This window comes from Cibotium barometz, chromosome 4, assembly GCF_041138505.1.
Source record: "Cibotium barometz isolate CiBa-2024 chromosome 4, ASM4113850v1, whole genome shotgun sequence".
NCBI lineage: Eukaryota > Viridiplantae > Streptophyta > Polypodiopsida > Cyatheales > Cibotiaceae > Cibotium > Cibotium barometz.
In genome coordinates this window covers 7,784,246-7,928,424 of record NC_141049.1, presented here as the reverse complement: position 1 = coordinate 7,928,424, position 144,179 = coordinate 7,784,246, and the positions used below count along the sequence as shown (strand labels likewise).

At 44.5% G+C, this 144,179-nt stretch overlaps 4 protein-coding genes across 7 annotated transcripts; 2 read left to right on the top strand and 2 right to left on the bottom strand.

Moving 5' to 3' along the window:
• Nucleotides 1-24,973: 24,973 nt before the first annotated feature.
• On the top strand, nucleotides 24,974-128,339 carry LOC147638848 (ABC transporter A family member 11-like). 4 transcript variants are annotated; one of them, XM_086785131.1, is made up of 16 exons: nucleotides 24,974-25,436; nucleotides 46,222-46,453; nucleotides 66,886-67,055; nucleotides 67,168-67,218; nucleotides 76,967-77,062; nucleotides 77,180-77,380; nucleotides 77,568-77,727; nucleotides 77,831-78,057; nucleotides 101,700-101,817; nucleotides 102,068-102,144; nucleotides 102,268-102,357; nucleotides 102,455-102,598; nucleotides 102,856-103,164; nucleotides 103,269-103,349; nucleotides 126,185-126,361; nucleotides 127,368-128,339. In XM_086785131.1, the coding sequence occupies exons 1-16, from the start codon at nucleotides 25,044-25,046 to the stop codon at nucleotides 127,692-127,694; spliced, it is 2,853 nt and encodes a 950-aa protein (XP_086641257.1). In that variant the 5' UTR covers nucleotides 24,974-25,043; the 3' UTR covers nucleotides 127,695-128,339. The 4 variants fall into 4 exon arrangements, with proteins under 4 accessions (XP_086641257.1, XP_086641253.1, XP_086641265.1 ...); XM_086785127.1 differs by having other exon boundaries at nucleotides 67,168-67,353; XM_086785147.1 differs by having other exon boundaries at nucleotides 24,975-25,436; nucleotides 67,168-67,353; nucleotides 77,831-77,871.
• LOC147638849 (uncharacterized) lies at nucleotides 28,015-37,308 on the bottom strand. Its single transcript, XM_086785159.1, has 2 exons — nucleotides 37,028-37,308; nucleotides 28,015-28,194 (listed from the first exon to the last, which is right to left on the bottom strand). Exons 1-2 carry the CDS (start codon nucleotides 37,274-37,276, stop codon nucleotides 28,105-28,107), a joined length of 339 nt encoding a protein of 112 aa, XP_086641285.1. The 5' UTR covers nucleotides 37,277-37,308; the 3' UTR covers nucleotides 28,015-28,104.
• A 1,107-nt stretch (nucleotides 128,340-129,446) lies between the features above and the next one.
• On the top strand, nucleotides 129,447-134,897 carry LOC147638847 (uncharacterized). The gene is made up of 9 exons (XM_086783926.1): nucleotides 129,447-129,748; nucleotides 130,888-130,949; nucleotides 131,032-131,103; nucleotides 131,197-132,394; nucleotides 132,472-132,539; nucleotides 132,628-132,993; nucleotides 133,198-133,588; nucleotides 133,670-134,071; nucleotides 134,185-134,897. Exons 2-9 carry the CDS (start codon nucleotides 130,923-130,925, stop codon nucleotides 134,364-134,366), a joined length of 2,706 nt encoding a protein of 901 aa, XP_086640052.1. The 5' UTR covers nucleotides 129,447-129,748; nucleotides 130,888-130,922; the 3' UTR covers nucleotides 134,367-134,897.
• Nucleotides 134,898-136,322: 1,425 nt separating this feature from the next.
• LOC147638846 (uncharacterized) lies at nucleotides 136,323-142,678 on the bottom strand. Its single transcript, XM_086783913.1, has 12 exons — nucleotides 142,175-142,678; nucleotides 140,937-141,107; nucleotides 138,805-139,017; nucleotides 138,566-138,634; nucleotides 138,376-138,477; nucleotides 138,037-138,260; nucleotides 137,804-137,932; nucleotides 137,562-137,726; nucleotides 137,254-137,391; nucleotides 137,069-137,162; nucleotides 136,852-136,953; nucleotides 136,323-136,763 (listed from the first exon to the last, which is right to left on the bottom strand). Exons 2-12 carry the CDS (start codon nucleotides 141,012-141,014, stop codon nucleotides 136,674-136,676), a joined length of 1,404 nt encoding a protein of 467 aa, XP_086640039.1. The 5' UTR covers nucleotides 141,015-141,107; nucleotides 142,175-142,678; the 3' UTR covers nucleotides 136,323-136,673.
• Between the last annotated feature and the right edge of the window lie 1,501 nt (nucleotides 142,679-144,179).

Sequence of the window (144,179 nt, the reverse complement as noted above, 5' to 3'; positions counted from 1 at the left end):
TGATTGATGTGTTTTGGATTGTATCCTATTGAGGATAAGATTGATGGGACCAACTACCATCGTTATGGTCCTATATGATGCGATATCCAAAGGGCTATGTAATGTTATGATTGGTACTGATAAATATCCTGGTTCCTCTGATGAACATGATGATAAAGAAGACACATTTGTATATACGAGCTCAGTTTCACATGGTACGTTACCACCACATGATAGCATACCTCCTACATAGGATGGAAGAGATGTACAGGCCTTGCTTTGTTAGTCAAGAGGAGTATCATTCCTCACATTCGGTCATGTAGGATTGCTAAACATACTTGGGATGCACTTGCATCATTGTACTAGGTACGTAATGAAACACGTGTTTCTTACCTATGCAAGCAATTAGAGCTAGAGCATATGAATGAGGGAGACTCCATGGACAGTTTTCTTACAAAAATCAAGGATTTAAAGGAGAAGTTGGCTAGTTTTTATGAAGTATATCATGATAGTTCATTGGTGCCTATTGTCTTGAATGTACTGCTGAACTTGCATCAAAGTTTTTCTTCTACCATCAGACTCATGATGAAAGGCAATCCAAATGTCTTGAAGTTTGAGGAGTTGGTTTTTGCACTCTTGCAAGAAGAGCAATCTAGGAAAAATAGATATGTCATGCGTATAGTAGATCAAGCTTTTGCTTGCCAGTCAATAAAGAGGCAAAGGTAAATCCTTTCCTCAGGATAGTTACAAGTCAAAATCAAAGTCATCGGGCAAGCCGACAGACAAGGAAGGCGACAAGAAAAAAAAAGGGAAAAATGCAACTATTGTCGGAAACTTGGTCAGTACATCAATGAGTGTAGGAAGCAGCTGGAGAAGGACAAAAAGAAAGACTCAAGTATGGCTAGCTGATGCGTCAGTATCTAATGCAGAAAACAACAAATTTACAAACTATACACATGATGAGTGGGCTTTCATTATGCAATGCAGTTTTGACTCTTCGCATAAGAATGTATGCATAGTTGTTATAAATGTCTGGTATTTTGAGAGTGGTGCTAGTAAGCACATTACTTCTCATTGTAGTTTGTTCTCATCACTTGAATCTTCTCTACAAGAAAACATTATTACATGTGCAAACAACTCCACATGGTGCGTTATCATAGGGTAGCATACCTTCTATGTAGAAACAAATAAAGTGGGATGAAAAAGATGCGTAGGCATATGCATTGCTTGCTTTGTCAGTCAAGAAGAGTATCATTCCTCACATTTGGTCATGTAGGACTCCTAAACATACTTGGGATACACTTGCATCATTGTACCAGGTACGTAATGAAGCACATGTTACTTATCTATGTAAAAAATTAGAGTTAGAGCATATGAATGAGGGAGACTCCATGGATAGTTTCCTTACAAAAATCAAGGATTTTAAGGAGCAATTGGCCAGTGTTGATGAAGTATATCCTGACAGTTCATGCCTAATTTCTTGAATGCATTGCCGGACTTGTATCAAAGTTTTGCTTCTACCATCAAACTCATTGATGAAAGGCAATCCAAATGTCTTAAAGTTTGAGGAGTTGGTTTTTGTGCTCTTGTAAGAAGAGAAATCCAAGAAAAGCAAATATGACATATAGATAGGATATCAGGCTTTTGTTTTGCCAGTCACAACAAAGAGGCAAAGGTAAATCCTTTCCTCAGGGTAGTTACAAGTCAAAATTAGAGTCATCACGCAAGCGTGCAAAACAAGGAAGGCAATAAACAAAAAAGAAGAAGGTAAATGGAACTATTTCAGGAAACCTAATCAGTACATTAATGAGTGCAGGAAGCGGCTGGAGAAGGAGACAAAGAAAGACTCAAGTATGGTTGTAGTTGATGCGTCAACATTTAATGCAAAAAATAACAAATTTGTAAACTATACACATGATGATTGGGTTTTCATTGTGAAATGTAGTTTTGACCCTTTGCATAAGAATGTATGCATGGCTGTTAGAAATGTGTGGTGTTTTGATAGTACATTACTTCTCATTACAGTTTGTTCTCATCACTTGATAAGAAGTTTAGAGAACAATTTGAAATGGCTTGGGGAAGGGCAAGGCCCATACCTTGTCATAAACCCCCCAACAATACGAACAAGTTTTCAGAAATGAGCCCTCTTCGCTGGGAGTTAAGTCGCCTGGCTCCGACTTAATTTGCTCATGGGATGCCAGTTAGACAGTCTTTCGTCCGCATGAGGTCGATCAGCCACGTAGTGTGTGGTCAGGATGGGAGAGATGTGCATACACAATTCTTGCTTGGAAGACCCTTAAAAGTCTTCTAGAGGATTGGAGAGCTGCATCCATTCAACATCTTAGGGGCTCTCACATACGTATTGATCAGATTGATGCAGCTATTCCACATGAGTGGCTCTCTAGGACCTTTCATGGAGACTATCATCTGAGTTGGCTGGCATACCTTTGCAGGTCGTCCGAGGCTAGGAGGCTACAGACTGCATCATTTATTCTATCATGCGTGGAGGGAGATTGAGGAGATGTAGCTTGGAGGGGATCATCCCAAATACTAGGCTTAGTATAGTGAGGATTGGTCATTCGGGGAAGCATTGGTTCATTGACCCTTCTCCTCAGATATTGACTCATGGCTCTTGGTGTTTGTGGCTATATGGTGGCAATCCTATCAGATATATTTAGGGGGATCTAGGAGAGTGGGAGTGGATTGATGCCTTCAATCCATCGAAAAGCCTTCCCTTTTTTAGTTTCACGGTCCGGAATGCCAGGCTTCTTCTCACTCGACAGATGCATAGGATCCCTACTCTCAGGCCTCATTGGGAGAGTTACGATATCTCTCTAGCGATAGAATGCAGATATTGGCATAGGATTTGGCATTCATACAGAAGGAGTCAAATTTCTCATTTCTTTTGGTTATTTTTACAAGGTGGGCTTCCCACCAATCAGTGGAGATCGGTCTTCAGTGTAGCACCTACCTACCTAAGATGTGCGATAGATTCTGAGATTGTACAACATTGTTTATGGGGATGCAGCACTGCACAACAAATTTGGGGTTTTATAGCCCAACTTATGGGCAAATTGAGTGGCCGCGCCATGCATGTGACTTGGGGGGCAGTTGCTTGGCTCTCCCAGCCCGGTCCGTAGCTTTTTTACGAGGGTAGTGGTACAAGCTTTGCTATTTTCATTCGTAGAGGTATTGCCCAGCATGGTTTGTTGTAGGATGTCCCTTACTCTGATTATACCCCCCCTAGACAGAGGATTGACACCAATTGGGAGATTGTTGCCAGTATTATAACATGGCAGGTTTGGAGAGCTAGATGCACGGAGGCTATTAAGGGTGTCCAGATCTTTGGGCCTCAGTGCATTAATACTATATGGGATGATATCATCCATACTCTCATGGCTACTTGGGCTTGTATTCAGGGGTCCTCTCATTCCATGCAGGCAAAGCGTGTTATATTTATGCGGGAGTGGGACCATGGCATTTTCTTTTCCTTTAGTCCCACAGGTCTCTCATTGCATCATGAGCTCCTCAGTGGTTGAAATCACCTTACATATTGGGGTGATTCTATTCTATTTTGGCTTATAGTTGTGATTATTGTATGCTTTTTTCTCATACTTAATAGAAGTTTCTTTCTTGGGAAAAAAAAGGAAAAAAAAAGTGTTCCTAAATGGTGAACATCTTTTAGCACTACTATCGATGGGGAGGCACTCTAGCTTAGGACTCCCTTGCATTTTCTTTTATGAGTGGCAATTAAACCCTAAGAGAAATGGAGCAACCCAAAGCACCAAGTGTAGGTATTTTCATTTTTAAGAGTGTTAACATAGAGCTAAATCTTTAATTTTTACTTAATTTATATAGCTTTTAGTTATTTGATTACATAGTAGGCTTAGCTTTTCAATTCAATCCCCTAACCAATTTCAAAAACCATAAAATTAATATTTACTTATTTACATGAATCTACTAGTTATTGTCATAAAATTTGAGCTTTAAAGTGTGCACGTGAGTGTTAGTGATTATTGGGTGTAAATCACAAGTCATAATCTATTTCCATGCTCAAAATTACTCACATTTATGCAATTAATTAAGCCTCTTTTGTGCTTGATGTTAAATGGAAAATTAGAGGTGTTTAATTGATATTAATTTTCCTTAGGCTTTGCAAAGGAAAAACTATATTAACTTGTGGAGTGGTTAACATCACCCCCTTCCTAATAGTGATAACTGCATCCTCGCATCACCAAGCTTAGGTGATGACGATGTTGCAAGTTCCGAAGAGGTGTGGATGTTGAAAATCATGCTAATTTCGGAGAGGCATGGATGGTCGAAGATGCAGTCAATGAAGATGTAGTTAATGAAGAGCCAATCCATGTGCTTCGCTACCTCTTGGAGATAAGAGTTTGGTTGGCCCTTGAGATAAGAATCTTATCAAGGCTCCATGTGTATTGTTGGTATAGAAATGCTTGATGTAAGGCCTCATCTCCAGTGTTATAAAAGTTGTTTGGGACCATACAAAGAAAGAGGGCTTGTGGCTCTCTTTGCATATTCATGTGCCAAGACCACCTTCTTTCTTTGATTGGCAATGACTCATGGTGTGGTCAATAATTTTTTGGCATCACGAGATATGATTTTTGAATTTTATTGAATGTTGCACCTTTGGTGGTGAGATTTTTGTTATGATACTGAAGTTAGTCAGAGAAGAGGAAAATGGTCTAATGGAGAGGACAAGGAGTTGTTCTCTTTGAATTTTTGGAAAGGGATCCAAGCAATGGGTCATACCATGGACAAGGCTTTCACCCACACCACGACCCCCCCATCTAGAGATGGCTATTGAGAACACGAGGCTTAGTGTGTAGGTGCTACCTATTATAAGTGCCAATGTATGTAAGATGTAGTTGTGAAGTGTGAAGTCCTTGTGTGAGTGATGGACGTGTTGTACATAGGCTATGAGTGTTGAATGTGTACCCATGTGTGTAGTCCTCCATGTGAAAGCCCCAACTCTCTGCTTTCTTCAACTTTAGTTTCTGCTTTCTTTTAATTTACATCTTAATTTTGGGGAATCCATGTCACGAAGCTTTGGCACCCCTCTTGAGTTGACGAGGCTTTTGTAATGGCCAATAAAGTGAAGAGAAATGTTAGATTGGGCCTGGCATGTGGCACTAGCATGTGGCGGTGATACACTTACTAGCTATTGTTAGTGGCAAAGCTGCCATCAATATTGTAAAAGGAAGAGTTAAAGGGCCTATGAGAGAAAGCCATCAACTTGACCATCATATGATATCAAAGGTTCTCTAACTCCTAGTATATCCATCACAATAGATCAAAGACCATGAGTTCTTTACTTGTCCATTGGTCCTTTTGTTAAAAATATGGCAAACACCTTCACTAAAATGATGTGTAGGGCACATACCTTGTAACTAGCACTATGCACTAAAGTCATAGATTATGGGCAAATGGATACAAAGGTTATTATGCAATCTTACCATGATGTAAAAGAGTCATTTAGGAGCTCAACATCAGCCAAAGGGGTCGTGATCCCTTGATTAGGTAGCATTGGTGTGATTAGCAATATTCTAGGGTTGGTGGTCACTTTTAGGTGCTTGAATCTAGGAGGGAAGGTGGAGATGATTTAGATGATGATTAACACCTAATCTTGAGCTTAATCCTCATGTACTTTAGCCTATATAAAGAGGCTCTCATCTATTGAAATCAACACATTTTTATTGCCCCTCACTTATGTTGTCATTATGCTCATCATTATGCTAATTACTTCTTGATTAGTAGCTTAACTTCATCTTCTTCATTTCTATTCAACTATGCAATGGAGCTAGTGTTTGATCCTCCTTAGGATGGTTTTTTAACATGGTATCAGAGCTAGTACTAGCCCATTCATCTAGAATCAAGCCCCATCTTATTTGCTTAGCAAGAGATTAGTGAAAATTAGGGTTTCATTAGCTTTTATGGGTTTCCTAGAAAATAGGATCTAGAATAGCAGCTGAGTGGAGGCCTTGGTGCTCACAAACCACGTAACCATTGCCAAAATCCTTCTGTGGGCACTTCACCAGCAATATTGCTAAGGGGCATGGCACCTCAATTGCACCATTCATAGCTCCACGTCGCCGGCAACTTCGTTTTCCCCAAAACAGGCACGTTTTTGATAGGCGACCACCAAAAGTATTGCTGCAGCTCACACACATCAAATTGGTCTAATTCCTCTGAGGTGTGGCTTCATTGGAACCTAAACTTACTCCTCCTAAGAGGGTTTTGCAAATGATTGAGTGTGCTTCACACACCAAGCAAAAAACCAGGGTGCTGTCCAGAATTGCCATATCCAGAAAAGGTACTTTGGTAAATTTGAGATTACTCATTGATTAAGTTGCTTAAGCAAGTGTTTGTGGGCTCTAAAATCATCTAGACATACTGCTATTCAATGCCCTTGAAGATTTTTAGCTCATTCTTTGTGCAACTCCTTCAAATATTGACTCCAAGTGAGCTCATTTCTCTGCATAGTGAGCAGAATATTCAACTCCACTAATCAATGATTAATCTATCCTAATCCTTATCATTTGGTGCAATAAGTGGTTTATACATGTCATTAGGGACTTGCTACATTCCCTTATTACTTCACACTTAATTTGCCCCTTGATTAGGTGTCTCCCTTGCTTCCCACAAATCAATATATTTTCTGTTTTTATCTTTTGGAAAGCATATGCTAAATAACTTGATTTAGCACTATTCCTTGGTCTTAATCTCTCTTGTAAAAGGGTAGACACTGCCTCAATCATCAGAGGTAACACCCCCTTCATTCCATATCATAATGGCTACCAAGGATTCTCCATCAATGCGCTTTAAAGGTCATGGTTTTCACACATGGCAAACCCGCATCAAGTTAATGCTCATGAAGAAGGGGCTCTTCAACATAGTAAATGGGAATGAGAAGAAGCCAAGGACTCTTGCTGATGTTCCTTGTTGGGAAGTAAGAGATGACAAAGCTCGTGCCATCATCACATTGGAGCTTGATGACACTTACATTCATCATGTGGATGGATGCGAAACTTCCAAGGAAGTTTGGGACCAACTCACAACTCTATTTGGGGCTCGATCTAAAAGTTCAAAGTTTGGTTTGCTCATTGAATTTTTTAAGCTAGAAATGAAGTCTGGCACATCCCTAGCCTCACATTTGAACTACATGAAAGGCCTATTAACACAACTTGCAGGAATAGGTCTTAAGATGGATGAAGATGTCTCCATTGGTGTATTACTTAAATCTTTACCTGAAGAATATGACCATGTGGTCACAACCTTGACCAATATGCCAATATCAAAGCTTGTGGACATTGAAGCATCTCTTCTTGAGGAGGAGAGAAAACTAAAGACCAAGCAAATGGAGTCTCCATCGTCATCAACCTTGTCTACTGAAAATGCTTATTATGCAGGATCTAGTAGGTATGGCAAGAACAAAGGCAACTACAACAAGGGCTACAACAAAGGCAACTACAACAAGGGCTACAACAACAACAATCTCATTTGTGACTTTTGTCACAAACCTGGTCATGTAGAGAAGAATTGTTTTGCCAAGAAGAAGATGCAACGAGTCTACATCATGGAAGAAGTGCAGCAGGAAGAAGACCAAGAAGAAGAAAAAGATGAAGACAAGGGCCACCATCATGAGGCCCTATCTATGATTAGATCAAATCATTTATTCTAAAGTGCTAAAAGCAAGGGCATGCCCTATACACATGGGTGTCCTCTTCACTCATACATGTAGCCACGTCTTGTCACACTCTTCTATAGTCGTCCCATACCTCTTTTGTACGCATGACTAAAGCCTCTGAGTTCACATTGGCATAACCTATGTATGGCATTGCTAGTCAGACCACGCTCATGCATGCTATCACTGAGCATTGGGTGGTTAATTAGGCTCATGAGAGTCAGCATGACCAACTGCATCATTGAGTGGATTCAGTGTTTGAGGAGGGGTGTTAAAAATATGGCAAACACCTTCACTAAAATGATGTGTAGGGCACATACCTTGTAACTAGCACTATGCACTAAAGTCATAGATTATGGGAAAATGGATACAAAGGTTATTATGCAATCTTACCATGATGTAAAAGAGTCATTTAGGAGCTCAACATCAGCCAAAGGGGTCGTGATCCCTTGATTAGGTAGCATTGGTGTGATTAGCAATATTCTAGGGTTGGTGGTCACTTTTAGGTGCTTGAATCTAGGAGGGAAGGTGGAGATGATTTAGATGATGATTAACACCTAATCTTGAGCTTAATCCTCATGTACTTTAGCCTATATAAAGAGGCTCTCATCTATTGAAATCAACACATTTTTATTGCCCCTCACTTATGTTGTCATTATGCTCATCATTATGCTAATTACTTCTTGATTAGTAGCTTAACTTCATCTTCTTCATTTCTATTCAACTATGCAATGGAGCTAGTGTTTGATCCTCCTTAGGATGGTTTTTTAACACCTTTGACACCTCCTCGGATAATGAGCTTAAAGAAGTGGTATGTGGAAACTATGGTCGGTGGGGTCATGGACCTTTATGTATGTTATGGCTTATTGAGTCCCTTGTCTAAACACATCAAACAGAGGCATACTTGGCAAGCAACAACCGTCGTAAGGATCTTTTCGTTGCCCGAGCTCGTAACCCTTGAGGTCTCCAAGCTCCACAAATTCCACTGCGCCTTCCACGAGTGTTGCACTATGTGTACTCATCCCTCCTCGTACCTCACTTCATTCACACACACTTAGTAGCATGGATTAGAGAGAGATTAGCAAGAGGATTAGCAAGAGTAAGACTCCATTGCACAATGGGAGAGTCCTTTATATTATGAGAGATTTTCACACTCACTTAACCTATGGATGGCTGGGCACTTTAGGCTCATGAGAGGCCTAATGCTATTACAATGACTACTCTCATAATATATCCATAAAGTACATCACTTGGGACTTTATCGTAACTTTCTTCCACACGCTCTTGAAGTGAAAATTGCCATAAGTATTCCGTCGGACCATTACGAGCGCCCGCCCAAGCTGTAGATTGCTTCATATCTTGAATGTATGACCTTTTGGTGTATTTACCTTGACTCCTTGATGTGAGAAAGGTTTTTTATTAAATGAGAAGTTAATGATTAGCGAGCATTCCTTACTGAGGTGTGGATTTTTATTTAGCGATTGCATTTTTATACTTTTGTGAGCATTTTTCAATGGGTATATTTTTTCCTCACTTTGTTTTTGGCAATCATAAGCAGAGTTACATGTTATTTGTGTTAGTTGGGAAACTAAGAGATGATAATAATGGGGGAGAAGAGAGGGAAGGATCCGGAGGAACGTAGAAAAAATCATCAGAAAAAGAATGTGATTCTCAGTTTCTCATCGGATTCATTGAAGCGACATTCATTACTTGAAGAATTTGGCCCCTTCGATGATGCCCCTTTTTGTGGCTAGATTCTTGTCAAATGTTGTTGAGTAAGACCTATTCCTACATACTTCTTCCCATTTGCTTTTTATGATTTTATATATATTTAAGTGATCTATGAAAGTAGATATACATAAAGTACATGAAATGAGTCAAAGACTCTTATTGAGGTGCTGCTTGTGGAAGTAGCCGCTTGTTAGCGAGGCATGAAAGAATTATGTCAACTTGCGAGGTTAATATAGACATCTTCACTAAGGATTAGAGATCAATGTGTTGGGAAGACTTAAGTTTTCATTTTGTTAGCAAGGCATGAAAGAATTACGTCTACTTGCAAGGCTAATATAGACATCTTTACTAAGGATTAGAGATCAATGTGTTATGAAGACTTAAGTTTTTATTTTGAGAGGTTTTTAGGCGATGGGTTGTACAATTGACTAGGCTTTCATCCACCATGGCTCCCCCATCTAGAGATGAACTTGGAAAATTATCGATGATGAGGCTTTGGTGGGTGCCAATGTCCTCCAGTGCATGAGTATGGATATGTACTCATGGAGCAGTTGCTACATTAACTTAGCCAAAAGAATAGTAAGCTATAAGCTTAACAAAAATGTATTGGCTATTGAAGATCGTTGGGAGTTTGTTGTGATATTCTACCATTTTTTGGTAGGCCAATTATGTGACTCCCTTGTGTTTTTGTCTTTTTCTTTTCTTTTCTTTTCTTTTTTCTCTCTTTTTTTCTTCTTCTGTTTTTTCTCTTTTTTTTTTGTTTACCACCTTGCGAGCAACAGGTTCTTGTGGTTACTCTCCTTTTTTTGAGAGAACAAGTTTTTATGTTCGCCCCCGATGTAGCTTCTACACTCATGCTTCTCATTTAGAGGGGTGAAAAGAGCATTGTGAGTTTGTCATAAGTCTCCGTTTTGTAGATGTGGGGATTGATTCTTTAATTTGAGGCTCAAGTGTTGTTGGGGTGGTAGGTACAACTTTTGGTTGGTTGCCATTGGTGCTGACTAAACACACAAGCTCTCGTGTATGTGTTGTCGTGTATGTGTTGTATGCACGAGAGGGGTTGAGTAGCTTGCTTGGTATTGCTTGGGCCTCCATTCTTGTTGAACTTTAGGTGAAGTTCTTGGAATTGAAGTTGGTGATGAGGCTTTCTTTACTTTGTTCAATCATAGCAACAATATAATAGGATTTCCATATCAGAATACCCTTGTTCTTGAAGCACATGCACAGGCACCCATCTTGATGAACATTATGAGTTGGTGGGGCTGATGCTTTTGGTGCTCAGGTGTCTTTCTTTGTGTAGGCTTAGGTGACTTCTTGATGCGCTTGGGAATCCAAGCTTTGGTATTACCTTGGTAGTACCCTTGAGCTTGTAGTAATCTTTTTGGTACCCACACTTGTTGAGTGGCTAGTTATTTGAGGAACTCACATAGGCTTTTGTGGATGACGTTGCAGAGTACTTTTATTCTTCTTTGGCCTTTGAATTTTGTGTTGAGGAAGAGGCTTTGATTGTCAAGACACTCAAATTGGATTGACACCTTTGTAGTAGCCTTGAGCTACTTTTCCACCCACATTTTAACACCATTGAGATATCTTGACATTGGTTGGTTGTCTCGTGATGGAGCTTTCTTTTTGGATGAAGGGGAATGTTTAGTACCCCCTCTGACTTTGCTTGGCTTCGAGGCGACGAGTTTGAAACTGTTGGATGTTGTTGATGATAAGGCTTGGGTCTCTTGGAGATTAGCTTTCGAGATGATGAGACTTTTGAGCATGCAACCCGCTCTTTTGTGGCGAGGTTGGTTGATGAATAGGCATTGGCTTTAGGGCTTTTCGCTTCAGTTTCTTGTCAGAGTAAGAGTGGAATGCGTGAGGAACTTCTTTAAGAGTGGCTGTCAATGGAGAGGTTTTGACATTGGAAGTAGAAGCTCTTTCTCTTGTTGGTGGGTGGTGAAGATGGAGTCGGAGGAGTAGATGGTAAACCGGAGTTGGCTGTTGATGTAGAAGTTATGTTTTCATGTAGAGGGGATTCCAAGGAAGAGGGTTGTAGCTTTTTGCACCCAGCATCATAGAAATCCCTTAGGGTTGGATCCTCTTCCTTGCAATATGGTATTGTTTGCTTTGTTTCGTTGACCAAGAAGATGACCTTGTCACTAGTAAAGCACGATGGTGCTTGGGTAGAAGTAGTCCATTTATGCCCCAAAATCACATCTTCCAACACACTCAACCATAAAAAACTTACAAGTAAGGGGGTTAGATTCTATACACATTGTTTTTTCAGAGTACCCCAAACATGGCATGTTTATGTCTTTTGTGAATGGAATTTTCTCTGGATGAGCTTTTAGTGTTGGTATCCTTTAACTCGAGGGTCATGAGATTATGTTCTCTTTGTGGATATAGATGTGCTTGGATTGTGTTGATTTTATTGTAAAGTTTAAATCCAACCATAACTCTTGGGATATTCTAAGTAAGATATGTTGGGAGTTTCAGCTTCTCCAAGGTCTCTTCCTCCTGTAGGAGCAATTTCACAATGCGTGGAGGAGTGTCCAAGGTGACTGTTTGCATGGGTTTATCAATTGAATACCATGATTCATGTACCCAAGTTTCACCAAGGATGACATCATATTCAAGGGAATCTAGAGTTGCATGGAATTCAAATTCCACAATTTGACCAATTGTTTGAGTAGCATAGCTAAAGTAACCTGGAACTTCAATGATTTTTCTATTGGCACCTATGGCAAGAGAATTTTCTTTAGGGATGATTCCAGGTTGCCCCCATGATACCCAAGTGTCTATTGTCACACACAAGGTTATGGCTTACTCGAGGGCTATTTCTCGATGACTAATCAATGCACGTTTGCACTTAACTTTATTTCCCACAGGGAAATCTAACCATACCATGATAGAATCCTCAAGCGGAACCATGGAAGTTTCAGTTTTTGTTTTAGCTTCTGTTCTTGTTTTAATTTCATATTCCCATTCACTTCATTCTCTTCTTGGCTCTCAGTTTTTTCAAGGAAGCCCAATGTGTACAATGATACCTTGGGTCCCCTGACCACTTTAATTGAGGTCTGCTTGGAAACTTGCGAATTCTTACAGTCCTCTTCTATGTAGCTCTTAAGATCTTGGTACAACTCATGGTTAATCTTTAAAGATGCAAGGGCTGACGCTATGCTAGCTTATAGTCCTATTCTATGTAGCTCTTGAGATCTTGGTACAACTCATGCTTAGTCTTTAAAGGTGTAAGAGCCAACGCTATGCTAGCTTCACCACACGAGAGAAGAGCACTCCTCCAAATGAGGATTTGAGAGAGTGCTGAAATTTCTTAAGAGATTCATCAAATTTATCATGTGCTTTGTCAACTGCATCATTCATGTAATCTTCCTTTGATGACTCTTCTTGGCTTGATGAGTTCATTTATGTAGAGAGTATGTCTTCTTTTTGAAAGGAAAACTGATACTTCTTCGGTTTTATTTTGGTGGTTACTTTTTTAGGTTTCACATTATGAGGTTCACAACCAGTGATCCTGTTTGATAATCAACAATGCTAAGTATGCTCTCTTGAGCTTGCTTTTAGTGTTCCTCATATGTCATGTGATCATAATTTTCATTTTGGGGTGGTTGGGTGGGTTCTAGTTTCTTGATTAGACTGTGAAATGCATTGATTGATGAGTTAGAACTTGTTTCTTCCTTGTTGAGAAATATGGTGCCAAAGAGCACAAGGAAAATATGGAGTGAGTGTGAGAAGCCACATCACCAAGTGAGAATTATCCCACATGCAAGAGAAATGCTAAGTTGTACTCTCCTCATATAAAAAGAGGATATTTCAAGCAATGGAATACAAGCACAACATCTTAAGTCTTTTTATGAGTACATGTTTCCATCATGTAACCTAACTGAACTTGAGTCTAAACTTAATTAGCACACACTCATCACAATGAGTTTCTTTCATTTTTATCCACCTTAGATTAGTAATGTCATTAGAGGTTGTGATTAGTGTAGGATTAGTTTATCATTAGGTAGATGTTATGTCTTTAGGAGAGCTTGATCCATGATTTTAACATTCCTCAAATACTAGACTTGTTTCATTTTCTGACTTCCCTTGGATTGTTAGGTTTTCATTATGTTTTAAAAGCCCATGCGATGAGAATGAACTTTTTTTCGGGCTTTTGTATCATGTGTCACACATGTGGGTTTTGTGGTTTTAGGGGTAGCCTTTGAGGTGGAATCATTCGCATCATGTTTAGCTTTTGGCTTTTTTGGGGCTAGGTCCTTCACAGGCTCCTTTCTCTTGTCCTTTATTTCAACCTTGATTTTGACAATTTGTTAGCCTTTATTTTTCTTGGGTTTAGAAGGTTTTGCATCCTCTTTTGGTTTTTGTTTAAAAACATGCTCTTCCACCCATTTTGAATGTGCATTCTTTTGCATTATTTTTGACTATTTGCTTACCTTGGCTTGCAAGCATGTAAGCACACTCAAGGGTACCATGGACAATTGCCCGTTTTACACACTTAAGATGTTAAGAGCTGCTCTGACGACACAGGCTACATTGAATCAACTCGCCTTGGGCAATCTTCGATGCCACATTATTCTTATATGGGTTGCAAAGTGTTAGTGACTGTGGGCCTGTAAGTATTCCAAACTGTGCAGTCTGCCACTTTGTGCTGTCCACGACAATAGAAACACTAAAGTGTTCGGTTAACTGCTTCCTGAGCACTTTCTACCCTTTGGACCGTTTCTGGTTTGAGGCAAGGACGGTTGTAGTACTGATGTAACTGTAGGTGAATTAGGACATTCAGATGTGTTGTGACCCAAAGCTTTGCAATGTTTGCAAAATAGAAAGACAGGCTTAGGGTACGCACATTGGGGATTGGGGTGGTAGTGGCGGTAATGAACACAAGGCATTAGGTCCACCACTTTGAGAGGCATCAAGGATGTTTTGCCTTGAGGGAGCTCATTCTCTCTTGGATATTTGGGTTCAAAGCTTTTAAGCAAGGTTGAGTAGAATTCAGGGAATGACAATTCTGAGATCAATTTTTCTTAAGCCTTTGGTTCACTTGGTTTAGATGAGGAACATCCCATATCGTGATCATTCGCCCTCATGTTGTCATCTAAACGTATTGCTTCTTATCAACATTGATCGAATGTTTCTAGATTGGATACAATGATCAAGTTGTGTAAGGTGTTTTTCTTTATGCCTATCATATGTCTATGTATTCTCACCACATTTGGTGATTTACTGAGGAGATAGGGTATATGCCACTTAGCTGCTGTTGCACTCCTTTGTGGCATGTCGCTTCAATGGAATCCAGATAATGAGTCACGTGCCATGGACTAGGCTTTCACCCATTCGATGATGTACTTGGATGGCTGTTGATGATGAGGGTATGGTGCATGCACACTTTGTCATAGTTTGGGGTTGAGTGAGTGACCGTGTTCTTTGGTTGGCTTTATGGTTTTCGCAAATTGATCAAGGAAAATTGTGGGCTTCTTCTTTTTGAAGTGTGTTTGGCCAAGAGGCTTGGCCTAGAGGCTACTGAGATTTGCCTATAGGTGCACCTGATTTAAGATTGGTGGCATAGGATCTTTTGAGTACATGCTCATTGACAATGATCTTATGTTAGGACCCATTTTGCATCTCTACCTCCCTTGAATTATCAGCGTTATGATAGGGATTAATGAAGTATAGGGTGAGATAGAAATTCAAGCCCCATACAATGGTTATGTTTGGAATGCATTGAGGCCAACAATATCAAGGTAAGGGGCTACTTCAGGTAGTTGAAAAATGGTATAACACTCCCCCGATGGATAGGCTACACTATAGTGATTTTAGAGGGTGGTTTAACATATGCATGAATGGGTGGTTTAAGATGTGCATGAATGAGGGTTCCTTGGACTTTACAGAGCATTTATTTTTGGGTTCAAGGGAGCATGAATCTTGTTTACGTACTACACCCTTTTTGGCAAATGGATTAGGAGGATCTAGAGTCCATTTCTTAGGTTTTCAAACAAATTAGGGAGGAGGTGAAAGTGTGCACCATAGTGTGGTGGCTGGGTGATGGCTCTACTACACTACCTACTACAGACACACAGAAGAAGACACAATGGGATCAGAACTGGGGGACACTGAAATCCCAGCTCCAAGGGCTCCAATCAACTCTACAACTATCCCCAACGCTTCGCCTAACTCAATCAATGGGACACCTCAACACCATCCTGACCTCCTTGCCTGATCTAGTTGACCCCTTCAGCTTTCCTCTCAGGTCAACACTCACCTCCAAAAGCTCTGATCTTCTAACTATAAGCCTCTCCTGACCTTAACTAACATCTAGCTGACCAAAACATTCCCCTACTGACACAGAATTGTCTAATTCTGCCTGCACTTGTCCTCAGTCAGAAACCTGTTCTCTAGGCTCATATGTTATCCTCTAGCATCAGCTCACCTTATATCCACAACCCCAAGACCTCCCTGGTCACTCTGCTAACCCTCTTCTGACCTTCCTCTTACAAGTAAACTGAATTATGCCTCAACAATCGGACACAGAACCGGCTTACTCAGAAGCCTCTACTGAAACAGAAACCTTCCTCAAGTGTCCTCTAACACACACAAGACCTCATGCAAGACCTCAGGCAGCTCTTAACTCGAAGGGATATCACATTAATTACTCTCTAATGAGATCTACAGACACATAGCTGCTTCCAACTTGACTATCATCTCAAAGCTTGCACAACTGACTCAAGTTCTCTCTCGTCTGTGTCAGCTGACACTTCTAGACCCACAAAACATTCAAACCACACAAAGATCTATCACAATGGACACTCTGCTGACACCAGCTATACACAGCTAACTTTGGATCAACACTTAGCCCACTATCCCATTTGAATGCTGTTAGACAGTTGACTACTCTAACTATCAATGGTGGCTCACAAATTCTTTTCTGATACCCAAAAAAGTCATTCCAAGGCCTCTACACCTTTAGTTGATGATACTAAAGCTCAACTGACACACAATTGGTTGTGTACTTTCCCAACTAATGTTGACTGAGTTAGCACTGACTCAAATACACTTCACCAGTCATCTGACTGACTCACACATAAGCTTCATCCTCTATAAACTCAAACAAAAAAACATCTTCATATCACAACTAAAACATCAAAACAAAAGATGAGACCCAAACTCTATATTTGCTTAAAATATACACCAAAACATTTCAGTGTCAACACAACCTTGAGACTTGGGTACCAACATAAGAAGAAAACACAAAAAAGCTCAAGGATTCCCCTCAGGTGGACCTTGGCAACATAGCTTTAAACTCTGAATTCGTTATCGCGCTGATAGGCCTTTCCACACAAAAGCAACACTCAGCTAACAAGAAGGCAGCACCAATTGTGAACAAATTGAATCAAACCTCTAATGGAATTTACCTCCTCAGAGATCCTAGGCGACACACCCCCTATAAGACTCTCTGGCCTCTAGCTCTCCCTCCACTCTGATCCATCCGATTCTCTCACACTCCACCTAACCTCTCTTCTGCAAACTAGAAAATATATGTAGGAACTCCAGCCTGCAAACAAACAAACCTGCAGGAGCCCACTCTACTGCAGTCTCTCACTGGTGGTCTCGCTCCTCGGTGTGGTCACTTTTGCCACACTCTCGACGAGCCACACCTTGCAAAAACCATAATTCTCACTCTTCTACCTCATCTTTGCCCTGCCTTCCTTCTGGAACCTGCGTTGCCCGCTTCCTTTGTTCATCCATGCTCTTTCTAGTTTCATTTATGCACCTGCTCATATCCATTCGATTGCCACACCATTTTTGCCACTTGGGATCCACCTCATACCATGCTATACCCACTTCATCTATCTACACACCATGCTTGTTGGGAGGGGATTGAGATTCTCCTCACACCATTAAGGAGCACAAATCTTCTTTACATGTGATACCCTTCTTGGAAAATAGATTAGGCAGATCTAGAGGAGGTGAAAGTGCACCATCAAGGAGCATGAATCTTCTTTACATGTGACACAAATCTTCTTTACGTGTGATACCCTTCTTGGAAAATAGGTTAGGCAAATATAGAGGAGGTGAAAGTGCACCGTCAAGGAGCATGAATCTTCTTTACGTGTGACACCCTTCTTGGAAAATGGATCAAACAGATTTAGAGGCCACTTTTTGGGTTCTCAAACAGATCAGGGATGAGGTGAAAGTGATGCCATCATCCATGGTTCTTATTCTTGATGTTCCTTTTGCAAGGATTATGTTCTTGATCTCAATATGTTGGTAGTTAGTTTATGTGAAGTGCGATGTAGGGAAGATGATTGGACATAGCAAAAATGAGACTTAATGAATAGGAGGAGGGCTACGTTGTAAATGAATACTGGAATGCAAAGAGGTGGGTGCTCTTCTTCCCTTGGCTTACTTTTATTCTTCTATTTTTCATATGTGGAACAAGCTTCTTGTAATTTTCCAAGGAGAGCAGACTTCTCTTGGGTCGCACACACTCTCTGGTAGGCCCACTTTGGATTGATGTACTACTTTTGTCTATGCTCACCAGCTTTAATATCCTTATTTATAGTCTACATTTATCCATTTTATCAAGCATTTGCTTTGACACTTTCACTCTGATCAACAGACCAATTCAATAGCGCTACACAATCTTTTCTAAAAAACTGCCTTAAATGGACTCATCCTTATGCTTCGATGATAAGATGCATTATAGGGAAATTCTACCAAATGTAGATAATTTATCCATCTTTTGGGTTCCTGTTGTCCATAGAATGCTTGAAGAATATCTTCGATTACCTGATTTTCCCTCATCGATTTCCGGATGATAGGCGGCACTACGATCTAGAGAGATATCCACAGCTTCAAATAATGCAGTCTAAAAGGGAAGTATGAATTTATCATCTCTTGATCATTGAATATCCTTCTAGGTGATCCATGAAGTCTGAATATTTCCTTCAGAAAAACTTTAGCAACATTAATAAGAGCAATACATGTCTTTTTCACTAGAATCAAATGAGTGCCCTTTGTTAAGCAATCTACCACTAAGATGGAATCATATCATGCATTAACTGAAGGCAATATAATAATGAAATCCATGCTTATGCACTCCCATTTCATCTGTAGATATCTAAAAGATGCAACTTTCTTAGCATTTTTATCCTTTTGACCTTGATCTTTTGACAGACTAAGCATTTGAGATGAACATGCTATAGTATATCCTTCTTAAGTTTAGGCCAAAAGAAACTCTTCTTTATAGCCACATGAAAGTCTTCACATAGCTAGGATGTCCTGCTCCATAGGACTATTATGAGTCATGAGTTTCATTTAGAATCCTCTTTTTAAGATCTCTATCTTCAAGAACGCATAACCAACTATTGAAGTACAGACGTCCACCATCCTCTAGCTTGAATCCTTGAACTTTCTTTACTTCTTGGGCCATCTTACTTTTTTGCTTAAGCAAGGCAATAATAGGGGAAAAGAACTTGTTTGATCCAATCTTCTCCTTAAGCTTAGTGGTGGGTAAGGGATTTAAAATTATTGTTACCACAAGTAGGGAAGCCTTCCTGCTAAGCACATCGATGAAGGCCACATTCTCTTTTTTTGATCTATACTTGATCTCAAAATCAAATTCTTGTTGAAGTGTTTGCATCCATCCTTATTGCCTCAGGTTAAGATCATTATGGGTGAAAATACACTTTCAGCTCTTATGATCTGTAACCAAGGTGAACTTTTGCTCAAAAAGAGTGTGTCACAGCATGTACTATTGTAAGCAACTCTAGGTTGTGGACATTATAGTTTCTTTCATGAGGTCTTAATTTTTGTGATTCATAAGATATGGGGTGTCCTTCTTGTATTAGGATTCGTCCAACACAACAAATCCATTGGTATCAATAAGACTTCAAAGGGCCTCCCAAAATTTGGTAGTTTCAACAACTAATTACACCACTGAATTACACTAAAGCAACCTTCAGCTTATCAAAGGCACTCTAACACATCATATAACATTAGAATGGAATATCCTTCTTGGAGAAGTGCCATCAAAGTAGAAGTAATATTGGCATATTAGGGCGGAGACCACCTATCAATCCTAAGAATTCTCTAACTTCCTTTACCGTCTTTGGTTCTGGCCAATCAAGCAGCTTGCACATTCATAGGATCAGTTGATATTCCATCTCTTGACACTATGAACCCTATATATTCAACTCGATGGTAAAGAAGGTACACTATGAAATATTCAACGTAAAAAAGGTACACTTACTCTTCTTGGTAAAAATCTTGTACTTTTTGAGGGTTTCCAAGACTTTACACACATGGTTCTAATGATTAGCAACATCCGTGGAGTAAACCAAAATATTAAGAAGGCTAAAAAAAATCATCAAAGTACTCTTTAAAGATTTCTTGCATCAATTGATTAAAGGTAGTAGGGGGGAATTAGTTAATCTAAATAGCATTACCATGAACTTATAATGTCCATATCGGGTACTAAAAGCCGTCTTAGGAATACATGTTCCTTAATTATGATATCATAATAACCTAACTTTGAGTCAATCCTTATTAATATTTGGACTCCATGCAATCGGTCTAACATCTCATCTATCACATAGGAATATGATATTTATTCTTAATGGTGGTAATCTCATTCGAGGCTGATTCAACCCTCGATAATCAATGCAAAATCTGAGAGTCAACCCCTTCGCACCCCAAGGGACACTAGGCCAAACAAAGCCTTGCTCTAAAAGTTATCTGAACTATTTCTTGAGTTCAATTGCTTGTGGAATGGCCATTTTATAAGCTCTTTTCGTAGTTGGCTAGGCTCCAAAGATCAACTCTATCTCATCAGCCTTACGAATTGGGGGCATTTTAGTCACATCTTTAGCAAATATGTTGGCATACTCACTACTCACTTAACCATTAATGCTCCTTTGGATCCAACTCTTTGCATGTAGGATAGAGCTCAAGAACAAAAATTACTTACTTTTTCCTAAGCCCCTTCAATAGCTTAGATGCTTTTACAAGTTGCAAGATGGGATCTTCGTTTACTCCAATCCCTTGCATCTTATGCCCATAAAGATCCTGGAAGGAAATAGCCTCTATGTAACAATAAATATCAGCCCAATTTTGCATGAGCCAGTACATCCCAAGAATCCCATCATATACACCTAAGGGAAAAACTCTTTGCTTGCAAGACTGAGCTCAACAACGTAAATTACTTGCTTCTTCCTAAGTCCCTTCAATAACTTAGATGCTTTTACAAGTTGCTGGGTGGGATCTCCAATTACTCCAATCCCTTGCATCTTATTCCCCCAAAGGAAATAATCTCTATGTGACAATGAATATCATCCTGATTTTTCATGAGCCAATACATCCCAAGAATCCCATCATATATACCTAAGGGAAAAAATTTGAACTTATAATCCAAGGAAAACTGAATTACAGTCATCTCATGGCATATGAAAACAACCTTTTCATTAGCTAATCCCACTTGCTTTGGTCCCACCTACTTCTGATCGATAACTAAATTATGTAAGCATTCAGGTGAAATGAATAAATAAGTGCTTCTTGAATCAACCAAAAGCTTAAAATCTTAACCTTGGAAATTGGACCGAGGTCTACATTTTTAATCAATGGCACCATGAATTATGCATCTTTCCTCTTCCTCTTGGTTAGCTAATGTAATAGCATTGGAAGCCAATGTCTGGGCTAGAACTTGCCGCCTTGATTTCTCTAGTTCTATGATGGAGCTCCCTGATTTCTTTGACTAAAAGTGTAAGCCTCTGGTAACGAGATCCTAGAGGAAAAAGTGTATTTGGTGAATCATTTATTGGCTGCTGGCATTTGAAACACTTACACTCCTTCTTCAGTTAAAACTGTATATCTGAAGGCATTAGGGAAATAATCCTAGCCTCTGGTTCCACTAGCCTTTGAGACCTAGCTTCGATCATGTTCTCGATTTCTTTTTTAGCTTTAGTAACCTGGAATTTGATGGAGCTTTTTTTGGGGGGGGGGGGGCGAAACGTTTCTCTTATGGGCTGTCTCGTTAAGGAAAAGCTTGGGCAAAATCCTCAGCCATTCTTACTGCTACATCTATAGAAGAGGGCTTAAGATTGTTTACCAATATATGATGGAGAAGGGTCTCATCATCCATCATGGGAGCATATCGGACAAGGCTTGCATAAGACTAATGATATGATTCAATAGGTTTGCCTACTTGAGATAACTCTAGGAATTCATTCATCTTCTCCTCTAATGGAGGTAAGCTTTCATGTATTCATATCTGAGTTTGTCTTTATTTAGATGGTTAGATTCAATGTGGTTTCTCCAACTATTCTAAGCAACACTAGTAATCTTTAGCCTGGCAAGAGCCAAGCTGAGGATGCTTTTGTCATTGTACCCTATTGCAATATCAAAGTACTAATCCATGGAATTGATTTAATTCAAAATTGTCTCTCTACCGAGATTGTTAGCCTCACCTCAAAATGATCCTTGTCACTAAGACCTATGGAGTACCTCTGACATTCTTATCAATGCGTCAATCTTGAGTATGACATTTTGTGCGATGCCTCATGATTCCTTTGAAAGAAAAGAATCTTCTTGAATCAAAATCTTGATAATGATTATATAACAAAAAAAAGTCTTTTATTTCCTCAAAATATTAATTACATTGCCAAGGAGGGATACAAAAATCTTAAAACAATGGTATTGACCTACAATTACAAATTTTCTATGAGGGGGATATAGATTAAGATGATTAAGCATGGCTAAATACTCATCTAAGACTTTTGCCATAAATTGTATACTCCTTTATAAAATGTATACTCTTCATAATCATGGCCAAGCTCAGATTCCAGGCATAATATGGAAGATAGTGTATGTCTATCACCACAATAAACTTTTGTTCATCCTCGTTCCATTGGTGACGCCACATGAATAGCAATTGATATGGCTAGTCAAATTGAGATAGAAATTCCCAACCATCGCTCTATCACTGGCTAAATGCTCAAATGCAACTCCGATCGCTTTTTCCTTCCATGGAAGAAGACAAGTTCTAGGCCATACTGCATTTTTTATTTTACACAACATTACTCAAAAATATAAGATTCAAACAAAAGACAAAGTAACATATGTTTTATTACCTTAGTAAATTGAAAGAGTTCATCAATGACCAAGCCTAGCTCTCATAGTAAACTCAATCGGAGGCTTAGCTCTAGTAGTCACATGATCATATGTTAAGGAATATAATGTCTAAGAGTCCTATACATCAATTTATGAACTCTAAGATCTTGCCAAATTTGTAGAGAACTAGCCCTCTCACATCATCTCGTCGAATAAGGATCATTTGTAAGGGAAATGTTCATCGTCAATCACTCTTCATGGCTATAGGGTGCCAATGATTCACCATCTCTAGCACTACCTATATCTTCGATCAGTAGTGGTCAGAAAGTAGAGGCTCTTAAAGTGTTGGGCCAAGGCGACTCGATTTGCACAATGAGTTGAGGAAAGAAGGTACTCGAAAGCGAAGGCTATCATGTCGCCCCCCAAAGATAACTCAAGGACTCCACATAGATACGATCTCGCCATCTTCTACTCCATCTAAAAGAAAACCCTAGTAAAATACTATAAGTTTCAGTTTCAGGTTGTGTACCATACGATAAAAATATATCTAGCATCATCTAAACCTGGCTCTGATACCAATTGTGAGACCCCCTACCCCTCTATCTAGGGCAACGAAATCACACGAAAGTAGAGTGACTCACTCATGGCCTCATATTATAATGTCCTAAGGCTTGGCTATTCCATCACACCTCTAAGTTTGACTAGAACAATCCTTACACAAGAATGGTGAATGATTTCTCTAGGTGTTTTTCCTTCATAATTCTCATAAGCAAGTCACATCAAGCGGTTCCCTGAGGCTCAACAAGATGATCTGACTCCTCAATTATGAAAGCAGTTCTTCTATCCCTGGTTACGATTGCCACTGAACTACTCATCCCTTGGTTTCTCTCGTTCAAACAACATAAATTTTTAATTATTGGAAAGTACCCACAACTCGGGTCCACTACTCAACCATCCACTTTCCCTAGTGTTTACTCCTTTTTCTACTTCAACCAGATTCATAGGCTTAGCCTCATTCAATCTTATTAGCCTCATTCAATCCCATGGTCCTAGTCTTCTATCCACCACATTAGACCTATGGAGCTTGTGTGAACTCATCTACCCATAATTAAAATCGCCATTTAACTCACACATACCACTTAAAAATAAGTTCATGCACAGAATCCTTTGAAAAACAATCCTTTCAAAAAAATATACATCATACAGTTCTTACCATAACATGTAAATATCATGTCCCCATGTAACATGTCACATATCATAAGGCACTAATGAGCTCGAACACTCTTGCACCAATGTGATTACTAGAGGAGCCTAATGTATCTCCCATCCATCTCAACACAAGTGCCAAATAATCCAAGGATTCGCTTCTATTGTTCTCATCACCCATCCTAGAAGCATGAACACTCCAATCACCCATATTCAGCTAGAGGGGTTAAGGTCTTGGATGATTGCCTTCATGTGATGTATCCCACAAATAACACCCACATGATAATCCATAAACGTGTGTGGTACTTTCACAGGCTTCCACAAACAAATACATATGTGAATACATTGTTCCAAACAAGTAAGCATAATATACACCATATTCACATTCACAACAATGTAAACCATTGCAAACTTGATGAGACATCACAACTCCCCACAGTCGAAACTTCGAGGAGCAAGTCAAATTTCACCAGCCACAACACATTTGAGCAAGGTCTTTTCAAGATATTTCCTTTATTTGAAAATGAGTTTTGTATCATGAATCAATACGTAGGACTAATGGCCGCTTTCAGCATTAAAGGTGTTTTGGTCCACTTTCGATATCGAAAGTGCTATTTGGAAAATGGGGGAAGGGCACATTCTCTAATGTTTATTAAATTTCGGGGAGAAGATTGTGCCAACTCCCCGCCATACTTTATATACGGTTTTTTTAAAAAACTTCACTCACACAAACGAGGACAAAAATCCTATGACTTGATGAATGACATGTAACTTAGATTCAAATGTGATAATAAATTTGGAATTATTTACCTTGCGATATACTCTAAGATCTCTGTCGATATCCAACAATTCCTCACGTTGAATATAATCATAGGCTTGATGTTCATGCTCGTTCGAGCTCTAAAAGCTGTTCATATAAACTTGAGAAAGACATGCATACGAACAAGACATGCTATAGAAATGGTATGGGTTGCAGTGTCCACCTTCATTCAAGCGCTTCTGGAAAGATGTTTATACGTGAACGAAAGGACACACGTTCTTTTAAAGTACATTGATAACGCACAGGTGCAAGCAATCAAGAGGATAAGGGTACCCAAGCATTCTAGTTAATTCTAACCAATGTACAACCTTCATCTCACGTATAAAAAAAGCATTTTTCAAATAAAATTTTCAAGAGCTGAAGGTTTTTTTTTCCCTACCTTCAAATTAATATTTTAGAGGTATTATTTTGAAACATTTCGTAAGAATCACTACGTGGCAACGAATGTCCGAGGCACCTTGTGACAGTTAGCAAAAATTGAGAGCGTGCATGGAGCCTACGTCGTCCATCGCGAGCAACAAGCTGATGGGCGGAAGGCTACTCCTGCAGCAGTTCCGGGCGCTGCTACGCAAGAACCTGCTGTTGTCTCTGCGGCGGAGGGTGCCCACGGCCCTGCACCTCACCTCCTCCTTCTTCTTCATCATGCTCATCTTTGGCGTGGACAGGTCCATCAAGAGCAGGCGCAGGACTACCACTGCCTTCAAGGATCTTCCGGACCCCCCTTCCTTCGCCGTGACGCCCATCCCCCCTTGCGAATCCGGCTTCTTCATCAAAAGCCCCTGCTACGATTTCGTCTGGAGCGGTAACTCTAGCTCCAATGTCGTGTTCATCATCGACCAGATCATGCAAAACAACCCCGGCCGTCCCATTCCCCCAAGCAAGGTACTCCGAATCTCCTTTCTTGCACTGTGCCAGAGGCAGGACCATGTGAATGTGCTTCATTAAATATACATGACATAATAATTAAGGGTGTATACAAACTTGATCCCTGCTCGGGAGGGTGCCCGCGGGTACCAGGCAGGTAGCTGGTTTCGTGGGTCCTGCTGAGCGTACACATCGTCCACCAGGCAGGTAGTTGGTTTTGCGAGTCCTGCTGAGCATACATAACCTGCCTGTGGCCTGTCAATAATTTAAATGCGGCATTGTAGAATGAGGGCACCTTTTAATTTATGTTGAGAGATTCAATGGCAGGGTTTGAACTGAGGACCTGCACATTGCCAGCCTGGGCCAACAGCGCTTGGGCTAGAGCCTGATGACAGTGGCTGGTGCAATTCCAGGCAGATGCTTACTAATGATTGGCTGAGTTTCCCATCTAGTGGCCGGGATTGGGAGGCCGGCTTTTCAAAACCTTTTTTTTTTTTTTTTCAAGAGAAGATCCTTTCATTAGTTCAAGAAGAAGCCTGCTAGAGTGGCAGCGTGCACTGCAAAAAATGCAGTCACAATATATACAAAAGACATGAAAAGGGAAGCTCCCTCCATGGCTGGCCGCTCTCAGAGGGAGGCTACATCAGAGGGGGAAGGGAGGAAAGCCACACTGGGGGCCTATAATGCCATGAAACTCCTCCGTCCTTTCTAGGAAGGGTCCGGGCATCCAAGCATGAAAGAATGTCTCTCACCTCTCCTGCATGCAGTCCGACTCACCGGTGAAGTGCTTGAAGTGCCCACTCAGGGTGTGAATGAGAACCACTCATATGGCTTGGATGGTCTCCATAGGTGTAGTCACTCCATCAATGGTCTCGTTGCAACAAGCATGCCAGATGTGCCAAGCTGTAGATGAGCTCGCATTGCGCGTCTTGGGCTCCCATGGTCGAACTGAATTAGTGGCCATTGTAATCATGGATGCAGAGATGGGTGGGAAATAGTGATAAGCTGCTCCCATCATTCTCATAAAATAGGGCTGCCCTGATTCAGATTGGGCTGGTGATTATGACACCTCAGTGTCCACAAGTGGGACTTCCTTTTTCCTTGGTAGCTTATGTATATCCTCGTTGAGCAAAAAGCAACCAACTACGGCCATCTCATTTTGTGAAGCTGAGTACAGAGTAGCTTTCACTACCATAGTAGAGTGTGTATGGTTGAGGAGATTGATGCCAGATCTTTGTGGTGTCAGTAGACACCCACTCCCATTCTCATTGCTCACAATCATAGTGCTATGGCTGTGGTAAGGAATCCACTTTTTTTTTTTCAGAAAGAGACTTCTATTAAGTATGAAAAAGACATACAACAATCACAGCTATAAGCCGGAAAAGAATAGAAATATGTAAGGTGATTTCAACCATTGAGGAGCATCATGATGCCATGAAAGACCTGTGGGACTAGAGGAAAAGAAAATGCCATGGTCCTACTCCTGCATAAATATCACATGCTTTGCCTGCGCAGAACGAGAGGACCCTTGAATACGAGCCCAAGTAGCCATAAGAGTATGGATGATATTACCCCATATAGTATTAATACACTCAGACCTAAAAATTTGGACACCCTCAATAGCCTCCGTGCATCTAGCTCTCCAGATCTGCCATGTTGTAATACTGGCAACAATCTCCCAACTGGTGTCAATCCTCTGTCCGGGAGGTGTATAATCAGAGTGAGGGACGTCCTGTAATAAACCATGTTGGGCAATACCTCTACGAATGAAAATAGCAGAATCTGTACCACTGTCCTCATAAAATAGCTGCGGACCGGACTGGGAGAGCCAAGCAACTGCCCCCAAGTCACATGCATGGCTTGGCCACTCAATTTGCCCATAAGTTGAGCTACAAAGCCCCAAATCTGCTGTGTAGTGCTGCATCCCCATAAACAATGTTGTATAGTCTGAGAATCTGCCACATACCTAGGGCAGGAAGGTGCTACATCGAAAACCGATCTCCATTGATTGGTGGGGAGACCACCATTTAAGGAATCCACTTTTCCATGCTCGCACCAAGTATATAAAGATTCATCAGAGAGGTTACATGTAGGGGAGATGAGCTTGATCTATTGTCCCACACATGACAGCATTGCAAATCTGTTTATGAAGGCGTTTGAAGCTTTTCGCAAAGCTTTAGGCTTACCCCCATTTGGAGAGTGACTTGCTACCTTGTACATGTTCACACTATCACTAAGAGGAGATCTGTAGGATTATATACCTCTCATGGATCTAATTTTTTTTAAAATAGAGTTTTAAAGAAACTTTGCAAGGATTGATTCAATTCAAATAATTCATCACATACCACATGCTCCACATATTCAATAAATGAGTAAAACACAAATATCATAAGAAAATACTTAGCTCACAAAGCACGACTCCAAGGTTGGGTGCAATCATCCTTCATATATATGGCCTATTTCCCCACACGAGTATTTACAAGATACTTTATTCCAAATTAGGCCATAGCTTCTAAAAATACAAAAAGATCATTTTCTTGCACGACACTCTCTTACACTTAAAATAGAGTGTCCATAAATTGAGGCTAGGGTTTAAAGCATATCACACTTTACAAAAATCATTAAAGATCAAGTCTATGCTTGATAAATTAAGGCTTTCCAAATAAATTAAAATGTGCACAAGCTATTACATGTATATACAAAGCTTGTTTTCAAAAATGATGTTCCAAGTATTAAATTTGTGTAATTTCTCCTCAATCTTCAGAATCCTCTTAACCTATAAAATATCCAGCAATAAATTGGTGAAACAAATATTCCATGAGTATACAAATGATAGCCACACACATATTTGCTAGGCGTAAGTAACTCGGGAATCACTCCTCCGTACAAACCAACTGAAACAAACATTGGAGACCCCAAACATACATCAATATTCACTAAACGTATTAACATTTATAATGGCATCACCCATGATATTAACATAATTTGGCTTAACGCAAAGATAATCCAAGCGTCCCCGAATTATCTAAGAGGATAGCATAATATTTTTAAGAGCTTAAAATATATTCCCATAACATTCCCTCTTGCTTGAGTTTGCAATTTCCCTCAATTGTCGGTTTGTTGAAAAGAACGAAGGATCTTAGGAAAAGTATGAAAATATTTCTCAAGCACCCATCTTGCATCTTCATGAGGATGATTTTAGAAAGTTACTAAATATTTGCTATATTGGTTTCTAGTTTGAGTTGATGTAATTTGATGATCAATGATAGTGTCTAGGAGTAAAACTTCTTCCTTACCTTCAATAAGAGGTGGTTCTTCATACACTGGATGAGTGGGAAGTGATCCTTTGAAAGGTTTTAACAAGCTAACATGAAATACATTATGAATTTGCTAATGAGAAGGTAATTCAAGTTTATATACAACATCATTAATTTTGTGAATCACCTTAAAAGGTTCATATAAAATCTTGGAACAAGCCTAACAGTTGGGAATTTTTCAACACTCTTAAGTCCACGCTTTTCAATTCTCAAAAGTACATAATCTCCAAGTTCAAAAGATATGGCTTTACGTTTACGATATGCTTTCTTAACATATTTTTCTTGAGCATGAGCAATAGAATGTTTTACATCATTAAAAATGCTACTAAAATTGATAGTGAATAGATCAGTGGTTTTGATTTTGTGGGAAAGTCTAGTTGTCAGAATAGGTAAAGGTTTTCCGTACACAATTTTGAAAGGTGCTCGACCAATAGCTGAATGAGGAGTATTATTGTAAGCAAACCGGAGAAAATGAATGTACTCATCCCATAAATTAGTTTGTTGGGCGACATAGGCTCTGAGTATAGTACTATTAGTAACCTCAATTTGTCCATTCGTTTCCAGATGGAAAGCTGTGAAAAAATCTACTTTAGTGTCTAAGTTGGAGAAAAGAGTGATCCAAAGTTACTACAAAATCTCGAGTCTCTGTCAGAAACTATGACTTTTGGCAATCCGTGATGTACAAAGATTTGTTTGATAAACATATTCGCGGCTTGTTGAGAAAAAGTTTTCTTACAAGGTAAGAAATATGGTTGCTTACTCAAGTGGTCAACTATCATCTCTAAATCATATCATTATGACTTGATGTAGTAGGCAAACCTGTAATGAAGTCCATAGCATCATGGTATGAATAATTACCAATAGGGTTTCAATTATTGTCTCTAAGCTTAGTCCAAACTTCAGTAAAATTTGGATCCATATCATAGGATTCTCTCTCATAGGACTCAATGGTTCACTTTGAATAACAGAAATGTTGTGAACACTAGGACGTCTACTTAAAGCATCTACCACAACATTTTCTTTGCTTGGTTGATATTGAATCATGGGTTGAAAACTTTGGATAAATGAAGCTCATTTGATATATCGATCAGAGATCAGTGGTTGGGTCAACAAATGACGAGCGAATGCTTTGCCGGTCTGTGTTGATTAAGAATTCAGATCCCATTAAATAATGTTTCCAAAGTCTTAAAGTATGAACAACCGCATCTAATTCTTTGTCATATCAAAACTTCCTTCCCTGATTGAAAAATTCTCAAGCACTGAGATCGCTTAGCTCCTCGAACCTTGGCCTGCACCCCTCCGCCTCTGTGCCTGTTTCGCCCTCATCCTTCCTCCACCACTGTTCGCCCCTGCCTCTGCCCGCCCTTCTTCCTCCCGCTGCGCTGATTCGTCTCCCCTCCTTCCTCTGCCTCATGCCTTTGCGCAGCCCTTGTTGTGCCGTCCTTCCCCCGCCCAACTTCGCCTGTGTGTCCAGCCATCTTCCCCTCCCCCTTGCTTCCCTTTTCTTTTTGCTTTTCCTTTTCCACCCTCCCTTCCTTTCCTCCGCCTCCTTACCTGCCTCTTCCCCTTGGTTCAGATTGCTCCTCATCCGGGTTCAAATCGACCTTTTTCTTTGATTAGCATCATGGCTAATCATTCTCCCTCGTCTGGGCGAACCATTGTTTTTTCGAAGCTGAGTTCGCGGTCCTCTTCGCTAAAATTGAGAAAGACTCCAAAACCACCCTCATTGCCAGAATCTTTGGACCTCACCCTTCCCGTCTCTAGGCTCGGGATTGGGTCTTGGTGGCTTTGCCTTTCGACATCGCTCCACACTTTTGAGATGTTAGGCTACTTGGAAGAGTTTCTTTCAAGTGGATTTTGATTCTAAGGACGCAGCCTCATTAGGCCCGAGGAAGGTTTTTTTTCTTCCCTACTCTAGCTATTTTGACCCTGTTGAGGAAGATCGGAACCGTTTCCCAATTACTCTTAGATTCCCAGGTCTTCCTCGTGCATATTGGTCTATGCTAGATGCCATGGGGTCCGCCTTTGGGTTGGTTCTTCAAGTGTCCCCCTTCCATGCCTTGCCAACATCTTCTGCCCAGGTGGTCACTGCCTCGACAGATGCTGTCCCCAGGGTCATGGTTCTTGCCCGTGACAGTGAGGTCTTTGAGGACTATGTTTTGCTTCTGGGCCCTAGTGGTCCTTTGAAGCAATGTATGGAGATTGCAGGTAAACCCGATCAGTGCCGGGTCTATCACCAACAGGGTCACTTTGCTCGAGATTGCCCTCAGGCTCGGGGTCGTAGGAGGCCTCACAAGCGTGCTTCTCAGGCGCCACCTCCCTTGGATCCTTCCCATCCAATAGTCCGCTAGGTGTGGCGAGCTGTCTGTCACGCCCACCCCCCTGCTGCGATTGATGGGAAGACCTCCTCGGATCTTGTACCTCAGATAGATGATGTTTCTGGGCAGAGGGATGTATCAGCTCATGTAGCTTTGTAGGGAGATGATATATCATATCAGGATGATTTTGTTGAGTCCTCTCTACTTGGAGGGGGCGATATGCAGGATGTTCAGCGCAGTGGGGATCATGTATTGCAAGATTTTCAGCATGATGCCATTGCCCTTGATGCCCCGCAGGGTGCATAGGTTTCTCGTACATATGCAGGTACTGTGCAGGGCCTCGGACATATGTAGGTTTCTCGTACATATGCAGGTACTATGCAGGGCCTTGGACAAGGGCATGTTAGTGGACTTTGCCCCATGGATTATCCCATCCTCCAGCATTATGAGAGGCGTCCTCAAGCTGCCCATCGTTTTCTTAGATCGAGGGTCAAACCCTCTTCTCTTTAATGAGAATCGTCTCATGGAATGTTTAGGGCCTTGGAGGGATTCCCTCCAAGGCCTCGTTTTCTTAGAAGAGGGTCAAACCCTCTTCTCTTTAATGAGAATCGTCTCATGGAATGTTTAGGGCCTTGGAGGGATTCCCACCCGTGGTAGGAAGCGCCTTTTGAAGGACCAGCTTCACCTTGCTGTTACAGGAGGGTCTATGGATATACTTTTGTTGCAAGAACACAAATTGGATAGATCTCAGTGTGGCAAAACTGGTAAGATGCTTTCTGGCCACACCTTCTGGTCCTTGGCTGTTGGGACTAGAGGGGGTGTTTGCATTTCAGTGGTAGCATCTCTTATGCCTCATGTTATTGGGCACCACGTTATCTGGACAGCCTTGGAGGCCTTTTGTTTGACAACATGAGCTACTATCAATTGGCATAAATCAGTTGGTTTTTGGATCAGTAATTCTCCTCTTGCAGATTGGGGTACATATGTTGGTTTTACTTGGATTGAGAGAGGATGCTCTACCAGATACCTTGGTTGTCAGGTGGGCGTTGACATCTCCCCTGCACAACAGTTTGAAACCGATCCCGTCAAGTGGGAAAGACTCCGTTGGACACCCACACGCGTAATAGCACAACTTTAAAACCACAATTTGAAATGGACAACTTAATACAACTTGAAATTGAAATGAAATGAAATGGAAAGATGGACACCAGCACTGCGGCCGGAACGGGCCGACCCCCCCTCAATATATGATATATTTATTGGGAGTATTTAACAAATACAATGCTCCATGGGTTTTTTTATAAAACTTAAGGTGGAGTTAACACATGGTACTTGGCTGGCTCCCCACGATTACATGTGGGTGGCCAGTTCCAAGGTGGGTTGGGTAGGTGCCCATGCACCCACCCCCACACACACTTAAGTGGGGCTCCCCACCTTGGCCCCTAAGTGGGTGCCCAAAGGGGGTGCCCACTATTTAACCTTATAAAACAAAAGGTTAGAATATGAAATATTAAAATAACATGTGTCATATACTTACCACCTGTTCACATGCACTAAAACTCGTCAGAAGACAAAGTAGACTTCACGACTCACTGGCAGGCGTCCCCGCTCAGTAAGTAACACGTCAAGCAGGCAAACACAAAAATACAAGCCATGCGAAAACAGTTTCAAACATGCAGAACATGTGTGCATGTGCAAAAAGTAACATGGACATATCTCCCGTTCATGAAACAAGTACAAAATATCTGTCGGCACAAAACTGGCACGACGTAAAAACATAAAAACCTGGTCTTCCTATGGAGTGACAGTCCCATAGGTAAGACACAGTTCTAGGCACGAGTTTCCCTATGGTGTGACAGTCCCATAGGCAAAACACGGCACGAATACTGGCTCTTCCATGGCGTGACAATCCTATGGGTCGAACACAGTCCAGGTCATACACGGGTGGCACCAATCTGGCTCCCGTCCATACGACACCATCCTGCTAACACACGGGTGGCACCAGTCTGGCTCCCGTCCATGTCAGCAAAATATTGGCCTCTTCACATGAGACACCGGCCTGGCCTCAGGTGAACAAGACGCAAAAACTGCAGATGGACCAAATGGTCGGCCAATTGGTGACATTGTTCCAGTGTTCTTAAGCATTAAAAGCAAACTTCATCACTGGAGTAGGAGGAAGCTAAACTTGGCCTCTAGAGATTTGGTGGTTAACCAAGTTTTGCTAGCCACGGCTTGGTTTATTGCTTCATGCTGGATTTTTCATAAAGGCTGCATTGGCTAGCTTCGTCGTCTTATTCGGAACTTTCTTTGGTCAGAGCTTGATGGAAATGCACACACCAGGGCCAGAGTTGCTTGGGAAACCATTATCAGGCCTAAGTAGAAAGTTGAATATCATTGACCCTGAGGTGCAATGTAAAGCTTTGCTCTGTAAGCTTGTTGTTAGGGGCTTTCTTCCAGGCACTGAGCTGTGGAAGGACTTTCTCATGCAGCAGATCACGAAGTGTGTCCCTGTTTGTGGAGGTGACTGGACTCTCAGCTCACGCTTTTTTTTTTCGGATGCAATTCACCGATCCCCTTCATCCCCCTTGGTTAGGTCCCTCCTACGGGCCTGGGACTGCTTGAGGAGTTTTTTGGAAAACATCCCCCCGCGTTTAGTGGAGGAAGCTAACCGGTAGCCCATTCTATGGAATGATTTGATCTTAGATGTGCATGGTAGGCCTCTTGGGGCAGCTATGCATATTCTTTGGGTTGGTTGGGAGACCCTATGCCCCACAGTGCTGGCTTGGAAGAGGCTTCAGAGCCTCACCAAGGTGCAGAGATTGGATTTCACGCAGCATTTGAGAGGCTCTAGCCGGAGGATTGCATAGATTGATGCAGCCATTCCCAACCACTGGATTACTGGATCTTTTTTGGAAGGTCGTCATCATTCTTGGTTTGGGGTTTTTTTTGGGACAGGTGTCCCTCTTCAGGTTATGGGTCTCTCCTTGCCTAGGGAGGATAATGTACCGGTCTTTTTTTCTGTATATGATGGATGGCAGCTAGAGAGATGTGATGTGCAGGACCTTATTGAGGGCCCCCAGATTCTTCCAGTCAAAGTTGTTGGTAGGTTAGGGAAGCACGTCTTTGTTGACCCCCCTACCCCCCCAGGGATGATCACAGAGTGTTAGCCTTTGGTTGTATGGTGGCTGCCCTCTCAGACATTTGCATTGGGACCCCGGTTAGTGGTCTTAAATATATAACTTTTTTGGAGAATCTGTCAGAAATTGCATTGAAGATGCCTGCCCAAGTACAGATGGAGAATTTTTCATCCTCAATATCTTGTCTTTACTTGTCGGAGGAGGGAAATTTTAAAGTGAACTACCTTCATATGTATTCTTCTTCTTGTTTTGCTCTCTTCATTCTCCCAGCTGCGCACTGCTTTCCTTCATCCTTCTACTCTAATCTTTCAGTTCTGTATATTTTCTAAACAATGGCTATATAAACCATTGGTTCATATCATGGCGGTCATACCCTGCATCATCGGAGGACATTGACGAAACACTTCAAAGGCCAAGGAGACCTAGATCATCAGTGTTTTCTGTACTTATCTCCAACACAGTCAATGAACAGAACCAATGGACACAAGTTCAAATAACCAAGGGAACCTGGGTGCTTATGCAAACCAAGAAAGCGAAAACATACAAGTAGCAAGAACATTTTCATAACGTCATGGAAGGGTAGAATCAAAGACTTCAAGATAGAGAGCGGAAGGACAACTATAAAGGAGGTGCTTGTGCAACATGTCTACATGCACAAACGAGCTTGTACTTAGCAGAGAGGATCAATCATCCTTGCAACCACATAAAATAAATTATAATCCTCTGAACCTCAAAGCAATTCATTATTGTTATCAGTATTAATACGAGTGGAAGGATGCTTATAACCCTTTGAAAAGCATGCCTTTTTTCAGTTATACGGTGCGGAATGCCAGACATCGTATCTTGGGACACATTTAGAGTGTCCCTACTCTTAGACCCCATTGGGAGTCTTACGGCATTTTGTTTGACATTCAGAGGGTATTTTGGCAGAGATTGTTGCATTCTTATAGGAAGCTACATATTTCCTCCTTTATCTGGGTTTCCCTTCATGGTGGTCTGGCCACCAATCAATGGAGGTCTGTTATTGGTGCTTGCCCAGCATGCCCTAGATGTGGAGTAGTTTCGGAGTCAGTTTACCATTGTTTATGGGAATGCAGGGAAGCACAGAGGGTTTGGTCTGCGATTGCACCCCTCTTTGGTAGGATTAAGAGGGATGCTATCATTTCTTTTGGTTCTATCATTTGGTTGACACAGTCTGGGCCTCAGTTGAGATTCGAGGGGACTCATAGGAGCTTGGCCATTATGGTTAGGCAAGGAGTTGCTTGGCAGTGTTGTCTTCAGGATTTGCCACTTTCACACTTTGTATCTCCGACATAGAGGTTAGACAGTTTTTGGGAGATTATTGCTAGCATCTCACCTTGGAATATCTGGAAGGCTAGATGCACTGAGGCCATTGAGGATACTCCCGTTCTTGTTTCTCAGTGTCTTTGCAGGATTTAGAGTGATATTATTCACACCATTATGGCTACCTGGGCCAGAATCAAGGGATCTTCGAGAGCTGCGGAGAGGAAGCGCGGGTAGTTTATGAGAGAGTGGGACATTGGTATCTTTTTCACATCCTCTCATTCGGGACCCTATTGGCAGCACAGGGTTCCTGATTGGTTGAGATCTTCACCTTGCTTGCTGTGAAATCTCCATTTTGTAAAATTTTTTCATACTTAATAGAAGTCTCCTTTCTGGAAAAAAAATTCTTTGTCATATGTACTATAATTTCTTTCTACTGGTTTAAGCTTACGACTTTCATAGGCAATTGGATGTCTATCTTGCATATGAACAGTATCAAAGCCTTGCCCACTTGCATCAGTAACTACAACAAAGAATGGTCGTTGAAAATTTGGTACTGTAAGAATTGGTGCATGGGTCAATGCTTTCTTAAGTTCAGCAAAGGAATGATCATGTCTACTAGTCCAATCAAAATGTCTAGTTTTCTTAAGAAGTTAGGTCAAAGGATGTGCAATGTATGCAAAATTTCTAACGAACCTCTTGTAGTAGCTACATAATCCAAGGAAAGATCGGAGTTCGTGAATATCACGTGGTCTAGGTCAATTAGCAACGCTTTCGATCTTTTTGGGGTCTACTCGAATACCATCAGCAGAAACAATGTGTCCTAGATATTCAATTTCTTCTTGAAAGAATTTGCTCTTTTCAGAATTGACATAGAGCTGATTCTCTTGAAGAAATGAGAACACTTTTTCTAAATGTTGTTCGTGCTCTTGACGATTCTTACTGAAAACTAAGATATCATCCAAAAACACTACAATAAAATTTTAATATTTCATGAATAGTCTATTTCATCATTCTGTTGAAAGTAGCCGGAGCATTAGTCAAACCGAATGGCATATCTAAAAACTCATAATGACTAGTTTGGGTTCTGAAGGCAGTCTTGAAGATATCTCCTTTGTTCATTTGAATCTGATAATAACCAGACTTTAGGTCAATCTGTGGAGCTTATCTAGCAAGTCATCCACTCGAGGTATCGGATATCGATTCTTGACGGTAATCTTGTTTAGTGCACGATAATCGATACATAGTCGATATGTTCCATTCTTCTTTTTAACGAGAAGAACTGGAGTACCGAATGAAGAATTGTTGGGTCTAATCAATTCTTTCTCTAATAGTTCTTCAACTTGTCTTTGAATCTCCTTTTTCTCAAGCATGTTGACTCTATAGGAGCGGTGAGTTATCAGGAATTATCTCAATTCTATGGTCTTCTCGACACAATCTTGGTAACTTAGGTGGTAAATCATCTATGAAGCAATTAGAGAACTTAGAGATGAAAGGATCATGAGACACAATAAAGCCTTGAATTCTCAATAAAGCATGAATTAAAAACTTACCTTCATCTGAATAGTCGGGATCAGAGTTATCCTCTTGCTTGAAAGAACATCTTCATCTTCTTCAATAACGTTGAGTCGAGCCATCGATGTCGAATTCTTCTTTTTGTTAGGACAGTCTTGCGCGAAATGTCCTTCCTTCTTGTGATATTTGTAACATCTGAAGATTCGATTCTTTGGTTGACCATTCGAGGGTTTGTTGTTGTTGTCCTTCTGAGTATCTCCTTTAATCACATCTTTATCCTTTTGCATCTTGGATTTATTAAAAGTACTAGAAGGGAAATAAGATTTAGTAGACTTTGTAAAAAAGATTTATCCTACAGCCTGAAATCTCTAGATATAGACGTTTTAGGTTTTGAGTTTAAAGCAAGGTCCATAACAAAACTAAGGTTATGTGGATGAAACATATTAACGTCATTTCTAATGGTAGATTTAAGTCCAGTAATGAATTTCCTACATTGCTCTTTTTTCTAGCTTTTATTTATTTATTTTAAAAAGAAAAAGAAAAATCAGCCTGCTTATTCTCCAAATTGATTTATGGAAGATCTAGAACCCTCCATTATAGAATTCTTCTTGCTGCAGTGGTTTAGTAATTGGATTTTGGGTCCCAAACCTCCTTCAAAAGCTGCTTCAATCCATACGGTTGGATCAAGGTGAGGCGTATGAATTTGGAAAAACCACTTTTGAAGAAGAAGGTGGTTTCATGGTTTTATGGAGAGTGGTTTGCCACCCCTTTTTTATCCTTTGGTCTATGCCCCTTCAATAATAGAGTGCAACTCTTCAAACCTAATAGAGTGCAACTCTTCAAACCTTTGAATCAAGCTTTTAAGCTTTCAATTCTTGTCTCCATCTTCCTAGATGTGGCTCTAATACCATTATCATGCATCTAATTTTCTAGAAAAAAAGAGTTTTAAAGAAACTTTGCAAGGATTGATTTAATTCAAATAATTCATCAAATACTACATGCTCCATATATTCAATAATTGAGTAAAACACAAATAACACAAGAAAATACTTAGCTCACAAAGCACAACTCCAAGGTTGGGTGCAATCATCCCCCCTCATGTATGTGATCTATTCCTCCACACGAGTATTTAATGAGATACTTTATTCCAAATTAGACCATAGTCTCCAAAAATACAAAAAGGTGCTTTTCTTGTACGACACTCTCTTATGCTCAAAATAGAGTGCCCATAAACTGGGGCTAGGGTTTAAAGCATATCACGCTTTACAAAAATTATTAAAGATCAAGTCTATGCTTGATAAATAAAGGCTTTCCAAATAAATCAAAATGTGCACAAGCTAGCACATGTATATACAAAGCTTGTTTACAAAAATGGCGTGCCAAGTAATAAATTTGTGCAATTTCTCCTCAATCTTCGAAATCCTCTTCATCTATAAAATAACTAACAATAAATTGATGAAACAAATATTCTAGAAGTATACAAACCACAGCCATACACATGTTTGTCAGGCGTAAGTAACTCGAGAATCATCTTTCCATACAAACCAACTAAAACAAACATTGGAGACCCCAAACATACATCAATATCCACCAAACGTATTAATATTTATAATGGCATCATCCATGATATTAACATAATTTGGCATGACACAAAGATAATCCAAGCGTCCCTGAATTATCTAAGAGGGTAGAATAATATTTTTAAGAGGGCTTAAAATATATTTCCATAACAATACCTATGTGGTAGTGACCGTTTGAATGGGGGCTTACGAGGGGCACTTTTTCCCTCCACACATTATAGAGGTTTTTTCCCCTCTAGACCTTTGGTGTGTCTGGACACCTATACTTTTACATTTCAGGTTTGTACTTAGGATACTTGTGATTGTACACATCTTATCACTTCATTCTAATATATCCACACTTCCAAGCTCTCTATTGCTCCCTGCTCTGTGTTCTTGTTGTTTTTTGTGTATTTCTGCTAAACATTAGTGTTTATCAAAACCCAACAACATTCAGGGTTTGGGTGGACCGTAGTGCTTGAGGAGGCACAGGATCCTCTGAGAGGAGCTTCAGAGAGCCGTAGTTGGTGGACCCATTGACATACTCTTCCTTCAGGAGCACCATCTTACTGAGGGTTGCACCTGTAGATGCAGGAAGATTCTCCAGGGCAGAAGCCACACCTTTTGGTCCCATGCCTTTGGCCTCTCCGAGATCCAGGGTAGGGTATGCATCTCCGTCAGTGAGCAACTCTTACCCAGCAATGATTGATTCATGCACCATAGTCGCACAGGGAGAGCGCAATGGGTGATCATTAGGATTGGAGAGGACAGATTGGGTTTCTTTAACCTCTACGCTCCGAACGCCACAGCAGGCAGAGCCACTTTTTGGAGCACAACCCGTCAGTCCTCCCCACAGGCTGATTTTTGGTGCACGAGTGTGTTAGAACATCATCTCTTGTTGTTGGCTTCCTGTTTGGTGCATCAAACTGGCAGGGGGAAGGGCATCCTCAGAAGCATCATAAAGAGAGGCAAAGATAGACTCCTCACAATGAGGAAGGGAAGTAGGAATATAAACTGCAATGATAACAAAGTTCTCAAAAGCATCACTGAGAGCAAAAGACTATTCCATAAGTAGAATCAAATCCCAAGAATCAGCAATAACAAACAAGTGATCCATGTGAAAGAATCACACCTCATAGGCAAAACACCCTCCTTTGTCTGCAAACAGTGCAAAGAACACAGGCTCGGACAAAATAAACTCTGCTTAGGATCTCTAAAAAGATCACTACTCTCCTCCAAAATCTGTAAACTTCTGTCGTCGCAGAAGAAAGTCTCCACAGATACAAAACAGCTCCCGAAACTGATCCTCAAGTGAAGTAGCTGCAGATGGCCCCCCTCTAAGTGTAGAAAACAGATTGCTTGTGGAGCTTTCATGGTACCTGTTTGTGCAATCTTTCATCTATGATCGAGGACGGCGTCTCTGGCTTCTTGGAGTTCACTCAGCATCCGATGCTGAGAGGGGGTGTTAAAACATCATCTCCTTGTTTGCTGGCTTCCTGTTTGGTGTCCTATTTTAGCCCTTAGGGCTGACCATGTCAGCTAGAGGGGTTGGTCACCCCTCACATTTTTTTCCCATATTTTATCCCCACTTTATGGAGTCTTGGGTACTTTTTTCCTAGTTGTGAGTGGTCGGCTGCGTACATCTGGGCATATCTATAGCCGGGCATACCCTCACTCTTTTTCATTGCTTAGCATTGTTTGCTGAAGTCCCTCACATACGAGGCCTTCTCCCCTCTTGCTCGGGACTCGTATTCTTGGTTGATGATATTGAGAGCAGGTCTATACTTGTGTTTCCTCTCCATCTCTCTCTCTCACTCTCACTCTCTCTCCCGTGTTTCCACTTTCCCTTCTTCCGCTATGCATTCTATCAGGGTGATGATTTTAACATGTTAGAGGTGGTAGAAGACAAACTCCGAGGAGGCAAGGATACCGTTTGAGGCATGGAGTACTTGGCTTGGGAGGAGCTGATTTTGGCTCTATGGGGACAGGATCCATGGCACTTACGAGAGTTTGGGTGCATCCTAGGGAGTTTGAGCTTCCTGAGATCAGACATGACATCAGGATTTGACAGTCCTTGATTTTGAGAGCCTATGACAGGATGGACTGGGGCTTTCTAGAGGGGACTATAGGATGGTTTTCCAATGGAGTGGGCTCGAGGTGTTTCCGGTCTCTATTCGGCCTCTCCCAGTCAGGTGCTCATTCGGCCTCTCACATTTAGGTGCTCATCTAAGGGGCCCGACGTGACAAATTTCCTCTTTCTCGTTCGGTCCGGCGTTCGGTCCGGCAGGGCTGCTGTCTTGTTTGTCCTTCCTTTTCTTGTTTGTCGCTGAGCCATGAGCAGTTTCCTCTCCACCCAAGAGACCGGTTTTAGAATGTCAATCATGACACTCACACTGGGTTGCTAGGGAGGAGCATTTTTGACCACATATTATCCTTTTGGGAGGCAGTGCAATGGGCTAAAGTGAGCAGCCAATCATATGATAAGAGCTGATTGGGGTTTTTTGAGATGCATGAGATTTTTTAGGATTGGATCAGAGGTATGTCATGCTTGTATAGTGATGCTCATAGCCGTATATTGGCATGGGGTGACAAATGAGAGCGCTTCCAGATCTCTCGATCTGTTCTTCCAGATGCCTCCTTGCCCCTTTGCTATATCTCATTGTGGCTGAGGCTAAGAATATATATCTTTAATCCATTGCATGGGTATCTGGCTTGAGTCTACCATTATGCAAAGAGGAGAAACTGAGCTTGCAGACGACCCTGCTATGTATCTCAGAGGAGTCTACCCTTATGCAGAGAGGAGAAACTGAGCTTTCAGATGACACTGCCATGTATCTCAAAGCCTCCCACATTTTCCTTTGTTCTTGTCAGATTGCCTTGGAGGATTTATGTTTAGCCACTAGAGCTCTTATCAACCTAGCATAGTGCAGAACTTGGATTTACTTGGATTGAGAGATGGAGCATTGCGAGATACTTGGGATGCTAGGTTGGGATTCATGTATCCCCTACACAGCAGTTTACACTAGTTTTCATGAGCATAAGGAAAAGCATGCTTCATTGGAGCTCTAGGAAACTAGACTTAGCCTCTAGAGCCTTGTTGATTATCTAAGTATTGCTTGCCTCAGCCTGGTATATTTTCTCCTGTTGGGGTGCTTTTTACGAGGATGCAATGGCCGGCTGTGGAGACTGGTCCACAACTTTCAGGTTTGGATGGCTACTCGAGCCAGAGTTGTATGGGAGGCTGTTATTTGTCCCGCGTAGGAAGGAGGGCTGAATATTATAGATCCAGATATCCAGTGCAGAGTCTTGCTTTGCAAGCTAGTGGTCAAAGGCTTTCTTCCAAGCACCGAGACATGCAAGCACTTCCCTCTCTCAGATCTCCGTATGTATGCCTTGTTGTGGAGGTGGAGATTGGATGCCCATCATACGTTTTATCTTCACAGAGATACAGATTATACAGCACCTTCGTCTCCCCTCATGTCATTTATTTCTAGAGCTTGGACCAGGATGAGACCCTTCCTGAGAGACAGAGACTCCCGATACGAGATAAGTCAGACAGCCCATTATGTGGAATGATCTTATTAGAGATGATTGTGGCTGTCCTTTGGGTGCATCTAGTTATATGCAATGGCTAGGCTACGCACCCGAGTCAGGCATTGAAGACTCTTCGAAGTCTTCCCATGGATCAGAAAGATGCCTCCACCCAACACCTCAGGGGAATCACAGACGAATTGAGCATATCTATCCCCCATGAGTGGCTCACTAGCACAGTCCATTGATGAGTATCACCCTAGATGCCTGATGCTTTTTCCATGATAGGTGTACTGCTGTAGGTATTACCCATGCCGGACCAAGATGAGGAGAGAAATTGCATATTCGATACTATCCTAGCTGGATGGAGATAAATGAGATGTGACACCTACGGCTTCATCCCTGGAGCTGTCCGTCGCCATATAAGAGTCGTTGGTCGCCACTCACAGAGGCAGTGGTCTATCGATACTCCCTCTGAGTCTCTGACTCATGATTCCCAGAGCTGTCCTCCGCAATATGAAAGTCGTTGGTCGCTCAGGAAGGCACCGGTCTATTGACCCTCTCCCTTAGTCTGTGACGTTCTTGGTGCCTATGGCTTTATGGTGGATGTCCCTTTGAACAAATTTCTGGTGAGTAGGAATGGATTGATGCAGCCAATCCCTCGAAGAGTTTACCTTTCTTTAGTTACACTGAGGAATGTTAGACTATTACTACTCGAACAGATTCGGAGGATTCTTACCCTCAAGCACTGGGAAAGCTTTGGGATTACTCCATAGATTAAGCAGAGATTTTCGCTTCGACGTTGGCACTATTATAGGAGGAGCCACATATCCCATTACTTCTAGTCATTGCTACATGGTGGTCTCCCTATTAACCAGTGAAGAACTATCTCTGGTGCGGATCCAGGTTGCCCTAGATGCTCGATAGCTTCTGAGACTGTACAACAGATGGCCCAGAACTACACACTTCAGGATATTCCTTGGTTACATTACGAGGCATGCCAGGTTTCCACAGGGGTTGACTAGCAGAGCCAGATGGCCGTTGAATCTCCGAACGGCTCTATTTGTAAATGTGAGTAACGGTTTCTCGGTGGGAGAACCGTTACCTTGAAGCCCACGACAGGCCTGGCCTGTGCCTCGAGATTGCTGCCCATGTCACTGGGGGTGCCTATGTCATCAAGGTTGGTGGCGGTGGGCTGCCGCATCAGCTCTGAGGGAGCCTACTGTCATGTGGATTGGGTTTTGGGGGTGGGGGTGGGGGGGGGGGGGATTCGAGCTGTTGGCTGGGGGTGAGATGCACCCTCAAACACCTGCTGAGAATGGGAGACCGCAGTGGGGGTGGGATCCTGACTGGTCACTCTGGTCCAAGGAGCAGTCTGCAGTGGGGTCACCAGGGGCAGCCGGTTGTGGCTAGAATGCTGGTGCTAACAGGCACACACAAGATGCCCCATCTCATGACAAATAATACATTGTCAGGCGAGTCCCAAGAACTCCACTTGCTGTTGGTATCGAGAGTTGTCGAGGCAAGGAATCGAGATAAACTAGGGGAGGTTCTCTGGCAAGGCTATGCACCCTGATGGAAGACCTGCCACCCTAGCGACCATCGAAGTTGTCGTCTGGGGGGTCTCAATGACTTGACCAAGGGTACTGCCGACCGAGCGCATGGAGAAGGTTGCGATACTCTTTGGGAAGACCCCCTAAGTAAACTGTGATTGGACTCAACTGCCAGGGGATCCGTTGAGCGAAATACACATGATCACTGCAAAACGCGATGGGGCTCTAAAGCAGCGGAGTCGGACTCCACCTGATTGTAGCCGTTCCCCAAGAACTGGTTATCGGAGATCTGTCCCTACTTGGCAATCAAAGCAGCTTGCAAGAGGTCCCAAATCAAGCCCTTGGCCGGTCGGCTACTACAAAAGTTTGTAGACCACGGAGGAAGCTTGTGAAGAGGCAACATTGGTCGAGAATTGCTAGAGATCCTGCTGGCAGTGGATAGCAGTCTCAATAGGGGAAGATGGGAGTGGCCATGGAGTCCTCCGAGAGGGGATGAACCAGAAATAGCACCCACAACCAAGTGAGGATCAGACGAAGACCAGGAGCAGACAGAAGGGAGGCCATGTGAAAGAAGCGGAAAGGGGAAGAGGGGGGGGGGGGGATGTGCGGAGGAGGTAGAGGGCGGGAAGGGGCTATGCATAAAAGGCAGGAGGCAAGGGCAATTGCACGAGGAAGGCACAGGGTGGGGGGAGGGTTGCATGTAGGAGGTATAGAGTGTGGGAGGGGCGCATAGAAAGGGTTAGGCAGATGGGGGGCTGCACGCAAGAAGGCAGCACAAGAGAAAGAAAGAAAGTTATATCAACATCTACAAAAGGCGAAAATGACCTATGAGACCAAAAGGATTACATCATGTCCATGGAATACATCATCATGGGTACTAAAATGAAATGAAAGAAAATGACAAGGCTAAAATGCTAGAGCTGATCCATCTACAAAGAGCAAAAGCTCACATATCATCCTAAGATATCCCGCATGGGGCGCTGCAACATGGCACTCAGAGTGGTAAAGCTGAGCTGGCGTGAGGGAGTCCTATGGTGGTGTAAAATGATGGCCCTGATACTCTTATAGCATTCCCAGTCGAGGTCGTCGACCTTTGCATAACTCGGTGGCTCTGTCCAGTGTCATTCCTCTCAGTCGGGTTCCTACATGACGTTGCTGGTCTGGGCTGCAGTAGTGGCTCCCTATGTTTGTGAAGCTCCAGAAGAAAGAGCCCTAGGCATCTTTGATCCGGGAAGTCCATGATCTTGGAGAGTGGTCCAAACCTGTCTCGGAAGAGGCAGTGGAACCTCTCCATATGTAGTGCTCCTCTGTCTCGGCCTCTGTATGGTAAAGCTGACACATCCTATCCTTTGGTGCAGCCGTCCATATCTGGCTGTCTCCACTCTCAACTAGTGGGATTAGGTGCGGATCTGGCGAATCGTGCATCTCACTCCAAATGACAGATGTGTGTCCAGACTCCATGTAGCGTGGGCGTGTGATAAAGCTATCCTCTGTCAAGTGAAGAAGGTGATCTCTGTAGAAGGCCATCTTCGTCCCCAGGGGCTGAATGGGTGAGTGCCAGGTCCTCTGTGGAAGAGGGAAAGGCAAGAAGTACCCGGGGAAGGGGGGATGGGGGGTGGGTTGCGGGGGGTGCTGCCCACGAGGCTTCGTGGGAGCTTGCTGCTCACGAGGCTTCGTGGGAGCTCACAGCTCGTTGTATGAAGCCTTCTTTAGTACTATTTAGCACTAAAAGTAGCCATGTTGCAACAAACAGACATCAAGTAGCCAAGTAAATGTGGATTGCAACAAATGGCAGCCTGATGAAGTAGTGCAGTCTTAATGCTAGGCCATCAGGCCATCTTTCTTCCCATCTATTTGTCAATATAAAATCTTACCATATTAAATAGTTGGGAACATCTGTAATGATGGTAGGCAAACACACAATTGTGTAACAGCCTAAGATGAGATAGTGTATTATAGCATGTGCAATGGGACTCCCACATCTTGCTGTTCATCAATGAGCTCACCAATTTATAAAATCAGCTTAATGCCACACACACATATACTATCTCATACATGTTGCATCAGCTACCTAAGAGCGTGGACTATGTCATCTTGGATGGACAATACCAGCCATCTCGGAGTTTGCCCACTCATCATCTCCATATCTGTAAAACCTAAGACGAGCTATGTACAAGAGCATAGGAAAACACTTGAAAATAAGAAATTCTGTGTATATTTTTGAATTTGTTTTTTGCACACTTTTCCTTGATAAATCTTATTTTCTCCTGGGCCAGTAGCTCAGCGGTAAGGGCTTGTGACTCGGGGAGGGAAGGTCCTGAGTTTAAATTCCCACAGGACCCCATTGGTATTGTGGCTGTTTTGAGACCACTAGTTGAAACGCCTCAAGCAGGAAGACCAAGCCGCCTATAAAAAACTTGTGGCTATAGAAGGATTTACTCATGGAAAAATAAATCTAAGTCTAATTTTCTCCTCACTAAAATAAAAATTTAAAAAATTATACAAGCACTATGATAAAACCATGATTTTCCAACTGCCAATTATTATACTTAATGTTGAACACTATTTTGGGAGCTACACTGTGTGTAGGTGTTGGGCTTCAATGCAATAGCTGATGTGGAAGACTGGCTTCTAAAAAATCCATTGAGATGCACCGGAGCTTTGCATATGGAGGAAAGGAGCTCATCTGTTATTGCATATGGGATTCAAACAAATTCTACTAGTAAGATGGAGCGTGGCTACTATGAAGATCCAGTTTTCAAGTTTCAACTTCCTCTACAGCTAGCAGCTGAGAGAGAGATAGCTGGATTCCTTGCAGGAGGTAGGGTTCTTTGCTTTTAATCTGAGTTATCATTTTTTGTATATACTCTGCCTTTCGTCAGGCCATCTTGAAGTGTTGGTTTGCACTTTTAGGATTTCTTTTGTATTCATTTTTTTCTTGTGGGGTTTTATATCATATATTTTGATGTCGGTGTTTGAACTCACCCCATTGTGGGCAACAGGGTACTATAGATATTTAGGCAAGGGCCTAAAATTTGGAAAATAACCTAAACTTTCCATTGGTGTATATTTGGGCAAGTTCCCAACAACCGTTAGGAATCTTTTAACATCAAGTGCTTATTTGCCAACTCATAGGAAAATTTTCCAACTAGACGAGTTCAGTTTGCCACGTGCCATCCTTCAACATAACTATACGTTTTCATGTCTAACATGTAGTGTTGTCCTTTGCCTTCAAATCAAAGAGGAACATGAAATTTTGGACAACCATGAAACTACCCTCTTTTTGAAGCATCTTGAGTGGTATCAAATGCCTTTTTATTGCCTTGTAGGAGCAGGCTCCATGTGGAATTTTGTGATGAGATGGGTAGCTAACCTAGGATCCACTAGGATTCCAGGACTGACTATCAATGACGTTGGGGTGGTGGATTTTCTCAAAACATTTTATGTTAATAAACTGTTGAGTAGACTTCTGCCAACAAGGGGTGGTTTGGCTGCAAGAGCGGCAATAGCTAGCCAAGTTTTGCTTGCCCCGGCATTTTGGTTCCTGTATGGGATAGTTGAGGAGATTGATTATAAATTTTATGAACTTGGTGCTGCACCAAATAATCAAAGATGAAGCTGCTTTGGAAACCTTCCAGGCAATTCTCCTTCCAAAGAATGTGAGGGGGATTTGGTACCAGTTATTCCAATGCTGTGTAAAGAACTGAGTGAGTTGATGGATTGTGGTGAAGGGACTCATCAGGGAATCATCTCTGAAGCAATCATCTAATCTTAAGTACATTTTGTGCTCATAATGATTTGATGTGAGACTGGACTCCATACCAATTATTCCACTGCTCTGTGTAAACGGTTCTCGCGAGTAAATTGATGGATTGTGGTGGCGACTCATATCAGGGTATTGCCCCTAGGGAGAGCCGTCAATGTCTCCACCATCTCCTTTGCTGTGAAGGGAGTCAATAAGAAGGTTCAGAGAGCGGGGGGAAACCACCTCTCTCATATGTCGCTAGACTCTCTCACTCGTGTCCATCACCTGTGGGGATAATGGGGCGCCTATAAGGAGGGATCGGAAAAAAATCAGTGGCAATGGCTCTCAGATGGGGGGGGGGGGGGGTGTTAGAAACAATAGCTCCATCCTGGCCATGCAACCTGCGAATACCATCTGTTTGCGTATGGGGCCTGCAATCTCAAAGAAGTCCCCCATGACTCTGGCCTAGGGTCCAAAAGGAAGCTCTGGCATGGTACTTGTACTCCACCCTCCTTTCCTCCATGGATCTTATCTCTGTACAAGCGGTAGCAAGCTGACTCTCAACCCATGGGCTATTGGGGGAACTCTCCTGAAGACGCTGTAGAGAAGCAAGACCCCTCAGGCTCCTCTCCTGCTCACGAAATTCCTCCAATTTGCTCTATGCTACCTCCTGAAAAAACCGTTGATCTCATCAAGGCCCACATCGAAGGTGCACGCAACCTGCGAATACCATCTCTGTGCCTATGGGGCCTGCAATCTCAAAGAAGTCCCTTGTGACTCCGGCCTAGGGTCCAAAAGGAAGCTCTGGCATGCTACTTGTACTCCACCCTCCTTTCCTCGATGGATCTTATCTCCGTTCGGGCGGCAGAAAGCTGACTCTCAACCCATGGGCCATTGGGGGAATTCTCCTGTAGACATTGTAGAGAAGCAAGACCCCTCCTTAGGCTCCTCTCCTTCTCATGAAATCCCTCCAAGACCCCTCCTTAGGCTCCTCTCCTTCTCATGAAATCCCTCCAATTTGCTCTATGCTGCCTCTTGCAAAAAACCGCTGATCTCACCAAGGCCCACATCCAAGGTGCACACGGCAAAACTTGAGATAAAATCTAGTCCCGCCCATATCTGCTCTATCCTGCTTACAGTCTCGGGGTCCTGTATGAGGCTGTACAGAATCCTAGTGCTTGGATGCTTGTCCTCCCTCCAGGGGTCCTCTAAGGACAAAATAACCGGAGCATAATCAGAGAAAGTGGTGTCCTCCAAGATGCCGATCATGCCCCCTATGACCACAAGCCCATTTATTCCACATAGAATCTGTCAAGTCGTGAGAGGTTGGGGCCGGTGGTTCTCCTATCGGACCGCGAGAGGCACAAGCTCTCGAGACTGTGCCCAAACTCTGATTGATGCCAAGGGTCCTGTCCCCTGAGTGCCAAGATCAACTCCTCCCATGCAGAGTACTGTGCACCTAAGATTGTAGTTGTGCCTCCTTCGAGTCTGTCCTCTGTTGACTTGATCATGTTAAAGTCTCCACCCATGCACCAAAAGTCAACATGAGGAAGGGCTTGAAAGTTGACGGACTGTACTCTAGAAGATGGCTCTGCTTGCTCGGGGCATAAACATTGAGGAAGCCCACATAGTCCTCTCCAATCATAATGGTAATCTACTGCGCTTGTCTAGAGACTGACACTTGAGCTTAGCACTGCCGCACAAGAGCTACTCATTGATAGAAATACAAACTCCTCCCTATGCCCCAAGGGGCCGAAAGAGGGAGACCAAAAAGTGTGGCTCCAGCCTGGTAAAATCTTCCCGCAACAACGGGTACGCCCCTCGGAAAGATGGTGCTCTTGGAGGAATAGTCAATGGGTCCCCCTATTGTAGCTCTCCTCTGAGGACGCCCCACCTCTGAAAGCATTGGGGCCCCCCTAAACCCTGAATGTTCCATGAGGCTATCCGCATATCAATCTCAGTGGGAGGCGGAACTATCGGAACTGACCTCCACTCAAAGAGTCTTGGGCATGGGTTTCGATGGGGAGTAATCGCAATCAGTCCTGTGAAGATGCGCCAAGTGGGCGCGGATCCTGTCCTCCATGTGTCGCCACTCAATCCGAGTGCGAGAGTAGGCATACTTTGAACTTCATTGATCATAATGAAGGTATCTATAAGAGGGGGGGAGGGGTACTGCAATTGAGATATGAAGGAACACAAAGAGTAGCACCTCCAAGCTGGAGGACACCACCTCCCCATCCTAATCTCTATGGCTTGAGCCTCCCGCCTCCATCTGAGGCAGGGGCCAGAGATGGGTGAGCACATCGGTGATGCGTAGATCATGAAGATGCCCCTCTCAATATGGGGAGGGTGATGGTAGAGGACCGACGCCGATCAGTTCGTGAAGTCGCTCGAGGATGAGCCGGTTGACGGACTTTGTAAGGAAGTCGGCATGGTTGTCCGCCGTAGGAATGTACTGGAGCATGATGGTACCAACCTCAACCCGTTCCCTGGTAAAATGAAAATGGACACCCACATGCTTGGTATGGTTAGAAAAAATAGAATTGCTAGTAAGGGCAATCGCACTCTGACTGTAGAAGCGGTGTCAATGGGAGCATGCATCTCCATAAGAAGCTGACGAAGATACATAGCCTCAATGGTGGCGTCATAGAGGGCCCGGTATTCGGCTGGTGTGGCGGAAGAAGAACCTGCAGCAATATCTGCTTCTTGCTAGACCAAGAGAAAGGGGCAGATCCAAGGGAGTACAAATAACCAACATGAGAAGGTTGGTCAACATAGACCTTTTCCTCGAGAATGCCATTGATGAAGGCACCCTTGACATCCATCTGATAGACTGGCCATGTGTGGTGTGCGGCCAGATTGAGTAATAGATGGATTGTCGTCATTCGAGTGGTAGGTGCGAAGGTCTCGTCGAAGTCAATGCCTTCTTTTTAGTGAAAACCTTGCACCATAAGCCGGGCTTTGTACTTGTCCAAGGTACCATCGGCTTTAAATTTGGTGCGAAAGATCCAATGACCTTCTTATGATGAGGGAAATCCACAAGGGACCACATGCCATTACGATCAATGCTTTCGAGTTCTTGTTCCATAGCATGTTTCCAGGCTAGCTGTTGGATAGCATCTTTCCACGATGTTGGTTCATCATGCGCCACATAGTCTACGGAGAAAATAGAGACAAATGAGGCACGAGGAGTGAGCCTGGTGGACCGACGAGGACCGTCCAAAGAGGTATCATGGGGAAGCATGCTAGAATCATGCATGGTCTGTTGGTACCAGTGGGGTAAAGGGTCCCTGGGTGGCTGTCGGGAGGAGGAAGGCTTCTCAAGAGGCAGAGTAATAGTTGACTGATTGGGTTCATGTGGCATAGTGGGAGATTCTTGTTTGGATGGTATGGGCACCGGAAGGCGAAGTAAATCCCACTCATCAAAGACAATGTCTCGACGAACGAAGACTTTGTTCGATCTTGCATCAAAAACTTTGTAAGCCTTTGATTCAGAAGAGTAGCCCACAAAAATGAGCAACTCACTCCTTGGCTCAAGCTTGCCCCTCGTGTCATTCGGAGTGTGAGTGTACGCACGACATCCAAAGAGACGTAAATGGGAAACAATCGGTTTGTTGCCATAAAATGCCTCAAATGGGGTCCTGTAAGGAACATCGACCGTGGGAAAACGGTTCAGAAGGTACACTGCAGTGTTGACCGATTTCGACCAAAGGCGTTCAGGCAGCTCAGCTGCAAAGAGCATGGAGCGTGCCATATCCATCACAGTTCGGTTCTTGCGCTCAACCACTCCATTTTGTGAGGGGCAGTTGGTGGAGGTGAGTTGGCGTTGAATGCCTTGCTCTTGCAAAAACTCAGTAAATTAATGGGAGATAAACTCACCACCATTGTCATTGCGAGCAATCCCAATCGAGACGCCCATTTGATTAGTGACTAGCCGAACCCACGTGGCCTGGATCTCCTCCGGGAGACTGCAAAAGGCTTGCCAATCTCCAAAACTGCGTGCTGGGCCTGCCGCCAATGGTCCCTAGGCTAGACGAGGCCGAGAACCCAGCATATGACCATGCTCTGTGCGTATCGCGGGGCTCCAGATGAGCGGCTGTCTGGCCCGCTCCTCATCACAAGTGGGAGGTCTCTGAGAAAGCCCCGGTCTCAGCAGCTCCCAAGCTCGCAGGATGGTCAAGGCAAATCTGTCCTCCCATCCTCTATTGAGGCCTGTCCTCCTCATCTCTATGAAGATCCACCGTATCTCTGGTGCCCAAGTGCCCCCCTGTTGGGGGAGCTCTATCCTGCAGAGCCGCTGAAAAAGAAGCTCCTTCCAAGGCTCAGTGCCTGGAAGCAGCCCCCGAACAATAAGCTTCCCCAACAAGGCTCTACTCTGATCAGCTGGATCTATAATGCCCAAGCCCCCCTGGGCCAACGGAAGAGTAATAACTGCCCAAGCAACCTTAGCCCGGGCCGGCTGACCATCCCGCCCAGACCAAAGAAAGTTCCTGATCAGCCTCTGTACCTGGCTGATGCAAGAGCTCGAAAAGATCCAGCAAGACGTGATGTACCACATAGTCGCTAAAAGCACCTGATTTGTCACCACCACCCTCCCAGCCAAGGATAGCCGAGCTGTACTCCAATATAAAAGCTTCTTCCGAATGCTTAGAAGAAGCGGGGCGATCTGCTGCTCAGGTGACAAATCAAGTCCAATCTGGCATCCCAGATACCGCACTGCTGTGCCAAGAGGAATCCATCTAAATCCCGGGTTTGGGCTCCATGCCGGAGCGGGAGCGCTGCTGATCCAAAAAGCCACTGTCTTGCGCCAATTGATCAATGCTCCCGAAGCCACACCAAAAACCTGTAGCGACTGCTGTGCCCTCTGTAGATTGGCCTCCTGGCCATGCAGAAACAATCCCGTGTCATCAGCTCACCCCGGACTGGAAGCTGGAGTCCTCTCAAACCAACCTCCTCTGCTGTCAGATACATGCTCATAGCCTCTGCAAAGAAGAGAAAAAGGAATGGGACGAGAGGGCATCCCTGACGGACTGATTTGGTCAACTCAAAACTCGGCCCCCGTCCTCCTGCCATCAACACTTGGCTACGAGCTGTGGAGTATAGAGCCGCCACTCCTCGAATCCAGTCTGGCTCAAAACCCAGGAGAAGCATAGTGCCCCCTCTAGGAAACCCCAATCGACTCTATCGTATGCCTTCTCAAAATCGAGAAGCATCACGACCAAGTCCTCACCGAGAAATCTAGCTCGGGCCGTCGCCTTCCAAAAGGTGAAAATGTTGTCAAGGATACTGCGCTCCTCGACAAATCCTGTCTGGGTAGCATGAATCAACTCCCCAAGGAAGGACTGGATCCTCAAACTCAAGGCCTTTGCTAGGACCTTGTAGACAGTATTGAGGATCGTAATAGGCCTCCAATGCCGAATATCATCTGACACTCCCTCCCCCTTGGGGATAAGAAAGATCAAGTCCTCTGAAAAGCTCTGTGGCATCACCCCAGTGTCCAAAACATACTGAAAGCCCCTGCGGAGGCCTGGCCCCAAAAGGTCCCAATAGCGCATAAAGAAGGCAGGCGTCAATCCGTCCTCCCCAGGGCAACTATGACGCGGAAGGACCCTCAAAGCCTCAACAAGCTCATGCTCTGAAAGGGGCTCACCCAAAACTGTGCGCATACGATCTGTGACCCTCCTCTGTACATGGGCCCACACAGTCTGTCTGCAAGCATCACATGCCTCCGTGGCTGGCTCCGCTGAAAGCAGGTCTCTATAGAACTCAGTAGCAATGGCTCTAATCTCCCCGGGCTCAGTGGCTAACGATCCGTCCTGCCTCCTGAGCAGGCGTACTCCTGCTCGAGCATGGCGGGGTCCGGTGATCTCAAAGAACTCCCCAGTCACTCTATCACCAAGTTGCGTCCACTGAGAGGCCTCGCGATGATAGTAGAACTCATGTCTCTGCTCCTCTGCCTCTCTAACCTCCTGGCGTGCCTGGCTCAGCTGGGATGCCACCCACTCACATGTAGGCAGCTGCTCCTGAAGACGCTGAAGCGAAGCAAGGCTACATCTCAAGCGACGCTCCCACTCTCGAGTCTCTCCCAACCGTGTCAAGGCTATAGCGTGCAGAAAAGAGCTGAGCTCGATGAGTCCCTGGGTACACTGGCCTGCTGCATCCAGGTCAGAGCTCTGGCTATCATGCCATATCCTCTCAACGTCCTCAGAAAGACTGGGATCTGTAAGTATCCTCTCTGGGATCCTCAACTGCAAGCTGGTCTCCCGTGTCCTCTCCTCCAGTGTCAAGATAACTGGCGCATGGTCTAAAAAAGAGGTGCCAACGAGAATGCCAACGGAGCCACCACGCTCCCCGAACCTGTCGCCCACATAGAAGTGATCAATCCGTGATAGATTAGTCCCTCCCTGCCGGCAATCCGACCGAGAAAAACTAAGACTGTCCTGAGAACGAGAGAAAGCCTCATGCTGCCATGCATCAGTGATCCGCAGTGTCATACAAAATCGCTCCCAAGCTGCAAGCTCCGTGCCGTGCACTGTAACATGACTGCCTCCCACCCTATCGGCCGGGTCCTCAAGCATGTTGAAGTCTCCCCCAACACACCAATGTGCGGCCTCGGGCAATGCATCTGTAACAAGGGTCCAGAACTCTGCTCTGGCACTAGCATGGTTGGGCGCATAGACATTAAGCACACCAAAGTGCTCATCGTGCATCCTCAGAATAACATACTGTGCTCTCCAGGCACAATGACCCCGCGATCCACAATGGCCTGCCGCCATACATCCGCAATGACTGTAGAAAATATGAAAGCAAGAGCAAAACTAGAAATGAAACAAGAACAAATGAAAGACAAAGAGTTACCTTGAGATGAGTGTAGACAAGACACAAGATTGATACATTCATTGATATGACACCTACAATTTATAGGTGAGAAGTACAAGATTGAGTAGACTCACTTATGGGATAAATGTAGAGGTGCCACATGGCACTAGACTCGACACACAGACTGAAACTAGACTAGAGAAATAGTACACCTAGTGTGCACTTTTTTTTTTTTTTTTTTGGGGGGGGGGGGGGGGGGAAAGGATCCTTCTATTAGTTAATGAGAAAACGCCATAAGGCTACAAAGCTCACCTCACAAGGAGGGATAATAAACACAGTGAACACCGGAGCTCCACCCCCGTGTGGCTGGCCGCTCTCTGGGGGGGGCTACCTAGTAGTACATGCTGGGGGTGAGAAGAGCCAAACTGGAGGCCTGTAGTGCCAAGTGACATCCTCGCCCCTCGCGATGAGGAAAGGGCCAGGCTGCCAAGTGCGGAGGAACGCCTTGAGGCGACCTCTCATGCGATCCGAGTCGCCCTGAAGTTTCCCCCCAGTGTCCTCTCAAGGTGTGAATGATGTCCACCCAGAGGGCCTGTATGACCTCCGCCGGTGGAGTCGTCTGGCGGTCTATGGCCTCCCTGCATCAGGCTCTCCATATGTGCCAAGCCGTCATGCTGCTGATCATCTCCCATCTGTGCCCGTCCCCCTCCTGGGAGATTGCCGAAGAGAAGTCTGGCGTCGGAACCACCGCCATCGCCCTGTCAGAGACCTGGATGGTCACACTGCCAGGGACGTCCTCGTATCCAAGGGCCGGGCCGCTGTCCGTGGCCCAAGCCACCGCACCCCACGTCGCCATCATCTCACCTGGCGAGCCTGCAAAAATCATCCTGAGAGCGTGCTGCCAGACCTGCTGTGCCTGTGGGCAATCCCATAAGCAGTGCCGCTGTGACTCCTGTGCATGGCCGCACCGAGGGCAGGACGCTGGGTGTCTGCCAAGAGCTAGCCAAACCCCCACAGCCAGTCCTCTATGCGCTGCAAGCCAGAGAAAAAGCGTCACCTTTCGGGGCCGGAAGCTGGCCCAAAGGCGCTGCCAGAAGTCCCTAAGGAATGCATGGGAGAGTCCCTGTCGCCGCCAATGCTCGGCCGCCGCCGGGGTGCCCGCTGCCCTGTGCCTCTGGATCCGCCGCCCCAGCCTCGCTGTGTACTGAAAAAAGGGGGTGCCTGGGCTGGTAGGGGCCGAGTAGGGGTCTCGCCAAAGCCACTCGCCTGGATCCCACTGAAGGCGAATAAGAGGCCTGCTGTCCCAAGCCCATAATCTCCAAGAAAAGTCCTCCCCTATCGAGGCCGGTGAGGGGTCTACATGCCACTGTCTCTGATGAAAGCCGACCACCCGCACCCTCTGAAAGATACAACCCTGGAACTCATCCAAAACTAGTCGGGTCCTCTGAAGCTGGCCTCCCTCTCCCACCTCGAAGGTGAGTGGGGCGACTCTCTCTGCTGAGCCGCAGACCGCTAGAAGGATCTCATGCCGAGTAAAGACTCCCATCCACTGTGGAGGTGGAGGCTCCTGTACTGGAGTCCGCCACTCCCGGGGGATGGCCGCCTCAATGTCCTGCCTCATCAACTCTCTGCCCCTCATCCCGCTGAGTCTCCTCTCCTGAGCCTCTAGAGGCAGCTGCTGAAAACATATCCAGTCGTCTAGGGACTGGGCTGGGCCGGAGCTCAAAGGACCCCACGACACGTGAGATCGCGATCCAACCATATGACCACTGGGAAGTCGGATCAAGGGGTTCCAGATCAATGGCTGCCTCAGGCGCTCCTCATCGGTGCCCGGGGAGTCTGGAAGAGTGACGGCCTCAGATGCTCCCAGGCCCTCAGAAGGCTAGCTGCAAAACGCTCCTCGAAGCCAAGGCCCACTCCTCTGGATCGCTGCTCTGTAAAGATCCACCTGATACTGGGGGTCCAGGGGCCGCTAAGAGAAGGAGTGCGGCTGAGAATCCTGGCAACAAGAAACTCCTTCCACGGCTCAACGCCTGGTAGGAGGCCACGAACCACCAACTTGCCAAGCAAAGCTCGGCTCTGACAAATAGGATCAACTATGCCCAGGCCGCCTCTCTCCCTCGGCTGGGTGATCACAGCCCATGCCACCTTGGCCCTGGCGGGCCGCCCGTCGCCACCGGACCAAAGAAAGTTCCTGATGAGCCTCTGCACCTGGCCAATACACGCCCGCGAGAAGGCCCAGCAAGAAGTGATGTACCACATGGTAGCAAGCAGGACCTGGTTGGCCACAACCACTCGGCCAGCCAGAGATAAACGAGCGGTACTCCAATACAGAAGCTTCTTCTGAATGCTCAGAAGAAGGGGGGCTATCTGCTGCTCCGGAGATATGTCAATGCCCACATAGCATCCCAAATAGCGCACTGTAGTGCCGTGGGGCAGCCACTGAAACCCATCAACTGGCCTCCAAGTCGGGGGGGGCACGGAACTGACCCACAACCCACACGACTTGTGCCAGTTGATCAAAGCGCCCGAAGCTCTGCAAAACCTGTCCATGGCTGAGGCGAAGCGGCGGAGGTTCTCCTCCCCTCCCTCAAGATAGACAGCAGTGTCATCCGCAAACTCCGAGTCTAGGAGCTCCTCCGCCGCAAAAAGGGGAGCTGGAGGCCCCGCAAACCTGTATCCTGTGCCGTCAAGAAAGTGCTCATGGCCTCCGCCACAAAAAGAAAAAGAAAGGGCGCCAAGGGGCACCCCTGCCGCACCGAGCGCGAGAGCTGGAACCTCTCTCCGCGCACGCCCTGTATCAGCACCTGGCTATGGGCCGATGTGTAGAGTGCAGAGACCCCATTGATCCACTGAGGGGGGAAGCCCATCCTCTCCATAGTGCCTTCCAAGAAAGCCCAGTCCACCCGATCATATGCCTTCTCGAAGTCGAGAAGGAGCACTGCCAGATCCTCCTGCCGAAATCTAGCCAAAGCCGTAGCCTCCCAGAAAGAGAAGATGTTATCCAGGATGCTCCTATCCTGGATGAAGCCTGTCTGTGTGGAGTGGATGATGTCCGGAAGGTGAGGCTGAAGCCGCCTGCTGATCGCCTTAGCTAGGACCTTGTAGGCCGTGCCTAGCAAGGTGATCGGTCTCCACTGTCTAATCTCCAGTCTGTCTCCTCCCTCTTTGGGGATCAGGTGAATCAACCCCTCTGCCATGCTGTCCGGCATGTCTCCCCACTCCATGATCTCCTGGAATGCCAATCTGAAGCCCCTATGCAAGAGACCCCAGTACCTCTGGAAGAAAGCCACTGAGAGACCGTCCTCACCAGGGCATTTGCCTCGAGGAAGTGCCTGAAGAGCCTCCTCCAGTTCCGTATCCGAGAAGGGGGAGAGAAGGGAGTGCTGCAAATGGGCCGGCACAACCGGTCTCGTGAAGCTCCAGACTGCCTCCCGAGCCTCTCTCACCCTGTCATCTGCTGGCTCAGCAGAGAGCAGATCCCTGTAAAAATCTGTGGCGATCGCCCGAACCCTGGGGGGATCCACCACCACCTGGCCATCAGCCTGCCGAAGACGCCTGAGACCCTCTCGTCTGAAGCGGGGTCCTGTCGCCTCAAAGAAGTCTCGAGTCACTCTGTCTCCAGCCTGTGTCCAAAAAGAAGCCCGAGCATGGAATCGGAACTCCACCCTCCTCTCCTCGATGGATCTGATCTCTGTGCGAGCTGACTCCATCTGCTCTGAAATCCAAGGGCTCGTAGGCTCCCTCTCCTGAAGTCTCTGGAGGGAAGCTAGACTCCTCCGTAGGCTCCTCTCCTGCTCTCTGAAAGCCTCCAGACGGTCCAGGGCAGCCTGTCTGAGCATCCCGCTGATCTCCTGCAAACCCCTGTCAAGATCGCTGGCTGCCGATCCTCTCCTAAACTGAAGCTCCTGCCAGACCTGCTCAACTCTGGTCGCAATCTCGGGCTCCTCTATGAGACAATCTGGAATTCGGACACTCTGGCCTCGCTCTCCTCTCGTGGGGTCATCGATCTGGAGAAGCACTGGAAAGTGGTCTGAAAACGAGGAGCCTGCAAGTATACCCACAGTGCCACCTCTATCGCAAGCCCACTCATCAATGTAAAACCTGTCGATGCGGGAAAGGTTAACTCCTGTGGCCCGTCTATCCGAGCGCGAGAAAGATAAACTCCCCTGCAACCTGCCAAACTCCGAGAGAGTCCACGGATCCTGGCCTCTCACCTGCAGCACTAGTTCCTCCCAGGCAGCGAGCTCCGGCCCATGAATGGTCTCCTGGCTGCCCCCCATCCTGTCCTCTGCATCCTCCAGCATGTTGCAATCCCCCCCTAGGCACCAATGGTCTGCCATGGGGAGGGACTGCCTAATGGTGCTCCAGAACTCAGCTCTCCCGGTCGCCCCATTAAGGGCGTAGAAATTGAGGAAGCCAATGCGGTCTTCCCCAACCCAAAGGATGATCCACTGCGCTTGACCCTGGACCAGAGTGCCAGAATCCACAACCTCGGATAGAAGCTGCTCGCTAACTGAGATGCATACTCCACCCTGGTTCCCCTGGGGACCATATGCCGGTGACCAAAAAGTGTGACTCCTGCCTGGCAAGATCTTCCCGCAGGTGCGGGTGCGCCCGGCAGAAAGGTGGTGCTCCTGGATGAAAAGGATATCTATGGGCCCTCCAACGAGAGCCCTCTGGATCTCCTGGCGAAGTCTGCCCCTACCAATGTAGCAGCGAGGTCCACCAAGACCCTGGATGTTCCATGAGAGCATCCTCATGGATGAGCTATGGCAAGTGAAGCAGCCGCCACTGGCTCACCCCTCTCAGCCGGCCCGGATGAGCTGCCCTCCACTCTGTGAGTCTTGGGCGCCGGCTTGGAGGGAGAATAGTCACTGTCAGTCCGGGTGCGGAGTCTCTCCAAAAAAAGGGTGACCTGTCTCTGTGTCCAGCCCCACTCCGCCTTCGCCCTGTCCAGGGCATAGGCGTGAGACCAATCCTCTACATATATGTATCTAAAGGTAGGCTGCACCCTCGGGGCGGCGTGGAGGAGAATCAGTAGCACCGCCTCAACGGAGGTGTGGACCGGATCCGCCGCCAATCTCCTATGCCAAACAAGCTCATGCGGGCTGAGTGTAATCGGGTCTGTAATAGGTCCGTGAGCCCCAGGTCACTGAAGTGGCGAGAAAACTCCAGTATCTGATCACGCAGAACTTCCTCTACAGAGTTGCAATTCCATGCTGTGTCTGGGGCAACATTGAGAGGAAAGGAGAAGGCTACCATGCTGCTCACCACTGAAGGAGAGCGAGAGGGATGGCACACCACGCAAACTCGCAAGGGCGCGACCAGTGTCTCAAACGGGCCAGCATCCAGCTGGAGACACCTGAAAAAACCATAATCCACTGGGAGCCCCATCACTCACGGGGGCCCCCCAGGGGAGGCTGGAGAGAACTCAGTGGTGGACGAAGCTATGATCGCCATCTCCACCGGCCCGGAGTGGCGGTGGAACAGCCGCTGAACAGAACTCTGGCCTACCCAGCTGCGCTGCCCTGGGGCAGTGGGTGGTCTGGAGGAGTATCCTAGAGAGGCCGAGGGAGGGATGGTGGCTCGCGGAGAGGAGGGGGGAGAGCGAGGAGAGAATGGAGAGGCATTTGCCAGAGGAGAGGAGTCAGGGGGGCCGCCGGGGGAGGCGGGAGGGGGGGGCTGGGGGGGGAGAGGGGGGGGAGGAAGGAGTGCTCCCGAGTGAAGGGAAGAGGGGCCGGGGGTCGCAGAGTGCGGCCTGGGATCCTCGGGAATCTGCTCCATGGAGGGGGCGGGTCCCCCCTCGGGGGGAGGCGGGAGCGGGGTCTCCACGTGGGGGGCTCCACCGGCGGCCTCAACGGGCACTGAGACTGAATCCTTGTCCATCGGGGTGGGACCTGCTGGCCGCCTATCCCTGACTGGAGCATAAGTGCGGGTAGGTGCATGGACGCCAGCCGGGGTCGCCTGTCCGCCAGCCTGTGCTGCTTGCTGGCGTCTGCGACGGTCCCTGCGGGCCGGGCGTTTCCGCCGGCGAGCCTCCTGCCATCCGCCAGCCTCCTGGGACTGCGCGGCATCCTCCGTCGGAGCCTGCTTGTCAGATGATGGCGCCTGCTGAGACGAGCCAGGGATGTCCGGTCTCTGAGGTGGATGGCCACCCCTCGGGCCTCCTGAAGGGGGTCCAGAGGCGGCAGAGCGTGAAGGATGAACCCCCTTGCGGGGACAAGCGCGTGCGAGGTGGCCCATCTCCCGACAGTTGTAGCACTGGCCGGGGAGGCCCGAATACTCCACGCGCTGTATCAAATGTCCTCCAGAAAGACAAGGGAGGAGGATCGTCTTCGGGAGGGACTCCGGTGAAGGAACCACAACACGAATGGCCGGAAGTCCTGCTGCCCGAGCTATCGCTGAGGCCGCTGTCTGAGGTGTCTCCACCACCTGCCCGAACGCCTTGCCAATGGATGACAAGAGGGGCAAGTACTCCCTGCGGAGTCCAGGAAAGTATATAGTGATGGGGAAACCTGTCGCGCCTGCTAGCGGGTCAGAAGCGGGGTCGAAACCGTGAGTCCATCGCGCCAGGAACGCCCGGGATGAGCGGAGGGCAATGGGGCTCCGAGCCAGCACCGTCTGAGCTGCCTGGGGGGACTCGAAATCCACCTAGTAGTAGCCACGTCCCAAAAAATCGACGCTGACGATCTTGGCAGGCACGCCAATGAGGCTGCCTTGCAGAAGGTCGCGAAGCTCTCTCCGCATCGGACGGCTACCCACTATCTTGCAGACCAAGGAGGAGGCCTCAAGAGTGGATACTGTAGAAACAAACAACTGCTGATCTGCACAGCTGTGAACTCCAGACAGAGACCGGAATCGGCAGGGGTAGTCGGAGCGGCTTCCATGAAGTCCTCTAGAGGGAAAAAGCCAGAGACCGGGGTCACCAACGGGAGGGACACAGCCCTGCGAGGAAACGGAGAGGCGGACGGTGAGAGGATAGCGGGGGCGGAGCGGGGGGAGGGGGGGGGAGCTGAGGCCAGGGGGGGAGGGGGGGGAGCTGGCGGTGGGAGGAGGGGCGAATCGGAGACGGAGGGTGGGGAGAGGGAGAAGGCGGAGGGAAGAGCCTCTAAGCGGAGGAGAAGGCGGGGAGGGGGGGGGAGAAATGGCGGGGGAGAGATGGCGGGGGAGGAACTGGCGCGGAAGAGAATGGCGGGGGAGGAAATGACGGGGGAGAGATGGCGGGGGGGGAGGAAGCGAGGAAGGAGGCGGGGGGGGGGGGGGGGGGGGGGGGGGGGGAGGAAGCGAGGAGAGAAGAAGGCGGGGGGAGAAGGAGGGGGGGGAGGAAGCATGGACAGCGGCGGGGGGGAGAGGTGGAGGAGAGGCGGGGGGCAGGTAGGGCGTGCGACGGCGAGGGGTGGTAGGCGCAGGAGCAGATCGCGCAGTGACCAAGGATTGAAAGTGTTCCCTTTGTGGTCCACCTAGTGTGCACTTATTTCCAACACCCTCCTTAAGTGGACACTAGGAGGAAGACAAAAGACAAGACTATGACATGACAAAAGATAAGACCAAGACAGAGAGACTAGACAAGGATTGAGAGACAAGCTAGAAGACAAGATGGACAAGACTAGAAGACAGACATAAAGACTGATAGACTGAGAGACAAGACATGTTTGGATCTACCGATTCTAGTGGTGGCAGGGTGGTGGCTAACCCATGGGCCAGATGCGGTTAGGCTGCTGGAATCAGTGGAGTTTTAATAATCAAACTGAAAAATCTCAGGATTACGCTAGGATTCGAGTAGCTAGTTAATTCCCTGATAAATTTCTCAATTGAGTGGATCAACGGCTGTGCCTGATCTTGATTAGAAAAAAAGCGTTGAAATTACTCAGATAATCAAATTATATCAGTGATAGTTTCTTTCTATCTGGTTTATTCAGGTGAAGGATAGTTTAGATTTGATCTTGTTAGGAAAAAAAATTCGTTAAGAAAATTCAAGAAGGTGGAATCGTCTCCGCTTTCCGGGCATGGGAAATTTTCCCGGTTTCGGTTTTCGGAGTGACCACCAGCCTAGTCTCGTGCCCGGACATTTGTGGGCGAGGCCCCGAGTGAGAAACCCTGCCCCACGTATGAGGAGGCTGCTTCCGCTGTCAGCTACTACCGGGAGTTCGATGCGCGGAGGGGGCAGAGGGATCTCGCAGCCCAACATGGTTTATTGTAGGATGTTTCTCACTTTGATTATACACCCCCCAGATAGAGGATTGACACCAGTTGGGAGATTGTTGCTAGTATTACAGCATGGCAAATCTGGGGAGCTTAATGCACGGAGGCTATTGAGGGTGTCTAGATTTTTGGGTCTCAATGCATTAGTACTATATGGGGTGATATCATCCATACTCTTATGGCTACCTGGGCTTGCATTCAGGGGCCCTCTCGTTCTGTGCAGGCAAAGCGCGTGATATTTATGCGGGAGTGGGACCATGGCATCTTCTTTTCCTCTAGTACCACAGGTCTTACATGGCATCATGATGCTCCTCAGTGGTTGAAATCACCTTACATATTGGGGTGATTCTATTCTTTTCCGGCTTATAGTTGTGATTGTTGTATGTTTTTTTCATACTTAATAGAAGTCTCTTTTTGAAAAAAGAAAAAAGAAAAAAGAAATAGCTGGATTCCTTGTAGGAGGTAGGGTTCTTGCTTTTATTTTGAGTTATCTTTTTTTAAAAAAATACCCTACCTTTCGTCAGGCCACCTTGCAAAGTGTTGTTTTGCACTTTTAGGATTACCTTTGTATTTTTGTTGTGGGCTTTTATATCATATATTTAGATGTCAATGTTTGAATTCACCTCATTGTGGGCAACATGGTACTATAGCTATTTAGGCAAGGGCCTAAAAGAGCAAAGGCCGGGCTTTGAGAGGCCTGTAAGAAGTCATGAGATCTCCAAATATCAAGCATACGACGCGATAGTTCTGCATCTGAAAACAAATGATCAGGGATGCATACATGGGGTGCTGATCCATGGCAATTCGGATCTCTAATACATAAAACCACTGGGCAATGATCCGATTTGGAGGTGCCTATAGCAATCAAAGTATGTCCACCTCTGTCAAGCACCCAATCATCCACATAAAATCTGTCTAACCGTGCATAGATACATCCTACATCTCTTCTCCTGTTAGACCATGAATAACGAAGAGTGGATGGACTCCTCAAAATGTCATCCTCATGCCAACAATCTCTACCATGAATGGAGAGTATAAACCTCTCCCAAGATGCTCTTTCAAGAGGATGCACGAAGCCCTCATGTCCACCTCTTTTATCCGTTGACATCTCAACCATGTTAAAATCCCCACCAATAATCCAATGGTCGGCAAGAGGCATCAATGTAATGAGAGATTTCCAAAAGGCAATCCTCTCACCTCTATGGTTAGGAGCATAGAGGTTGAGAATACCAATGCGTGTAGTACCCTGCATAAGAAGGATCCACTGCGCTCTCGCAGGCAAAATGACACCATGTCCAATAATGCAAGGCAAGATCAAAGCTGAAACAGAGATACAAACACCACCCTTGGTACCAACAGCCGGTGACCAAAAGGTGTGTCCCGAGAGAAGCTTGCCTGATCTCCCACACTAACTAGCATCCAGTTTATGCTCTTGCAAGAGCAATATATCCATAGGTCCACCTGTGACTGCACAATGAAGCTGGGTTTTTACAATTTTTTTCCGTCGACGCGGAAAAAAACCCCCAAGACCTTGAATGTTCCAAGAGACAATCCTCATAAAGACTCAGAGTAGGAACGACTGGATCTCGTGGTCGATGAAAGACCCCCTTTAGAGGCGGAAGTACGTCTCGCATAGGTAAGGGAGGGAAAATCTGACGATGTAAACCTTACCTCTCTCCCACTCCGGGGAAAAGCCAGGGCTAGTCCTGAGAACTGGAGAGGTACCATGACAATGCGAATGTGCAACATCATCCTCAAGGGTGCAATCATCCTGTAAACTGTAATGCAGATCATGTGCCTGCAAGGCCTCATCCTCCAAAAAAGGATCAACATCCTATGAGGCAAGAGCTGCATAGGGGTTAGGGTGCTCCACAAGGAGTGTGGGTGAAGGGGCAGATACGGGGGTCCGAGGGTGCCTGCCATCCCTAACCACAACTCAACGTTGTGTGGTCTGCTGTGGCAAAGGAGCAGCTAGAGTCTCGGCATCTGCAGAAGGCCTCTGATGGGCAAGACCAAGCCGCCTCCTAGCATGGCCCCTCGATCTGGGACAATCTCTAGCAATGTGACCCTGTCTCGACGACAAATCCGACACTGGTCAGGTTTGCCTGCAATCTCCATCCTCTGGCGGAAATGAGATCCGTCAGGTCTCTGAAGCATAACATGATCATCAGTAATCGATGGATCAGGAACAAGCACAAGGACCCGGGGTACACCATGAAGAGTGGCGGTAACGGCCGCGGAAGCTGAGGCGGGAGAGCTCGGGAGGATTGGTACCTCTAGAACTTGGCCAAAGGATGCCCCTATGGAAGCTAAAAGCTTCCAATAGGACCGAGGAAGAGCACGGAACCGTAATGAGACCGGGGTAAGGCACTGATCCTCCACCATTGGATCAAAGCCCACCTAGTATTGAAAGAAGAAAATCTTCCTAGGACCAAGAAGAAAGGGGCTGCTAGCCAAAGCCTGAGAAGTAGCTTCTGAAGAATGAAAGTCCACCTGGAAGAAGCCTCGACCAAGTAAATGAGTATCCTGAAAGTGCACAATTAGCTCCGAAGGGAGCTGCTAGAAGCCATTCACGGGCCTGTGAACGAGAAGGGTGGAAACCATATACTCTCGCAACAAGGGTAGTGTGGACCTCAAGGTCAATGTCGTGCTGAAGAGAGGTGAGCTCGTCTTGTGAAAAATTGATGATTCTCCCAGCAGCCAATGGGGGTGACGAAAGATTGGTTGTGGCAGAAGAAGCCATAAAGCCAATTAAAAAAAATGGGCGGCCGACTTGAATCCAGGTAAAATTGCTGCTGATAGAGAGGCGGGTGCAGAAGAGGGGGGCAAAGGCAGGAGCAGAAGGGCGGGAGCAGTTGGGGTAGCAAAGGCAGTGGGGCAGGTGGGGGCAGCAGAGGGGCAGGCGGGGACTGCAGAGGGGGAGGCGGGGCAGCAGAAGGGCTGGCGGGGGCTGAAGAAAGGTAGGCAAAGACAGCAGAGGGCAGGCAGGGGGCTGCAGAAGGGCTGGCGGGAGCAGCAGGAGGGGAGGGGAGGGCAGGCGGGGGCAGGAGGAGGGCAGGCGGGGGCTGCAGAGGGGCAGCAGAGGGCAGGCGGGGGCAGGAAAATTAGCAGCGCAAGCGCACCCGTGTGTTTTTTTTGCCATGTTTTGTCTCCAGCTTACCCTTGCAAATGGTGGCTGCATTAAGCCTGTTGTACTTGGAGGTCAAATTTGCTTTTTTTGCAGGGTTCGTAGCTTTTTTATGAGGGTAGTGGTACATATTCTACTATTTTCATTCGTAGAGGTATTTCCCAGCATGGTTTATTGCAGGATGTCCCTCACTCTGATTATACACCCCCCAGACAGAGGATCGACACCAGTTGGGAGATTGTTGCTAGTATTACAACATGGCAGATCTAGAGAGCTAGATGCACGAAGGCTATTGAGGGTGTCCAGATTTTTGGGTCTCAGTGCGTTAGTAGTATTTAGGGGCCCTCTCGTTCTACGCAGGCAAAGCGCATGATATTTATGCGGGGGTGGGACCATGGCATCTTCTTTTCCTCTAGTACCACAGGTCTTTCATGGCATCATGATGCTCCTCAATGGTTGAAATCACCTTACATATTGGGGTGATTCTATTCTTTTCCGGCTTATAGCTGTGATTGTTGTATGTCTTTTTCATACTTAATAGAAGTCTCTTTTTGAGAAAAAAAATTTAATGTCATAAAATTTGTTCATATTTGGATGAAAACATGTTGAACCTTTGGGCGCTTGCCCTAGGCACTTTTAAGCCCTTGTGTGGGCTAGTTAGCAACCATAAAACCTGCCCAAAACTAATTAGCATGTCCACATGGAGACCAATAAGGGGTGCACATGACATATTGCCTAGTATAAAATAGTTTTTATAGCTAAAGACACCAAGTATCCTAAATTTAAAAGCTTGCAAGAAGTGGTAGATCTTGGTGCAAAGTTGGATTTGAATTCAGAAATATATCCTACTATGCACATACGGCATAGGCACATAAGGCATAGGAAAAACGCAAAAATGTAAAGGATTGACCTTGCCCCAAGACCATATGTCTGTGTAGGGATGTTTCTTGTTCATTAGTACAAGGAAAGCTTAATCATGGTAGCTATACATCATAATACACAAAATTTTCAATGGTGAGTTTGTATCAGGCAAAGTGTGTTCCGTGTGAGCCGTTGTGCCTACTAGATGAGAGCACATGTTAAAGTGATAGATTTACTCAAGATTCTTCAAATGTCTTGCCCTATTGCACCATAGTTGAAGTGATTCTGCAAATACATGATGGATCTAATGACTGTTTTTTTTTTAGCACATGTGAGTTCTAGTACAAATGGTAAAGGCACATGGCCACAACTTGGTGATGTTTTTTTTTCTTTTTCTATATTCTTGAATTAACTAACCCAAACTTGAAAATTCATTTCTTGCCGAGCCTTGAGTCCTTGCATTCACCAGGTTGAGGGCTCTTTTTCTATGGTGCAGTTGGGAACATTGAATGGACAGTTTCTTTTAAAGAGTTTGCCCATCCTTCCATGGATGTTTTATCACTGGTTGGGGTGATCGCCCCGACTTTTCTACTCGCTGCTTCTATGTTTGGGTTTGTTATCCAAATGAGTAATCTTGTTGCTGAGAGGGAATTGAAGCTTAGGCAGGTACTTCCAAAAAGGTCCTGTGTATCTGTTTTCCCTCTCATCTACCTCATTACTTTTCTCCTCTGAATCTCAAGACTCATTAATTATGATTTTAAAATTTATAATGATGCAGGCCATGTCTATAATGGGACTCTTGGATTCAGCATATTGGATGTCTTGGATTGTATGGGAGTTTTTCCTTGCATTTGTATCTTCTCTCTTATTGCTCCTTTTTGGCATGATGTTTGGGTTCTACTTATTCAGGCACAACAGCTTTCGTCTGTTATTTTGCTTGTTTTTCCTCTTCCAGGTCAACATGGTAAATGGTTTCGTCAATATCCTTTATATTTTTCTCACTTAAATTATTTTAAAATAACTTTTTTGCATCGCAAGGTCTGAATGATTCTTGGTAAAAGTAAATTTTCAGGTTTTTAAAATGTCATGCACATCCACCTTTTTTTCTTACTGTCATTTTCTTTTGCCCACCCTTCCTCTTTGTTTTTTTTTCCTCACGTCTTTCGTTGCTCCCTAGTTAGCGTAAGTTCTTCACATGGTAGTTCCCAGTGCCACTTTGGTCTTTCTCCTTCATATAAACTACATGGTAGCCACTCCATCTTTCCTAATTAAGGCCCAAGTTACCGTTGTTTATGTCTGCACTAACATTCGACAGCAAAGTTTTGATAAATTAAAGTAGGCGCTTGCAACTGCGCCTGTGTTGAAGATCGTGGATCCGTCATTACCTTTTGTCGTTGAGGCAGATGCTAGTAGCATTGCCATAGGAGCTATGTTGAGCCAAAAAGGCCGACCAGTGGCTTTTGAGAGTAAGAAACTCTCGCAACACAAGTGGTCCACACATGAGCTTGAATTGTATGCAGTTATACATGCACTCAAGGTGTGGAGGCATTACTTATATGGAGCTGAGTTTAAGTTATGCATGAATCATGATACAGTGAAGTATTTTTATAACCATCCGGTTTTAAGAGGCCATCAAGCAACATGGGCTGAATTGATGATGCAAGAGTTTCACATGGAAATCTTTTATAGACGAGGAAAAGAGAATGTTGTTGCAAATACATAGTAATGCATTATGTATCAAATGGGTATAGTCGAGAATGAGATCATTCATAGAATACATGAAGCTCAAAAGACAGATCCGTATATTCAATCATCATGGAATAAGGCTAGCCAAGTAGATGAGAAATCAGCCCCGTCTGATTTATTGTCTAGTAAACGTAGATTTACCATTAAGAATGGAATTCTCAAGAGAAACAGTAAGATATGCGTTTTGGACTCGGATAATTTGAGGGTATTAGTGACACGAGAATGTCATGATAGTCCATGTGCTGGATACCCGAGAATTAAGAAAATAATTGAGCTCATTAAACGTTTCTAGTGATGGCTACAGTTAAAGAAACATGTTAATCATTATGTGACACATTGTTTACAGTGTTAGGTTACTAAATTCAAGCGTGTGAAGTCGTTTGGATTGTTACTGAAAAGATGTAGGGGAGAAGAGAGCTTGAGCTCTTGCAAGCACATACACACTCACACAAACCCTAGAAGAGAGCACACAAGGTGAGAGGCTGAAAATAATTCTTCTTCTTCTTCACACAACAAAAGAAGTCTACAAAGAAGATAAAGTGAGTAACACACATAATAGAGTATATACAAGCAATCCATAATGTGAACACGCTAAGAGGAGTGGGTAGATGTGGACTAGTCGGTGTAGTCCAGCTGTAGAATCTCTGGCGAAGATATGTCGGTGTCAGCTATCAAACCCGCCAGTGATATAAATGTCGAACGGTTATGCAGACGCCTTGTGAGTGTCAGCTCATGTTGAGCTTGACATCTCAACACTCCCTCTCAAGCTCAACTCTAGCTCATAAACTCCAAGTATATCTCAAAATCTGTGGAGCTTCTCAGCTCCCAAGGCCTTCGTGAAGATGTCAGCAACCTGATCCTGTGTGCTGACATAGGCCAAGTCGATGTCGCCTGCCAAGACTCTCTTCTTGATAAAGTGGTAATGTACCTCGATGTGTTTCGTCCGCGCATGGAAAACTGGGTTCCTGGCCAATTGTATACTGCTAAGATTGTCACAATATATGACAATCTTTCTCTCCACATGCCACCCCAAATCAGCAAGTAGCTTGCGTAACCAAGCTACCTCACATGCTGCCACTGCAGCTCCTCTGTACTCTGCCTCTGTACTCGACAAGGCAACTGTGGGCTGCTTCTTACTGCTCCATGTCACAGCAGCACTCCCCAATGAAAACATAAATCCACTCGTAGATCTCCTGTCTGAGATGCTACCTGCCTAATTTGCATTTGGGTACCCATATAGCTCCAATGGTACACTTGCTACATAAAACAATGCATAATCAACAGTGGCCCTCAAATACCGAAGTGTGCGTCGCACACTGTCAAGATGTGGTTGTGTGGAACCTGCATAAACTAGCTCTCTAAGCCAACAGTGTAGCTCAAATCTGGCCTTATGATCGTAACATAGATTAAACTCCCCACAATCTTCCTGTACATAGTGGGATCCTCCAACACATAACCTGCATCTACACTAAGCTTGCCATTTTGATCTAATGGCACCGAGATTGGCTTACAATCAGCCATCCCATACTTGGATAACATGTCCAATGCATACTGTCTCTGTGACAGCCAAATACCCTTAGGTGTGCGAATGACCTCAATTCCCAAAAAGTAGTGTAGATTTCCCAAATCCTTCATCTCAAACTTCCTTTTGAAAAGACTTTTCACATGCTCAATCTCTTCCAAGTTGTCACCCCCAACAATAAGATCATCTACATAAATGGTGATGATCATACAAAGAGTGATCTGTATCTGTCATATGAAACCCGATAGTGACAAGATACTCAACAATCTTATCATGCCATGCTTGTGGAGCTTGCTTCAGCCCATACAAGGCCTTACGAAGCTTACACACATACTATGGGTGACCTGTATCCTCAAAACCTGGTGGTTGATCCATATACATCTCTTCTTGCAAGTCACCATGCAAGAACGCATTTTTGATATCCATCTGATGTAAAAACGAGCCTTTAGTTGTAGCCACTGCAATCACAACTCTCAGAGTATTGCCATCTTTGCAACTAGGACAAATGTCTCCTCATAATCAATCCCATGTGTCTATGCATATCCTTTGGCTACCAATCTAGCCTTGTACTTGCTTATGCTACCATCACGGTTATGTTTCACCTTATACACCCACTTACAGCCAATAGCTTTCTTGTCTTCAGGCAATGGCATCAAATCCTAAGTCTCATTTCCATACAATGCATCCATCTCCTCATCCATAGCTTTCTCCCAACACACATTTCCAATAGCCTCATCAAAACATGTGGGTTCTACAACCTGCACAACTTTTGCCATATATGCATAGTGATGTGCCACATAACCATCATAAGTCAATCTCTACACAGGATTTTTGACTTTTCCAGATCTTCGTAACTTTGCATTCATGGCTTCCATAGCCTTCTTCACACTAGGTGTCCTCATTGCCAGAATCCCAAGCTCCTCATCAAGGCTCATCTTCGAGCCACTAGAATCTCCATCAACAAGAGAATGCCATGCAGAAATGTCAGGCATACCAAGGGAATTAACCACTTTCTCTTTGCCTTTATGTGATGTACCAACTACATTTTTAGGATTGGTATTATGATGTAGCCTGCCACTCCATGGTCTATCAACAGAACCGCTGGATGAGAACTCTCCTGGTCCACTCAATGACTGTGATTGCTGACTTGCATTCTGTGCAATCACATTTCCACTTACATAAGCCCCAACAGCATCCTTTTCAGCAGCATACCAGCTACTCATCTCATCAAATACAACATCCTTGCTTACCCTAAATTCACGTGTAGCAGGATTATAACATCTATATCCCTTTTGCTCAAGGGAATATCCAATAATTACACATTTTTCTGCTTTTGGATCCAGCTTGGTACGTAACTCATCTGGCACATGCACATATGCAATACATCCAAAAACTTTCAAGTGAGACGAATCAGGTTTCTTGCCATTAAATTTCTCCTCTGGCGTTACATCATGTATGGCTGCAGTAAGAGTCATATTCATGATATAGACTGCTGTAGACACAGCCTCAGCCCAATAGCTATGCGGTATATTCTACTCTGCCATCAATGCTCGTGCTATCTCTGCGATGTGCCTATTTTTCCGCTCAGCAACTCCATTTTGTTGCGAAGTGTATCTACATGTAAATTGTCTCTGAATGCCTTTCTTTCGTAAGAATTCAGAGAACTCATTGGAGAAGTATTCTCCCCCTCCATCTGACCTTAGGCACTTCACATGCTTTCTTGTTTGTTTTTCAACCATAACTCTGAAATTCTGAAAATGAGTGAACACTTCACTCTTCTCCTTTCATGAAGTATACCCACACTTTCCTCGTGTGGTTATCAATGAATGTTACATAGTACCTGCAGCCACCCATAGACATAGTCTTCACAGGACTCCATACATCTGAATGCACAACATCTAGTACATTCCTGCTCACATTTCTGTCATGTGGAAATACATGTTTTGTTTGCTTTCCAAATTGACATGCTTCACAAACTTTCTGTATACCTTCAACTTTAAACTTAGGTAGCCCTGTCATAATTTGTTTAGTCTGCATAGACTTCATTTTTTGCACATTGACATGCTCAATCTTTTATGCCAAATGTCTGTATCTGCAACAACTCTATTTGCAAACATTGCAGGCATATTTACATTCAATGTAAACATTCTACCTACTCTAATGTAAACATTGTGCCCACTCTGTTGCCTTTTGCAACCAACTTGCACTTATCTTTAAAGTCTTCTACATAATAGCCATTAGGGTTACCGAACCTGCAAACCCTGCTCAATCATTCCGCCAACAGAAACCATATTCTTTGTAATGTTCGGAATATGAAGTACATCTGTAAGGTACTTCACCTTACCATCCTGCATAGACAATGGCACATCCCCAACATGGGCAATCAGATGAGCAGTGTCATCTCCTGTTTCAACAAAACCTGGTCTTTCAAGACTCTTCATTTCCTTGAACCACTCACTATGACTTGTCATGTGGTTCGAAGCACCTGAATCAACATACCATACATCATCCCTACATGCTGCTACATCATTTCCAGACACAGCATTAACCACATGTTGCAACCTCTCATTATCCTCATTATTTCTGCTAGAGGATGCATAGTTGTTTTGCTGCACTTTTCCATTTTGCATGTCACTCTGCTTCTTATAGCAATTTGCCTGCACATGCCCAGGCTTACCACAGTAAAAACAACCTCGTGTATCATTATGCTATCTTTGCCAATTACCACGACCTCGTTGACTTCCCTTGCCTCTAAACTAGCCTCTTCCACCTGTGTGTTGCGAATCTTAGGGCTATTGTTACTATTGACCATAATTCTGATTACCTGTTCGGCCACCACCTTGGCCACATCCACGACCTCTACCTCGTTCTGTACCTGCACTTGTGTAGAAGGCTTACTGCTCTGAACTATTTTTATTTTATGAAGACTGTTGATCTTCACCCAAGTTCTTCTCTTCAATGATCAGCATTAACACTAAATCTGTGAAGTTAGGAATGTTCTCCCGAGTTTGAATAGACGCCTTCAATGCCTTGTATTGTGGCCCGAGACCACGCAGACACACTTCCACCTTGTCATCATCATCATCCACAGAAACACCAATTGATGCAAGGGATTCCACAATGCCCTTGATCTTCAAAGCATAATCATTCACGGACATATTCTTCTTCTCCACAGTATGAAGCTCATTCTTCAACTAAATCTTTCGTGCCTTGGTGTTGGTTTTATACAGCTTCACCAAGTTGTCCCATGCCTCCTTAGGTGACTTGGCATCCTGTATATGCCCAATCATAGTGTCATGTATGCTGATAGAAAGCCAATACACGACTTTCCTTGCTCCTTGATTTCAATCTTTATACTCTTTTATATCTGCAGCAGTTGGATTAATCACCGGTATCTCCAGTGCCTCCTCATGGTCACCTTCAATGTAGTCCCAGTAACCTTTTCCCATCAGGGAATTTATCAATCTAAACCTCCAAGCATGAAAGTTGTTCTTGTCAAGCTTCTCTGCAACAATCTGGTTTATTCCATCATTTGACATGTTTTATGTAACACAAATTTACCAACAACAACACTCTTGCTTGACCTCCACAAACTGTTGTATTCTCTGTAGCGGTACTATACTGGACCCAAATTGTCACAACCAGTGACCTTACTTTGCACACATACATCCAATGGCAACTTTGAGACCTGTTTGTAGCGCACACAGTGTCTGCACAACCAATCGCCCTTCCTGTAGTTCCAGAAACAGAGTTCTGCAACAAAGAATCGAAACTTACCCGCAGTGCTGGTGAACGCTTGTGAACTGAAAAACGGAGGTCCAGACGCGTCTGAAATGCGTTTTCGGCTCAAAAAATTTCTATTCAAAAAACAAGATAGTTGCCTTGTAGCTCTGCTCCCGCGAAAAAAGCTCCTCAATCGGAGCTCGTTTGCCAGTGCCTCCCGAAGAGCTCCCGACAATGGTGTAGTAGCCAACACAAAGGGGGAGGAGTAGATGAAGCTCTTACCCTCGTACCTCTTCCTATGCTTCTCTTGCTTGCCGCTCAGCCCTTAGCATGAACCAGGCTGTGATACCATGAAAAGATGCAGGGGAGAAGAGAGCTTGAGCTAGCACATACACACTCACATAAACCCTAGAAGAGTGCACACAAGGTGAGAGGCTATAAATTCTTCTTCTTCTTCTTCTTCACACAACAAAAGAGGTCTACAAAGAAGATAAAGTGACTAACACACATAATAGAGTATATACAAGCGGTCCATAATGTGAACACGCTAAGAGGAGTGGGTAGATGTGGACTAGTCGGTGTAGTCCAGCTATAGAATCTTTGGCGAAGATATGTCGGTGCCAGCTACCAAACCCGCCAGTGATATAAATGTCGAACGGTCATGCAGGCGCCTCGTGAGTGTCAGCTCATGTTAAGCTTGACATCTCAACAGTTACATCCATTGCCTGTTCTAGAGAGAAAACGACAAAGTATTTCCATGGATTTTGTTATGGGTTTACTCAAAACCAGGAAAGTTTATAATGCTATCTTTATCATTGTGAATAGATTCTCTAAGATGGCACATTTTGTTCCTACTGTGAACAAAGTTGAAGCTCCACAATTAGCGGAATTATTTATTGCCAATGTGTTTAAATTACATAGCTTACCAGAATCCATTGTGTCAGAGATCCACGGTTTACAAGTAATTTTTGGCAGCATGTTTTTAGTAAACTTGTCATGCAACTCTGCATGAGTAGCGGTGATCATCCATAGACTGAGGTCAGACTGAGAGAGTTAACCAAGTCTTGTAGGATATGTTGAGAGCTTATGTCGGGGAATGATAGAACAATTGAAAAAAGTATTTATCTTTACTGGAGTTTGCATATAATTTGCGCAAGCATTTCTATACAAACTTTTCTCCGTTTGAATTGAATAATCCATTGATGCCAGATATCATTGGATTATCTTAGAAGACACACAGTGCAGCTAAATTTATGTCTCAGATGCAGTTAAATTTAGCTACAGCTTGAGATTATATCCATCGGGCTACGTCGAGCGGTTAAATATACTAATCCCAAGCGGATAGATTGTTCTTTTAAGGAAGGGGAGAAAGTGTTTCTACTTGTTCCTCGGAGGATTAAGACGCTTCGTGCGGGTAAATCTACTAAGTTGTGGGCCATGGACAATTTTGAAACGAGTCAAAGATGTGGCTTATAAGTTAGACTTACCACGAGACTTTCATGTCCACCCGGTATTTCATGTGAGTTGATTGAAGCGTTATCTTCACGATGGTGATAATTTAGTTGAAGGTATGATTGCTTTGCAGGAACCTAAGCAAGAAGATCATGGACCAGAACAGATCCTGGAATGAAGAGAAAGACAATTGCGAATTTGTATCCTTGGGGAATTCCTTGTAAAATGGAAAGGACATCCCTTGACAAATGCAACTTGGGAAACATAGTTTTAGTTTCGTAAGTGTTATCCTCAGTTTGTTAAGGGGGAAAGAATGTTACGAGCCTTACATGTGGCAACACATGGGACTTACATGTGGCAACGTGTGGGACGCATACACACTAATACGTGGGATTTACACGCCAGTAATGCGTGGGACATGTAGGCATTGCGTGGGAAAACCAATGGTGGCATACTATTGCACATCACCACTTATATTAATAAGTGTGAACGGGTAACCTTCATGGCTGACGGTTGTAGGCCAAAGATCCACTGATGTGTAGCATGGGGGTACCAGCGGGGACACAGGGGACGTGAGTATGGTGTGTGGCCGGTAGGGTACACACTGGACGCCCGGGATCACTGGTATATATAATTGTTGGGTGGTTTAAGCATGGTATGCCAAGCTAGGTTTATTTTTGCTATTCTTGAGTTCTTCTTCTTCTCTCACAGACAAGTTGACAAAGGAAGCTTTCTTTTGGGATTCTATTGTTAAAGATTCCAAGAGTTGAATCAAGCATTGATTTCAAACCCAATCCTGGTGTGTCCTAATTTTTCTAAAACCTTCACAGTGAGAGTTATACTTGTGGCAGGGGCATTGGAGCTGTTTTGTATGAGGACTGTGGAGTGATTGCTTATGAGAGCAAAAAGAAAATTGGAAGAGAAAGCATGGCAAGGGAATGACTAATGTGGGCTGACCTCATCAATACCCTTCATGGAAGATGAGAGCACCCCTCTAGGGTATGTCCATGGCCTTTGTCCAAGGCAGTGCTAGACCAATGGGAAGATTTTCGGCACATCTGGACCCCTGGGTCTCTTTTGTCTAGAGGCAGTAATGGGATCACTTGGCACTACATGGCACCAATGAGCCCATCCAGCACCCCCCACCCCCACAAAAAAAAAAAAAAAGCTTCCAAGAGTTGAAGCAAGCATTGATTTCAACCCCAATCCTGGTGTATCCTGATTTTTCCAAAACCTTCACAGTGAGAGTTCATACTTGTGACAGGGGTATTGGAGCTGTTTTGTATGAGGACCGTGGAGTGATTCCTTATGAGAGAAGAAAGAAAATTGGAAAAGAAAGCACGGCATACATTTGTTGCATGTGACACAATCACACTTTACCGACTCACAGTGAAAGATGATTAGTAGCTTAGAGGCATGCTGCCCTGAGGCCATTAAGGTAGTGACCAACTCCTTTCCTTGTAGACTAAACTCAGCCATACCCTTCATGGAAGATGAGAGCACCCCTCTAGGACATGTCCAAGGCCATTTTCCAAGGCAGCGCTAGACCAACGGGAAGAATTTCAGCATATCTGGACCCCTGGACCTATATTGTCTAGAGGCAATAGTGGGATCACTTGGCACTCATGGCACCAATATGCCCATCCAGCGCACGCCCCCCCCCCCCCCCCCCCAAAAAAAAAAAAAAAAAATATGTACCTTCCTCTAGGAGTGGCCAGCCATGGAGGGAGCCCCAACCCCCCTATTTTTCCACCTCAGCTGAGGATTTTCATCTGGTGAAAGTGCACTTTCTTTTTCCTTATAAAGTGATATTTTTCTCAAGGAAAGAAAACAATAAGGAAGCACGATCTGCACACTTAGGATTGAGGAGTCTGCCTGGAGAGAGGCAAGGGGTTGTTCTAAAGATCAGGAAGGTCATTTGGGTGCCAAGAGAGGCTGCTACTTGCATAAACAGATGCAAGAATGGGAAGAAAAGCCCTCCTAAAGTAGACAGTAAGATGGTTTTAGGAAGCACTAGACCAACTTGCAAATTAATAGATTCCTGCAAGACTGCAGATGGTGATGCTTGTTTTGATCAAGAATTAATGTCCTTCACTGAACTGATAGTCTCTTTCTTGCCATCATTGTTTTGTAGATCGGTTATGCATATATGCTTTCAGGATTTATCAGCAAGTCCTCTTCAGCTAAGACTGTTGGCTTTTGTGTATTTATTGTCGGCTTTCTAACACAGGTGACGTGTAGACTTCAGTTTTTTTCCCTGTTTTATATTGGCAACAACATTCAAACAATTTATCTCAACAGTGAGTTTTCTTCTAAAAAAAGATTTTCTGGTTTGAAGAAAATACAGTTGGTCACTTACTTCGGGTTTCCTTATGACGCATCATTTGCAAAGTCCTTTCAAATCATCTGGTCCTTTTTCCCACCCAATCTTCTAGCCATAGCCTTGCTTTACCTTGGGCATGCCACAACAAATAAACAAGATCCAGGCATCAGTTGGGCGGGTCGCAATGTATGTTCGTTTTCACAACCAGACTGTGTCCTCACTATGGTAGCTCTTAAACTTTTATAAAATGTTTTCCAGACTATGAAATAATTTTTTGTATAAAAGTCATGGCATATATTTTAATCCAAATAATTTCTTGTTCAAGCGTGTAAAGCAAATCTTCCAACTATTTCTTTCGGGAAGTTTGATGAATTTTTTTAATACTAATTTCCATTCCATATTTTACTGCCAGGAGAACATATTTGGATGGCTTACAGCAACATTCTTTTTATGGTTGTTGTCCGCCATCTACATCGACAATGTACTTCCAGACATGAATGGTGCACAGAAGCCATGGTTGTACTTTCTCCAGAGATCATATTGGACTGGGAAATCCACAGATATACTTGAAGGTAAGAGGCTCACACCTTTCTCTGACTACACGATCCCCTTTGCAGCAATTGCTCCAACATATTTCAAATCCTTAGCCTGGACTCTGTCTGCATTTGGGTGTAGGTGACGGCCACAGGCAGGACCGTAATCGTCTTATAAACCAGGTACCAGAGGATGCAAATAAGGATGAGGATGTGAAAGAAGAGGAAGATGTTGTCAAAAAAGCTAAGTATGACAATGCCAGTCATGCAGGCATTGCAGTACAAGTGCATGGTCTTGTGAAAATGTTTTCTAAGGTGTCGGAAAAAGGGTCATGCTGCAAATCATCTAGCATCTATCATGCAGTGAAGGTCAGAAAATGCTGGAATTTCAAACTCTTACCATAATAAGCTTCTAGAACTTTTGGAAACAAAGTGCACCTCTAACCCCTAGATTCAATAAAGGGGTTCTATGCCTCTAGCAGCTCAAGGCCTCCCTCAAGTTAACTCTATTTATTTTTCATCATTTGCATGGGACTTCATAATCTGATCCCCAATAATTAACCCTCCCACCCTCTGGCACCCTTTCCCACCCACAAAAAAAACTTTTGTCAGATAAGACATTTCACATTTTAAAAAAATCATGTAAGAACCGAAAAATTTGTATTTTTTGGATGTTGATTTGCTTTAGTTGGATATGGCTTATGAACCATCCATTCCTAGAAGGGACCCATTCCTTCATTAGCTAAACCTTTCAGACTTGTTTTCTATTCATACATGATTGACAAAAGACTTCAAGCACATAGGTTACTACATTTTCAATATCATGTCCCTATTTTTCTTTTCCTTATACAAATTCAGTGCTCTTTGATACTTAATTGCAATGAATAGGTGAAGGAGATAATATGAAGCATTGTGTTTTTGCATTTTCATGTCCTTGCCATTTTATCACCTACATTTGGAGTTTGATTCACCTGGGGTGACTAATCGTGTGATGCAACTGAGTCCTAATGCGATAAGCAGCGTGTAGGCATTTTTCGCTCGATGGCATGGTTTTTTTGACCCCGCATCTGGCTCCCCCGCACAGTCTGCCCGGACTCCAAAAGGAGTATCTCCCCCTCATTCGATCAATTGGCCCCCTCGATCGATTGGTCAATCAGGCGTCATCAGCAGACAGAGAGCCAACAGGTGGGCCCCACGAGGCAACGGTACCTACTGGTGGTAACCATTATGAGCAATTAGCACAGGACCAGGATCATCACGGCGCAGTAGCCCCTTGCATCCTGTAGGAGGCCCCAATGCCTTCTGCCCTGAGGATCTTGATCAGGCAAGTCCTCCCCCCTCCCCCCCGTCTCTGGGGTGCTTCACCCCCCCCCCCCCCTTCCCCCTTCTGCCCCTTGCTCCCGCCCCAAGCCCTCCCCAACTCCTCCCCACCCGCTACCTCTCTCCCCCCCCCCCCCTCTTGCCTCTTCGCCCGATGCCTGCTGCACCTGATCCTCCCCATGATAGCAGTCTGACTCTTATGCCGCCATCAGTTCTACTCCATGAAAACAGCCCAATCCCCTGGTGGCCAGTCCCGTGTCATGAGAGAGCCAGTGGATTATGGTTTCTTCAGGTTGTGAGCAAGTTCTTGGGGAGACTCTTTCCCCACTCCAAATTTGTCAGTTGCCCCTGACAATGGTGCAGTGGTCTTCTCCTTCCCCCTCAGTGTCACTCCTGGCAGTGAGTGGGATTGTGAGTCGCCGTCCTCTGCTATGCATTCTCAGGAAGTCACTCTCTCTCATGACATTGGAGATGGGCACCTCGTGGATGTTGTGTCTCTCAACTCGCATGGAGCTAGGAGGATTGGGGCACCAGTCCAGGGATGGTACTTTGGACTTCGTCTTCCTTCATGGTCAGTGGCAATGCCCCTCACTCCAACATACTAATACCTCTATTGTGATGGATGGACCCTGGAGTATGCACATAGCAAGGCAGCAGCAGAGTGGGCCTTCATGGAAGGTAGGATCAGGGCTCACCTAGCTCACCTCAGACCCTGGACAGACTGCAATTATCCCCCCTCCAAACCGTCCCCGAAAAACCCTCCGAGCTGAGGGTGCGCTGAGAAGATCTCACCCTAACCAGTCCTAGTCATGCGGATCATCTCTTGGAACATCCATGGGTTGAGTGGCCCTGGCTTTCATTTCCAAAGGGGGGCTTTTCGTCAGGAGCTGCAGAAAGCCATGGTTAGAGGCTTAGTGGATATTCTTTTCCTTCATAACATCACCTTTCAAAAGGACGTACCCGTAGATGCTGGAAAGTCTTTCCCGGATGGAGTTATACCTTCTTGTCGGCATTGTGCAAGGTAGAGCCCAGTGGGTTATCATCACGATTGGAGAAGACCATGTGGGTTTTCTCAATCTTTTTATGCCCCCAATAGGGTGGCTGTGTGGACGGAATTTCGGATACAAATATGGCACGAGCTCCCACAAGGAGATTTCTGGAGTTTGGGTGGGGACTTCAACATGTTAGAGGATCTAGAGAACAGAGAGGGAGAAAGGTTGGACAGTAAAACGGAAGCAGAGTACTCTCGCCCTCGGAGGAGATGATTCTCATCATGAGAGGGCAGGACCCTTGACACCTTCCCGCATTTGGTCACACCCCTAGGAGCCTCTGCTTTTCTAGATCTAATAGGAGAATGCATGGACCGAACCTTTCCCATATTGATAGATTCTATGTGGATGAGTGGGCTTGTAGTTGCAGGGAAATGATTGCTATTCTTGCAGGCACCACTCTCTCAGACCATGCTGCCCCAGATCTCTTACACTTGAGGATCCATGGTGAACAAAGAGGCAGCAGAGTGTTCATATCCTAGAGGGCTTAATTAACGATCTTGAGACTAGCAGGCACATTGAGGAGATATGGGGAACCCTTTCTTTCAGGCAAGGCTCAGCTCTGCAGACCTTGACCTTGGCCTTTGAGAGATTATCTCTTTCCTGTTGTTATGGTTAACCCTAACCCTCCTTGAAACACATCCAAAAAGAGCTTACCTGGTGAATCACAACTGTCGTGAGGATCTTTCCAATGGCTGAGCTCGCAACCCTTGAGGTCTCCAAGCTCTACAACTCCTTGAGAAGCAATTCCACCGCGTCTCCCGCGAGCGTTGTCACATCGCCGCGTTGCACTACGGGTCCTCGTCCCTCCCCTCACCTCACTTCACTCATGCACATTCACTAGCATGCATTAGGGAGAGAGATAAGCAAGAGCAAGACTCAATTGCACAATGGGAGAGTATACTGTATTATGAGAGAAATTCACTTATATACATGGCCACAAGTGTTCACACTCACTTAAACTATGGCCGGCCAGGCACTTTAGGCTCCGTCACACCATTACGGGCGCCCGTCCAAGTTGTAGCTTTGGACACTATTGTTTTATATCTTGAATGTATGACCCTTTGGTGTATCTACCATGACTCCTTGATGTAAGATAATGGCGGTAGCTCTTGTTAATCCTAGAATTGGATTAACACCTGTAGAGGGCAGCTGAGGACCTGCTCATCTCGTTCCGTGAGCAGGAGCAGAGCCGTTGCAGGAATCTTGCTTCCCTTCAGTGACTCCAGGAGCAAACCCTAGAGAGACCATGGCTGGAGTCCTAGATGGAGATAGCCTGCACAGAGATGACGAGTTTAGGTACCATGTTTGCACCTCTTTCTGGACACAGGGAAGAGTCAGGATCACTAGAGAGCTCTTCGAGCCGTCTCCCTCTTCAATTGGTCACTGAGATCTCATGGAGGATGGTTTCCAAGCAGCCTTCAAAACCAGATCATGGCCTTTGGCCATATGCCAGGGAGAGGCTGTCGGAGGGTCTTATTCATTTGATTCCCAAGAAGGAAGGTGACCATTTGGAGATACATCAGTGGTGCCCCATCAACCTCCTTGGAAGTGCCTACAAAATCCTCCCCAAAGCCATCAGACACCACATACAGCCCGACCTGCCCAATTTGATTCATGGCATCCAGACCGATTTCATCTAGGATAGGAGCATCGTGGATAGCATCTTCACCTTTTGGGAGGAAACCGCCACAAATCGTCTTCACCGGGGAGGACATGCCGATTCTCCTCCCAGATTTCAAGAAAACCTATGACAGAGTTGACTCTACTTTCCTAGGAGGCACTATGCTTTGGATGGGATTCCCTGCCCGCTAGACTAGAGCAGTCTCAGCACTATAATCCGTTGTCCATGTAATGGAAGAGCAGCTGTAACACGGAAATCTATCAATCATGAAAACTGAATAAACACATAAGCATGCCGGATAAAAGAAAGATGTTAGCTCTGCATAGTACACAACACTAGGGGCCAGAAGATGGGTTGACGCCCCCCCCCCCCCCCCCCCCCCCCCCCCCCCCCCCGTATGGTTAGATTACCAAAAAGAAGTGTGCTTCCAAATAGAACTTTGCGGGTGCCCAGCGATTCTCCACTGGCTAGCACCTATTTCTTCCAGTACAGTATGAAAGCAAAACAAAACATACATTGAATTATGATGTCAATCTTCAGCACCAAAGGGCATTCCCGGCATTAAGCACATGTAGGACAGCCATGGACAGCCCATAGCACTCCCACATCAGCCCGAGACAGCCCTGCATCTTCATCTTCCTCCTGTTTGGCTCACAGAGCAAGTCGACCAGCTCTCAGAAGCCACAAGGGAAAGCAACAGTTAACAAGCTAGATAGTCTCCGATCAATAGAGGATCTCTCTCCCACAAATCAGCTAGCACTTTCCTGTCTCCGGATGCCCCGACGAGTAGCTTTTTAGGGCTGTAAACAGTCGGCCAGCATCAAAAACAGCCACCAGATGAAGTCGACCAGCCTTGGCCACACCCCTGGTTGAATTCTGTCACGCGGTAGGTAGTTGTAGATGGCTATAGCAAGATGTAGAACTAGTCAACCAGCTACTCCCATGCACCACAAAGCAGGCACCTCTCCAAAACTGGAGTTCCCCCTTGTAATAGAGTTCCACCCCCGTAATAGAGTTTCACCACTGACAATAGCCCAGGCGTGTGCTTTTCTGGTCCAGAAGGGGTGCCTACAAGAGATTGATCCAAATCTTGTCGAGTGCCCATCTATTGGCCGCCATGTGTATTAAATTGGTCCTACCTAGTGTGAATAACTTATAATTTATCCGGTCACTTTTAAGTGAGTGTGGACCTGCACCCATAATTATTAGTATGTGAAATCATAAAGCTGTAAATTGGGTTTTTGGGGACACTTACCACTTGCAAAACACATGTAGACAACTTGTCAGTCCCAAATAGGTGTGCACATACATGTCCACAGGGTGCCCAAGCGTCCCTGGTCCATGGACAACACATGCAGTAATCTCAAGCATTGTCCAGGCAAACAAAACAAGTTAGATAGTGACTCGTGGCTCTTGAAGTTTGTCGTTATATGGTGCCAGTCCTATTAGATATCTTCAGTGGGATCCAGGAGAGTGGGAGTGGATTGATGCCTTCGATCCTTTGAAAAGCCTTCCTTTTTCCAGTTTCACCGTCCGGAATGCCAGGCTTCTCCTCACTCGACAGATGCATAGGATCCCTACTCTCAGGCCTCATTGGGAGAGCTATGATATTTCTCCAGTGATACAGTGTAGATATTGGCATAGACTTTGGCACTCATACAAAAGGAGCCAAATCTCTCATTTCTTTTGGTTATTCTTACATGGTGGTCTCCCCACCAATCCGTGGAGATCGGTTTTCGGTGTAGCACCTTCCTGCCCTAGGTGTGCGGCAGATTCTGAGACTGTACAACATTGTTTATGGGGATGCAGTAGTGCACAACAGATTTGGGGTTCTGTAGCCCAACTTATGGGCAAATTGAGTGACCGAGCCATGCATGTGACTTGGGGGGCAATTGCTTGGCTCTCCTACTCCGGTGCACAGCTTTTTTACGAGGGTAGTGGTATAGATTCTGCTATTTTCATTCGTAGAGGTATTGCCCAGCATGGTTTATTGCAAGTTGTCCCTCAGTCTGATTATACACCCCCCAGACAGAGGATTGACACCAGTTGGGAGATTGTTGCCAATATTACAGCATGGTAGATCTGGAGAGCTAGATGCACGGAGGTTATTGAGGGTGTCCAGATTTTTGGGTCTCAGTGCCTTAGTACTATATGGAGTGATATCATCCATACTCTCATGGCTACTTGGGCTCGTATTCAGGGGCCCTCTCGTTCTGCGTAGGCAAAGCGCATGATATTTATGCGGGAGTGGGACAATGGCATCTTCTTGTCTGTTTGAAAATCTGAGCCAAAAACAACTTTGCCATGTGCTCTGGCTTGATGGTTTTCCTCATAGGAATAAAATGTGCCTGTTTGTTAAAATGACCAATGATAATCCATATTGCATCATTACCATGTGCCGATCGCGGCAAATCCATAATGAAATCCATGCCAATGCTTTCTCATGGTTCTTGTGGAATGGGTAAAGGATTAAGCAAACCGGGTGTCTTGTGCTTATCAAACTTGACTTTCTAACACTCTAGGCACTCACGAAAATAAGCTTCAATATCCCTACGTATAGCTGGCCAAAAGAAATATCTTTCCAAAGTCTGTGTAGTAGCTAAAATACCACGATGACCTGCATATGGAGAAGCATGACACTCTTCCAGAACCTTTTGGCACAATTCTTAGACCACACAAATACGGTTTTGCATCATCAGAAAACCATCTCGAATCGAATAAGATGGGATAGGAGTACCATCATTTAAATCAGCCCAAATAAGCTGAAAATCTATGTCCACAGAATACATATCCCGCATCCCTGACAAGTCCTGATGATAGGCGGCAGTAGTCACTACATGCACTTGAGGCCTGCGTGACAAAGCACCTACCACCAAATTCTTCTTGCCTGGAGTATGCAAAATCTGAAAATAAAACACGGACAAGAAATTTGCCCACCTTAGATGCTTTTCTGAGAGTTTAGGCTGTGTGAGAAAGTGTCCTAAACTCTGATGATGTCCTAAACTCTGATGATCTGTTTTAACCATAAATTCAGCCCCCAAAAGATAATGCTTCCATGTTTGTAGGACATGAATAACGGCCAACAACTCTTTCTCATAAACCTACAAATACAATTCTACATGTTGCAGGCGGCGGCTTTCAAAAGCCATTGCATGTCCCCTATTGATTCAAAACAGCCCCCTAACAATCTCCACATGCATCACACTCGGCCACAAAAGGTCTATGCAAGTCTGGAATAACAAGAACAGGCCCTGAGATGATCGCGTCCTTCAACTTTTGGAAAGTTGTCCTTTCTAAATCGGACCAATGGAATGCAACTTTCTTCTTCGTCAAATCATGCAATGGAGAAGCCAAGAAGGCAAAGTGTCGAATAAATCGACGATAGTAAGAACATAGACCAATGAAGCTCCTAACTTGATGAACATTTTGAAGCTCTGGCCAGTCCTTAATAGCTTTGAATCTTTGGGGGATCCATGCGTACACCATCTTTTGAAAGAATATGCCCCAAATAATGGATCTTTGACAAGAAGATTCACTCTTCTTTCCATTGATGAAAAACTTGTGTTTCCTAAGCTCTTCAAAAACAATGGCGAGATGCTCTTTATGCTCAACCTCACTCTTTGAAAAGATAATAATATCATCAAAGAAAGTTCCTATGAACTTGTGGAGGTCTAAAAATTTTGTCCATCATTCTATTGAAAGTAGTGGGAGCATTCGTAAGACCAAATGGCACCACCAAATATTCACATAGCCCAAATGAGGTTCTAAGAGACCGTGTAAGCTCCCCGAACCCTGCCTGCGCCCCTGTGCCTGTGTCGCCTCTGTGCCCCTTCCTTCCTCCGCCTCCCTCTGTCCTTCTCCGCCTTTTTGCCTGCATCGCCCATTCCTTCCCCCGCCTCCCTTCTGTCCTTTTGCCCCTGTCTCTGCCCGCCATCATTCCTCCGTCTCATCCCTCTGCGCTGCGAACATCTCCTCGGTCTCCCACCATTTCTCTTCCGTTGGTCTTCCCTGCCTCTTCCTCCCCTTCATTCGTCCACCTCATCCCTCTGCGCAGCTCATCCGTTCGCCTGTGTTTCCAGCTTCTCGTTCTTTATTTTTCTTCTTTTTTCTTTTTGTTCTTTTTTTCTTTTCTTTTCTTTTTTTCTTTTTCTTTTTGTTTTTCTTCTCTCCCTCCCTTCCTTTCTTTCGCCTCCTTGCCTGCCTCTTCCCTTCCCCTTGGTTCAGATTGCTCCTCATCCGGGTTCAAGTCGGCCTTCTTCTTCGATTAGCATCATGGCTAATCATTCTCCCTCGGCCGGGCGAACCATTGTTTTTTCTGAAGACGAGCTCGCGGTCCTCTTCACCAAAATCGACAAAGACTCCAAAACGACCCTCATTGCTAGAATCTTGGGATCTCACCCTTCCTGTTTCCAGGTTCGGGATTGGGTCCTGACGGCTTTGCCTTCCAACCTCGCTCCACACTTTCGAGATGCCAGGTTGCTTGGAAGAGGTTTCTTCCAGGTGGATTTTGATTCCGAGGAGGCAGCCTCAGAGGTTTTGAAGGGCAGCCCTTTGCCATTGGGCTTGAGGAAGGTTTTTTTTCTTCCCTACTCCAGCTATTTTGACCTTGTTGAGGAAGACCGGAACCGTTTCTCGATTACTCTCAGATTCCCAGGTCTTCCTCGCGCATATTGGCCTATGCTAGAGGCCATCAGGTCCGCTTTTGGAGTGGTTCTTCAAGTGCCCCCCCTCCACGTTTTGTCGACATCTTCTGCCCAGGTGGTTACTGCCTCGGCGGATGTTGTCCCCAGGGTCATGGTTCTTGCCCGTGACTGTGAGCTTTTTGACGACTATGTTTTGCTTCCGGGCCCTAGTGGTCTTTTGAAGCAACGTATGGAGATTGCAGGTAAACCCGATTAGTGCCAGGTTTGTCACCAAATAGGGTCACTTTGCTCGAGATTGCCCTCAGGCTCAGGGTCGCAGGAGGCCTCGCAAGGGTGCTTCTCAAGCGCCACCTCTCTTGGATCCTTCCTGTCCTACAGTCCGCCAGGTGTGGCGAGCTGTCTCTCACGCCCGCCCCCCTGGTGCGATTGATGGGAAGACCTCGGATCTTGCACCTCAAGATAGATGATGTTTTTGGGCAGAGGGATGTATCAGCTCATGCTTCTTTGCAGGGAGATGACATATTAGATCAGGATGATTTTGTTGAGTCCTCTCTACTTGGAGGGGGCGATATGCAGGATGCTCAGCGCAGTGGGGATCATGTATTGCAGGATTTTTAGCATGATGCCATTGCCCTTGATGCCCCGCAGGGCGCATAGGTTTCTTGTACATATGCAAGTACTGTGCAGGGCCCCGGACAAGGGCATGTTAGTGGACTTTGCCCCGTGGATTATCTTGTCCTCCAGCATTATGAGAGGTATCCTCAGGCTGCGCATCAACTTCTTAGATCGGGGGTGGAACCCTCTTCTCTTCCATGAGAATCGTCCCATGGAATGTTCAGGGCCTTGGAGGGCTTCCCACCCATGGTAGGAAGCGCCTTCTGAAGGACCAGCTTCACCCTGTGTTACAGGAGGGTCTATGGATATACTTTTGTTGCAGGAACACAAATTGGATAGATGTCAGTGTGGCAAAACTGGTAAGATGCTTTCTGGCCACATCTTTTGGTCGTCGGCTGTTGGAACTAGAGGGGGTGTTTTCATTTCAGTGGGGGCAGCATCTGTTATGCCTCATGTTATTGGGCACGGTGTTATCATCCCTGCTAGATCACAGTGGATCTTGATCATGCATGAGGGTTAGAAATTGGGAATCTTGAATATTTATGCACCTAGCGTGAGGTGTGAAAGGGTGGCCTTTTGGGACACCATTACAAATGGCATTCCCCAGGTTGATCATTGGATAGTGGGAGGAGACTTCAATATGGTTGAGCAACCTTCTGACAAGAAGGGTGGACGCGAAGGGGGTTTACATCCTTTGGAGCGAGCCTCATGGGAGAGGTTCACGCTCTCTTTCATTGGCAAGGATTGCTGGACTAAGAATGACTTCCATAGAAGGCCAAATTCCTTATCTTTCTCTTGGCATAACCGCAGGAGCTGGATTGAGAGCATCTTTGCACGTCTGGACAGATTTTATGTGGATGATTGGTCCCTAGACAGAGGAGGCACCATTGCTTTTATGCTTGGCACCACCAAATATGATCATTGCCCCGTCGTTATGTCTCTCAGGGAGCCTGGGGCTTGCTCGGCCTCTCCCCATGTCTGTATCCCTGACACTCTTTATCTAGATGCTGACATCTCCCTTGAAATCAGAGAGATATGGAGATCTTGTGATGGTCCTGATCCTCGTCATAATATTGTGCTGGCTCTTGAGAGGACCAGCCATCATTATCATAGCGTTGCCTTTTCCAAGAAGGAGGCTCTGGACAAGGAGAGAGCTATTAGGCGTAAAGGATTGCTGCTCTTCAGAGGGAACATGAAAAGCATCCACATGCGTCTTGGATTACAGACCTCTTGACCACAGTTAGAGCAGAGTTGCAGTTGGCCATGGACAGGAGGGCTGAGTTCGCGTTTCATGCGAACAAGGCTTTTTGGACTCAGATGGGTGGCAGATGCAACAAAGAGTTTTTGTCAGCACACAGGCCTTCCCATAGTAGGGATTCTGTGAGGTATTTGCAGGATTTACAGGGTGAGGTTCAGATTGAGCCTGACAAGGTAAATGGTATTGCTTCAGATTTTTATCGGTCTTTGTTGACTGCAGAGGTGCTCTCTCCTCCGAGAGATGTGGCACGGCAGAAAGTCTGGGAGTGCATGCCCAAGCTCATTACAGATGCTATGTGTTCTTTCCTAGATGTCCCTTCTCGAAGGATGAATTCCTTCACGCACTACATGCTCTTTCCTATGGTTCATGCCCAGGGGATGATGGTCTTTCTCCCGCCTTCTTTATTCTTTTTTGGGATCATATTGGAGATGCTATCACTGTTGCCCTTCAGGAAATATGGTTGTCGGGTATGATGCCGCATTACCTCACGGAGGGGCTGATTCACCTTATCTCCAAAAGTGGGGACAAGACTGACATTAAACAATGGAGGCCCATCACTCTCCTTGGATCTGCATATAAATAAGATCTTAGCTAAAGCCTTGAGTATAAGCTTGCAGCTGATTCTCCAAAGGACTATCCATGATACACATGATACACAAAATGGGTTCCTCCAAGGAAGGAGTATATTTGATAACATCTTTTCTTTCTGGGAAGCTGTCGAGTGGGCAAAGTCTAGTCAGCAGCCTCTTGCCATTCTTTTGCTTGATTTTGAAAAACAGAGAGGATTGGGATTTTTTGGAGGGCACAATGGCACATATGGGGTTTTCCCAAAACTGGATTAGAGGGGTGTCCTGCCTATACAGGGAGGCTCATAGCACTGTCTTAGCTTGTGGGGGGCGTGGCGAGCGTTTTCAGATTTCCCGTTCCGTGAGACAGGGCTGTCCCCTCGCCCCTTTACTGTACCTCATTGTAGCTAAGGCTATGAGCAGGTTTCTTCGGGCTGCCCCTGGTGTTGTGGGTCTTAGGTTGCCTTTATGCAGGGAGGAAGAGTTTTTGGACTTTGAGTTAGCAAATGATACGACATTGTTCCTTGAGGCTTCACATGCTTGTTTATGTGCTTTCCGGACAGCCTTGGAGGCCTTTTGTTTGGTAGCAAGAGCTACTATCAATTGGCATAAATTAGTTGGTTTTTGGATCAGTGATTCTCCTCTTGCAAATTGGGGTACAAATGTTGGTTTTACTTGGATTGAGAGAGGATGCTCTGCCAGATAACTTGGTTGTCAGGTGGACGTTGACATGTCCCGTGCACAACAGTTTGCTCCAGTGCTCTTAAGCATTGAAAGCAAACTTCATCATTGGAGTAGGAGGAAGCTCGACTTGGCCTCTAGAGCTTTGGTGGTTAACCAAGTTTTGCTAGCCACGTCTTGGTTTATTGCTTCATGTTGGATTTTTCATAAGGGCTGCATTGACCAGCTTCGTTGCCTTATTTGGAACTTTCTTTGGTCAGGGCTTGAAGGAAATTGGTGGTTAACCAAGTTTTGCTAGCCACGTCTTGGTTTATTGCTTCATGTTGGATTTTTCTTAAGGGCTGCATTGACCAGCTTCGTTGCCTTATTTGGAACTTTCTTTGGTAAGGGCTTGAAGGAAATGCACAGACCAGGGCCAGAGTTGCTTGGGAAACCATTATCAGGCCTAAGCACGAAGGGGGATTGAATATCATTGACCCTGAGGTGCAATGTAAGGCTTTGCTCTGTAAGCTTGTTGTTAGGGGCTTTCTTCCAGGCACTAAGCCGTGGAAGGACTTTCTCATGCAACAGATCACGAAGCGTGTCCTTGTTCGCGGAGGTGACTCGACTCTCAGCTCCTGCTTTATTTTTTCTGATGCAGTTCACCGCTCCCCTTCATCCCCCCTGGTCAGGTCCCTCCTATGGGCCTGGGAGGACTGCTTGAGGAGTTTTTTGGTACACATCCCCCCACGTTCTACGGAGGAAGCTAATCGGCAGCCCATTGTGTGGAATGATTTGATCTTAGATGTGGAAGAGGTTTCAGAGCTTGACCGAGGTGCACAGATTGGATATCACGCAGCATTTGAGAGGTTCTAGCCGCGGAGGATTGCACAGATTGATGCAGCCATTCCCAACCACTGGATTACTGGATATTTTTTGGAAGGTCGTCATCATTCTTGGTTTGGGGTTTTCTCTGGAAGAGGTGCTCCTCTTTAGGTTATGGGTATCTCCTTGCCTAGGGAGGATGATGTACCGGTCTTTTTTTCTGTACAGGATGGATGGCAGCTAGAGAGATGTGATGTGCAGGACCTTATTGAGGGCCCTCAGATTCGTCCAGTCAGAGTTGTTGGCAGGTTAGGGAAGCGCGTCTTTGTTGAACACCCCCCCCCCCACCCCCCCCTCCCCCCGCGGGATGATCACAGAGAGTGTTAGCCTTTGGTTGTATGGTGGCTGCCCTATCAGACATTTGCCTTGGAACCCCGGTGAGTAGGAGTGGAAGGATGCTTGTAATCCTTTGAAAAGCATGCCTTTTTTCAGTTATACAGTGCGGAATGCTAGACATCTTATCTTGGGACACATTCAGAGTGTCCCTACTCTTAGACCCCATTGGGAGTCTTACGGCATTTCGATTGATATTCAGAGGGCATTTTGGCGGAGATTGTGGCACTCTTATAGGAAGCCACGGATTGCCTCCTTTATCTGGGTTTCCCTTCATGGTGGTCTGGCCACCAATCAGTGGAGGTCTATTACTGGTGCTTGCCCAGCATGCCCTAGATGTGCAGGAGTTTCGGAGTCAGTTCACCATTGTTTATGGGAATGCAAGGAAGCACAGAGGGTTTGGTCTGCGATTGTACACCTCTTTGGTAGGATTAAGAGGGATGCTATCATTTCTTTTGGTTCTATCATTTGGTTGACAGAGTCTGGGCCTCAGGGGACTGACAAGAGCTTGGCCATTACGGTTAGGCAAGGAGTTGCTTGGCAGTGTTGTCTTCAGGATTTGCCACTTGCACACTTTGTCCCTCCGGCACAGAGGCACAGAGGTTAGACAGTTCTTGGGAGATTATTGCTAGCATCTCAGCCTGGAATATTTGGAAGGCTAGATGCACCGAGGCCATTGAGGGTACTCCCGTTCTTGTTTCTCAGTGTCTTTGCAGGATTTGGAGTGATATTATTCACACCATTATGGCTACCTGGGCCAGAATCCAGAGATCTTCGAGGGCTGCGGAGAGGAAGCGTGCCCAGTTTATGAGAGAGTGGGACATTGGTATCTTTTTCACATCCTCTCATTCGGGACTCTATTGGTAGCACAGGGCTCCTGATTGGTTGAGATCTCCACCTTGCTTGGTGTGAAGTCTCCTTTCTGAAAAACAAATGAGGTTTTGAAAGCTGTTTTGTGCAGATCTTGAGGTACCATTCTAATCTGATGGTAACCACTCTTAAGATCAATGCGACTAAAACAAGCGGCTCCCTCAAGTTTGTCAAGAATATCATCGATTCTAGGAATCGGAATCAGGACCCTGTAATCAACACACATTCTGTATGTTCCATCCTCTTTTGTACAAGCAAAACTGGAGAACAATAAGGCGAAGAACTTGGCCTTATTAGCCCATTTTTAAGCAAATCATTCACTTGAGTCATGATTTTCTCCTGTTGGGCAGCACTCACCCTATAAGGAGGTCAAATAGGAGGAGAGCTACTAGGGATTATGTCAATATAATGATCCTCTGGCCCCTCTGGGGATAATTGTCCAGGTAGGGAGTCGGCAAAACAATCAGCATAATCAGTTAAGAAATCAATCTTATCTTGATCTATGGGATTTACAGCATCATGCTCAACACTATCACGTACAAAGAACAAGTAAGAGCAAGTTGATTTCTTTATTGCCTTGGAAATAGAAATGTGGCTTACAACGGGTATGGTACTCCTAGTAGTACCCGCATCAATACAAACTTCCCTACCCCTATGAGTAAACATAACTATCTTCTCTTTGTGCAAAATCTTGGGATATGGCATCCCAAGTATCACATCACATCCCGTAAGTGGTGCTACGAGGAAGTCTTCATGATCCAAGAACCTCTATGTGAAGCTTCCCGATGATGGAAGTGACCTTAACTTCCTTGCCCTCAAAGCAGTATCAGCATGAAAGTCTGCCCATTTCCTTGGGCTTTAGCCCAAGAGTAGCAGCCATCTGTATGGATATAAAGTTATCTGTAGGGGCATTATCAAAAAGGAATAAAATTGTTTGATCCTTTAGCTTGCCCCAAGCTTTGCATAAAATTATGCTCTTTGGTTCTTGTGCAGTATTACCCTGTACATCGGGTATAACATTTGCACTCGGTTTTACATCTTGCACATCATTCTTTTTGGGATTTTGGGGACATTGAGATTTCATGTGATCCTTGCTCCCACATAAGAAACACTTCCCATCTCTCATGCAATAAAAAATGTGCTGTTTGTATAGCTTAGGATCATCCTTTTTACCCCTCGGCTTTTTTCCCACCCCCCTTTTGCATCCTCGGACTCATTGGGCATAAACTTGGGTCATTGTCCACCCTTTTTTCTCATTTTCAGCTCTGAATTTTCCCTTATATGAGCTGAATTCTTGTCTTTTTGATGCTCCCTTGCCATGTAGCTCCTCACAAATAGTAGCTGAATATATGAGCTCCTATAAAGTGTTGTGGGGATACACTGCAAGGCTCTTCTGAATGATCCTTTGCAGTCCTAACTCAGACATTCTTCTCTTCTCGTCCTTACTAATCGTCATGAAAGGTGTGACCTTGAGAAGAATCCCCCAAAACTTTGAGATAGAAGAGGAAACGGACTCGCCTTCATCCTGTGTTAGCCAATCCCATTCCTTTCGTACATCCTTTTTGAAGTGAGGAGGAAGGAACCGATCATAGAATTGCTTTGTGAAAGCACTCCATGTACGAGCAGTTGTCCTATCCAAGAGCTTTTCCATCCACCAATCACTTGCAATCTCTTTAAGATGCATATCCACATGCCTGAGTATAGATTTCTTGATGAAGTCCTTAGTGCAAAAGACTAGTGCCTTATGAAAGCAAGTGCCTTGGTGGTATCCAGCTTTCCATTATAGCTCTCGAACTCGATGTCCTTGTCCCCTAACTTGAACTCTTTGGCCTTCTTTCTGTGACGAGCATCGCGACGCCCTAGAACAACATCCTCTTCATCATGTCTACGATGGCGACGGTGCCTAAGTCTAGGGCTGATTTCCCGTGCAACACCCTCCACTCTGGATGGAACTCTAGGAGTAAGAACATGCCTAGAAGGTTGAGATATCACCGACAGTGCATGAAGATCTTCTGCATCTCTCATATAGGATGAAAACCCCTCATCATCCGCTTGAGCTGCATGTCAATGTACATTATCTCCTTGGGCTGCATCCCCTCTCACCGCAGTTGCATGGGCTGCATGTCCCCTCGTAACATCTGTCCGGACTACTTACATCACTTACTCGGCCTGCATGGCCCCTCACATCACTGGTTCGGGCTGCAGGCCCTCTCACAACATCATCAAAATTCCCTTCAATCACGGGATAGTCTGCGAGGTTGCCGTGTGTAGACCCACTTGCCCTCATCATCAGAAACAACATCAGCACAGCTTTTCAAATAAGCAACAACCAACTCTCGAGGTTTGGCAATTCCCATATGTTGGACAATTGCATCAAAAGTGACCACATCAGCCTTAACCTGAGACTTTGATTCAATAACCCTCTGTAAATCCGGGTCCCTTTGCAAAGCACGGATCCTTTCAAGCTCATTCATCAAAGCATCAAGATCCTGTTGATCTTCAACCCTGGCAAACAACGGTGGATCGTTATCTGCCAAAGTCCCAACATGGTCCCTGTCTCTATCCTCTTCCCGCATGCGGCGAATGGGTGATAGAGTCCTCCACAGAATGATCTGACCGGTTGGTCATAATGTATCTACCAGATTTTCAGAAAGAAAAGGATTTCCGTGCCCCGGAATGGCTCTCTACTAGCTTCCTAAGTATGATATTGAATAGACCGCAAGGGTGCAACAATGTCCCTACACTGATAGGAGGGCCACGAAGTCTTTCCACATGCTCACTACCGCTTAAACCAAAAGTAACCTCTTTCGAGGCGTGACAGTAAGACGAGGGCTACCTCAGAATCCCAACCTTCACTCACGGATAATGACTCCTTATAGCCATATCCAGCATCGTATAAGGCACAAGTTTGTAGAAAGCAAAGCTGTGATACCAATGTAACGGAAGGGCAGTTGTAACATGGAAATCTTATCAATCACGAAAATTGAATAAACACATAAGCATGCCAGATAAAAGAAAGATGTCAGCTCTACATAGTACACCACACTAGAGGCCAAAAGATGGGCTGACCCCCCCCCCCGGCCCTTCTTTATAGTTAGATTACCAAAAAGGAGTCTGCTTCCAAATAGAACTTTGCGCCCAGTTATTCTCCACTGGCTAGCACCTATTTCTTCCAGTACAGTATGAAAACAAAACAAAACATACACTGAATTATGATGTCAATCTTCAGCCCCAAAGAGCATTCCCGGCATTAAGCACATGTAGGACAGCCATGGACAGCCCATAGCACTCCCACATTAGCCCGGGACAGCCCTGCATCTTCATCTTCCTCCTGTGTTTGGCTCACAGAAGCAAGTGGACGAGCTCTCAGAAGCCACAAGGGAAGTCGACCAACAGGAGTTCACAAGCCAGATGGTCTCCAATCAGTAGAGGATGTCTCTCCCACAAATCGGCCAGCACTTCCCTGTCTCCAGATGCCCTGACCAATAGCTTCTTAGGGCTGTAAACAGTCAGCCAGCATCGAAAACAGCCAAGAAAAGAAGTAGACTAGCCTCGCCACACCCCTGGTTGAATTCCGTTGCGGTAGGTAGTGGTAGATGGTTGTAGCAAGTTGTAGCACCAATCGACCAGCTCCTCCCATGCACCAAAAAGCAAGCACCTCTCCAAAACTAGAGTTCCCCCCTGGAATAGAGTTCCACATTGAAAATAGCCCAGGCGTGTGCTTTTCTGGTCCAGAAGTTGGCACAAGAGATTATTCCAAATCTTGTCTAGCGCCCATCATTTGGCGACTACATGTATTAAATTGGTCCTGTGCAGTGTGAATAACTTATAATTTGTCCAGTCACTTATAATCAAGTGTGGACCTGCACCCATAATTATTAGTTTGTGAAATCATAAAGCTGTAAATTGGGTTTTTGGGGACACTTACCACCTGCAAAACACATGTAGACGGCCTGTCAGTCCCAAACAGGTGTGCACATACATGTCCACAGGGTGCCCAGACGTCCCTGGCCCATGGACAACATAGGCAGTAATCTCAAGCATTGTCCAAGCAAACAAAACAAGTCATCCAAGTATAAAATCAAAGTCATGCACACACGAGTGCAGCTAGACTGGAAGAAACACCCATTTGCTCAGTTGTATCAATTAAAATGTCTAGGGCTCTTGATCCTTCTGGAACCTTCCGAGAACATAAATACATAAGATCTCCAGGATAGCTAGTCCCAAGGAATCTTATCATGTCAGGCTCCATGAGCCATACATGTACACCATGTCAGGCCCCACAAGCCACACATGTACTATCATGTCAGCTCCATGAGCCATACATGTGCTGTCATGTCAGGCTCCATATGCCATACGGACACACCATGTTAGGCTCCACTAGCCATACATGTATGTCATGTCAAGCCCCATATGCCACACATGAACAAAAGCTGTGAGAAAGTTTGTGACATTCCCTCCGGCTTCTAAGCAGTTGACCGCAACTAAAAAGCTTCCAAATAGGCCTTCAAAAGCTCCGGATAATCCTCAAAATAATCCTCGTCCATCCATTTTGCATCCATAGCCGAATAGTTTTTAAACTTCACAAGATACCTACGTACTAGCTTGCAACATGCATCCTTATGCTCCTTATGAAAAACTATCTACTCGGGTTTCAATACCGTCACAAGTTCATCCACCTTTGGTGGATCTTCCAAAACTGGTTCCATAGGAGGTGGTCCCACATATAGCCTCCGTAAGCTGACATGAGATGCATTATGTATTTTCCAGTGATCGGGCAATACCAATCTATAAGCCACTTCATTTATCTCCTGCAAGATCTTAAATGGCCCATAATACCTGTTCGAAAGCTTAGGAAACCGGCCTTCTTTACCTGGCCGCTTTCGAAGAAGTGGTTTCTGAAACTTAAGTAACACGCAATCACCTTCCTTGAAAATAAGCTCTCGCTTGTACTTGTCAGCTTCCTTTTTCTTCTTAGCCTGAGATCTTTCTATGGCTATCCGAACCTGTGCAAACACAGTATCCGAATCTCGGACATACTCATTTGCTGCAAAGATTTCATCTTTTGTTCGTAAGATAGGTGGAAGAACCACATTGCCATATACTATCTCAAATGGAGCCTTATTAGTTGAAGAATGCACAGTGTTATTGTGTGCAAACTCAACCTACTTTTCCCAATCTGACAGTTAACTTCTACTCAGATACATAACACTTGAGCAAATCAAGTACGGCTGAATCGGCAATTTCATTCATCCGAGAATGCACAATGTTATTGTGTGCAAACTGAACCTACTTTTCCCAATCTGACAGTTGACTTCTGCTCAGACATAACACTTGAGCAAATCAACTATGGCTAAATCGGCAATTTCACTCTGACCATCCGTTTGAGGATGATAAGGTGATGAAAAACTCAGCTTTGTGCCCATATTATCAAACAATGCCCGCCAAAATAAACTAGTGGTCTGAGGATCTCTATCCCCCACAATAGATTTGGGCATGCCATGATGTTTGAAAATCTGAGCCAAAAACAACTTTGCCATGTGCTCTGGCTTGATGGTTTTCCTCCTAGGAATAAAATGTGCATGTTTGCTAAAACGATCAATGATAGTCCATATTGCATCATTACCATGTGCTGATCTCAGCAAATCCATAATGAAATCCATGGCAATGCTTTCCCATGGTTCTTGTGGAATGGGTAAGAGCTGAAGCAAACCAAGTGTCTTGTGCCTGTCAAACTTGACTTTCTGGCACACTAGGCACTCACGAGCATAAGCTTCAATATCCCTACATAGAGTTGGCCAAAAGAAATATCTTTCCAAACCTATTTAGTAGCCAAAATACCAGGACAACCTGCATATGGAGGAGCATGACACTCTTCCAGAACCTTTTGGCGCAATTCTTTGACCACACAAATACGGTTTTGCATCATCAAAAACCATCTCGAATTGAATAAGATGGGATAGCAGTACCATCATTTAAATCAGCCCAAATAAGCTGAAAATCTGTCTCCACAGAATACATGTCCCGCATCCCTAACTAGTCCTGATGATAGGCGGCAGTAGTCACTGCATGCACTTGAGGCCTACATGACAAAGCATCCACCACCAAATTCTTCTTGCCAAGAGTATGCAAAATTTGAAAATGAAGCTTTTTTGAGAGTTAAGGTTTTGTGAGAAAGTACCCTAAACTTTGTTGATGTATTTTAACCATAAATTCAGCCCCCAAAAGATAATGCTTCCATGTTTGGAGGGCATGAATAACGGCCAACAACTCTTTCTCATACACCTGCAAATATAATTATGCATGTTGCAGGCAGCAACTTTCAAAACCCACTGCATGTCCCTCTTGATTCAAAACAGCCCCCAAACAATCTCCACATGCATCACACTCGACCACAAAAGGTCTATGCAATCCTGGAGTAATAAGAACAGGCCCTGAGATGATGGCGTCCTTTAACTTTTGGAAAGCCATCATTTCTAAAACGTACCAATGGAATGCAACTTTCTTCTTCGTCAAATCATGCAACGGAGAAGCCAAGAAAGCAATGTGTCAAATAAATCGACGATAGTAAGAACATAGACCAATGAAGCTCGTGACTTGATGATGAACATTTTGAATTTCTAGGCACTCCTTAATAGCTTGAATCTTTGTGGGATCGATCTATGAGATTTACAGCATCATGCTCAACATTATCACGTACAAAGACCAAGTAAGAACAAGCTGATTTCTTTATTGCCTTGGAAATAGAAATGTGGCTTACAACGGGTATGGTACTCCGAGTAGACCCGCATCAATACAAACTTCCCTAACCCTATGAGTAAAAACAACTTTCTCTTTGTGCAAAATCTTGGGATCCAAACAATAATGCTATGGCATCCCAAGTATCACATCACATCCCGTAAGTGGTGCTACGAGGAAGTCTTCATGATCTAAATATCCTTGAATCTTTATGCGAAGCTTCCCTATGATGGAAGTTGCCCTCCAAGGCAACATCTGCATGAAAGTCCATGCCCAGTTCCTCGGGCTTTAGCCCAAGAGGAGCAGCCATCTGAATGGATATAAAGTTATTTGTAGAGGCATTATCAAAAAGGAATAAAGCTGTTTGATCCTTAGCTTGCCCCAAGCTTTGCATAAAATTCTGCTCTTTGGCTCATGTGTAGTATTACCCTGTACATCGGGTATAACATTCACACTCGGTTTTACATCCTACACATCATTCGTTTTGGGATTCTCGGGGCATTGAGATTTCATGTGATCCTTGCTCCCACATAAGAAACACTTCCCATCTCTCATGCAATCAAAAATGTGCTGTCTGTACAGCTTAGGATCATCCAGTGCAAGTTGAAATCTGTGCAAGAAGAAAAGCCTTCCAAGGCTCCCCGCCTGGTTGAGGGCCTCTCACAACTAGCTTGCCCAATAGGGCTCAGCTCTAAACAGTTGGATCAATGTATCGTAAATAGCCTGCTGCGACCTTCAGGGCCCGGCAAGAACCGACAGTGATGACACCATCATCCTCAGTGGGGAGGCTTGCTGGCTGCGGTTACCCTTTGGGTCAACCCTTGTCTGCACGCAAGGGGCAAGACTGCAGGGCACTACCCTGTGGCCCGTTCCTTGGCGAGGTTGTGCCTCGATACTTACGAGCACTCCAGTCCAGTATGACAGTCTGAAATTGATCCCTCCAGATGTAACATGAACAACTTCACACCTGCTGAAAAGTGTTGCTTACCCCAAACCGTCCGAGCTCACGAGCATTGACGTGCGCGGGGGAGCCAAGGGAACCCAATAGGCAATGAGACAACATAATGGACTTGGATGGGAACACTTTGGAGAGCTCAACATCATGCAGTACAGTTGGAGAATACATACCAATCTCCACTTGGAGAAATGACAAAATTCTCCATCATGCTAGATATACTAATATGTGTACCTTCTCAAGTGGTCTAGGTGTTGAATAAAGCTTGTCTTGCCTTAAAACAGGTATGAAGAGATGAGGAGACTCCTGATACCTGAGCAGGACGGGGACTCCACATTAGGGCCGACGCCCAAGATGGGTATGGCAATTCCTTTTTGAAAACCCGCCAGGTTTCAGGAGTTTTGTAGCCGGCAAGTCCCACAGTGCCTGGACTCCCTAACAGGAATACTTGGTTGCAGTTGCGCCCAGAGCAATTTATTTTTTTATCTTCTAGGGTCTTGCCCTAAAGAAGTAGATAAGTCACTCTGGTGTGAGCAGAGGGATGAAACTAGTGACAAAAGTGTTATCCTTACGAGTTTACGGGGCACATTTTGTGCCATGTAAACCTCAGCTCGTAAAACAAAACAAAACAAAGCAAGGATGGGTCGCAGGATCCAGATGCATGATGTAGACGACACCCCGCCGGTGACAGCAGCCCATCGGGAGTCACAAGGCATTTCACCTTGATTCCTAGGAAGGTCACACTCTTCCTCTGGCAGTTAGCCCACCACCGCGCTGTCAGTGCTTTCAGTGGTAGTCTAGCACATCCCTCTAGAGTCATAGCGGCACTGCCTTTGGGATTTCCCCGAAGTGACTGGGAGATCCTCACTGAGTATCATCACATGGGGAATTGTTGCTTGGGTGCCAGTGACTGGTCCCGCCCTCCACTATGAGGAGGCAGTAGGAGGGCAAGCTCTCTGACGATCGCACTCCAGGATTGACACAGTTCCCACTCCCAACTTGCCGTCTGAGGCCTGGCCTCTAGGCACGTGTCAGAGGTGGGAGATGATCAACACTATTGCTACATGGCATATATGGCAGTCCCGTTTTGCAGCGAGGCCATCGAGGGCATTCTCAACGCCCCCCACCCCCCCCCCCCCCCCCACTCCTCCAAAGCTGTGTCCATCAGCGCTATTTGGACTGATATCATTCACACCCTCCGCAGCCAGTGGGAGAAGCTTCGAGGAGGTCCAGATTGTGTGTGTATGTGGCAAGAGGCTTTCTTAGACAAACAGTGCCAGGGACCCCTTCTTTCTGATCGGGATGGCAGGATCATTTGGCACTACAGGCTGTTTGTTCTCACTCCCACCACCCTCCCCCAGCACCCCCCCCCCCCAGCTCCCGCGCAACACCCATGCCCTTGTTGTATGAAGTGTCTGAGAGCGCCATAGAGGGACTACCCTCCCCCATATTTTGTCCACCTAATTTGAGGGTTCTGAGCTTGTACATGTAGCCTATGGCTGTTTGATCATAACTAATAGAAGGATCTTTTCATCAGGAAAAAGCTTGTGGTATTCCTTGGTAAGGCCTAGCAGCAGGCAGACCATCGTGACTCCCAAGCAGTCCAATCTTGGGGTCAGTGTCAGCAAGTGAGAGCCGTGCCATCTGGCAAAGTAAGCTGTAGAGTGCACAATGCAAGGCAGTTTTGTTGCATAGCACGTCTCACTATGATCTCAGAATGAAATTCAACCCGGAAATAGCCATGGATAAGCTGGTTATCTATAGTGCATTCCTTCTGGCTGACGAGAGCAGCTTGCAGGTTATCTCTGAGGTGGTGGGCAAGTGTGCTTCCAGAAATCCTGCCAACTAGAGTGATGGACTTCATTGATGCAACCGAGGTAGCAGGTCTATGTCCAAAACATTGTAATTGAGGGGGTTGGCTCCTGAGGTGGGGAAACCAGAGGCACTCAAATGCAAATAAAGAGCTGGCGCACAACATGGCACCCAAGGTGAAAAGGGAAGCAGGAAGGGGTGAGGGAGAAAAGGGAAAAACAAAACGAAGATGGAGGAAAGGAAAAAAGGCCAGAAAAGGAACCAGGGCCAGGGCATAAATTGAAGAGGCCTTGCAAGGATAAGTCTGAAGGAGGGGTTGGCAAGGGTTGAAAGGCAGAAGAAAAAAGGAGTGCACAGCTGGAAAGGAGGCGGCGGGGACATCTCGCCTTCCAGAAATGCCATGCAGTTATGTCAGCTACAATCTCACAGGTGTCCCCCTTGGAATGAGGCATAAAATGTGTGAGTGTGACTTAGGCCAAGGTGACAGGAGTGAGATCTTGCCTCTACCCTCCAAGAGCCATGTCTTCTGGTCTGTCCTCATAGAACATGTAGTGTTGTGAGTGCATGCTACTGCTCCACAAGTGATATATGCTGTATCATTTCATGTTTCTGTTTTCAATAGTGTCTCACGACTATAACCAAATAGAAGAAAAAAAAGAAATCTTAGCTTATATTGGATGCAGGGATTATGGATGAACATTGAAAAGGATTCACTTTTCTGCCTTCTTGGCCAAAATGGGGCCGGTAAAACCACAACAATAAGCTGCATAACAGGAGTTTTACCCATTACGGACGGTGACGGTATGTTGCAGAAAGTCGAAACAAAATTGACCATTTTTTTGCACAGCTTTAAGTTATATATCATCTCAAGATTTTGCAGAAACACATTATTCCTATAATTTGAGTGTGTATGAAACCTTGTTTTTCTATCCTTGCGTGTACATTATGCATTAATATCTCTATTTTGAAAGGCTCATATATATTATGCATTAATGTTTCTGTTTAATTCTATCTTCATCAATTATTTTGAAATTTGGTCATTAATCTACAGTTTTGATCTATGGAGATTCAGTAAGAAGTGCAGCCGGAATGTCTCAAATAAGAAGACGCATGGGAGTGTGTCCTCAGGTGGTTCTAGCCTTCAAAAGTTCATGTTTTTCTAACACATCTCAGAGTAGTGTATCATATTCCATTATTAGTATTTTGTATCATAGCTTGATATCACCTGTTATTATGCTCATGTGTTGGCAGTTTGACATTTTATGGGAGGCCCTGACTGGGCTGGAACACCTGTATCTGTTTGCTAGCATCAAGGGTTTGCATCCATCTCATATCAAACAAGTAAGGTGATTTTTTTGTGGCTTCTTTCCTCCATTTCTTTGCTCTTATCCACTTTCTGACTGACCCTAACAGGAGCTATTTTGGGCTTTGTAAAAAGCACTCTCTGGAGTTGATGGAACGTGTTAAGCTATCGGAAGCAGTACATGTGAGGGCCGGGAATTACAGTGGAGGAATGAAACGGCGCCTTAGTGTGGCCATTGCTTTGATTGGTGATCCCAAAATTGTCTGCCTTGATGAGCCTGTAAAGTGTCTACTTTAAGCTATTAGACAAGATAATAATATGTTTGACTTTACAGACATATACACCACCCATCACACAGGCAGGACATGGACAGGGGAGATCCCATCCATGACGAATGGGTGAGATCTCCCCTTTTCATCGGCAGGGGGTAGTGTCTGTAAAGACAATCACATTAGACTGAATATTGTCATTGTGGTGGCCAGAATAAAGCTAGAACTTGAAAGAAATATTCACTCATTTGCACACTTAAATGGCAGACAACAGGTATGGACCCGGTGACACGAAGGCATGTATGGGGTGTCCTAGAAGGGGCAAAGATCGGGCGTGCTATAATCCTGACAACACACTCGATGGAGGAAGCAGATATTCTGGGTGACCGGATTGCTATAATGGCTAAGGGTGCATTGCGTTGTATCGGCACATCTATCCGGCTAAAATCACGTTTTGGAGCTGGATACATTGTCAATGTCAGCCTACAGAAGACTGCAAGCAGCCATGCTTCTTTGAATGGGTCACAAAGCAGCAATGATATCCAGCCAGCTTCTATAAAACATTTTTTCAAAGAGGTGCATGATGCTGTAGGTTATGGAGAGTACTGTTGCTATTACACCTATTTTATTTTATTTTTAGGTCCTTAAACTAATGAATTTTATCGACCTTTTCTGAGCAGCATTTGGATGTGAATCCTGAACAAGAGAGTATGGATTTCATGACCTTCATTATTTCTCGTGACAAGGAGATGCAGTTGCCGGTAATTCCTCATGCTCCCTTATTCTTTAGAAAAACCAACAGCTTCACAGATAAGAAAAGTACCATTGGCTATTGTAATAGAGCAAGGAAGTTCTGCATTCATACCCTTGCAAACTCACCCTGCAAGCCTAAAGAATACTCAAGATACATTTGTGACTAAACCTAGCCCAGTGTGTATCTTATTTTTCTTTACTTGTGAATAACTTATCTTCTTATTCAATTCCCATTAGAAGATACTCACTGAATGATTATATCTGGTAGGTATCCCTTTCAAATGCACACACCCGGATTAATTGTTCCAAGTTGAACTGGTTCTTACAAAAACAAGCTGGAGAGCTCCCTCGCTAGCGCATATCCAGATTTTGCCTTCTGCCCCTCCTTCCACTGGTGTGCCAAGCACCCCCCACAAACCCCTGGGGCACCGTAAGCCCACATCCCCCTGCCCTCTGCTGCTGCCAACATTTCCCCTCCCTCTTCTTGCCCAGCCCATACCCCATTCTGTGTGGCCCCTCTCGTCCTTGGCAGAGCCACCCCAGAGCCCCTTTCCGCCCTCCCTGCCCCCCAAACCCCCCTTTCACACTGTCCTCCTCCTTTGCAGAGCCCCTTCCCTTTCAATCAATAATCCCCACTTTAACCCAGTTTCCCCTTTCGCACCTGTCCTGTTTCCCTCTTCTGCCCGAGTTCTTCCTTTTTTGGTCCACCTTCCAAGTTTTCCCCTTTTTCAGTTTTAGCATTTGTGAGAGACCCCTGGTCCCCTCCCCCCCTTTGAATGACTCCATGGCAGCCGCTCCACCTTCCCCAATCGAGGTTGCCCTCATTTGCCCATTTTCAGAAGCGAACTTCCTAGGAGGCTAGCATTCTTACCGATAGATTCTCTAGTAGCACACCTACCCAAGGGAAGGTTCAAGCCTCCGCAAGCCATGCTGATCAGCAAGCAAGGATGGATCTCTGACATCCAGTTCCTCAACAATGAATACTTTCAGATCACTTGCCTGCCTCCCAGAAAGAGTCATGCAGCTGTTGGGTGCGACCCATATGCTCCATATGCAATGCCCTTGCACTCCACATGGGTCCGACCAATATCCATATCCATATGCATATGCTCCATATGCAATGCCCTTGCACTCCACATGGGTCCGACCAATATCCATATGCATATGCATGCTCAGGAACACAACATCCTATGGCCTTGCCTGATGTTTGAAACATCTTGCCATGCCCTTGGACTCCATATGGGTGCGACCCATATGCTCCATGTTCATCCAAGAATAGCATGCCTTGCATGTCCCATAAATTAGGGGTTTGTGACACATAGACGCCTCCCCTCTCAAGGTTGTAGACAACCTTTCGTGGCGTATAGGAGAACCACCCTCTACCCAGCTTGAGTGGGACCCACACCATCAAAGGAACCCCATCATTTACTTGGAGGTCCCAAGCACTTCCTTTTTTTTACAATATTTGGCCAGACGTTGCCGATGATATACTCTCTGCTAGTGCTGCCTACTACTGGGCGACATAGACCTCTCCTTGTTTCCTCATGGAATTTGGACATTGGCTTTGAGTGTCACGTGCACACCATAATTGGGTGCACTATAGACTGCTTCATTGTATGGCGTAGGGCCGCAAATCAGCCCACATATGTTGCATGTGCGGAGACCCTGCTATACTGATCCATAACCCTAAGCCTGATCGGCCAGTTTGTGTAATGAAGCAACAACTTTTAGATTAGGTCTAGGATCATTGTCATGGGCTCAAGTATAAAAGGGGACTCATAGATCACTATTGTATATTTTGGACATCTTTTGACATTTGGTCACTTTGACTCTTGGAGCCTCTTGGCTTTCATACTTTGGCTTATGAAAGACTATTTCCATTTTCATGGTGGGAGATTAAACCACTTAGGCATTATGTGTGATATGTGTGTAATTCTTGCTAATTGCATGCTAATCTACATGATGATTTGTTCCATATCTTAGCTTCTTAATCTTACTTAATCTTATATTAGTGATGTTCCATTTTAATTGGTATCAAAGGTCTTGGCTTAAATCTTGGTGCTTTGATTAGGAATTAATTTGAGCCTTGATCATTTTCAAAATTGATTTTTACACAGTTTTTAGATTTGCTAATTTCTTAATTTAAGAAGATTAACAATGAAATTTGTGTTAATCATTTTTTAATTTGTATTAATCACTGTTTTTCAAAAGCCCTGATCAACTATACTTGTTAATTTCTTGAATTTCTTGATCTCGATTTCTTGAAATTTTCTTGATTTTCAAAATTAGGGTTTACAAAAATTTCAACAACCAATTTTGAGTGATTTCTTGCATTATCTTGCTTAAGGACATATTTTTTTTTCAAAGATTAATCCTTAGATCCCTTATTTCTTCAAGATTGAAATCCTAGATTGCCAAATCTTTGAGTTCGTGAAGGAATACTGTAAGAAGAAGATTGTTGTGCAAATTCTTGGTGCAGTTTCAAGAAAGTGTGCAAAATACAGTTTGTTGTGTAGTTTCAAGTACAGAGTTAAAGATTCAAGTGCAGAGTTGAAGGACATTGAAGATCTTTTTTAAGATTAGTGTAGAATTGAAGATTCAAGTACAGAGAGTAAAATTGGTGCAAAGATTCGCAATTGTGAGTGATATTTATGAAAATCCTACACATTCTTTGCATCTCTTTGCTATTTATTGCAGTTCTTGTTGATTTTTTCCAAAAAATAGTTGAAATACCAAGAAACAGTTGAAATGCCAAGAAATGTTTGCAAAGAAAGATTAAACTGCAGTGATTTATGAAGATTATCCTCAAATTAGATCGTTTACACAGCCTAATCAAGTGGATTGGTACTAATCTTTAAAGATTAGAGTTAATTTTGTGGAAATCTAAATAAGTCACAGAAGTGCTATCTTGATAAAGCAAGTACAGTTTTGAAAAAGATTGAGTGCAGATTACAGCTTAATACAAAAAACAATGCAAATTTCTATGCATTTGATGCAAATACAGAGTATGGCTCTGTTGGGAATTGAACCCAATCCACTGGTGTGACCCATACACCACAAGGCTCTTACAATCAAAGCAAACAGGATGCAAGGATTTCAAGCATAACAAGACAAGGGCAACAAAATAGAGCAAGGTTATGCATCATTGTGAGAACTACAAATACATTGTCCAATGTGTGCAGGGAGAGACAGATTCAAGTTTGATTAAGAGTTGAAAGGTTTGAAGAAGGCCTTTAAACATAGAACAGTAAAGAGCAAAGAGGACTATCCTCTTAAAGCCATCAAGCTTAGGAGATTTAAGTCTCTACATCTTCAAAGCTGTCACACCAAGGTAGTTGGCCCACTGTGTGAGAGTGCAATGGACGGCTAAAGTAGAACCAACATCATTGTTGCTATCTAGCACATAATCACAGCTTTGCAAGAGTTTGAGAGATGGGTCAAGTTATGGCATAAGAACTTGTCATGTGTAACAGATTCTTTTCTCCTGAATGAAGACAGTTGCCCTTCATTTGCAAACTAGCATTAGTAACATTGTAGACTTGGCCATACTTCTCAGCTCTGTCATGTTGACTCAAATCAGCAGTCACTTCAGGTTAAGTTAGCATTCAGTGATAACAAGCATCATCACCTTTCAATGGTTCAGCATATAGCAACACTGTTGTCACTCCAGCCTTGCCGTATAAAAAAAAATGGGGGCACCTACTCAATTCTCTAAAGGAGCACCTACTCGACTCTCGTCAAGTAAGGCATCAGATGGATTCAACGAGCCTGGCCAGTGTCATCGCCTTTTAAGGCTCAGCAGATAGCTCAGACCAGAGCTTTGGCCAGTGTGCAAGCGCAATTGCAAGTAAGTGCATATTTCTGTTGAAGAGAAAAAAAACAGTTAAAAGAGTGATGACCTGATCAAGAAACTCAGTTGTGAGTATAGCCTCTTTGTCACAGAAACAAGGTCTTCCGATCTTTTCCAAGCACACAGATGTGTAACAGGGCCAACTAAGGATTCTGAATACAGAGCAATTGGTTACCCCTTCTTGTCAAGAAAAATGCATAGCCAGGTGTTAAGAGGTGATGGTGATGTGGCAACCCAATAGGCAAAGGATCATGGAAAGCAACGCCTAGCCTCAGCAAACGCCTCAGTAACTTCATCGGCTTGCTTGCGAATAGCACAGTCGACGTGAGGGAGCAAAACGAAAAGCGCAGATTTCTTTTTTTCTTTTTAAGAACAAACACACACAGCATTATAGAGCTCTTGCAGCTCTCAGCATAAGGCTACAAGACAACACTCCAAGCACCGTGCGCAGCAGGCAAAGAATCCCCCCCCAAAAAAAAAAATCAAGAAGGGACAGATGCATTTGGCTGCCAGCATGAGAGAGAAGAAGGTTTTGACCTTTAGTTCTAGGGTTACATACCTCTTCCTTTCACATTTTGGGTCTATTCATATTTTTGTCCATTTGTCCATCATCCCATCTTGACTAGCCCATTATTATTTTTACCCATCTACACTAAAACCTTCCTTCCACAGCCCATTTTTGTCCATTTGTCCATTTGTCCATCATCCACATCTTGACTAGCCCATTATTATTTTTACCCATCTACACTAAAACCTTCCTTCCACAGCCCATTATTATTTGGGGCTTGTTCACACACGGTGTAAGTCTAGTGCATAGCTAGTTACACGCCTAGTGTATTGTGGGCACTTTTGGATATTTTCATAAGCTTTGTTCACACACTGTGTCTTGTGGGCGGGTTCACATTATTTTGGCCATTCGCACACTTTGTTTGAGGTATTCACATGCATTATGATATTGGCGTATGTTCGCTGATTGTTTTGGGAGTATTCACACTTATTGTGTTAGATCTTGGTACATTGTGGGCTTGTTCACACATTTGGGGATTTTGTGAGTTTGTATACACACCTTAGTTCTTATTGGTGGTTGTTCACATGCGCCTCACACTTTGAGCATTTTGATGTTCATATGGCACTAAGATGCAACATTGTGTATATATGCATATCACGATTAACAGATGTTTAGTTCGGATAAGCAGGCATCATTATCATGCTATTCTGATGAGCGTAGGGCTATGTACATCCTTACATTTTTTTGTATGGAATTAGACAAGAAGCTATGGTGTCTACTTGGATTTCACTGACCGATTTGGGACCCTTTGCACGTACCAGTACTTTTAGTTAGGAGGAATGGTACGCATGCAAGTATGGGTTTGATCCATATCATTCCACTGAGGATGATGATGTTTGTGATGCGGCTATGGATGATTATATGGGTGATGATGATCATGGTGATCATTCATGGGATGCATTTGGTGAGTTATGGCATGACAAGTTTGGATCCTTGGAGGACACGTATCGAGCTTGCTTACACTTTTGTCCCTATCGCAGTAGTGTTCGCATTGGCCACAATAGCTTCTATGACTCACCCGCGACATCGACTAGCCATCATCTCATTGGTTCTCATTTACACTTTTGTCCCTATCGCAGTGGTGTTCGCATGGACCTCTATAGCTTCTACGACTCACCCACGACATCGACTATCCATCATCTCATTGGTTCTCATTTACCTAGACCGATTCATTCATTGTATTATAATGGGAATGATGACGATGATGATGTTGTATTACACACACACACACACACACACATGATGGTATTGATGTATCACATACACATGATGGTATTGATGTATCACATACACATGCACCTGATCATAGTGATATATGTGCATTGTGCACATGTTGCCACTGACACATTTGCACATAATGATGATGTATGTGAGTTAGATCATGTGAACATGATCTCGAGGGTAGAGATGGAAGCGAGCATACCGAGCATCGACACTTCTATGCCTATCGTCTTTCCTATGGATCATGTGGACACTCTGGTTAATCGTGGTGACATTCTAAAGAATAGTATGCATTTGATTAGTGATGCATCCATTAGCACGCTTGGGATGAGTGTATCCATTAGCACACTTGAGGTTAGTGATACTCCGCATACAAGTGACAGAGACACCTATGAGCATAGGGCCTTAGTTCCTAGTGTTAGATGCATCAGGCTATTCTTCTAGGATTTCCATTTGTTGAGATATCGGTGATACGACCACTACTCCTAGTATTCATAGCATTCTTGGCAACATTCGTGTGGATAGAGTTCATGTATTTGAGTAGTCAGGAATAGTACATGAGAGTAGTGATGATTTCATTGAGATGAGACATCGTAGGAGAGGCAGGATTATGCATATAGATCTAGAGCTTTGTACTTGATTTAGGCATTTTCCTAGATCCAGTGTTTAGAGAGGTTGGCCTATCTTAGGATATAGGTTATACATGGACACGATTGATGGGCACAGACCGTGCTCATGATGATGACTTTACAGATTGTGAGGATGACATGGTCAGTGATTTGGTAGATGATGTCACTTTCATCTCATGTATGGATACACTATCAGTATTCAGTGATGATGATGCTTATGGTGATCCTATTGATTATGCTTTTGCTTTGGAGGACCACACATATGTGGAGGATTTCACACATGAGGACATGTTGCATATTTTGGATTGTGTCTATATACACATTGATGCAGTGGATCATACCTCAAATGATTCGAACTAAGATATAGTGGATGCCGGTGTCGGGAGGCTGGAAAAAGAAGAAATGCCTCTATAGCTACCTACCCAGCAGCTTCAGAAGACACAACAAACATAAGGGGCACCACCAGCACGATGCTGGAAACAGAAATCTCTCAAAACACCACACGGATTCAAAGAAAAGACAGCTTCAAAGGCTCACATATCTCATTATCAAGACCTTTTATCTGTTAGCAAGGCTAAGCCACACACATATCATCAACACAAACCCTATTTGTCCATTTACAAGGGGTCATCCATCACCATAGATGTTATCAATTGACAAGCTTCAACCCACTCTTCCTCGCACTCTCCTTTTATATCACACTCACAGCAAAACAACTCACACACACTGCTGTCCAAAGCTTTCTCTTGGTCTCACACCAGAGGCCTCGAAACAAGACGGCCACCTTTTCACAAGTCCCTTGGCTGCAGCAATTAGCCAGCTTCCTCTCCAACCTACTTTGCCAGCTCTCCTCTCTTAGACGGCAGCCACCTTAGGTCAGCCCAAGCAAAAAATCCCAAAGCTACTCCTCTGACTCCTCTGCAAGTCGCCAGTCAACAGCCCCAAGCCTGTTCTTTAATGAGGCCGCCACCTTTTGCTACTCGCGGTAGCTATCACCAGCCACCCAAAGCTCTCACCCACTTCACCTTGCTGCTCACGCAAAGCTGTCCAGAGTTGTCGGCAGCCTCCAGCCCTCACGACCTCCCGTCGTCAGCTTCTCTCGCCTGTAAGCAAATCAAGGCCACCTCAAGCTTTGGTCGCCGCCTCTCCTCTTGCATACAGTCGACGCATCTCAGTCGCCACCACCCGCGCTGGCTTTTTCTCCCCCCGTCTCTCTGTCTAAGCGGCCGTGCTCCACGTTTCCCCTCGCTCTCCACTTCCACTGTTTCTGATGACTAACCCTTGTACCCAGACGGCTCCCCTTGCCTTCTTCGCGCCCGTCTGCTGCAGCCTTCAGCAAGGTGATTCACCACTTCTCGACCCCAGCTCTTCCCTTGTTACTCACACCAGCTAAACCACGTCGCTCCAGCCTTGCGCTGTCAGCCACTCTGACGGGCCCCTTGCCTTCACGCCGCGTTACCACCACAAGGCGGCCTCCTCACATATGCTTGCGACTGCGCCCTTGGCTCCCTTCTCTGCACGCCTGCAGAGCAGCTACCCGCTCGAGCCAAGTCTGGCGTTGATGTCTTCAGTCACCACACTGTCTTCTCTCGTTTTCCCACACCGTGGTCTTCAAAGTCCCCCCAGCCAGGCTCTTCCTTTTTCACAAGGCGGCTCCGTCCTCTCTTCACACCTCCTCGCCAACTGCTTTCTCTTTCGAAGTCTCTTCTCACCAGTGGCCACCCTTTTCCCTCTCTCCAGTCTTCTAGACGTCGAGCTGGCGGCCCTTAAGGACTTCCATGTGTTCATTTTTTTATTGGCCACGTGTATTATATATTTTTTATTTATTTCTTAAAGCTTCAAAGCCTCAAGAATGGCCACATTTATCTTCTTTATTACCTTGCTTTCCGGGTGAACATGCCGCGCCCATAACCTTCCAAAACCACAAGAGCTGCCTACGGCCATAATCATCAGCATCATCATTACCAAGACACGGCCATTCCAAACCTGAAAGACCCTCCAAACTCAAGCATAAAAGCAATTAATATTTTGCTGGCGTCCCTTGTAGATTTCAATATTTACAGTCTGAATTGGGCTCTCTCCACATAACCAGCATATCTACATGTATTTGCACCAGAGACTCATCAAAACCCCATCATTGACATCCTCATGCTCTTCCACCTCTTACTTGCACACAAACAAAAAGCTCATATAATAAAAACTTCAAGTCTCCAACAGCTGCTCCAAAGAAAATGCATGCACTGACTCACTCCAAAGCCATTCAGTCTGTACATTTGCCAGGGCATTCAGGGCAAAGTTTTATTGCACACCATGCATCCCATATGTACACGGACTCAAAACACCTTTACAGAATTTTGCCTGACATACTTTGCCCAACCCCCAGCCTGCTGAATCATTCATGATCAGCAGTAAAAAGCATTTCAAGACCTAAATCCATATCCAAAAACTGCCCTTCATCTGAAATCACATCTTCAGACACTGCATCCTGCACAATCACCATCAAACGTGCATAATACTTCTTCAGCCTGTATCCATTTACCTTGGAAGCATGTAAAGTCCCATCTAAATCTGCCAATTGATAGGTACCATTTGCAAATCCTTGCATCACCAAGAAAGTACCTTCCCACTTAATTTGGAACTTCTTATGAAAGGAATTATCCAGCCTACTATTATAACGTAACACCAAGTCATCCTTCATAATTCCTTTGCTTTTAATTTTCTTGTTGAACTTTTCCAACGTCCTTGCCTGCATATCTTCATAATGCTTCAAAGCATTGTCCCTGTTTAGCTGTGCTTCTTGTAAATATAACAACCGCTCTTTAAGGGCATCTTTAGGCTCTTCCAAAAGCTTTTCCAACATTTTAACAGCTGCCCACCTCAATGGGCAATAAAGCTTCTTTCCCATAAACAAGATGAAATGGAGTGAAACCCGTACCAGTCTTAATTGCTGTCCTGTATGCCCACAAGGCAGCAGGCAACTCCAGATCCCAATTCTTGCCTTGTCGCTCTGTCACCTTAGATAAAATCTTGATCAATTCACCATTGAAACGCTCATTCAAGCCATTACACTGTGGATAGTAGGGTGTGGTAAAACTGCGACTGATCTTCATCTTTGTACACAAATAGTCCATAAGCTCTGCTCTAAAACCTGGGCCCTGATCAAAAAGCAATTCCAATGGCACACCAAACTTACAACAAATATCCTGATATACAAACTTTGCCACCTCCTTAGCAGTAATTTGTTTCATTGCCTTTGCTTCCGCCCATCTAGAAAGGTAATCAACTGCAGTCAAGATGTAGCACTTCCCTCGGCTAGTAATAGGCAATGGTCCCACAGCATCAATTCCCCATTTTTCAAAAACATCATAAGCAAGAATTGTCTTCCTCATTTCAGGCCTTAATATCCGTCTACTGTGAGCTTGGAATTGTTTGCATGACCTGCACCAATGATTAACATCCTTATGTACACTTGGCCATACATAACCTTCCTGCAATACCTTATGCAAGGTAATCTTTGAGGCAAATGTCCACCGCATGCTCCTTCATGGTTTTCCTTAAGAATTTTGTAGATTTCTTCCTTCCAAGGTACCTGTCGCATTATCAAGTCAATTCCCTTCAAATACAAAGCATCACCAACCATCACATACCTTGCAGCTCTCCTGATGAAACCATATTTTTTTGATTTTTCAATACCACTAGGAATCATCCCTGTTAACAAAAACTCCTCAATATCCTGTAAATTCTCCCTGCCACAATAAAATGATGCATGAGCTTTAAGAACAAAAACTTCACCAATCATTCCCTGGGCTGCTTCATGAGCCTCCTCATTATGGCCTCGATCCACATGCTTAAGACTCCAAGCTTCAAATTCCTTCAACAAACCTTTAATCTTGAAACACATTTCTTTGAGTAACATATTCTTTGACTTCCAAACTCCCAATACCTGTTTTACCACAAGCAATGCATCTCCTCGAATGCGAATCCTGTGTACACCATGCTTCAAACATATTTGCAATCCAACTTCCAAAGTCAGATACTCTGCTTCATTGTTACTATGTGCATCCACCTTAACACCCTTCTTAAAAACAAGGCAACCCTGTGGATCATAAAGCACCAAACCTCCTGAGGCTGCATCATGGCTTTTCCTGTAGGAACCATCAAAATATAATAAGTGTGCATTCACCATCTTAGCCGCATCCTCAACTGGCTTCTTGATGGTCTCCTCCTTTATAAGAAGAGGACTCTCCTTATAGGTCAATAGATCAGCTAAGGTAGCCCTGGTACTCTCTTCCACCAAGAATGAGAAAGTAAACTCCTGCAACTCAATCATCCACTTCATCATAGCTTTAGATAAATTTGTGCCATTTATCAACTGAGCCAAAAAAGTGTAGCTCGTCAAAAACACCAAGGGGCGAGGCAACAAGTAATGGCGGAACCGCCTACATGCATACATCACACTAACCATAACAAGTTCCACTTCTGATAACAACCTTTCTCTAGCAAGTTTTACTCTGCTAGCACAGTAGACTGGTTGCATATAATGTGATTCTTTCCCTTTTTGTAGCAACATAGCTCCAATTGCATCTTCACCTACTGAGGGGTTGACATAAAATACCTGTTCCCAATTAGGCGCCTGCATTGTAGGAATAGCTCCCAACACCTCTTTCACTTTTTGGAAAACTACCTCACACTCCTCCATCCAATGCAAAGGATCATGCTTTGCTGCTTGCTGCAAAGGATATAACAACTGTGAAGATAGAAAGATGAATCGAGCCATATACTTCACCTTTTGCATAAAAGTAGCCAGTTGCCTTGTATTCTTTGGTGTAGGAAGAAGAAGAAGAGACTTGACTTTATCAGGATCTGGATCAATACCATTCTCTGAAACAACATGGCCCAAGAGTTTCACCCTCGGTTGAGCCAAAAAACACTTTTTTGGATTTAATTGACCACCACACTCATCATAACGCTGAAAAACTGTAGCCAGCCTATCACAATGCTCTTGCTTGGAGCTGTATATACAAAAATCATCAATAAAATCCTTGACAAACTTGTTCAAAAAAGGAGATAATACCCAATTTGCCCTTTTCTGATAGTAGGCTGGTCCATTCATCAATCCAAAAGGAAGAACTTTGTAGCAGAAACATCCCCACGGTGTAATGAAAGTCGTCTTGCGCTGATCTTCTTCTGCAATCTTTAACTGGAAATAACCTGAAAACCCATCACAGACACTATACCTTTCATATCCTACAGTATCCAAGATCTCATCCAAAAAAGGTAGGGGGTAAGAATCCTTCTTTGTAGCAGCATTCAAAGGCTTGAAATCCACACATATACGCCACCTGCCATCCTTCTTTGGACTTACCACTGTAGGACTTACCCACTCAGCTGTGTCCACTGGTGTAATGAAACCTGCACTCAACAGCTTATCAACTTCCTCTCTCAGGGCCTGCATTTGTTCTCGTCCCATCCTGCGAAGCTTCTGCCTAACTGTTTTTACACCTTCTTTCAATTCAATCCTCAAATCTGGCCCTTTAAATCCTCGAATCTCCTTATGAACAATTCTAGAAAATGAGACAGCATATTAACATATCTAACCTTTTCTCCACTCGAGAGATCCGGACACAGCATTCCTTCAATCAGCTCCTGCTTCTTTTTCACTTCTATCTTTGGCTACAGTAATTCCTCGATTACTTCATACCAAGGTATCTTCTCCCTCAGCACCCACTTCATGCACTTCTTTATCTTCATTACCTTGTTGCTCTGATATTAGGAAAGCCACATCTGCCTCTTCTTCACTAGAAGCAGTAGTCGATGAATCCATCTCCGATTCAGAAGTACTGGTGGTAGTTTCCTCTTCACTCGAATCGTGTGGCCTCTCCCACACATCATTCAAAGATCTCCTACTATGCATCTCAAAAGATTTTTTATTACCCCGCTTATTATGCAAAGAAATGGTTCCATACCTCCAGTCTTGTACTGCACCCACCACTCGCAACCAGAGTTGTCCAAGAATAATTGGAAAAGCACCCAAACCCGCAGGCATCACATGAAAATCTACAATAGCTTTGACATTAAAAGCTTCAATTTCCAACTCCTTTACCATACCAAGACATTTTACCTTTTATGATTAGCCATTCTGATTCGAAAACCAGAAACCCCAGACACCCTCAAGCCTGACTACTCCACACATGATTGGGTAATCACACAGATTTGAGCTCCTCCATCTATATAGGCCTGACCAAGGTTCCTACCTTTACTCCACACCTCCACAATAGGGCAAATATCTGGAAGCTCTTCTAAAGATAGTACTTGACTGACCTCTTCTCTGACTCCTTTTCCATTGGATTCACAAGTCCCTTCCATTGCCTTCTCAATTTTGGCACCATCTCCACCAACTGCCCAAAGGTGATGTTGGCCTTTCTGTTTACCAAATCAGATTTCAAGTCATAGCTGGTTTGCCCATCCCCCAGTGGGAAGTCTGACACCTGGAACCTTCTACGAGGCTTCCGTTTCCTTTTAGCTTTCACATCTTCTCCTTCCTGCTGCTTTCCCTTCTTACGGCTGGGTCCAGCTACTCCCTTTCCTTCTCTTTCATCCGTTGTGCGCTTGCCAACGGGCATCACATCCCCTTCTCCTCTCACCTGAACATTCTCCAGAGTAACAACATTCACAACCTTTGCCTTCCCCTTCTCCTCAGCTGTGATTCCACTGGGGCTTGGGGGAGCAAAATTGTTCCTCACTGGAACCCTGTGGTGCTGAGACTATGATTGTTGCTGCATCAGCCTCTCGGCCCGCTGCTGTGGCTGTCTCCCTCTACGGCGCCCCTGTCCAGGCTGCCAATCTGAGGTCTCCGTGGGCTGAGCAGGTGTCCCGGAGGCTACCTGCCGGGCCGCATCTGTGGGCGGGGGCCATCGCAGGCCTACTGCTGTGGTGAAGGTCGGGGTCTCCTGCGAGGGCAGGCCTTGGCCAGGTGACCGACCTGCCTGCATATAAAGCACTGGTTCGAGAGCCCCAAGAACTCCACTCTCTGATCAATCCATCCCCCCCCTATCCTAGGTAGCTGAACGACCTTCGGAAGGGAGGAGATGTTAGGAACCAAAACGCTGACTGAAGGCAGGCCAGCTGCTCTAGCCACCACTGAAGCTGCTGTGGGGCCAATCTCAAGCACCGAGCCGACCAATGCCCCTATCCTAGAAGGGAGCGGAAGGTACTCGCGGCGGAGTCCAGGGAAGCAAACTGTGACATGAAAAAGGCGCTCTCCCTGCTCGCCGCTGCTGGGTTGAAGCCATGTTGCCAAGGTCTGAAGAAGGCTTGAGCGCCCCTGATGTCCAGGGGACTCATGGCTAGGACCTAGGCCGCGCTCTGGGCTGTCTCGAACTCGATCTGGTAGTGTCCGCGGCCCAGTAGCTGAATGTCCAGGATCTTGCCCACATCTGCGAGAAGGCGGGGAGAAGATACCGGATCTCTCCTCTGCTGGGGCGAGTGCCGACTATACGGCAGATGGTGGAATGTGCCTGGAGGCGTTCCACCTCTGCGGCGAGGCTCGCTTCCTCTTCCGGCGAAAGAGAAAGCCTGATGGGGGTATCCTTAGGGGCGAGCAAGGGGGCTGCGGAAGAGTCCCTCTGAGGTGGGGCAAGAGGAGCCTCCATTAGTGTCTGAAGCTTTGTCAAAGGCGAAGCGTAAACGGAAAACCCTGCAGGAAACCGAGCTGCACAAACGGCGGAGCGAGGAACGGCGGAGGAGGGGGAGAAAACAAAGGGGGGCGAAAAGAAAAAGAGGGGAGGGGATTACAAATACAGGCGGCAAGGGCAGGGAGGGGGCGGAAAAGAGACGGAGCAAAAGGGGGGAGGGGGGGGCTGTCACGAATAAAGAGAGCAGTGGAGGGGGGGGCTGGTACGAACGAGCAGAGGCGGAGGGGGGGGGCGCGATCGAGCACAGGCGGGGGCCGGGGGGGGGGGGGGGGGGGGGGCTAGCGCGAATGAGTACTGGCAGGGGGGCACAGGCGGCAGAGAGCAGATGCGGGGGGGCGCTAAAGAGCAGAGGCAGGGGATAGGCGAGGGCAGATAGGAGGCGGGAAAGGGGTGAGCGTACAGGCTGCAGCGCGAGCAGGGGAGGGGAGCGGAAGCTTCAGCGAGCGGAGTATATGTTTGATTTTGTACGACCACCCTTTGATTTCGAGGACGAAATCATTATAGGAAGAGATGGTTTGTAGTAGTGAAGCAAGAACTTTTAGATTAGATCTAAGATCATGGTCAAGGGCTCAAGTATAAAAGGGGGATCACGGGTCACTATTGTATCTTTTGGATATCTTTTGGCATTTAATCATTTTGACTCTTCAAGCCTCTTGACTTTCATACTTTGGCTTATGGAAGGCTATTCCGATTCTTATGGTAGGAGATTAAACCACTTAGGCATTATGTGTGATATATGTGTGATTCTTGCTAATTGCATGCTAATCTACATGATGATTTGTCCCATAACTTAGCTTCTTATTCTTGCTTAATCTTGCATTAGTGATGTTCCATTTCAATTTGCTTGGACAATAATTCATAGATGCCTTTCTTTACTGCTACACTTTACTTCCATGACGCCCATTGCTAGTCTTCAACTTGGTACTGCCTCGCCTACTGCTAGGGTTCCTGCTGGCTGTCCACAGGAGTTCCATGTCCTGCATGCTGATGGTGATGATGCTGATAGTGCTGAAGCTGATGATGATGCAGATATTGCTACTGATGATGATGGTACTAATGTTTATGTTAATGCTGATGAGATTCTACTGATGATGCTCTAAATGCTGACTTAATCAGGGATTCTACTATTCATACTGAGAATTAGCCATGGCATGGACGTGCACATGACATCCCCTCCTGCTAAACTTGATGATGTGGTGGACCTTTCTTTACTGCTACGCTTTACTTCCATGATGCCCACTGCTGGTCTTCAATTTGGTGCTGCCTCCCCTGCTGCTAGGGCTCCTGCTGGCTGCTGACAAGGTGTCTACAGGCTGCCGACAGGGGTTCTATGCCCTCCATGCTGATGGTGATGATGATGATGATGGTGCTGATGATGGTGCTGATGATGATGCGGATGTTGCTAGTGATGATGATGGTACTGATGTTTTTGCTGATGCTGATGAGATGCTACTGCTGATGCTCTAAATGCTGACTTAATCAAGGATTCTACTGTTCATGCTGAGGATTAGCCATGGCACATGCGTGCACGTGACAACATAGGTGCCCATAAGTGCCAAGGGCTGGACATTTTTTAGCCCAATATGAGCTCATTCAATAAATTCTATGGCATTATTCTTGAGTTTGCAATTATGTGCCTGTAAATAGAGGGCTGATAGTCATAATTTATCATTTAGCAATCAGACCACAAGTCCTTAGTTTTGGATCAGCACTAAGCAGCCAGAACCACAATTTGCAACACATGGAGCAGCCAGAACCACAATTTGCAACACATGGAGCAGCTGGTTTGGTCATTAGCATCAGTGAACTTAATGCACAGCATTCAAGCGTGTCCATCTAGTTCTCATCTAGACGATCATTGTAAATATTCATAATCATTCATTCAATTAATGCATATACAGTAGATTAGGTTGAAATGCAAGTCTCTACCTCTTCTCTTTTGTGCACTTTTTGATTGTGCATATTCATTAGCATTTTAATTAGCGATAATTGCAGCACTAATCAAGGTTGCTTCGTCATGCATGTAACATTGGTATCAGAGTATCAGACCACAACAAGACCAATGTCCATGCCTTCAGCATGTTACATTGGTATCAGAGAAAAAGGTCATCTAGGGTAGCCCACAGCCAAATGTGTGTTAGTCATTGCAAGCAGCTTTAGGTGAGGCAGTAGGCAACAAGATCTGCGTTTTTCTTCGTGGCAACAAGGAATGAGAATTCAAGGCCCTGTACCAAGACGAGTTAAAGATTTGGGAGTAGAGAATCAAGGATATGATCTCTAAGATATGCCAGATGGATAACCAAGGATTCAAAGTGGGCTGACTATTTCTATAACTATTGGGAGTCCAAGTTGGCACATTCAGAGAGTCCGAGAAGCATTGTCATAATGTCTTCTTCTCCTTTACCCATAGATTGCAAGCATTTGGAGGTGTTGCTGCCTTAAATTGTGCCCTAGGTGGAGAGAAGGGAACTTGTAGTAAAGAAGGACTTGAAATAGGAGCTTTTCTTGGAACAAAAAAAAAAAAAGAAAGAAAAATTTGTGCCTAGCCTTTTTGAGCCTAGGCCAATATTCAATCGGCCCTTTTTCAGCAGCACATACCCCGACTCCCGGGCCAATAACACAATCATTGACAAGGACCATCTTTGGCATCCCCTGGTCTCGATCGCCCTTGTCTGCCTCCCCTCCAGTCACCACCTAGGAGCCCACTGTCACATTCTTTGGGCCGGGACCTATTGTGTTCTATTGGATCCTAGGCTCTAGCTCCACTTCATGCAGCTTACTCCCTCAAGGGGGAGGAACCTTGTCCTCGACATTGATTTGGCATCCCCCTAGAGTGACAGACCCCATAGTGGCATGAAACAAAAACGATCGATGTCTATGCAGCAACAAAAACAGCCTGAAAGAAAATAAGAAATGGCCAGTAAACAGCAATTCTTTAACATTATTTAGAACACATGGAAGGTAGATTTGTTTTTTTTTTTAAGAAATGAGGGAAGAGTAGGGAGAAATAGACAAAGGAGTAAGGGAAGGTCACGTGCACACCCAGAAGGTGTACAAGTGACATGGCATATCAGAGCATCCTTAAGCATTTAGCAAGCATTTATCCATGTATTCAGGCATTCAAGCATTTATCACAGCATGTATGGGACTGTTTCAGCCCCATCCTCAGCACATGAGTCATCAAAGCATTTAATAGCATCAGGTTGTGGGCATTCATGGCAGCCGACAGCAGTTCATAGCAATCGACAACAGATATATAACATTTAATGAAGTTGTGAGGAGGTTGACTGCTGGCCGACTGCTGTACAGTACCCGACCAGCAGCATTCACTCATATAAATAGGCCATTCAGTCTAGCATCTCAGATCATCTTCTCTTCTCAGCGTTTTCCTTCCTTGGGAGCATTGGGAGTCAACAGTTCAGCAGTATATTCAGCATGTAGTCAGCAGACAGCATTCAGTCATCTTCCTACCTCCTACATAGAGGAAAGCCGGCATCCAAGAGTGGACCTCAGCAGTGGAGAAAGGCACAGCCAGTCACCATCAGCATTCAGCATATCTCTCTCATTCTGAGAACCATATTGAACATAGATCTATTCATAGATCTTCATTGAAACCATTGCATTTAATATAGTTGCATTGCATTTAATATAGTTGCATTGCATTGCATTGACACCATTGTCTATCTCTTAAGCATCATTACGCGAAGTTTAGTTAAGCCTAAGGTCGTGATTACTACGATCAGTCCCCGCATGTCACATCTTATGTCTAATAAGTGACCCCCAGGTCATTTATATAGTAATAACCCTACCATTATTGACCCTTGCTCTATTTATAAGCTTTTATGCTTTATTTATAAGCTCTTTTTTTTCCTAGAAAAGAGACTTATATTAAGTATGAAAGAATTTTACAAGAAGGGAGATTTACTTATATTAAGTATGAAAGAATTTTACAAGAAGGGAGATTTCAGACCAAGCAAGGGGGAAATCACAACCAATCAGGTGCCTTGTACTGCTAGCAAGGCCCCATATGAGAGTGGAAAAAATGCCATGATCCCATTCTCTCATGAATTGGCCACGTTTTCTCTCGGCAGCCCTCTAAGATCCCTAAATCCTAGCCCAAGTGGCCATGAGCGCGTGGATAATATCACACAAGATCCTACAAATGCATTGTGTATCATAAACCAAAGTGCCCTCCATGGCCTCAGTGCATCTAGCCTTCCAAATGTGCTAGGCTGTGATGCTAGCAATGATTACCCAATAGTAGGTGTAAAACTCTGCATCAAGATATGTACTCACACACGCACTCCACACACACACACACACACACACATAAGAGCATATATTCACACAAAGCCCTTCGTACTGAGTTTCTGTCAAACCTCCGGAGATGCAGGGCAGACTCAGCCATAATGAAGCCTAGCACCAAGGGAAGTAGCAAATAGAAAGAATTAGTACAGCAAATAAGTAGTTGATAGGGCAAATGCACCGCTAAAGATAGAAAGAATTAGCACAATATCAACTGGCCACAACTCGGACGAAAACTTCACAATGTGAAATCTGCATGTCTGCTAATACGGCTGAATTATATACCTAGATGAATCTAGGAACATGCCCAAATTCACCTTTTAGGAACGTCCATGTTATATACTCATGGTAGTCAACCCACAAGACTATATAACCATCAACTCCATTATGCATAGTAGGTATGGCCTCCTATGTCTAATATTGGTCTTGTCCCCACCTTTTGGGACAAGGTGGATAAGACCATCCGTGATAGATGAAAGGGGACATCATACCAATATATCACATCTCCTATAGAGCAATAGTAGCATCATCACCAATGTAATCCCAAACCTGCAAAAGAAGGATGGAGAGAGGCCATCATCCCCTGGGCATTTGCCTTTCGAGAGGGAGTTGAAAGCATGTCTCAGCTCATCCTTCAAAAAGAGGACATCCAAAGAGGCACAGATATCATCTATAATAAGCCTAGGCATGCACACCCAGACTTTCTATTGTGCAACATCTCTATCCAAACAGTGGGCCTCTACAAAGAGAAAGGTTTGATAAAAACTCCTCACCTTATTTGAATCGGTATGAAATTCTCTGCTAGAATCCTGCAAGCATCTCAAACTATCCCTACTGTGCATAGGTCCATGTGCTGAGAAAAACAATTTGTTGCATTTGCTGCCATCTGTGTCCAAAATGCCTAATTAGCATGAAATGCAAACTCAGCTATCCATGGCCACCTATAACTCAGCCCTAACAGTGGACAAGAGATTTGGGATCCAAGCGGACACAAAATGCTTCTCGTGTTCCCTATGCGGTGCAGCCAACCTACGTCAGGTAGCTTGCTCCTTGTCCAAAGCCTCTTCTTTCTTCGCCAAGGCAACAAGGCAACAAAATGATAGTGCTGAGTAGTCCTCTCTAGGGCCAAGGCAAGCCTCTCCCAAGGTCACGATGATCACAAAGCCTCCAGATCTCTCTAACCTCCAAGGAGGTCTCTGCATCCTGATAGAGAGAGTCTGGGATCCGAGCACGGGGTACACCCTTCTGTCTCCCAAGTTCATTGATGCATAAGACAATCGGGCAATGATCTGATTTGGTAGTGGCAAGATGGCAATAGAGCCTCCTCTATCCCGGCCCCAATTATCCACATAAAATCTGTCCAACGATGCAAAGATGCATCCATCCCCGCTTCTACGGTCATGCCATGAGTAAGATAAAGAGTTAGGCGCATTTGGAAGTCATCCTCTATCCAACAATCACTGCCACAAATGATAGGAGAGTATAAATCTCTCACAGGAGGCTCTCTCCAAGGGTTGTGTTCTACCCTCACGGCCACCAAAGGATGATACTGCTATGTTTTTGGTCTCTGCATCTTGATAGGCTTTTAATGTTCTACCCTAGGCTATTAATTATAAGCTCTTAGCCAATCTAGACCTCTTCTTGCTAGTGCCTTAGTCCATATGTTGACCCTCCAAGTCCCCCCCTCCAAGGCCCCACGCCCCTGCTAAGCCCTTATTCCTAATCTTGGGTTAGCAGACCTAATCCTAGGCCTATTGAGACATAACACCCCTTCTCTTTCATTGCCTTTTATTCTCTCTCATCGCCTCCTTTCCCTATTCTCTCTCATCGCCTCCTTGTTTTTTCCCATTCTATTTGATCCCACTCTTCTCCTTCTACACCCAACCACTCGCATTTTCCCTCTTCTAATTTGGTCTTAACATTGCGTCCTTCTATCCAGCTTCCACACCTTGCCCTGCTGCCGCCTTCACCATTCCCTGTTGCCACCCCTCAAACACCGGCCTCACTTCCCACTTGCCATCTCTCCATCTAATTCAGTCTAAACATTGTGTCCTTCTACTCAACTTCCACACCTTTCCCTGCCTCCTTCCACTCACTCTCTCTCATCACCTCCTTGCTTTCCATTCTCTTTAATCCCACTCTTCTCCTTCTACACCCAGCCACTCGCATTTTCCCCCTTCTAATTCAGTCTAGACATTGTGTCCTTCTATCCAGCTTCCACACCTTGCCCTGCTGCCGCCTTCACCATTCCCTGCTGCCACCCCTCAAACACCGGCCTCACTTCCCACTTGCCATCTCTCCATCTAATTCAGTCTAAACATTGTGTCATTCTACCCAGCTTCCACACCTTTCCCTGCTGCCACCCCTCAAACACCGGCCCCACTTCCCACGCACCATCTCTGGCTCATCTTGCCCCATCACGCCTGCTGTCCGGCTTCTCTCCAACTGCTGCTTGGACGCCCCTTGCACCTCCACTCACCCTCAGGCTTGTGGCTCAGCCCTCTTCCAGCTAGTGGCTTGAAGCCTTCAAGCTCACACAGGCCGCCAGCTCGGCTCCTTCACACCCTGCTCATCCATGGCACCTTGCCCACCCTCACATACTGCCCAGCATCCCATCCACCTTGCCTCGCCTGCCGCCATTCAACACCTTCACACTCCAGTCACCATCATTGTTTCACATCTCTGCTGCCCGTTCCACTCTGCCTCCTTGCTACCCACCCTCCCCAATCCCTTGCTACCTCCATCCTCACCAACCAAACACATGGTCTTTGCATAACCTCATGCCTCTTGCATAATCTTCACATACACAACTTGTCTCTGGCAATTCCGGATGATGGGTTCCCCACACAACCAGTTCCTTTCTCTCACTCCCTCACCTGCTTTCTGCAACCCCATTCTCAGCCGGTTCCTATGGTGGCAGTATCTGGTCCAGGAGAAGACACGGGGGTGAAACCACCCCTGCCTCCAGCTCTACTTCAGGAAACTTCCACCTCCTAATATTCCTCCAATGTGCTGCATAGTCTTCTTAGCTTCACCGAGGATGGTGAGCACTCTAGTGTGGGCGACCTGTAGCCACCATGGGTGGTTGGATCAATGGAACACCACTTATCATGTGCATGACACAAGGACTTGGCACTTTAACAAGGCTGATCCCTGTTTGGCAGCAGATTTAGGTCATCTACAGGCTCCAATAAGCACCAAGAAGTACAAGATTCAGACAGCATCTTGCATAGGGCAGTCGGCAGCAATACATCCACACATGTGACATTAAACGCAGCATTTAATGCTCATACATCAGGACAACAGCAGAAAAGCAAACCAACTCAGGCAAAGCTCTGATACCATTGTAACATGCGGAAGCTCTGGGAGTCTTCTTTCAGTCCTTAGCACTGCATAAGAACATGTTGGTGCAAAACACACACAAGGGATGGAGAGAGAAGAGAGAGGCTGAATTTTCAGTATGTGGCAGTGTACAAAAAAGGTTACATCAATCTGGGCCCTTTGCCCCACTCAAAAGAGTGTTTAGAACCTTCTATGCTAAGTCTAAGAGCCAACTCCAGCGTGGAACTAGATGAAAAGGATGTACACTGGCCATATCTACATATATGCACCACATATACTAAGTTGGTTTGCTTTTCTGCTGTCGGCCACCTGAAACCAGCATTAAATCCTGCGTTTAATGTCACATGTGTGGATATATTGCTGCCGACTACCCTATGCAAGATGCCGACTGAATCCTATACTTCTTGGTTTTATCTGAAGCCTGTAGATGACCTAAATCTGTGCCAAACAGGGGTCAGCCTTGGAAAAGTGTCATGTCCATGTGTCATGCACATGACACCACTTGCCCTGCGTTAATGGAACTCCACGTTCACATGCCAGATCAGTGGAACACCACTTTAGTGGACCATAGGAGAGTGGACCAGTGGGATTCAACGGTGTCTCATAGGAACTTCCTAAGGCCATCCAAGTTTCCAACTCAATGGCTACTTCAAGCCGCGCACAACAATTATTCCACCGCAAGTCACTCAGGGCCATTGCACCACCTCCCTGATTCCACCTACCAACTCTCCGAGCTAAAAGGACTCTCTAGAGTGGGGAGCAGGGGATCAGATCTAGTAGTCCTCTCTCTATTGAGCACTGATTCTTCCATTTTGGCTTCAGCAAGTCTGTGTAAGCCTACCTCACTGTGACCACTGTGGAGTGCACACAGTGCAGCGAGTAGCCCTGTATTAGAGTGAGCAGTTAATGAAACAAATCTCGGAGTAGTGTGCACTTCTCTGTGTCTCATCATTGACTGCATTATTCAATGTGTGAGAAAGCTTCGTGTGTTATCCACTCCTTAGTGTGCCGGGCATCCCAACCTGCTACAATGACCTTTTTTGTTCAACAGTAATCTCTCTCTCTCTCTCTCTCTCTCTCTCTCTCTCTCTCTGTACGCGCGAGCGCTTCTGTACACGTATGCGTGAGCCATCATGCTGATATCAAAGAAATGTTTGTAGAAAATAAGAAATTTTCTAGATGTTATTTGCTCATACACAAAGTTGCCTTAAACGTAACCTGTGCGTGATTGCAGGAATTTTTCACAAATCTACAGATTATGAAAGATGAACTCAAAATTTCTGACATCCATGTTGGTTTAACAACATTGGAAGAAGTTTTTTTGAAGGTAGCAAAGCAGTCAGAGCTTGAAACTGCTTTTGCGGAAGGTCATGTTGAGTTGTTGACACTGTCAAATGGCACGTCAATAAGTGTAAGTTGCAAATATATATGGTGCCACATGCTATCACTGCAATTCACATAAATCTAATGACATTTTCAATGTTTAATACTTAAATTTGAACCCTTTTACCTGAGTGTTCTTTCAATAGGGGATACAGACTGCATTGACACACACTCGTATGCACAAGATTCAACACGCATCTGGCAAGTGTAGTTGTCTTTCTCAACTGTGCAAAAATGAGCTAAATCAGGTTTAAGCTGGCTTCCATCCTTTGATTTTCATCATGACCATTGCGACTTCCAAATTCCAAGCCAAAGGTGACTGTTATATTTCCAGAGGCATCAAGCCAAACTTGGCTAACATGCAGCAACAATCTTGATGGGATGATGTTTGGCTCCCATCCATGACAGAGGAGAACATGAGCTGAAAACATGTTGTACCGACATTGTCTGAACCCCTACACGTCCATACAACCCGGTTTCAGCCCCTGTTCTTCCCTTCGTCATTACTAATCGCATCATAATCCCAATTGGAGAATAGCAGATCATTTGATTCAGGAGGATGACATGAAGATTCAATTTTCATGCACACAACAATCGAAGACAAGATTTGGGCATAGGAATGATGGTGATCATGGTCCAAATGTGAAGAAAATTCTTGGCCAACTGCTTCATTGAACAGTTAAGCTAGGATCATGGCAATGATTTCCAACCATGAGCAAAAATCTCTATTTTGCAAACCCTCAAGATCCTAATATCTAGCACTCTAGGTATTTGATGAAATCTATTGCCATACCAGTAGTGAATAGAAAAGAAACAGAGGGAATGCAGACATCTTACTTCCAGATATGCCATATGTAGCTATGCTGGTTATAATATCACAGGCTGTCCCCCTTGCAATGCAGTCTTGTGTCTTTTGGGTGGTTGTCTCTTGGGTGGCTGTTCTGCCTTATCATGCAAGACCTTGTAGGGATCATATTTCAGGATTATCATCTTTGTTTCTGTGTGCCGCTTAATTTTTCTGGCTTATTTTGCAGGTTCCTGTCGGTACACCATTCATTTTTGTCCCTGGCACACAAACCAGTGACAATCCGAATGGTTCAGTCATCAAATTGAACTGGCAGCAAGACGAGACTGGACGTCTTTGTGTGATAGAGCAGTCTGAATCCAGGCCAGCATTGAAAGAAATCAGCCATGGTACAGATGAAGCCCAGACGTTTTGTTTAGGATCAGAATCTGGCAACATTGAACAAAGCATGAAGCTGACATGCTTTAGCACAACAGAAGTCGATAACGGGACAGAAGATGACAAGATGACAGACAAGTCAAGACTGCGATCAGTCGGCTGGTCTATAGAACAATAGCTCCTGGGTATGCAATTTATTTCACCTTCTACCATTTGTTTGAGACTTGCTTGGGACTCTATTCCTGTTCTCCACGTCTTTGCTCTGGAAACCAAGGGTTAAGAGGCCTCTTTTCAGCAAAGCACAAACAGGTACATGGGAGGAGATGCCTCTCTTCCAGGCATACCTTGTTGTAGTCCATCTTCTCATTGAATGAAACAAGAGAAAAAGGCAATTACAAAGCTTTGATGAACCTACTTTCAAACTTGACACCTGCAGTAAGCCTTATTTTCATTGACAGGACAGCCTGGTATATGTTCTTTAACGCTGTCTCATGTATGCAACTACACCTCTAAATCCACCTTGCCATGCCATGTTGTACACACAGTTCTTCATGTAGAAACCTTGGATTGTGGATGAAAACTCAAGGACTATTTTGTGAGTTAGACTTTGACTTTGAAGTAGAATAGTCTCTTCTAAGGAAAATCCCAAAAAAAAAAGAATCTATCTGAGTTCTCTTTCCCATGTCGTGTTGCCTTCACACCGGGTCTAGGCCGGCATCAGATGCCAGTTTTGTATGGTGGGTGGGTGGTTTATATGGAGCACATCCCCAGCTTTTGTGAATGAAGATTCTTTTTTTGTGAATCTAATATTGATTTTTCCAAAGTATGCGCTGCAGTATTCTCTTTAATCATGTGAAAGTTCACAATGATAGTGGAAACAAATTGTACACATCTCACACAGTTGTCTTGGACATTGACAACATCTGCCCCATCAACTTGCAATATTACCATGTGATGTTAACAGCCTTGATCCTTGGGTATTCCTTTACGTGTTGGTCTATTTTTTATAATTTTTCTATATTGTTGTGTGAGTGCATTTTGAAACAATTTCCTAAAGACATTCCATGGACCCCATTAGAAAGGGCTGAAGGGCAAGCACTAAATAGTATTACCATTAGACCATGCAGAGTTGATCAAACAATGAACATCAAATGGATAAATAACCTGCTTTGTTTGCTTTTCATCTGCACCATGGAGGAAACAAAACAACCAGGAAGCTGATACGTGCATGCTTCAACTCGCTTGAGATGGACAAGCTACCGTGCAAGTGACAGGAATCGCTGGTGTGATCTGAGACTGATGTGCTTGCCTTAAGTGTAAACTATACAACCTTTAATCTATAATCTAATCTGATGTAATCTAATTTAACGCAGCAGGCTCTAGCAGGTGCACCTCTGCCCTAAACGTTCAAAGGCTGCTTTCTGGTGCATCCAAGAAGACGCCATCTTGGGGCTTCCACTTCACAATGCTGCAATAGCTGGAAGGAACCAACCCCTTTCTCTACAGCTGTAACACATCATTGCAGACTCTTGAAGGATGCTGAACACATGCCATCGGAACCTCTCTCTCTCTCTCTCTCTCACGCACACAGGTGGGAATGGGTATATGGAAAAGAGGACTGCAATGCGAGACGGTTATACCTCATCCAAGCGGACGTTGGGTTGACGAGGGGTTCGCAGTCCTCTTGTCTAAGTCCCACGCTTTTTAAAAAAGCGTGGAGCATGGGATCTACGGCTGGGAAGTGGGGTGGGCTTTTCACGGGAATCTGGGCCGTCCAAAGTACGAAACTAGGCCAAAAATATTGAACTCGGGCATCGGGCTGATGTGGAAGATTTTTGCACGCGTGGCAAGTGAGGTGTGTGACATGGATGTATGCGTGGCTGCAGGGACACAGGGGGGCACAAGGCAAATGATTGCGCTAAATTTGAATTACATGTGCATCTCTCTCTCTCTCTCTCTCTCTCTCTCTCTCACACACACACACACACACACACATTCACATACACTGTACACCTTATCGATTGGTCTTGCTCTCTTGCAAAATTTTAGTGTATTTGAAATCAGCTGATAGCTCATGCATCCACAGAGAGAGAGGTGAAAAGGATCTAGGAATACTCCATGGCATCTACATATCTTCAATAAAAGAGAGAGAGGAGGGGTGCAGCCGGCTATAGAAGTAGAATCTCCAATCTGCCACCACCAAGCTAGGAAGAGGGACGTGTATTCAATCTGGTAAGGTTCTTTAACGCTCTATCTCTCCAATCTATTTTCTTGTTTTCATGACATTGTTTTATTGTTTTCCTATTGATTAAGAAGGAGCTTGAAGGGAAAAAAATGTTATCCGTAGCTTGTGTTAGCTTGCAAATCAAGAGCCAATCACTAAGTGCTTGATAAAGCACAATGCAATACATTTTATCATTGAGGCTTTTTTAATAATGTCTTGTATCCCTGACTTCGTAATGACCTTGCTGCATGGTGCCATAACTTCTTTTTTGATGATGCATTGCTTCATGAAGTCCTCCACACCCAATTCAAGCCTCTTATGTTTTGAGTAAGCCCGACAATGCATTCCTTTTGCCATAATTTGATCCACAAAAAACCCATTGCATGATGAAGTCTTCAGTGGATACTTCATGTTGTCAAAGCTTTATTCAATCCAATGGAAGCTTGTATACAAAGCTTCAATATCCAAAACTAAAGCTCATTGCGTTCTTTCATTCTCTTATGTCTACACATTTGTCGTCGAGGTGATAAAGGTGCAACACGAGGAGGAGATGATTGTGCTAGAAGTAGTCCAATGGAGGAGGGAGAGAAGGAGGGCATACACAATGTGCTAGAAGCTTTGAATTTAAATCCAAATCCATGTGGAGAGAGCAACCCTCAAGGGTACCTCACTTCTATGAACTTTGAGCTACTATATGACAAATTACCATCTTGTGCATATGATGCAAGAATCCACCCTTCCATATCAACACAACCATCCCCTCATAGATAGCCATCCCCTTCCATATCAACACATGATGTTGTTATGGTTGGTGTAATTCCAACTACATATGGGGAGCTTCTAGGCCTTTTTCAGCTTAGTTATTCCATAATGACTCAAATATGAAGCTCTATTACTTTGTGCCTGTCTAGATGGACATGCCATCTTCTATTAGGAGTTACATGCAAGTTGGGCTTTTTATGGCTGGAAGGTATGGGGAGGAGGGGCAGCCCTTGCTTCTATTGTATGGGCTGGTTATGAAGGCAGCTGTGGGTACCAATTTACCACTCGAGCTATTCTATTTGCAAGGTTCTCTATGTCCATAAGCCATCAATTTACCACTAGAGCTGAATTAAATCTAATGGCCCTATTTTGGATTGATGGACAGATGAAACATAGGAGCTCATCATAGAGGACTTGATCATGAATTGGATTCCAGATCTAAATGAGGTAAGTTGTGTGTGTGTATGTGTTTGTGTGTGTGTGTGTGTGTGTGTGTGTGTGTGTTTTAATGAATTGGGTTTTTTTGTAGGTTGTACATGATATCAACTTGCCAACGGGTGAAACCAATGCATGCAAGGTCCCCATCCCCAATCTCAATGAGGTATGCATGGTCAAAAGCTAGATTTTTTGGGATAGTACAAGCATTGTTTTCCACATCAACAAAAGAATGGTAATGAGGAGTTGCTTTTCGTAGGTTGATTGGGACACAGCAAATGCTACGAATGAATTTGAAATGGAGGCTTTCTCAGAGGATGCAATGTGTGGCGATACATCGAGTGATGACATTGATCAAGATGATTTCATTCAAGATGAGGAAGAACATCTATGTCCCATAGCTTGTGACATCATGGATGATGCTCAACAAAGCCCATGCCCCAAATCAAGGGATACCTTGGACCCATATTTATATGTCTCAAGTACATTTTTCTCCTTTGACAAGCAAAGCTACAGTTTAATGAAATCGGATCTTCAAGGGGAAATCAATGTGACACTCGATACCTTAAAGACACATGATTGTCGAGGTTTGCTTAATTTGAAAAGGTGGAAGAGGATGAAGGAGGGTTTGTGTGTTGCTCCTATCCATGATGGCGGTCAATACATCTGCTTGAAATTAGCACCCAACCTAAAGATCGCAGCCATTGAAGATTGGGAATGCATCATACAAGCATCTCATCTCCTTCGAGATCGTGCAATACACCAAGGCGAGAAAGACACTATAAATTCAATCAAGACACAATGGTGCACAGATATTCAAAGCCATGGAATTCCAATAAGCTATATCAAAGATTGGATCGTTCTTTGTGGATGCCAGTTGCATGAAAGACATCAGCAAGATGTTCATAAGGTGCGTGCAAGTGAGAAAGAACACAAAAAACCCTCTTTGATTATAGTCACAGATCAGCCTCATGTTCAAGAATGTTTGGTTGACATCATGATTCAGCACAAGGTAAGACTAGTGTCACTTCGGTCCAAGCACAATGGGCCACATAAGCGGGTGGAAGAGTTTGCTTGCCATCGAGGGGGAAAGCCTTCTCGAAGTGGTGGTAAAAAGCGAAGATTGCGAAAATCAAAGCGGTGTGGCTGCCCCTTTAAGGTGGTATTGGAGTATGCAAATGACTCTGATAAGGTTAACATTCTCCTACACAATGTCCATGAAGGGCATGTTCCGGGGTCTAGGGATGATCTTTATTATTTGCCTATTCACCCGCGTGTGATAGCATGCTGCATGGATGACTTATTTGACGTCGGAACATGTCGTCATGTAGCTAAGATGTCAAAATCAAAAGAGCGATTCCATATGGAGAGCTCCTCTCCCCTTGATTGTGTGGTTTTTCGCTTCTTTATGATTCCCAAGGAGGTACAGATGATCGCCTACCAAATGCACACTCAAGGTAACATGCTATACATTGATTGTTTGTTTGCATGTCATGGGGCAATATGATTTAGTCAGCTGTCCTTGTTGATGCAGGGAAAAATTCAGATGATGCTTGGGAGGCAATGTACATGGAAGCACTCCGTTTGAAGGAGCAAAACAAGGTAGCCCACAAAATGGAGGTTATGCAATTCTTTTATGCCTTTTCGTATGGTAGAATTTAGCACCTATGTGACCATTTTCTTATTTTAGGTGATCTATGTTCAACCCTATAATCCAAATGCTATCGATGAATACAAAAGACCATTCATCCTTATCATTCAAGATGCGTGGATGTTGGAGATGGCAATGCGTTTCTCTCCCCATAATGCTTGGGCTGTGGATAGCACATTTAAGACGAATGTTTTTGGTCTACCTCTCTATGCAGCTGTGTTGCCCAACCAAAACGGTGTCGGTATTCCAATTTGGCTAATGATGTGCATAAGTGACGTTGCCACTAATCAAGAGAGCATAGCTTTAGAGCTTACCTTCAAGTTGATCTTCTCAAGAATGTCTCAAACCCGCCCTACTGCCATTGTAATCGACAAATGCCCAATAGAGCTACAAGCCATTCAGAAGGTGGTTAATGCAGATTCTTGTTGCTGGTTTGAAGATAACCAAGGACAACGTCAATAAATCGCCGCGCATGTCTTACTATGTTGGTTTCATGCCAAGAAAGCATGGGTGGAAAACCTTTTGCCACAGGTCTTCTCATACCCTTGTCTATTATGAGTGACAACTAGAGTGCTGGACATGGTTCTGAGTTGTTTTGCTACTTTGCAGGTTTCAAAAGACAAGCAAAATGATGTTTATAATAAGCTATCAAACCTCATGCAAGCAGATTCTGAACAGGCATTTGAAGGAAGATTCCAAGTGTTCTTGCAGCAGTACTCATCACATGTGAATGTATGCCGCTATGTTTCTAATGGTTGGTGTGGGCAGACATGTGTGTGGCGGACACGTTGGCCCAAGTTTGGTCGTCTTTTTCCACATGGAAACGTCGACACAACAAACCTAGTGGAGAGGTTATGGCAGTACATCAAGTACACCCTCTTGGATGCAAAAATCAATAGATCGATATTGGTCCTCTTGCATGCTCTCGTAGGCGACTCTCAGACAGGCACACACATGGGGGGTACTTTACTAGAGTTTTTCAAACAAAAACAAGAGTTAGGTAAATTGCCATTTTTCTTTATGCCATAGTATTTCAGTGGTAGGATTTGCTGCTCTGAATGGATTCTTGTTTTCTTCTCAGCCGATTCTGGACGCTTTAGTATCCAAGGTTCAAGCAAGAGTCACACTGCAAGACTCGCAGGAGGCGAGAGCATCCTTACAAGGTACAAAGATGATTCAACAACGTTGGAAGTGATTGATGAATCAACAATGCTTTTCAAGATCCAAAGCATGTCTAAGCCCACACGATGGTACCATGTAAGCATGCAATGTAGCTACTGTGATTGTCCGGATTGGACATCCAACTGCAAACATCTATATGGGATTCGATTGATATTACAGCATCATTTTCCAAGTCTGTATGCTATTTTGCCTATTGTTGACAATGCACGTTCTTTGGGGCAGCTGCAACATAATGTTGATGTTGGACAAAATGATGAGGGTACCCCATGGCTGAATTTAGAAGGGCAAGATCTTGACATTGGTGAGAATGACCAAGGAATAGGGCTCAACATTGAGCATGGGCAGCATAAAGTAGCAACTAATATTGATGAACAACTAGATCTTTGCATTCAGGACTTCAAAAATATTTTGCAGGGTCTCGAGGAGAGTCTCTCTACATGCGACTCCACACGAAAGGAGTTGATCTTTCAACGGTTGAGGGTTTCAAAAGAGAGTCTTCTTGCATTGGTGGTTCCAAAGGAGGTAGACTTACCTTTGCGAGGCTCCATTCGCCAAATCCAAGCTCATGTGACTCTTACTCGGCTTGGTCATGGTAAGAAACATGAAGGAAGTACTGTTGCTCTTGAGGAGGGGACAACCCCATTACAGCCAACAAAGCGTAATTTCACGGGTACGCTAAGACGTAAGCATCAGCATGGAAGGAGTCGAGTGAGGTTTGAAAAGAGGAATCGTATATTTTGCCCCCATTGCTACAGCAAGACCTTGATGATTGATCCTTTGCAAACACACTCTTGCCATACATGTCATGCATTACTCCCCTTGTCAAGGAGACATGCCCCAGTCGGTTCTGAAGTTGATCTTCTCAACAAAGTTTTCAACTTATGTGATGATTCATCTGTTCAGAATGGAGTGATTATATCTTGTGCATATGGTTTGCACGAAGATGATGAGAGACACTTCAACTTATGCCTCAACAACGGGATTGTGCTTGAAAAGATCCATGCATCTCAACATAGGATCATGCTTGTGTACAGTGGTTGATCGGTAGTACTATCATTGTTGTTGAGAAGACATGTCACAACCAATCAACTAAGATATTTTTTGAAGATTTAAATGCTTCTCTTGTCATGGAAGTACTCTTTATAATGAGATGGTTTCATTTCTCATGCATTGGAATCCATGAGTAAAACTTGAAATTGTCTCTTTTATGTCTATAATTTTTTGTCGCGTTTCAAGAATGCAATCAAACTTGTAACCTTTTTTTGTAGTATATAATAGAGTTTTAGTGTTGCTTGGAATGTCATGTGTTATGGAATGTTTGATTGGAAGGCTCTTGAAGTGTAGAGAAGCTCAAATAAGGTAAGCATATTTTGTTCACTACAAGCTCAACTCTGGTCATTTTTCACGTCCGAGGGTAGCTTTAATGTAGGATTGATGGTAATAAGAGGTCACAAACAACTCCCATCAGTTTTCATAGAGGTTTGAGCATGTCCTATTTTGGCAGCATGCCCAAAACTGGAAATTTCAGGTTTTCCAAATAGGTAGTTTTTGCCAAAGTATAGAGTTTATGCAAAGCAAGAGGTACAAGCAAGCATTGGGGATGCTAGATCATGAAAGAAAGTTGTGGTTTAGTAGCATGCATAAAAAATGCTGATTTGGAAACATTTATGCCTTGTTTAAGTGGATGCATAAACGGCATGTAAGCCGGTTTGACACGTGTGTTGGTGTGGGAAATATATGCCTTGTATTGGTCAAAACACAAGAGTTGAAATCGACTTGGAAATGCATGAGCATTAGTGTTATGTCCGTGTTGGAAATATTATGATATTTGGCTATAGCTATACATCAAAGCTATGTTGGATTAGTAAATGCATGTGTTGCACACTGATTTGGTACAATAAGGGATTTCCAGCTATCTAGTACAATAAAAAAAGCACGCTCTAAACATTCTTCATGATATGAGCGGCATCATCAAGCATTCAAGGTTTTTTGTTGGTCTCTTAGGTATAATGCTAAAGGCTCGTAGTTGAAGCTTGTGGTTTTACATTTTCTATTAAAATTTTGCAGAATGGAATTGGGAAAAACAACCTTACTGCTCACTCGTGTTGGGAAGCTTCTAATCTCAGAGTATGTGTGAAGCTAGAGTATGTGTGAAGCTTAGGTGCTACGCACACACACACACACACATGGATACTTGAATAGGCACCCATTTATGAGCATACATATTACAACTTGTATTTATTTATTTATAGACGTGTATGTATGTATACATGTGTGTGTGTATGTGTGTGTGTGTGAGATAGTCACATGGCACGAGCAAATCAACGCTTCAAGACTAAATAATTGGGCAAATTTGGAAATGACTAAATACATTAAATATGCAAAGAGAGTGGCCTTTGCACCAGAGGGCAATAATCCTACTGCCAAAACATTGACAAGCATAATAAAAACCTAGATTGTACACACTTTACTAAGGATAGAGGTAGACATTCAATGCATCCATAAGAGGATGAACCCATTGTCCAAAACAATATTTAAAAGAGGCAGCAAGGTATAATTAATCATTTGATCGTAGAATGTCATTACAAAAGTAGAATGTCATTACAAAAGTGGGCAAGATATAATTGTTTTAGAATGTAATTACAGCAGATATTGAAAAATGGAGAATTTAATCCCAAAATACTCGCAAAATGCTGCACTAAAACTGTATTGATGGCCCAAAAAACTGAAATTGCTTCAAAACTGAACTGCTCCAAAACTGAACTGATGGCTGCCCAAAAAACTGAACTGATGGCTGCCCAAAAAACTGAGTATGGCTGCCAAGCGTCAAATGTAGTGTGCCGCCTCAAAAGTATGTTTCGCCGATCCAAAAAGTGCCGATGCATTGCACCAAACATGCTTCTTCAGGGTTCACCTAAGCATTTCATGCACCATTGGTGTAGCTCCGTCCTTAGCTTGCACACCTCTTCGTGCTGGAACCAATCCTTTGTAAGCTGCAAACAAATGCCAACAAGCCAAGGATATAACATTGAGCTTCCAATACCTTACCCAATCAAGCCATGCTAAGCTCATTGGACTTACCCATGTCTTGCCTATGCCATCTTGCAGTATGCCGGCAATGAGATACCTCACAAATGTCATCACATAGAAGCCACAATCTGTGCCGTTGGGCTGCTTTGGTACCTGTTCCAAAATTACATATAGGATGTAGACAACAAAAAATCATGCACAAATAGCATATGGACACATAATTCAACATTGATATACCAACGAAACAACTAAGAAAACTAGCCTCCACCTCAACAATCTTTAGGTCTAGCTCTTTTGCAGGATCATAAAGAGCACATTGGACAACTGAATCAGCCACATGCGGCGCCAAGCACTTAAGAGCGCTGCATAAAATACAAAGCTTAGATTGTGTTATGCTTTGTGAGAGAATATGTGACCTACATATTCACAAAGACACTAGTTTTGTACGTATACCTGTATAAGCTTTCCAAACACTCCTTTGGGTCTGTAAGTCCCAAAGAGTCCAAGTACAACAGATAGTTTTTCTTCCCCCGTAAACGAAGCACCCTTTTGTCCTTGTTGACATAAAGCACGAAGAGAGACCAATGGCTCCTATTGCACACAAGACAACCAGCAAAAGTGAAAAGCAGACTCCTATTTGCAATAAATAATTGAGTACTATTCCATTGCCATATGCACACCAGCAAAAGTGAAAAGCAGACTGCTAAATGCAATAAATAAATAAAAATCAGCTGATTACTATTCCGTTGCCATGTGCACACCTGCAAATAATAGGAAAGAAACACAACTCAAGTTTGGACATGTCGATGCCAGCAAAGAAACCCGAAAGGTGTGTGACACGGAGCTCCAACGTCATGGAATACCACATGGAGTCAACGAACAACACCTTCTCAAGAACGGTGCATGGCAACATATTCTCCATCCATCTGTGCATGAAAGGGGGCAAATAAACGCTCATCCATACAACATGACATAGAACACATGACAAGTCTATCAAACTTACATTCCAAATAGATTCATAGTTCTAGTTGATGCCTCATCAACAAAGATTGCCTTCAAAAGTGGCTCATCTATTGCTGCATACAGCTTATACCTCGTGGAATTGAACTCAATCTCAACCCCTGAATTCAACCTGCAATGGAAATCCCAATATCAAAAGAGAAAATAAAAAACAAATGCTGATCTTACAATACAACAAGGGCACACAAAACTGCCAATTAGTTGTGACCCACTAACCTAGATCTTGCAACATTACGTTTTGCTATTCGTAGCCATCCTTCCCCTTTCTTTACCACGGCAACATGCGAGTTAGAGATCTCAAATGTGAGCTTGATATTGTTGCTCGCCTTAGACAAAGTTGGAGAAGATATATTAATTGGCACCGTGGTATTGTGATTTTGCATTGCACGAGAAGATCGAGAAGATCTAACAGGCAACTTCTTCCTTGTAGCTCCACATGCCTACAAAAAGAAAAGAAAAGAGACCTTACGAAGACTTTAATGTTGCACCCATGCAATCTCAAGAAAGCATATAACACATAGTAGAGTAGAGTTCATTATATTTATGTCTATCTACCTTGTCTACCTCCAAACCTTCTTGCATTGGTTTGCTAATCTTCATAAATTGAAATGACCAGTCAAGTGCCTCGTCCACTGTGCTTCCTTTTAGATCATCCATCTACAACGAATGACAAGGCAACATAAATAATATCATAAATAGACTAAAGAAATAGCTCTAAACAAAAGAGAGAAAAAGGAGCACTTACTAGCTTCTTGACACCCATAATTTTTTCCATGTCTACATGTTGCGCAACATTCTCACCAATTTTCAAATCCTACAAACAAGATTGTATAATTACGCAATGCATGATATGGAATGTAAACCGTGATAGTGAACTTAGGCCATATCAATGTAAACCATCACCACTAAGCATGCATGACAATATACCAAAAAGAGAGCAAAGAAATAGTACAAACAAAGATAGTGATAAAGAGCAACACTTACCGTCTTGGTGCTGGCCTTTGAACCCATCCCTCCTTTTGTAAGCTTTTGCTCATCGTCACTCTCAATCTTTTTCTCCCCATCATTTTGACCATGGTGCTCATCGTCACTCTCAAACTTTTGCTCCCGGTGCTCATCGTCACTCTCAAGATTTTGCTCCCCATCATTCTGACCATGATGCTCCTCGTCACTCTCAAGATTTTGCATCTCTTCTTGCTGGTCAAGGTCATCCATAACAATGTGTAATCATGCAGGTAAAGGTTTGACCTACACACATATCTAGTAGCTAAGCCAGTGTACTTATTATATATAACACACACACACATACGACATACAAAACACACACATATGACATGTACGTATAACACATTCATACACACACCTTAAAACAACACCCATGATTTTGCAAACTATAGTAATCAAGACCAAGACACTAAACTAGGGCAGATTTAGTAAACTATGACCATGTCTAGACATCAAGACCGGGACACTAAACTAAGGCAGTTTTGGTAAAAACTATGGTCATGCCATATTTTGCTAAACCATGACATGACATGACACACATTGCATATGCACACATACTCATATGCATGCACACACATGCATATGATATGACATAGAAGTAAGATCTTGTGTAAATATGTTTGTGTATGCATGTATGTGTGTGTGTGTGTTCTCGAGACTCATTTGATTATACACAAGGATGTACACACATATGCATATACACACATACTCATATGCATGCACACACATACATATTCATTTGCATGCACACACATGCATGCACACAAGCATAGTCACTCACAAGGGAACGAGAATGTGAACTTGTTTTGAGAAGAGAGGACTATTTGGAACGAGAACATGAAGCTTAAATCAAATGGAATGGGACGTTATTTGCATGAGTGCAATGCATCCACTTGACAATGGACACTCACTCACATGCATGCGCACATGCATTTACATTTACTCACACACATACCCATGCACACACCTTAAAAGTACAAGCACACATATGACATATACATACAACACATATATGGCATATACGTATAACACATACACACACATGCACACACATACATGCCTTCAAAGAATACCTATAATTTGCAACTATGGCCACGTCTAGTAATCAAGACCGAAACACTGAACTAAGGCAGTTCTGGTAAACTATGGTCATGCTACATCCATGTTTTAAATAAAGGTCAATGGTACTAAACAATGGTAATGTCTATTAACAAGGGCATGTGTGTGTGTGTGTTCTTGAGGCTCATTTGATTACACACAAGCATAGTCACAAGGGAAGGAGGAGAACAGGAACGGTTCAGAGAAGAGAGAACTATTTGGAACAGAAACATGAAGCTTAAATATAAGAGAATGGGATGTGATTAACATGTGTGCAATGCATGCACACACACTTGATAATGGCAATTTCAAATTACCCAAGGATGCAAAACAAACACATGCTTTGTAGACATACATGGCCTAATCAAAACCACGTATGTTTGAGAGGCTTATTTGAATTAAAAAGATTATGCAATGCAATAGCATATCGGCTCGAACATGTTGTAAAATCATATGCTCCAATGCGTTGCAACATGCATCAGAACTGGAAGGTGAAAATTCTCATTTTTTGCAAAGAAGTACATGGCATGCACGGATGGGAAATTACACACATACTCCAAAGTCATAATATGTACAACAAACACATATGGCATGTACGTATAACACACACACATATACATGCATGCACACACTTGACACACACAACATATACATATAGCACACATAGATGGCATATACACACATGCCTCAAAAGGACAACCATGATTTTGCAACTAGGGTGATGTCTAGTAATCAAGACCGGGACAATGAACTAAGGCAGTTTTGGTAAACTATGGTCATGCTATAGACATGCCTTAAATATAGGTCAATGATGCTTGTCTACAAAATTTGTTTTTACCTTAGTTTAATGTTAAGTCATCCTAACTCAACAAGATGCATCAAGATTCAACTGCATGTGACTATATGCTTTACATATGTGTAGCACACACATGATCCAAAACAAAAGACTAAACAATCATGATATTTATGAAAACAAGAGACTATAAACTTCTTTTCGGAGCATGTAGACTTACTTTTGTATGTCCATGAGCTGCGATTCGACTCTCAATTTTGGCCAAGCGATTTGCAGCCGTCGACATGTAGGATGTCATCGCGTCTTTCACCCACGAAGCAATGTAGTCCTCCTTTGTGCCTGTCCTAAACACCTCTTCAAGATCGTTCCATGCTTGCTCCGCTTTCAAAGTCTGCGCATGCTCATATGTCAGCCAATTCCTCTCAAATTTTCTATCCTTGTCATGAAATCTTTTTTCTGCTTGTCTTTTCCAACTGCTTGCATTAGGATGAGGGAATATGCGGCTTGGGCGAGATGCCATTTGCTTGTTGGTTGGACGACCAATAACACGCTTAGGGATTTTAACTTGTAAGCCATGCTTTTTTCGGAGGTGCTCCTCCATCCGAACCCTCTTTTCAATGAAGGCTTCGCTCGTCGGACATACATTGCTTGCACGACATTGACGAACGAGCCTCCCATCTGGGAGTTTAACTTCCACATATGGTAGGGGGATGCTTGATATTGCCTCTTTTCCATGCGGAGCTTGGACTACATCTACCGGCGGCTCCAAATTTTCATGCACATTTGATGCAGCCATACCCATTCTAACCTCCAACTTTTTTCGTGGCCTTTTGTTAAGGCTATCAGGGGCAGCCCCTTCTTCAAATGTTCCACCTAAATTTGGTGATTTGGGCAGAGTCGAGGCTTGCTTCTCCAATTTTGGATCCAACCCATCGTCGTCTCTACCCTTGCTGCTTCCTTGCCCTGCAACGACCTTCTTTCCCAGCTTGCAATCTTGTTGTGCAAGAGCCTTCTTGCCCTTGCCCTGTTGGTTTCTAGGTGCCATTCCCAAAAAACCCTGCTCTGCTGCACCTTACAAATCTCTATGAAGAGCCACTCTCCAATTGCAAGCCAACCTTAGTGCAAAAAATCAGCTTTGAATCTAGCCTGTATAAATATGATCCTGGCCCAGTTCACAACCGTGGATCCCATGCTCCACGCTTTTTTAAAAAGCGTGGGACTTAGTCAAGAGGAAGGGCAGCAACATAACTAAAGCATTAGAGTCACCATCTGCATGCATGCACATGAAAAAGACACAAGCGAAGATATGCCATCTGAGCAGCTAAGCATATGCACCTTCATCAATCTATGCAGCCGACCCTCAAACATCGATGAATTGTATTTTTCTTGGAAACTAAGCATTCAAGATGAAAACCCAAATCCAAGCAAACTGGAAAGAAAATGGGAAAATAGACTCACCTTCCATGGCTTGCATGTTCGCAATATCAAGATGATGTAAGAGAGACAAAGCACATTGACATACACAGGGACCTTGCTGTACCCTCCATCTTCCAATCACTCCTTAATTACATAATGCGGAGCTTGCTTGCATTCGTGTATCTCCATACTAGTCCCACGCTTTCTGCCTGTACATGAAAACACCTTCCAATGCAAGCTGTGCTTCTTAAGAAGATCCAGTAGAGCCAGCTATGGCAGAAGTTTTGTATCTTTGGTGGCAGCTCCTCTGCGTAAAGAGGATGGAGCCGGGCCGGGAAAGAACAAGAACCAAATGAAGCAGGAGAGATGGTTTTGGGGGGGCAGGGGGGGAGAGAGAGACGGCTAACAGAGAGAGAGAGAGAGAGAGAGAGCTAACAGAGGGAAGGGGGAGAGAGAGAGAGAGAGAGATGCAACCGTGCTGGTTTTAGGATTAGGGTCTGCCGCGTCAGGTCCGCCAGATGCCAGAGTGAGAAGGACAAGAAGAGCCACGCGTGCAAAAATCTTCCACATCAGCCCGATGCCCGAGTTCAATATTTTTGGCCTAGTTTCGTACTTTGGACGGCCCAGATTCCCGTGAAAAGCCCACCCCACTTCCCAGCCGTAGATCCCATGCTCCGCGCTTTTTTAAAAAGCGTGGGACTTAGACAAGAGGGTTCGCAGTGCGAAGTACCCGCCTCATTGGAGAGAAGACAGGTGACCAGAGGTTCCAGAAGGGACCCGCCATTAAATAATGTGGATGGATGTTCCCCAAATCTCTCGACGACTCATTAAATGACTCTGTCAGCAAAATATTTTCTCTCGCATTCCCACTGTATATATGAGGCAGAGTGATGGGCCAAGTTTTGCACAGAACTTGCCAACTGTCCATTTGGCATTGGGTCGAAAAAGTGGTGGCCAAGTTGTAACTCAATTGGTAGAAGAGATGGATTTTTTTGGTTTTTCTTTGATCCACGCTAGCTATCCTCTTCAATTTTCAAGTTGAAATTATAGCCCTTAAGGCTAGGATCAAGGAAAGTAGCTTAATTAGGTGTGATTAATGTGGACTGATTGATACTAATTCTCATTAGAGGCTGAGGCTCTATTTTTTGAAATAACTCTTGGGCACTATCCCTTTCTCTACAATCTCATTAGAGGCTTAGGCCCTATTTTATCTTTGTTGAAATAGCTCTTGAGCAATGTAGTTTTCTATATATTCAATGGTGGTCATTCTTTGATTCAGTCTTACACCTCTATGCATTAGCTTTTTAGTTCATCTCATAGGTAGCGAGCTCTATAGTAGCTCCTAACACACTTGTTGAAGCTACATTACTTACCAAGTTCTTGTCTACAACTCAAGGGAAAGAGGCATAAAGATAAGCACAACATTTAATTAGCTACATTCCATCATGTAATGCATCTAACAAACCAAGCCACTTGAATTAGCATATCAAGTTTAAACAATTGTCCTCAACATCTTGCGGCATCCACATCATCAAGCAATGCAATACCAAAACAACTAGCTCCTAGAGCTATCTTTTGCCATCCGCAAAGTTTGCATAAGCTCTACCTTGGATTTTGAAGGAAGAAACGTGGCCTTAAGAGTAAAGTCACGACCAATAACTCCTCAAATGGCTATTTACATCACCCTCCCTCCTCCCCAAATTTGTAATGCCTTGAGCTTAGTAGGAGCTAAGCCATAGTCCTTTTCATCTTGACCTCACAACATAGCCACATTCTACAAGCCAAAATCTTTACAAAGGTTCACTCTTAGCAAATGGTAATCTTCTTAGTCATTAGTGTTTTTCTTATTTGGCTAAAATTAGAAAGAAACATGGAATACTCTTTAGAATTTTGGCTAAGATTCCTACTCATGTTGATCGCTTTAAACGTGATCAATTAGGGTGTTTAGGAGTGGACGATCACAAAAAATATGGCTTTTCAAAGGGAATCTATAAATATTCTACATAAAAAATGAAAAATGAGCCTTATAGAAGAGGAGAGAGGCATG

What these genes read in the sequence shown, in the direction of transcription:
- LOC147638846 (XM_086783913.1), bottom strand. Translation starts at nt 141,014, where the DNA reads ATGACATCCTACATGTCGACGGCTGCAAATCGCTTGGCCAAAATTGAG. An exon ending in CGTAATGTTGCAAGATCTAG is followed by an intron (nt 137,933 to 138,036) that starts GTTAGTGGGTCA and finishes TTTCCATTGCAG; the next exon opens with GTTGAATTCAGGGGTTGAGA. An exon ending in TAGACCTAAAGATTGTTGAG is followed by an intron (nt 136,954 to 137,068) that starts GTGGAGGCTAGT and finishes ATTTTGGAACAG; the next exon opens with GTACCAAAGCAGCCCAACGG.
- LOC147638847 (XM_086783926.1), top strand. Translation starts at nt 130,923, where the DNA reads ATGAATTGGATTCCAGATCTAAATGAG. An exon ending in GGATTCCAGATCTAAATGAG is followed by an intron (nt 130,950 to 131,031) that starts GTAAGTTGTGTG and finishes GTTTTTTTGTAG; the next exon opens with GTTGTACATGATATCAACTT. An exon ending in CAAACAAAAACAAGAGTTAG is followed by an intron (nt 133,589 to 133,669) that starts GTAAATTGCCAT and finishes TTTTCTTCTCAG; the next exon opens with CCGATTCTGGACGCTTTAGT.
- LOC147638848 (XM_086785127.1), top strand. Translation starts at nt 25,044, where the DNA reads ATGGAGCCTACGTCGTCCATCGCGAGCAACAAGCTGATGGGCGGAAGG. An exon ending in CAGACTGTGTCCTCACTATG is followed by an intron (nt 77,381 to 77,567) that starts GTAGCTCTTAAA and finishes TTTTACTGCCAG; the next exon opens with GAGAACATATTTGGATGGCT. An exon ending in TTGTCTGCCTTGATGAGCCT is followed by an intron (nt 102,599 to 102,855) that starts GTAAAGTGTCTA and finishes CTTAAATGGCAG; the next exon opens with ACAACAGGTATGGACCCGGT.
- LOC147638849 (XM_086785159.1), bottom strand. Translation starts at nt 37,276, where the DNA reads ATGCAAAAGGATAAAGATGTGATTAAAGGAGATACTCAGAAGGACAAC. An exon ending in TCCCGACTATTCAGATGAAG is followed by an intron (nt 28,195 to 37,027) that starts GTAAGTTTTTAA and finishes GATATTTTATAG; the next exon opens with GTTAAGAGGATTCTGAAGAT.